General features: G+C 36.4%; 2 protein-coding genes across 2 annotated transcripts; one reads left to right on the forward strand and one right to left on the reverse strand.

Annotated features, from left to right (window-relative positions):
• Window positions 1-2,725: 2,725 nt before the first annotated feature.
• Window positions 2,726-77,532, reverse strand: TBC1D32 (TBC1 domain family member 32). The gene is made up of 34 exons (XM_041423747.1): window positions 77,497-77,532; window positions 75,244-75,398; window positions 71,819-71,980; window positions 70,468-70,645; window positions 69,769-69,840; window positions 68,378-68,503; window positions 67,422-67,500; window positions 67,168-67,268; window positions 67,020-67,081; window positions 66,386-66,530; window positions 65,566-65,625; window positions 63,033-63,132; window positions 62,633-62,770; window positions 61,129-61,221; window positions 60,735-60,877; window positions 59,885-60,009; window positions 58,734-58,935; window positions 55,436-55,518; window positions 53,674-53,812; window positions 53,068-53,155; window positions 51,512-51,630; window positions 50,797-50,913; window positions 47,268-47,356; window positions 36,962-37,084; window positions 35,554-35,662; window positions 34,644-34,737; window positions 26,733-26,858; window positions 19,792-19,875; window positions 11,324-11,393; window positions 10,405-10,520; window positions 9,276-9,430; window positions 7,719-7,859; window positions 5,714-5,902; window positions 2,726-3,433 (listed from the first exon to the last, which is right to left on the reverse strand). Exons 2-34 carry the CDS (start codon window positions 75,396-75,398, stop codon window positions 3,314-3,316), a joined length of 3,903 nt encoding a protein of 1,300 aa, XP_041279681.1. The 5' UTR covers window positions 77,497-77,532; the 3' UTR covers window positions 2,726-3,313.
• Window positions 77,533-118,471: 40,939 nt separating this feature from the next.
• GJA1 (gap junction protein alpha 1) lies at window positions 118,472-128,153 on the forward strand. The gene is made up of 2 exons (XM_041423709.1): window positions 118,472-119,059; window positions 125,060-128,153. Exon 2 carries the CDS (start codon window positions 125,076-125,078, stop codon window positions 126,219-126,221), a length of 1,146 nt encoding a protein of 381 aa, XP_041279643.1. The 5' UTR covers window positions 118,472-119,059; window positions 125,060-125,075; the 3' UTR covers window positions 126,222-128,153.
• Window positions 128,154-144,179: the final 16,026 nt, after the last annotated feature.

Below are 144,179 nucleotides of genomic sequence, written 5' to 3' on the forward strand. Positions count from 1 at the left end.
AAGAAGTGTCACAAATACAGTCCATAGATTTGCAGAAACAGTACAAACACTGCAGCTCTCCAAATGACTTCCTCATGGGAAATAAATGATAGTTACGTCTCTGGGCACAAATACACTGTTATGTTTCAAACAAGTTTTTAAGTTTTATCTGATCAAACTAGGTAAAATTTTATCTTCCGTTCCAGTCCAATGTGATATATAGGTAGATATTATAATTTGAAAGGCAAAATGTATGCTGAAATTACAACTTATTCTTGAATCTATGGACAATTGCTATGGATTAGCTAAAAAGTACTTTAAGACAACACACAATGATTTAGAAAAGCTGAGACTTTTTATCTGTTGTCCAGTGATTGAGCTGGACATACTAGAACAGTCAAACCCAGAGTTTTGAGTGCAAGTATTTACCACTGATCTATTTTTTTTTCCTACCACATCTAAAATATTTTGTTTTAAAGTTTCTAGTTGCTTTCACTGTCAGTATTTCTCTCGTTTCATGAACATTATATATAGTAATGGAGAAACTTTCTACCTGCAGAACTGTCATTTAAAAAAAAATTGCAAAAGGCAACTGGGCAGACATGAAGAGGTGAAAAATATTTGTGGATGTTACTGTTTTTTATCACAAAGGCTAACTCATGCTGCAGGGACTAAAGAAGGTAGCTTGGACATGACTTATCTTTTAGAAACAACACAGATGTTTCTATCCAGCATGGCATCCCAGCTGATGGTCAGGGGGATACGACAGACAGGCAGAGGCAGTAGAAATCAGTTTCCTCCAGTAGGAGCCTGGGTCAGGACTGCTGACAGCATATTTGGGAGGGTCATGTCTTCCTACAGCCGACTTCTCAATTTTTCTGAGTTGGGGATTTATTTAGTGTTTTGTTTTGGGGGTTTTGCACCATTATGTTTATTTTAAATCAAGTTTAGTTACACATTTTAGGTACAAGGAAGGAAATACTTCTTATCCTTTAGCACTTGGGCTGTCACTGGGGATTGGGAACAAGGAGACAGCTGAAAATAACAGAGAGAAAAAGCCTGACAGAGGTAAATACAATCATGATGGAAAGCAAGGAAGAAGCAGCTGGAGGAGGAAACCAGAAAAATACAAATAGATTTTGAGATAGAAACTGTCTACATCTCAGTAGAATAGCTCTCTGAAAGAAAATAGGGATCTGAATGGAGAAATTTATATATAAACCAGCAAAGCTGGATAAGGGAGTCTTCAGACTGGAGGGAATATAGCATGTGAGCATGTCTTCAGGTATCTCTTGCTAAAATGGGCATTTGTTTTCAGATTGTCATTGATTTAAAGAAGATGCCATTGGTTTCCCCACCACTTCAAGCTTTATTTCAGTCTACTTGTAGTAGATGTCAATGTCTTTTTTTCTGTCATAGGGCACAACAGAATTTTCAATTATTACCAGGTATTGAGATTTAGCATTTACATAAGATTTTCATGCACTAACTGTTTTATGGATGTTCTCTAATTAATCATCTCAGCATGTACAGACTGTGTGAAAATGGAGCTGTTTTGCAGATGGGAAAATTGCAGTCGATTGAATTGCTGGAAATACAAAAATTACTTTTATCAGTAGCACTTCTTGGTAGTCAGGCTGTTTGCTTTCTACTGTTTGTATCTGAACTTTCTCGTTATTATGTACTGGATCTCTTTGGATTAATTTGATGCAATAGTGATGAAAGTTGTTAATATTAAGGGTCAGCTCTACAGTACCTCTCTCTTCTTTGTTGGGGGACAAGGAGTACAAAATGACAGCTATTTATATGGCAAGTCTCTGGGTTACTCATATGCCTTATCACAAAGGCCCATTTTCCTGAAAAATTTCTGCTTCTGCTAAAGGAATTGATGACTTACATCATAATGGATATTTAATCACCCATGGTCTGTCTAGAAATATGTCTATATTAGTGTTCGAGTGTTATTCACTACTTGGATATTTGTTATTTGTTGTTCCTTGGTTTGAGATATATGCCTAAATAAGGTTATTTAAGAAAAGAGAAACTGCTATTAAGGTTAAAAGAATAGATATCATGCGAGTCATAACATTCACTGGCCTCAGTGTCAGGCAAACACTTGGTTCTATCAGTTCTTGTCGTAATTCCTTCCTCATACTTGCCAGCCTCTTATACTAATGTAGATGAGCTAACAGAGTTCAAAAAAGTGCAAAAATATTTAAAACATATTTTTGCTAGACAGGAAAAAAAGCTAAACTTGTGAACTTACTTATGCAATGCACAGTCAAGAAAATAGAAATTAGTGGCAAAACCTTTGTCAATGTTCACTCTTAGGTTGCATATAACTTCAGAAATTTCACTGCAGGTTCTAATGTGTTTTATAATTTGAATTTGAGTATGGGCTAAATTAGTGTATATATAACCATTTTATCTAGAAAAGTTGCTTTTCAGGAACTTTGCAGTAACGTTTAGTTTTTCTCCCAGGAATGTGGTAACAATATTGGATAAATCTAAATTCAACATTTGTGGTTTCCATTGGACTTGCAAACCACTATATCATTATAGTCACTATATCACTACATATTCACTATAACACTATATCACTATATCATAATCAAAATATTCTGAGATTCCAGACATTTGCTAAAGAAAATGTTATCGCATGTATTGACGAAACATAATATTTTATATATTTTTATAATATTCTTAGGCAAATAATGATTTTAAAGATTTTAATTTCATTCACAACAAAGGTTAATAATGCTTTATTATATAAAACTATTTATTTGTTTTTGTTAAAGACAGGAATATCAAGTCATTTTTCATTGCATGTATTCAAACATCCCATTTTTTCAACATTATCCACAAAGTTGGAACAGAGAATTTGGTTTCCATTTGTTGACTTCTCATGCACATGAATACACAATAGCAGTTGTTTCTAAATATTAAAGAAAAAATCCATTTGTCAGACCTGAGCAAAATATGAGGGCTTTAGGACAGTGCTACAAGCACATGACAAGGAGACAATGAGTCAAGAACAGGTTCAAGGATTCATAAGGAAGAAATTTCAGCATCCTACAGGTGGCTTCTGAAGCTGCCTTCTGCTAACTGAAAATGAGGCTGTGCACATAACCTGTCTGGGAAAATCTGGTTATCAAAAGTAGGTTATGTCTTACTGAAAAACTATATTCTAAAAACACTTCTTATTTATTTTACAGTATGTACATTTCAACAGCCTGGCTGATTTTAGGTGAGACTGAGGTATCAATATCAATCAATCAGCATCCTTTTAAAGGATGTAAACAAAACTGTAAAATAAAGTGCTTGTTTGCTTCATCTATGTGTTCTGTGCTCTTATGGACTTCATGTCTTTCAGCAGCATTGGTCTGTAGATCTCCTCCAAGCCTTCCATGTAGTGTAAATAATCACTCAGTCGAAATCCATGCAGTGCTTCCTCCTGCACAGATACACATAGAAAGCATTTATTAGCTAGGACAAAAAATGTACAGCTCCAATTGAATGAATTCCACGCTTCTAAAGATAGCTCATTTTTTTCTGATTGTCAGAGCCTGGCTGTTTAAATTAGATTTTATTAGGTTTTATTTAGAAATAAAGATTTGGCAATATCTACTTCCAGACAGTGGGTTTTTTTTTTTTTTCTAATTACACACTTGGTATCAGAGAATTTCATTTCACTAGGATGTTGTTTGCCTCATTTCTGGAGAATATTTCATTGAAGATTTTTAAGGAAAAGAAAGCAAGCTTTAAGAAGGGAAATCCAGGCACTAAAATATTCTTTTGAAAGAAGATTTCTACACCAGCATATGGCATAAGTTTATAAGTGTGGCTTTTATATCCAGCTAGGTTCTACAGAAAAACAGGAAATGTTTTGGGTTTTTTTTTAATCAATGATAAAAATAAGATCTTCATGAAGTGCTCAAATAAAACCAGAATAAACTGTTCTGCACCACTAAAAGTGAATAATTCTTACTAATTCTGAAACACAAAGTAAAAAAGTGCCCTCAGAAAACAAAGAGAAAATGTTCCTTCTCATGGCTACTATATTGGAGGGATAAGGAGGATGCCACACAGAACACAGGATCCTGAAGAATGGTTAAGTGTAAAAAGGGTTAATTTGCTGTTGTGTACTGATCATCTACTAAACAGTATTACCACTGTTGGCAGCATGTGCTGCAAAAAATTCTCTGCAGCCAGTCTCTGTGGACATAAATTGTACCTCTGGTGTATTAACTATGAATCTCTGCTAAGTAGAATTCTCCTGAGAACATCTACTCAGGCTTGGAAAACTGCACTTTGGCATCTGAACAGGAATTCAAAATAGTCTTTATATTTTTTCTCCTCTACACAGAAGCAAAGCAAAAGTAAGATTTTTACCTTCCAAGTTGCTCCTCATGCACTGTGAGAAAGCTGACTATGGTGGAATATAAAATTATACATGTACACACACACACATATCTGGAACTAAATAGCATGTAGTGACAGGACAAGGGGCAATAGCTTCAAACTCAAAGAGTTTAGATTAGGTATGAGGAACAGCTTTACTGTGAGGATGGTGAGGCACTGAAAAGAAGTTGTGGAACACTCTGGAAGTGCTCAAGGCCAGGTTCAATGGCAGAGTGGAAGATGGATTGGAACTAGATGATGCTAAAGGGTCCTTTCAACCCAAACTACTCTACAGTTTAATTTCTTTTTTAGTTTCAATTAATAAAGACTTATCAACAGCAGGAGTACAAGTATGCTCCTTTTTGTTTCTGTAGTGGTCACTCAATAAATTGTAGAGTACTGCATTAATTTACATTCTTTCCTCATTAATTTAACAATACCACGCCAAACCTTTAGTCTGTTTATACTGCATGTGGCAATGTATGAATTAATTCTTCTATATTTTATATATTCTATCCAACAATGCCACCAAGATACAGCTTTTAAGACACTTTGTACAAAACCAGAGAAAACAAAACAATACATTCATTAGACTGTGTACCGAACATATTCAAGGAAGCTGATTGGGCTGAGATAGTTTTCCATATTTAAGCATATGTGAGTTGGATGCAAACCAGTCAGAAAACTATTATTCTTGGGACAGACTAAGTTGCAGATATCTAGTTCTCATAATAATTTTGACAGGAGAAAAAAAAACTACCAAAAAACCCAAAAATGTCCCTGTGAAGAAGGGTAAGATACTGTATCAAATTATGACTGCAGCCACAGCTCTGCACTACACTGCAAAAACCCCCAAACCCAAACATAATTTATAATTGGGAAATAATATGAAATTGTGAGGCTGGTCATATAGTTATTAGCATTTCTTCAAACCACCAGCCTGATCAGCTTCATGGCACATCTCCACAAGCTTCAGCAAGGAACAAAACCCACCCTTCTGGAGAGCACCTCATTCAATGAGATTGAGCCCACATACAGAGAACTGAAGCAAATGCTCCCCTACCTTAATGTGCCTATATTCTTTGCTCATGAAAGAAATTGCTCAGTAAAAAATGAAGGAAAGCTATTTTCTGGAAAATACTACACACAATTTCCTCCAGGGAACAAATAAAATTAAAGTATTATTTCACTTGTTTAAAATGACTTAGTGAAATTCAGTAAGAGTTTCAGATTAAATATATAATAATATATATATTAATATATATTGAATGTATTTCCTCAGTATTCAGAGCTTTGCTCCTCCTCAGCAGTTGAAAAATTAAGAAACCCTTACTTTCAGAAAAACTTGAAGATCTCGGGCTTCTGTGTGCTTCATGATGTCTTGCTGTAGGTGTCTGAACAGAGAAATACATATATATATTTGATAATCAGGACCAAGGAAAATACATATGGCAATGTAGTGACAGATCTCACTCCAGTCCATGTAATTCCAGAAACACTGAGTTATCCATTGCAGACAGATCTAGATGAGAATGAAATTATATACAATTAAATCATTCTATACATTCAGTCATAATTAATCAGCTTTATCTCTTTTCTATACTACAGAACCTTTTCCCTATAACATTACCCCAGCTACAAAAATAAAAGGGATAAAGTACAAAAGAAGCCAAGATTCACCATTTTTAATGTACAGCCTCTGAAGAGACTCCTAGTGAGTTAGACTAAACATTTCAGCCTGTATCCATGCATCTCACTTGTATGAGTATATTCCAGCATCTCCTCAGCTTGAGACTCAAAGTCCAATGAAAGCAAAAGTGATTTTTTTCAAGATTTTGTTTTAAATGTGGCCTGAAGAGTAATGACAGTGATGAAGACATGTTCAGTGTGGGTTTTCCTTTCAATTAAAGTAGTTCTCTGCATTATAAATGAATGTTAGGCCCTTCCCTAAAACACATTTTCATTTAATGAAGTCAGTATGAACACAGTGACCCCTTTGCCCTGATCTAAATTACAACGTATTAAGAGGTATAATGCACAGTTCATTTGGTTCTAGACCACAAATCTTCTGCTAATCATTCCGTAAAGTGTTTAAAAATATTCAGCAGAATTACCATGATTCTAATTAGATGAGAACCATAGTCTGGCATTAAATATGTTTTGAGGTATTTATTGAGGCACACAATCACTTAAATATATCAGAACTGTTTCCACAGTTCAGAGTTTGTTTTTAATGCTGCACTAGAACTGCAAAATCACAGAGAAGATACAGTGGCACCTACGAGTGGCATTTCAGTAACTCATTAAATAAATGAAAAAAATCATTATTAGCAGTTTAGAACAGTATCTAGTCTGTTACTGAGTGCACACAATTAAAAAACTAAAATAGTGTAACTTGTACAAGAATAGCTGAAGGAGTGACTGTCCCTATGTATTTTCTTCATCCTAAAACAGGAACCTTATTACAAGCACCTTATTCCTATGCTGAGATAAATTCCTTTGTCTGCTACTCTCCTCTCCTCCAAAACCAAACCCCAAGCTGATTTCTTTAAGCAATGTCTGTACCACACTGGCATCTGCCCCCATTAAAGTCTTTTCAGCTGCAAATCTTGGAGCCAAAAGAATTTTAAAGGCATAAAATGAAAAATATTTTTCCTGCCTTGGCGGAGCAATACACTTTCTCACTCTGGCAAGGTGTCCTTTGCACAGACAATCTAACTCACTGCACGGAGCTCTTTACCCTTCATCATGACTGCAATCTTTACAAACAATGCTTCATCCATAGCTTTCCATACTACCAAACAATTTTTGTAACAATTTTTGTAAGTAGGCAAAATGAAAGCTGACGTTATAGATAATTATTCTTCTGTTGTAACACCTCTTTATTATGAAAAAATAGTATGTTACCTGATCGTAACAGTAGCTCATATAAAATAAATTTTTCTCTAATATCACAGGAACTGCTTCCTAGTATATAACTACTGCAAATTACCCATTTGTCTCCTATGGAAAATTCAGATAATTATTCCAGGAAATAAGGTATTTTGTTTAAATGCTAAATCTGAGGATTTAGTATATATTATTTTTATCAATTTTTCTGCATGAACATGTAATAAAAGGTCATCAGCTCCCATACACTGGTATTATTCTATGAGTCAGTCACTTTCTATTTCCATATGCTCAGATAAGTCACAATGTGTTCTTATCTCTTCCCCTCAGTTTTATAACCACCACACAAGTGCCATTTAGAAAAAATGGTCAGTAGGTCCTCACTGTTCCTGATTTTGTAGATTTAAGTCAATAGGTTGATGATCATTTAATACACTTTGATCAGTTACCTGGGATGGAGTGAAACCAGACATGTGGAAGGCTGAACAAACAAGGGGTAACTCAGCTTTCAGCAACATTTCAATGTGGTGAGCACTGCAAAAATAGACTGGATGGATGCCATATTCCACTGTTGTAACAGGCAGGTGCATCTGGTTAACAACAACAACAACATCATCATCATCAACAACGAAATTGAGGAACAGGATTACAGACTACAGAAATTGTTTGTTTTTTAATGCCTTGCTGAGAACAATATATAAAAATATACCCTTTTATATGTAAGAGAAGTAATTCTGATTATTTTAGAGACAGGAAACAGGATAAAGATAATAGGTTGTACTTCCATCAAGAAAAAGATGTAGGTAACTATGGTGTTAATAAATATATTCTGATTGTTACTGTACATTAGTAGCGTAGTTCCTTATTGTATACAGGTTTTAATAGTCAAAACAGGGATGGAGAAACTCTTGTTATATTTTAAACAGGAAAACAGAAGAAAAAAAAAAAGAGATTGATTTCTGCTGAATATTTCTCCCCCATTTAGTGGTGAAGTAGAACTTCATGGTATTTGAAGTTGGTTTTTGTGTGCACATATCTTTGCAGTATGTGTGGAGGGTGTGAGTGAAATTCTATTATGTGCAGCAAAAGGAGCAGAGGTTTTATCACTATGGAAGGTTCTGGATATCAATGCCCAGTTCCAGTTAATGAATCCTTGGCACCATGGTTTTTCAGCACTTGCAAAGTGGAGCAAATTTTAGCACAAATTTCATTATGCTGGAACAACCTCAGGCCAGACTCAGTGCTGAATGAACTGATACCATCATTCCTTCTAGTGACAAGACAGATCACTTGGTATTTTTACAGAAGCCTCCATATGGAAGAAGCACAGAATCTAATCTGTGCTTCTTGTACCTCAGATTTCTATGGTAGAGACTACAGTTTAGAGTTTATGTTCAAAACACAACATGACAATGTACAGAAGATTTTATTTTAAATAGCTGGGAACTCCCATAATGAAAGAGAGAAATGGTGCATCCTGTATTACCTCAATCCAGATACTGATAATTTAAAACCATCAATCATACAGTATCTGTGCAGTAACAATTTTTAAAATTTACCAAATATACTCAAATGTATTAAGTAAATTTCAAAACTGTCACTAAAAGAAACCAAAAAGTCAGATCAATGCACTTGCTCTCTTACTGGAATCTGATGAAAAAAAAAAGGTCATTCAGCAGTATCACAGCCTTCACACAGAATTTAATGCCACTAACAAAGTTTGCTTCAATGCCAGCTTTAAAATTCATTAACCATGTCTTCAGTCCACATGCTACTTCTCTCCTTTTAAACAAAAATTTGAGTAAATATCAGATCTATATTTTTCCATTAATTTTTCATAGTCATATATTTATCTAGGGGGGGGCTTAAGGATAATATAATGCATTAGAAAAGTAAGAAAACAAAAAAAAATTGCCAAGAAAAAATGAAACTAAGGACATGAATAAATTCTCATTTGTAAACTTTCAAAGTAGCCTTTCCAAATGAACCAGATTATAAATTCTTACGGATAAATGCAGTCTTGGTAGCCAGAGAAATGCTGAAACAAAAAGACGTGAAAATTGCTGAAGAAATGTCAGTGTCTTCTCCCTGTCTCCTGACATTATGAGGAAGATGGAAGATGCAAACCAGTCATAACCAGCATAGTGCTCCTGCAAGCAGCCTGAACAGGAAGGTTAAGGAACTTGGGCAGAGATCTCCTCCTCACTCTCCTGCAGCAACCACAGCTCTCCTCCTTCTGAGGTGTGCACACGCAGAGCCAGGAGCTGGGTTGTTAGACATGGCCAAGGGCAACAGAGCTGCACAGAAGGCAGCATCAAGGCACAGTTATCTCTCAAACTGAATTAGGAGAAAAAATTTAAGCTGTTTTCCTCATATACTAAATTTTTTTAGGCCATATGTAGTCAAGCTAAATCAGTAAAAGTAAAGAAAAAGCAAGTAAATGCAAAACAATCTGCACCAAAATGAGTGTGCTTATAAAGTGCGAGAAAGCAGAATAGTGGAGGAATAAAACAGGACTTAAAATTATTGGGGAAAAAAAAAAGTAAAAGAAAAGCCTTAAAAATGAGATTCGGCGCATTCTGACTAATACACCTGAAGTATAATTTAATAGTGGTATGCAAATCTAACAGAGAATCATATAGCAAAGCTGGTTGAAAAGTTATTATCTGTTTAATTTTTTTTTTTTTTACAGGAAGTTCCACAGTAGATCCAAAAGAACCAAAAGTCTAACCACTCCTGTTGATCTGACTACATCTACTTATCACGCTTTTCACTACATGGGCAGTATCATTAACAGTGTTGGTATTGTGGGAGCTCCACAAGTACTCACTAATGTTCAAAGGTGCATTGTTGCAGGCTCCATCACATTCAAAGATGAGATCCCACTCCAAAACAGTTGATGACAAAAGTGAATGAGAAACATTCTAACAAAGTATGGGAACAAAAGGGTGAACATTTTCTTAAGTGCATTGGGAATGCATTTAACTTAATAAACTTTCAAAGTAAAAGAGCTATTTAATTTTTTTTTCTTTCTATAAATATAACACACCCACACCTCTTAAAAGTACAAACCAGGAGTTCAAATTCCACTGAAATTTTTAGACAACATAACTTACACTATCTGCAAAAGGATACAAAGTGAAGATACCACAGTTCTTTGCTGTTGTTTCAGAAACTCCTCACAATTCATTAACACGAAACACAGCCCATTTTCAGCATCTTCTTTTAGCAAATTTAAGTATTTTCCATATCTGTTTCAAAAAGTTTAAAAAAAAAACTTTTTAAATATTTTTTGAGCTCCTAGAAAGGAAGAATTCATATTTAAAAAACCTGTAAAAGTTAAGCTGTCATAAAGTTGTCCATCACTAAAACTATGCTGTAGATTTGCACATAGAGCATTAAATAAAACCTTCTGTGCTCCACCTAGAAAGGATTCTGAGCAAACATCTGCTGTTCATTGTTGCAAATCCTCACACAAATTCCCTTTAGTTCAGTTTTAGAGACGGTGGTGGGGAGGAGCAAGTACTCCAACATGCATGACTCAGTTTCTTCACGTACAATATTTAGAATTCGATATAATTATTGTAAGTGTAATTATTATAATGAGAATTCAAACATTAATGCTAAAGATAGCAATCTGTGGAAGTACAGATATCTAAGCTTTTCCTTCATCACAGCTCTGCAAATTACCAGCCAAATAAAATGTTTAAATGGCATATAACTAAGCTTAGATAAACAGAACCATTTAGAGAAGTAATGCAATGGATAAAAAGACACATAATTCAGGATAATGCAATTTTATGGTAAATCTTACTAGTACGTTACAATTAGTCTTTACAAAAATAGAGGATAATAACATACATAAACTGTAAAGATGATTTAATTATGTACTAATACCTTTTTCAATTCCAGTTAGAATTCATTTTCTTAAAGTTTATCTTAGATTTAAATGCTATAAAGCAATGAGTTGATGGATTAAGTATTATTAAAGCCATTCCATGAAAATCAAACAAATCCTAGAAATATTCTAGGGAAATATTTTAATACCATGTACCTGACTGTCATTTCAACACCAAGCTGCTGCACAGGTGAAAGGTTTTCTTTCTTCACATCTGCATCCATGGCTAAAACAAAATAAATCTATTATAAAAAATATGATTTGAGCTGAATGCTAATGTAAAGCTCTTTCTGTGTATGAACACCAATTCTGGAGAACAGTCTCCTATTCAAAGTTATTTTGGTAGTGTTTGGAAAGGGTTCATAAAAAAATCTCCATTCTTCACAAGACTTTTTTAAATGAAAATCACTCTCATTATTAGGAAATCTTCATGGTTGGTATGATTATCACTACCTTTACAGCAAGCAAAATCTTTTTCAGCCCCATAACTTAGCAGAACTTTATTCTTTCTCGCCTAAAAATTGGATAAGGCAGCCTATTCTGATCCACTTTCTTCCATTCCAGAGGCCTTAAAATTTCCTAGCTGTAATTCCAACTTTATTAACAAAAATTTTATTCTGATATGAATCACAGAAAACTTTAAAACTGATATATTTAATAAATCAATTAAATCCTATATTTACATGCATTTTTTTCATACAGTAATATATACCTCGTTTTCTGCAGTTGTTTAAATTAAAAATCCAAGATAGAAAAAAATAATAAATAAGGATTTAAAGCACGCACTGCGGTAGCATTTCCTCAAAATTTTAAATTCTAAATTAAATTTTAAATTGGCATTTTCCCTATCATGTACATGTTATCATCTAAGATAACTATACCACAGATAAAAACTGCAGTGTAATAATATTATGAGCTACAAAGCTGAGGCAATAAACCTTGAATATGCTTTGAAAGTGCTGCTTAAAAGCAGAAATAAATGAAACAAACAAAAACCTTAACTGACAACACCTGCTAAAAATGTAAATAATAGATATGGCAGCAGAAGTTAAAGTATTTTCATGCAAATGATAAATGTAAAAATCCAATTAAGCAAATCACACAGTAACTTCTCATGTATTTTTTCTATATCCTCAGACAGACAAAGAAATCAAAGTGAAGGATTCCCTGGCTATTCCTGTGTAGGTAAACAGTCTATGTTCCTGGCACACAAACTGGGTCTAAGATACTAAAGATAAAATAGTTACAAGTTCAGGGAGGAAAAGATTCAAAGGGAAAACAAACAAACAAACAAACCAACCAAAAAAACCCACCAAAAAACCAAAAAATAAGATTCCATCCGCTCATATCAGATTAGGTAGGACAAAATTTTTACGAAGAAAATAATACAGCAAAATACACTCAACAATGATGCAATAAAATTCAGCAGAGGAAGCATGGCAAGAATAAAACCCCACTCCGTTTTATAACTTTCACAGAGAACAATAATTTAAGTGTTAGGGTTGTGAGAAGTTAACCTTGTACCTTTGACAATATATTTATACATAACAAATATCAACTGCTCTTTGAATAAAATTATCTTATTCAATAATCTGATGGGACTGAAACAGTAAACGCACATCAGAGAGGTTTTCTGCAATCCAAAGAACAGTAGTTCAAATATCTTTTGCATAGCATACCAGCAGTGCAATCTTTGGAAGAATACACATGTATTCATAGGGCATTTCAGTTAAAACCCCACAGAAATAACTGAAACATTCATAACTTTTTACAGCTCCTGTTCCAAGTTACCTGTTTACTCAAGCTGTAATTGCCATACTAAGTCAATATATTTTCAAGTTTGTGTGTGCAATTGGGGAGGCAAGAGGCATACATACATCCTAGGAAATAGGGGGAATTTAAATGAGTTAGCTGTGGCTCCTGACTAACGCAGTCCTACCACCACCATGTTTAATGGCAGCAAAGGACAAGGACCACAAAGACCTATAAACTCCAATGCAGCTCTGCTTCCATTTTGAGGTGGATGCTCTTGTGGGTGGAAATTAAGGTATCCCAATCCTGCAAGGGTGTAACAAAGAAAGGCTGCATCACAGCCCACTGTGTGAGCCAGTGTCCTCTCTGTTACAGTTCACAGCAAGTACTGAATGCTCATTGTCCATTAACATTAAGAGAACACAACTGACTTCAAAAATTTTCATTGACTTTTCTTCTTTGTTGTAACAATTTCTTAGTGGCAGGAAAGGGCTTTTTTTTTTTCCACCACACTTCCTTCTGATATTTTTCTCTGTATTGTGAAGGAAGATAAAATTAACTTGAAGTCGGGACTGAATAATAATTCTCTAGCATACAGTACCTTATCAAGGCAAAACCTCTTGCTTTCAGACACCACTGTATTTGACATAGTCACAGCTCTGTATCCTACTAATCCAAAAATTGTGCTTCTTTGTCCTGGGTCAAAAGTTTTTATTTTCCCTTTTGTTTATTATTTAACAAACTGAGAAGACTAGGCCTAAGAACACTGTAAAGTCATTTAGAATACACAAAGGACTACTTTCCACTGATTAAAAACTAGACCTAGAAACCTTAAATGCTCCATTAAACTAAGAAAAATGCTATGAAAAACAAGTGGAATATTTAAATACTGTATATTGCAATCCATGGACAAAAAGCTTGTTGTGACTACTATTGTGATGATGCCCATATATCTGATTTAATACACTGAATTAATTTTATACAAAAAATTTTGGACAAATATTTTTCAATACACCTGATATAACTGTCTTGAAGCACAAAAGGTTTCATAACAAAAAGGCATGGAGCAGAATCAGTTCACTAAATAAGAATGCCATTCATCATCAAAGGCCAGACCACCTCTGAACTCTGAATTAATAATATGATACAGCACTCTGGCCATTATTAAGTTGAATGAACAACATATTTTGGCAGATTCCTTTTTATTTATCTTAAATCAAAAAAAATCTATGTTGAACAGATATTTCACACTTTTTTATTTAAAAATTAAAAACAGTAAAACAGAAGCCAAAATTAAACTGGACTTGAAGGATATTGAAATTCTCTAGGAACTGATTTACAATTTAAGAAAATTCTTAGAAAGCACCTTAATGGGCAGCACCTTTCAAAATGTTTTGCAGCATTCAGGAGCACAAAAAGAGACACCCATGAGGCATGTTTTTTTTAATTATTAAACTCAGTGTATAGCTATAAGCACTCCAGCATAACTGCCATGCATAGTCCTGTGGCATTCTTTCTGATCAGCCTACACTCCAATTAAGTTTACAATTTATACGAAAGATTGCTTTCTTATTCATTTTTCCTCTTACCATTACTAAGCTTTTATGTGTTTAAGTCAGAAAATGGGCTACATTGCATTCATACTGAAATGACAGGATGCCAATCTGAAACAGCTTTATAGCATGTGTCATATAACTTGTATGGTATTTGGATAATATTTAATTTATTTCCCTGTCTAAAGTGCTGTTACGCCAAAGACACCACTGGCTTCCCTTTTGTCCTAAGTAAAAAATATTACTAAAGCTGTCACTCACATTATTGGTTTAGCTCTTTCACGTCCTGGTGCCCAGGCCAAATGGTTTTATGTCTATATAAATAATCTTTGGAATATACTAATGGATGCTAAATTTTAACTTCAGTAACAATAAGAAAGATTAGGTTTCTTGCTATGGATAAAAAAGACTTTTGATTCAAAGAAAAAAAATTAGTAAAGGTTCTGCAAACAGCTGAAAATACCATGATAGCCAGAGCCACCCGCTTAATTCCCACAAATGCTTTAAAATACTTAGAAGTATATAGGTATATTTGCTATCAGATGTCTAGTCCATGGCTTTGTCCATATAAACTGAAATTATGGAACTCATAATTTTTTCCTATGAGTTATTATTTTTGTTAACAAACCAGCAGGTTTTCACTTACTCTTCAACAGGTACCTAAACACTGACCCTGTCCATTGGCAGATACCCAGACAGTCAATATTAATCTTTATGCTATGCCAGGAACTATCCTTTCTCATTCTGACGTTCTTATGTAAGTTTTTTATTTTAAACATTATTTGGACTTGTGGCAGAGCAAAATTTACGAGTTTTTCTATATGATCTGCTCTGCCATTTTGCTACTGTTTCTCCATGATGTCACCTCCTTCAACCAGGCTACTCATCTAGAACACTTGTGACAGTCTGACCTCACACTCATTGTTAGAAACGTCTATAAAATAATCTTTTTTCAAAGAAAAGTATTACTTTTGTTGGATTTGAACTGGGAATAGAGACAATGTAAACAAGATCCAAGAGTGACTGCTGGAGAATGTTGATGGCTTCTCAGAGGTAACCTCGTGCACAATTCTACTTTGACTATTGAAAGTATCTGTTATGTCATCAGTACTCTTGTCATGACAATACAAGACCAAAATATTAATATCTAAAACTTCAACTTATGTAAAGATCATCTCAAACACTCAAGCTGTTTCTGGCAACAGCTTTATTAAGAATGAAACACATTTTCTGTCCAGATACCTAAATTGGCAACGGGTAAAATGCTTTCTGATAACATCATCAAAATGGTGGACAGTTTGAAGTGAATTTATCAAATAATACAGAAAGAATGGAAAAATTCCCTTCCTTCTCCTTCCCTTTCAGCACAATTTCAGGTTGTAATGCTGTGTTTCTTATTTGCTGCTCCTTCTGAACAGCTCTATATCGACACATTCCCCCTGGTGTTTTTAAATTTCTCAGTTTGTTACCTGACCCACATGACCCTTCAAAGATTAAGAGCTCATTAAATGGCAGAAAGCTCCTGGAGATTTTGTTCAGTCAGAGAACTTAGGCTCATCTAGGAGAAGGAACACACCATGACATTTGAGTTTTATGGCCAAGACCTGAAATCCCAGAGGTTCTGTCCCTTTGGCAGTAAATGGCAGAGCTGTTTCAGAGACAAAGTCCAGTGGAAACAGAGGATTCGACTGCAAGGTCATCTGCAAAAGCAGAGCTCCCCAAAAAAAACCTAATGACCACAAAACATTGCAGCAGTCCCAAGTGTCTGCAACACATCATGGTCTGCAACACATCATGGAGACCAATTAAGAAGCATAGACACCAATACATTAGATGACTTCACATTTCTCTGACAAATGGGTTGTTTAAACCTTGAGAAAACTATGACATTTTCACAAAGCATTTCTGTTACACTGAACTGGAATTTGCTAACAGAAAGAGTAAGAGGCTATTTTATGAACTTCGTATACCTAATATATAATGCATGGTATTTATTACTACAGCAAATTTCAGTTTCTTGCCATTTTATTACCTATTACAGCTAGATACCAATGATTTGGTTTTCAATGTTTTAGGGTTTATAATGGAGAAAGAAAAATTAAAAGTAAACTAGAAATTATTAACTCTAGGAAAGGGGACAGACAGAGATCATTAACGTATGCACAGATTCAGTCATCTGAATAAACATCACAGCAGTATTGTTGCTGCTAGAAGAAAGTAAACTTCATTTAAGATTTGTGTTACTGTTTATAATTGAATATTGCAACTGCATAGTTTTTTATCAGATATTTTTCCTTCTCTCTTATCTTGCAAATGGTTACAACCCAATCTAATTTAATTTTTCCATATTTGCAAATTTTATAAGAGACTAAAATCCTGAGGGGCTCCATGGCATATGGATGACTGTGTTATTCTAATTACAGCTTGCTACAGGTTTACAAGGCTGTCATTTTTTTAGGATAATCAAATTCTAATTTCAGGAAACATGATAAATGCTGAATATCTATGTGCTGTACTGAATCAATTTTCAAGAAAAATGTGACTTTTCTTCATTGAAATGAAACAACTACTAGAAATTGGCTTTCAGTTCCTCAGACCCAAATTTATTTAAAAGAATGGTGGATACATACCACTGCCAAGTTCATGTTGGCTTACTTAAATGTGGAGCTAGAAAGATGCTACCTTCTAACAAATCACTAGCTTTACCTCATACAGAAAAATGTCCCTACTGTAACTAGTTTTAGGATTTAGGTTAGATGGCTCTTACAGGAATATATGAAAAAACATACTGTGAAATAACATGGCATTCAATAATTCCCCTCAAAGAAATTGCAACAATTCATAAAGACTACCAGAAAACCTTGGGAAAGGTACAGAAATCTGGACAATCATTGTTCAATCAGTGAGAAGTCTAATTTTAAACAAATAAGGTCTGATAAAGATCTGAATGTGTTTTGTTGTCCTGTTGGTACAAACACAGGAAGCATAATGCATCGTGGGTTCTCAATATGCATTACCCTCCCTTCATAGAAAGGCCATACTGTTTATTTGATGATGTAAAAAAGAACCCAAAATTAACATAATCTTAGCTATATGACCAATCCTTAAAATCATGCCCTTTTACTGTTTCAGAGTAGAATTAGAATATGATCACAGATTCAGTTTTAGAGCCAGACTTTTGTTTCATGTCAATTAGCATGAATTTATTGGCCTAAACTAACTTACCTGGTTAACGCTTATTGCTACACCTTTCTGGAAAGGTGCTATGAAGTTTTAGTAACTATTTTCCTACAAAAGTTAAAAGAAAACTTTGATGATATATGGTGTTTGCCTGAGCAACACTCTTTCCTGGGCTGGAAAACTCTTCACAATAGAAGTCTGTGATAATGCTGCTGCTGATAGGGAAAGAACTCAATTGGACACCACCAGTCCTCTGACTACCTCTTACCACAAGATTACTGTCTATCCTTGAGAAGACTTCTTATTCTCCCATTTCCAAGCTTTTCTTCATTAAAGAACATGGAATACCAAAGGCATTTGCACATGAAAACTGTTTATTAGAGAACCTGTTAAATACTGGAGCCTTTATCTGATAACCGAACAGGCAAACTTATCCAGAATTAACGTCCAATAGTGCCTGTATAAGATCCAAAAACCCCTTCATACAGAAAATAAAAAATATTAGACAGAGTTGGTTTATCATTAAAAGAAAATCTTTAAGGCTCAAGAAAACCAAGAACTTATGTTTTCACTATGTTATCTCTGTTTCTGTATCTATTCTTTTGGATTTTTAATTCTATACAATATATGCAATTTTCACAGGATTTTCAAACTTGGTTTTCTTCGAAGTTGACATTAGATTTTAGATAAATAATGCAGTGTTGATGCCACCTCTGTCTAATCAGTGGTTCATGGTGAAATCAATTAAATAGAAAATATAGGTTCAACCTTCCTGAATATACTTTAAATCCCAACTTTGACCAGAAGATTGAGAGGAGTGGATTAAAAGTAAGGTACTTGATGACTAAGGAAATGGAGTAAGACCTACTGCTTCTCTTTAGAAATCTTTCACATTAGATGGAAGCACTTAGCTATCATAATTAAGGAAGAGCAGGATTGCTGTCTTTGCTGGGCAAGGCATCCATTCAGAGGATTCAAGTCAGATGTTTCTTTTTCCTCTAGGTAGTTTCTGCATTTTTAGCTTTTAAAGGAACAACGAAAATTATCATTTGAATTAGGAAGTCTCAGAAATATGTAATTAGCAAGCCTTGTGAGTCCATGGAATTATTTTACTGCTCATTATGCCTCATGAGAAGTTGAAAAGTAATACAGGACAATAAAAAACACTTTCAGTATCTTTTAAGAAAATATAAACTTGTGATAGAAATAACTGTCCCATCAACAACTCTCTTCCTAAAGCAAAGAGACAGATTCTGAAATGAAATTAAGGGTATCCTGTTAGCAAGCTTTTGGAAGGTAAAGGCCACCAAATATAAAGAAAGACAGCTTCTAAAATTTCTAAAGGGGTTTTATGCTTTGAAACTTCAAAGGCAGGCCCCATGTCTCCAAGGACACTATCTTTGCATCCTATGGATAGAAGAGTAAAATATTAGTATAAATAACAGACTCTCCCCAAAAGCAGACTTGATTCTCCACAATTAGTAACAGAATAAGTACTGTAAATGGCTGAACTACAACCTGTGAGAAGAGTCATGGACAAACAGTGAAGAATGAAAGTACATCTTCCAGCAGATATTAACATTGGTTCTAAATCTTCTAATTTTACCAGTGCTTCAAAGTATTAAAACACATTTACACTCAGAATAAATCAACTTTATCATTCATCCTTTATTCTTGTCTGTAATCACAACATCTGTACAAAACTAACACTCAGGTTACTCTGGCAACAATAACAGCTCTTTAATACATATCCCTTAATACAATATAAAGTGTATACCTTTGTGGGGCTTTCAAAAGGTGAGCCAGATTGCTTACACCATCTTAAATATTTATGCCACCAGCTTTGCAAATCATCTATAATAGGTGTCAACAAATACTCTGAATCTCACCTGTTCTGTATCATCTTTCCATTATTTCACACAGAAATGTGAAAGCCCATCACTAATAATTATCTGTTCTGTTCACTCGAGCACATCATTTTCTTCTCCAAAGTGAGGTTATTTCCCACCAGTGAAGTAATGAACTTCTGAGCTGTTAAAGAACATTTTAAACAATCCCCAAAATGATACAGATACATTTAGAAGAAAGGCAATTTAAATATGAAGAAGCTGCATGGCAATAAATTATTAGTAGACTGACCTTTATAGCTTCCCGTGCTGAAATAACAATCTGTTTTGCTTTCAGAAAGATGTGACACGAACTTTTCAATTAATTCTGCCAAAACTGCAAGAAGTAAAAACCCATTAAAAAATGAGAGGCAACAAACAAAATATGGAACTATGTCACCTAACTAAATGACAATATGTGGGAAAGTAAAGCTATTTAATTTCTTGCATATTTATTCATATTTTTATAGGGGAAAAACTCAAAACATGCATTGCGCTTTTACATTCCTAACAACATTCCTAACTTAAATTAAAATTTAATAGCTTTACTGAGAATATATTCAGTGTAAACAGAAAGAGAATCTCAAATTATCTTCATATCCTCCAAGGATTACTTCAGAATTTGTTACATTATTTCAATATGAAATGAAAATTAACTATAATTAAACTATAATGTCTTACCACATTTGTCTGTGTATGGAGACAGGAAAGGAAAACAATAAAATGAACAAACCACAAAACCAACCAACGAACCAAATATCCCAAATAAACCCAACAGCCCACATTGAACCAAAAGCTGACACCATCCCAAAATTACGCTAACAAAAGCACATTAAGTTTAAGGGCTGTTTCCAAAAAACCTCAATATAAAACTAACTATGCTATCACAAGATAAAAATTATTTACTTAAATTTATGCAACAGGAGTATTTAATTTTGGAAATTCTCCATTTAATGATGACCATAATGTTCTTCTTCAGTTCTTGCTATGGAACTTTGAGTCCGCAGACACTGCACAGCTAAGTCCTATGGTGACATCTGTTCACTGTGGAGGAAATCTTATCTCCCACCTTGATAGGATGTTAGCCAGGAAGTTAGCAAGACCTCTCGGTGACAAATCATTATCCAAACTGTCCCTGATTCCTCAGTTCCCCAAGTCTGAGGCTATGGCAACTGAACACTACACCATACAAGTTTAAACAAAGCTTATGAGGAAGCCTTTACATAAACTGCACGGAGCAGGCCCGCATGAGGTAAGGCATAATAGGAATTTAGGATAGCAACAATGAACTTCTTTTATAAGTAAATGCTATCCTAAAACACCTGCTGTTGGCTCCATAAATAGGATATAAAGCATACAGATATGCATCCTGGTACTTCTCACAAGAATGCAAAGCAAGGGAGCGTATTTAGAGAGTAACGACTGCTGCCATCTGTGGGATTTCCTGTTTTAAGATCACGCTACCATTTCCCTGGCAGCACTTCAGTTAATAGCAATGAAGCTTCAGCTCCTGTTCCCCCATTCTTCCACATAACTCCAGGCACCCACTGCCCAGGTGGGTTTGCTGATTTTAAACTGAATAGTTCAAAGAATCACAGAATGGCAGGGGTTGGAAGGGACCATAAAGAACACCCAGTACGACTGGTACCAGTACCACTACACTGTTTAAGCAGACAGTGGTAGGAGCAGCACAAGAGGCAGAACAATGACACATGCTGGAGGTGGCAGTGGAGAAAGCTAGAAACCTCCTGAGCCATGATGACAGGAAAACTGACACAAGCAGTTAAAGAGCAGTGCCTGCTCTTTTGGGAATGAGGAGGAGGAGAAAGACAGAATTTCCACCCACACTCTGATGCTTGTTATGCCAGAAAAACAATGAAGAAAAAGATACAATAAAGATAATTAATTCTTCTTCCAATTATTTTAAGCTAACATACTGACATTAAATCACAATCTTTTTTGTCTTGATTAATTGCCTAAAACATTTAGAGAAATTACACTAAGTCCAAATAAAGTTTTTAAAAGGTTGTGTTTTGGTAATGCTAAAGAAGTTTCACTACAACAGCTAAACATGAATTTTTCAGTTCCAACTCCAACAGTAACAAAATTAATTTTGCATTGCAAGGGACTACAAAATTAAAACTAAAAAACTACATGTGTAATTTATATTCTTAGGCATTCTTACAGTGAAATGAAACTGCTAATTAAATATAACATAGCTACTTTTAATCATGGTTAATAAAACACATGGGGCAAGAAAAAGCAATTTACTTTACAGAAGAGTAACAATTTTTTTTTTTTTTGAAGAATATACAAACTCACTAATCCTCACTAATATGCTTAGTGGAATTTGGCCCACAAACAATATAACAAATATTTGTGCAAAATGAGCAAACGTGCCTATTCCTGAAACTGCAGACAGCAAAAAAACAGAAATTAGACTTTAAGTTTGTAACTAGCTATATATTTACTGTATGACTATTAGTACAGTGATTACTGAAATATGCCCTACTATAATAATAAATGGGAACTATGTTAAGACTAAAATATCCCATAATTCTGAAAATTTAAAACCAAGCTGGGACATTGTACATTTCTTCTCTTTTTGTCATAAGGCAGACAGATGCTTGACCTAGCAGGTGAATACTTCAATTCAGTGCTTGAGTTAATAGAAGTGAGAGTTCACCTGCTAAGCAACATTTTGAAACTCAAGCACTAAATTGATTTCTACCATTTGAAAGTATTTATCTAAGTGCTTGGCAGGATTTTTGAAAATATTTTCATCAAGTTTGAGAGACAAAGACACACAAGAATGTGTCTCAAAACACATGTGGTTAATACATAAGTAAATGGTTTTCACAGGACACTGCCTTTTCCAAAGTAATGTCCATGTGAAATGACAAGTAGCTATTTTCATTTTTTTGTTTTAATACTACATAATTTAGCTGCCATCTTGACACCACTGTAGAAACTGGTTCAGTGATTCTTCATTTAACTGAAAAACTAGACAAAAGACATTTAGGCAGGTTCATTGTACAGTACAGTCAGTATTGCTGTAAAAGTCCAAATTTTCAGGTCAAGTTTATGTGGCCTACCAACACAGTGAAAATGTTGATTTTCTTAAATTACAGTAGCTTGGCTGTGTTAGTATTGAAGTTTTTATAAGTCTAGAAATAATCTCATGGAAATGTAATTCTTACATACAAAATAAACAGAATTTTAATTTAGGTGTGTATAATCATATACAAAATAAACAGAAATGTTTTTAAATTTCTTAAATTACTGCAGTATGCTTATAAAGCACCTACTTTCCTCCAGGGTTTTCTTTTTCCTTGAAGAAGTAGCGTACAAAAGGAAGGTAACTGAAACAGCTCCAAAACTGCATAAGAACACTGCTTTAAAAAAAGCATGTGATTAAAACTGTTTTAATAGTTAACAACCACAAGCACTAGCCTAATTACTACTCTGAAATTTTTAAGCCAAAAAGGTCAAAAAATGCAAAAAACATCAGACTTTTTAAAATCCCCTAATATAACTGCTGTTACTGGATCATGTTCTATGATCCAGGTTTTTCAGAGGAGTTTAAAAGAAAATACAAAGGATTTTTTTAACAGCAGTTCTGCTCTCAGGCACAAGGTCTGACTCTTGGGGATGGTCCTGTGCAGGGCCAGGGGCTGGACTCAATGATCCTTGACGGCCTCTTCCCACTGTGCTGAGTGCAAGGGATTCTGTGATTCTGTGACTTCTGTTAGAGACTAGAAATTAAAGAGTGAAAATCTTGGACAGATTACTTTTTTTGCAAGAGTAGCGTCAGAAATTTTGAACTCCATCAACCATACTTCAGTTTAATAAGTATGTGAAAAACAGAGTTAGCAATTCCATTATTGATGGCAACAACGAGGAGGACTTTCAATTAGTGTACATTAAAATGACAAATGAACAACGTACATTTTCTCTGAAAAGAAGAAAACAAGATAATAAAAATTCTGGCAGTGCTTTCATTAGAGATGAACATTGCATATGGTATATCAATATACAAGTATTTTCTTTATTAATGGAAAAAACAGCCCTTCAAATCCAAATCAAATCTTTACACACCTGCACATACATTCACATGCCACTGCTTCCAGTGGCTCCAAGATGATTTGGGGGTCAGAAGAAAGAATTTCTGATCTGCAATTGTTCTTTCTACATAACATAACGATCCACTGTTTCACTCAAATTCTAACACAAGCTTCCCTGGAAAATCGAGGACATAAAAATAAAACCGCAAACATCTATTTTGTATTATTCTAAAAACTTCTTTTGAAAATCCAATATCAGCATTTTGTTATCCTGAACTAAAAACACTATTACAGCATACAGTAGTCATGGGTTCTTTATCCTATGGGGAAAGTCCTGCAGTTAGTTTTAACTTTTTGTTGCAATTGTTAAAGGGTGCAGCACACATACATCACAAACAGTGACACTGCCTCAAAGGCACATTGTATTTTTTGTCAACATGTTTTGATAGAGCTCTCTCAGATGATGGAGAACTCACAAAATATTAAAGGATTCCAGAACACTGTGTTGACTGTAACCACTCTGCTTCCATCAAACATTTCACTTACAAAAGCTGGAGAAAATTCCTGTTTTACAGTAAGTTCTCACACGCAAGTTCAAGAGCTGCTATATTTTCTTTTCTTGGTTGGTTGGTTTTTATCAAGAAAAAACTATTTGGAGGTAAATTAATAGGCCCTTAAAAATACTGGAAATTTAAATCCAGATCCTCAGGGAGATAGGTGATGGAAAATCTGAAAGAATCTATTGAGCAAGTAATTTTAGCTGAATTTACTATCCCTGTCCACATCACACATGAATATAAAGCTTGAGAAGAATAGGATTTGGGGACAGAGTATCTCATTATGAAGGCAAGAATGTTAGCATATAATTGATATGATCTCGCAACACCCTTAATTTATTTTGCTTTGGGTTTAAAGTCTCCTGACTAAAGGGGAGAGGAATAACGATGTTGAATCTGCCCAGAAATCAGATGCTGATACAATTTTAACTGGGAACAGATGAAAAAACAAGATGCTGGAATGGAAAGCAACAGAAATGCATTCTGCCATACCTGCAGGACAAAAGGGAGGAGATAATTGAAAAATGCATGGCTAAAATAGTCAAGATGAGATTCTGGTTCAACAGAAAAAAAAAAAAAAGCCACCTCTCAGTCATGTGAACTATTTGAACATGCACTGTGCTAAGCTTAGAGTAATATAGAGTAATAACTTTCTACATAAATCTAAGCTATTGTTCAGAGGAGTTGATTGGCCTGCTTCTTTTTCTGCCAAAGCTTAGATGCCAATACACAGAAAGCTCTTTTCTAGATGTACTAAAGACACTTGAGGGAGGCCACAAGTACTGCAATGAGTAGTCCAAAAGAAGCCAAGACATAACCTGACCAAAGGTTCTCCCCATGGTTCTCTTGCTGATAAGTGACCCAAAGAAAACAAGGAGCTATACACCCTAACATCCACAAATCTGTGACACCTTCAGGGAAGGGATGACTAGAAGAATGTCTTTGTCATAGCTTATTGTGCTTAGAACAACAGACTCTAGGAGCTAGTTGTCTACAATGTTTTGTTTTAGGAGACCAAAAAAAATCCCAGACTTTCAGTCCTGATGCACTAAAAGACATGCAGGCCTGAGGAAGGTTTGTATCTCCTTTTAGCAGTTCAATAAAGCTTTTCAAAAACCATATTTTGATGTTTGAGCACAGAAATTACTTAAAAGCCACAGTCAGAGGTGATGCTTTAGCAGAGAAAACACCAGTCTAAAGGACATCCCAAAAGCAATGCATTACCAGAGCATTTAGCACAAAAGTATCGACCAAGTCAATGGGAGAGTAATCAACATGGGAAGGGTGAATTAGAGATGTTGATACTGTAGTTTGCTCAGTAATTTTTTGATGGAGTTCAAGCAGGTTCTATAGATTCAGCATCTGGTAATCTGGACACCAGATCACAGAATATTTTTAACAAATCGATACACATTACACTATACAGTCCTTGAATCTAATGTTATCTTTGCTCATTATATTCTGGTTTAATTCCTGTTAATGTCAGTCCCCCTTAGAAGGGGCCCAGTACAGAAAGCATAAGTGTACATTTGTGTTCTGTAAACCATGGAGATTGCTCCATCTTGTAACTATAAAGAAAGCTTTGATTTCTGGGCATCTGGACTGAAGTCTTTCATTCCTCCGAAATTTGGAAGAGCTTTGCATGCTGCAAAAGATACACAGCAGCACAGCTGTCTCTTATAAAATGGATTCAGTGAATATGATGTTGTCTCAAACCACAGAGCTGCAGATATTTTGCTGCTTCTGAAATATCTCCAAGCAGATATTTCATCTGAACATCTGAACATCTGAAGAGCTTTGCAACAGCCAGTTGTATTAACTGCTTATCTAAATAACATAAAGGGAAACCTTGGGCACCTGTAAACAAGTTAGACTACATACTGACTATAATCAGAATTCCTATGGGAATGCAAGCCAGCAATATCTGAGAACACCTCACTTCTTTATGGCTACACAAGCTTATATGGTATCATAAGGGAATTATTATATCTTACTTCTGATGATTTATGTCATATGTGATGATCTGTATTTTTGCTTTGGCTGCTTTGGCTTTTTCACTGTGCTATAGCAATGCTCCTGTATGATCACACTTTTCATTAGAAATGCATATGAAAATTAAGAAAAACCTGAATGAATGAATTCTTTGATGTTTAGTATGGCTTATTTCTGACATTTTTTGCAGAAATTGCCCATTAATATAATTTCCCAGCCCATGTTAACTCATTCACTAATCTCTGAGAATTGTCTGTTTTCTTTCAGGCTTTCTTTTCCATTTTCTCATTATCTCAATAATGGACCCTTTACAGATCTGGAACAAAGACTTGTATTTGAGCCCTCTTTCTCTGTCAAATTTCACTGACAACATAGAGGGATAACAGTTGTAAACAGAAAAATAGGACATAAAATACATAAACCTTGCTTTCTTGGAAAAATACCATTGAAATAGTTTTCGTAACACAAAATTATGCACTACTTGTATAGATAATGTACTCCTCAATGAAAAAAATAAGAAGAGTTGCTTGTTAGTGGTCTTTTGTCTGCTTTCTTTGTTACAATCCTTAAGTCATACTCACTTGGTCCACTGATGCTATCTGGTCTGGTTTTCATTACTTTGCTGAATTGTTTTCTACAAATTTCTGCCCACCCAGTTGGCTTGTCTGGACTTTTTAAGAGTTTTAAGAGCTTGTCAAGATCTTTATCTAGAAGAAATGAAAAATTAATGTTATTCTCTAATGATCATATACTCACAGAATAGTTTGAGTTGAAAGGGGCCTCAAGGATCACATAGCCCCAACTCCATTGCCACATGTATTTTTGGCAGACCTCATGAGAAAAGACTACATAAATATGCCTTTTCCTAACACAATTAAACTGGAGAAGCAGTCCTAAAGCTGATGTCATTCTGCTTTATACACAACATTCTATTTACTGATGGGATTTTGTGCTTATTTTGGCTGGGGTAGAATTAATTTTCTTCACAGTGGCTGGTATGGGGCTATGCTTTGGATTTGTGCTGCACACAGAGCTGATAATATAGAGATGTTCTAGAGATCTGTGTAAGCAGAGCAGAGCTTACACAGATCGGGCCTTTTCTGCTTTCATGCTGCTACCCTGGCAAGGAGGCTGGGGGTGCCTGGGAAACTGGGAGGAGACACAGCTGGGACAGGGGACCCAAACTGACCAAAGGGATATTTTACACCATACGATATGCTCAGTATATAAAGTGGGGGGAAGAGAGAGGAAGGGGAGGAACATTCTGAGTGATGTTGAGATGATGACAGTTGACATGGTGGTGTTCAAAGGCTGGACTCAATGATATCTCAGGTCTTTTCAAACCTATTTGATTCTGTGATTGCATTTGTCTCCCTAAGTAACCATTACAGGTGATGGGGTCCTGCTCTCCTGCAGATGGCTGAACACCTGCCTGCCACCCAGATGTAGTTAATTAATTCATTGTTTTGCTTTGTCTGTGTGCATGACTTTTGCTTTTCTATTATACAATCATAGAATAAGCCGAGTTGGAAGGGACCCATCAAGATCATCGAGTTCAACTCCTGGCCCTATGCAGAGCATCCCAAAAGTCACACCATGTGCCTCAGAGTGTTGTCCAAACACTTCTTGAACTCATAAAGGCTTATTGCTGTGACCATTCCCCTGGGAAGCCTGCACCAGTACCCAACCACCCTCTGGATGAACAGCATTTTCCTGATGTCTAATCTAAACCTCCCCTGGCTGAGCATCATAACATTTCCTCAAATCCTGTCATTGATCACAAGCATGAAAAGATCAGTGTCTGCACCTCCACTTCCACTTGTAAGGATGCTGAAGACCACAGTGAGGTCTCCCCTCAGTCTCCTCTTCTCCAGGCTGAACAGAACAAGTGACCTCCACCATTCTGCATAAGGCTCCCCCTTCAGACCTTCACCATCCTCGCTGCCCTCTTCTGGACACTCTCTAGTAGCTTAATGTCTTTTTTATGTTGTGGTGCCCAAAACTGCCCCCAGCACTTGAGGTGAGGCCACCGCAGTGCAGTGCAGAGCAGAGGGGAACAATCCCCTCCTTGCCCATCTGACAATGCTGTGCCTGATGCCCCCAGGACACAGCTCGCCCTCTTGGCTGCCAGGGCACTTGGCAACTACCACGTAACTTGGCCCCTAGAGTACTTGATGCTGCTATGAAATACTTTCTGGCCATCTGGAGGGGAAAAATAAAGATGGTACCTGACACAAAGCAAATGCACAGGCATTCACTCCATATGTGTACAATTCCTCTGCTGTTGGACCATTAATATTATTCATTTTTCATGTTTGTGAGCGCTTTGCTTAGTAAATAAAGTTTTTTCCATTTTTCTCGAAGAAGATTTTTTCTCCCAAGCTGGTGGGGGGAGGGGCCACTTGAATCTGCTTTCTAGAGGGACCACTTCAGAAATTTCCTCCCTAAATTTGCCCTAAACCAGGATAATCATCAAATTGTTTGAGCCAGTCTATGGATATGTAGAATATTTGCTGTTTCTTTTGCTTCTTTATAGCATTTCTATTTCAAAACACTCTTCAAATGATCTTATTCTTTTTAGAGTATTAGAATATTTTCAACAGAATTATGATTTTGCATGTAATTTATTTTAAGCTCATCTAAAGACCTTAATGATTTCTAATTATTAGATTGTATCCCTGTCATTGGAATTTATTATACAATACATAACATTTCAAAACAATCTTATTATAGTAACATAATTATTATAATTAATAATGACTCCAAATTAATTAACCTGAAATTTCTTTGTTATCCTCACACAAATAAGTCCTCAGTATCTTCCCAAATAACATGCAGTGATGCTTAGAACAGCTTACTTATGAAAATTTCATGTGAAGAAGGATTTAACTCTTACAGTATTATCAGTATGATTTCTAGTTCTTTCTCTGCCCTTTTTTGTTATTTCTGAAACAGTTGAGTATTGAATAAAATCCTAGAACTGCGAAGAAACACTCCTCGATACAAGTTAAACAGTTATTTTACTTCCTCAAGGATTGTAGTAATTCAGTTTGGCAGACAAGGATCAGAGACTGCAAGCTGAGACTTAATCAGTCAATGTACCAGAGACCCATGCAACCAAGATACTGTGGTGCAGTCATGTATTTAATATATCCAGTACAAACTGAAACTGGTATCATACTGTGGAAACTTACTGTGGCTTATTTTTTTCCAGGTAAACCATTTGCTTCCCTCAACTTGTCATTAAATGTGAACTATCCCTTCTGCCAGCAGGTAATCACAGTGCAAAAAAAAAAAAAAAACAAAAAAAAACAACCAGAACCTTGGAACCGTGGGGCGGATTGGAATGGCAATTGCTTCCAAAAACTCATTATATCAAAAAAATGCCAGTCACTATCACAATTTAGTAGGCAACTACAACATGCCAAACAGTATTACCCTGTAGCTGAAACTTAAGCAACAACACAGTTCTGGGCTTACATATTAAGTGTTATTGAGGGCAGGCTGTTACACTACCACTATGGGTGTTCTAAACATACCAACACTGAGAAACAGAAGTCCTGCTTTTATTTCTTCTCTTTTTTGGTTTGTCACTAAATGAGTTCGCAAGTTATCTCAAATTAATGACTTGATTATAATTTTTTTCCTGGAAAACTACTAGACTTGCTGAATGATGTGAAGGATAGAAGGTGTGGAAACAGGGGAAGGAGAGAAAAAAATAGAAAGAAGAGAAAATATGAGGAAGAAAATGACTAAGACTTTCCTCTACTGATGCTGGCAAGCTTTTAAATATGGTCATGATTGAAAATAAGCTAATGCAAATTTAATTAATCTGCTGCTCTTTTGCTTTCTTCATATGTGGTTATATTTTGCCTTCCCATCCCTTACTTGTACTTACTTTGTGCTAGCAATGGTTGCTCTATGAAATCCCATGAAAAAGAAAACCAAAACACCCACATTTACTAGTTTATGAAGCTATGAAATTGCACTATAAATAAGCTACACTTTCACACATGTATGAAATCTGAACCACTATATTATAATAGCAAGTTTCAATTGATCTCCCTTTTCTAAAGGATGCTGCTTTATAATTCTTCAAATAATTCTTCAGCTAGCTTGTTTAGATCTTCTAAAGCAAGTAAGACCCAGAAAAATTCATCAATGTTTTATAAAACATAAGAAATGCAACAAGCTGCTTCTCATCTGACTGTGCTTTGTGGCAGAAGTGTTTTTCTGTGATTAATAACTAAGATCTGTAAATCTATGCAGAACTTATTCAAAATCTAAATTGAGAGGTTAATAACCTGACTACAACTTATTTGACCAGTACATAGAATCAAATCCATACAGAGATATATAATTTAGGAAACTTCATGTGCATTTCTCATAGACCTTACTACTCTTTCATCTTTTTTTAATTGAGTAGACTTAAAATCAAAAGGCAACAGACTTATTCACAAATACCACAACAAATATAAAAAGGAGTACAATGGACTTAAAATCAAAAGGCAACAGACATATACACGAATACCATGACAAATATAAAAAGGAGTACAAGTGTAAGAAGTGTAGGTGATAAAGGCATTTATGTGACATTATAAGGGATAACAGCAAAGATAATATGGCTGATTCTTTGACAGAGAAAATTTTTAAAAAGGACACTTCTAATACCAGGTATTACAAAAAAAAAAAAGACCAGATTTAAATAACAAAACAAAACAAAACAAACAAGCAAACAAACAAACATTAAACCCTCAATGAATCCAAACCTGAAACATGGCAGCAAGTTCCCATTCACGTTACAAGTTTAAAGCAAAGAACTCAGAGAACAGTGGCTGAGAAAAATTATTAAAATACTTTTGATAAGAAATAACCACAGATTTTTGGTACCAATTCTGGAATGCGTGGTTTCAGAAGAAAATAAGATTAATGAATGGTGGAGTACCCAAGTTTAGGGAAATGTTAAGCAGTGAATGCATCATTGCAGGACATTTACAGAAAATATTCTTCAGCCACGGTCATTACCAACTGTCATAACTGCAGAGCTAGGACTAGAAAAGTAAAACATATTCTGTGCAAATAGAAGAGTGAATATTACAGTTCAATAGCCTTCTAAAGAGTTTAACTTTTAATAATCGACACTATAGTTAATATTACAAATAAAAAAAAAAAATTTTCACAGTTTTATCCTGGATGTAAAAGGACTATATCAATCTTTGAAAATTACTTAATAGTTCTTCCTCAAATTACCTTAATGAAATAATAATTGAACAAATAAACAAGAAAAGCAAAGGGTATCTTGCTGGAGTGTAAACAGGTAGAAATGGCAATTAATTTTCACATATAAATAATAAATAATTTGAAGTTTCACTATGAATTATCTTTGACAAAAGCGAGTCATTAATATATGGCTATCCAATAGCCTTCAAACTCTAACTACTGGCTGAAATTATTAGGGCATATTAATATACAATCAAGCAAGTTTATTTGTCCATACATCCTTTCCTGCAGACCCATATACCACACAAAAAAATACCTAACATCTGCAAAACCAGAACAGATATTTGTAAACATTGACTCAGTACAAGTTTTCCCTCAAATACAAACATTTTTTGGGCGAGTCTGCTCGCTGAAAATGTCCTCATGAAATGGAAGAGATACTCCACTAAGTCAATGCAGTTACTAAATTACAATAGAGTCCTTTTTTATGCAGTGAGTCAAAATATCCACTTGCCAGTGTTTGTGATCATTATAACAGCACAGAATAAAACCAAGAGTTTTAAAAGAAGAGTTCTGTTACATACAGCCTTCAGGCCTTGGTGCTGGGAAACATGTTCCATACACTGTCAGAGTTACCACTGCTCTGCTTTTTATTACAGCTGAACCATGAGGTGTTAGTGTTGCATGTTTAACACCATCCTTCAAAAGAATTTATAGAATAAAAACCCTACCCACTTCTTGGGTTTTCATGCTGGAAAATTCAGTGTGAAAAAATCCTTTTAATTAACCACCCCTCGTAAGCTACTTTCAGTTTTATCCATGGTTTCCATTATACCAGATACAGGATAAATGAAGTCCAGAGATCTGGAAATGAAACTTCCTTTTCCCTGACCTCAGTTTGGCCACACTAGTTCCAAAATGTTCAGTTACAGCATCTGTCATTCAACCCCATCTGAAAGGAGGGTTATAAACAGAACTATTAGCAGTATCATATTCAAGGCAAAATTTATTTTTTTTAAATGCTCACAATCCATCTCCATCTATGATATAAATATATCAAAAAATCAACTCAGGTTATGTTTTTACATCTGCCATCACAATTATGTGATGTATATAGGATACATTTTCAAAGTACAAAGGAAAGATAAACTCCTCTTAAGCAACAAGAGGACACAAATAAGAGGTCAGGACAGACAGAATAAAACCTACAGTTACAGCTTTTTCAGCCAAAGAAACTATACATTCTTTAATAGTACTAAGAATCTACTAGTCTTAATTACTCACGTCATAGATACATGCAAAATAAGAGGATCAGAATGATACCTCACAGGTTACATAATGAAACACTGCAGCATGAAATCTGAACACAGACAGGTTCAGGGAAGCAGAGACATTGTGCTGGCCTTCAAACCTTGTCAACAGATACAATGAAGCAGTCATGCATTCCCACTCACACAATGGCTGCAGAACTTTTGCCAGTCAAAAGTCTGTGTGAACCCTGTCTATCTCCTTGCACTAAAGCAGAATAAAAATTTAACAAGTATTTTTCTAAACTCCAAGCAATCTGAGTAACACACAACATGAATTCTGAATATTCACAACAAAGAAGTTGTAAGATCTCATACAAATGTAACTCATGGATCCATCTTGTAATCGTATTTTTAACCTGTCTTGTGAAAGGAAACCTCTATCACTGCCATATCATAGCGCTTAAAAATATAGTTCAGATATTCTCCATTTTCTGTTCATGCTCTTTGATTTCTTTTCTTGCAAGCACTACAATAGCAATTTATGAGCTTCATTATTTTAATTTTTGATCTATTTTTTCTAATGCTTTCTTTCAAAATAACTTACATATTGTGAAAGCTTCATTCTGGCAAATAAATGTTCACAATTGAGTGGTTTGTTTGTTTGGTTTTTTTTAACCTAGTACTGAAATAGAACACTTTCAATGGTTTATTTCCCTTTTATTTTTAAACAACAAATACAAAATATTTTGACTCCACTACAAACTTTCTGTTCATTTTGCAGTTATATAATCTTTTACTTTAGTTACCTTTAACATCAAAAATGCCATTCCAAATTAAAACATTTCTTTGATTTCAATTTTTCATCAAACTCATTTGCAAACCTTTGAAACTTCATTTCAGCAAATTTATTTTTAGCCAAAGTTTTACCCAAGTTTTCTTAGTTGGCTGTCATCCACAAACGTGACAACTGTAATATCTATTTCATTAGCCCACTAGGTAATGATGAGCAACAGAATTATTCTTAACAAGAGAACCAAGGGATCCTTTGAACATGTTCTGAGAATAATAATACAATATGCTTTTCCACCCCAAGAGTGACACTACTGCCTCCTTGAAGACACCCACTTTACCATTATCTGATTGTTGTCTCATGAAACTTGCCTTGGGAAGCCTGGAACAGTATTACAAAAGCTAAGATACAGAAAACTCACTTCTTTTATAACTATATGGCCTTTCCTCTGGTCAGAGCAGGAAATCACCTTTTAAATTTTTTCCCCCAGATACATACAAACAGACTATTTTATAGTCCACAGTTAATGTAAAATTTCTATCACTTCTGTTAATCTGTCTCTGCTAAGGAAATTCACAGTTTCTAATAAGTTCATCTCAGGGACATCGTAAACATGAACAAATACAATGAATTATTTATTTACCAAACAATTCACCTGATTCTTTTGCATTGTCTATGCAAACTAAAACCTTAAAACAGTTTCTCTGTGAGAATTAAACTGCTGTGCCTAGGTAGTTCTTCAAAGGATTCTTCAGTCTGCTCACATTCCAAATTAATGTTCAATGTGGAAACCAACTATCCTAAACGCTGTCTATTTCACACACCACCAAGCTCAGTAAACACAGGGATGTGAATCAAGAAAATAGTGTACAAAGAACTCTGCAGTTTAAGCAAACTGTCTTGCTTCAGTTACTAGAGAGATGATATAAATGTACCTTATGAGTCACCCACCAGAGACGAGCCAGGAGGTTAATCTTGAAGTGTGCATAAGAATTAGATTACCAAACAGCTTTTCAGATTGACAGCTCCACAAAGCCAAACAAGCAAAACCAAACCAACTTATTTAGCTACAATTGCAGCCAGCACTGAAATAAACTTAAGTACTAAATGAGATTATGATCAGTGGGATGTGAGGGTGGGGAGCAGGTTGCAGAGAGGAAGGAGAAAGAAATTTTTTTAATTGACTGAGATCCTTGCATGAAATCTACACTGCTTGCATGCTTTCCACATACCTTGTCTGAATTCAGCTTTCCTAGGAATTTCTGCAAGATAGCACTTTGGCACAGGGAATGATGAAAACATTGGCCACGGATATAGACCACTGCCCTAGAAACAAGACCAGAAATAAATTAATTTAGTAGAAACATTAATAGCTTTTTCTCAATTAACATACAAAGGTACAGCTTCCAGTATTACAGCCTATGCACCAAAATTGTTTGATACTACAATTTCCAATGAGATGTGCTATAACTAAAAAATAGAAAATCCAAAAAGCATTTGAGAATATAATTTTTATGGTGTATATACCACTGACAGTTTTGATTTTACAGTTCCTTTTTTCAACCACAAAGGAAATTGCAAGTTTTATAAAAAATATAAAAAACCCCAACAACCTACTAAACGGTATTTCCAACTTTATACATTGATTTAGGTGTCTTTGTTGTGTTGACAGTAATCTGCATTTCATCTTTATGAGACTAACAGCCAGCGAGAAATAGAACATTTAAAGAAGTTGCTTAACAAACATTCCTTTGTTAGAACATTGATGAAAGCTCCAGGTATTAGATACTGCACATGGAAACCCAAGAATGGAAAAAATATCAAATAATACAAAGATAAATGGAAAACTAGTAAAGAAGACACAGAAATATAAAAGCAAAAAACCAAACAAATGGTATTCGTTTAAAAGTAACATTAAAATGGAGCAAAATAAACAAATCGTTGAACGTAGGTTCATGACAATCCCCCGACAGCAGGAGCAATGTATTTGCTCAGTGTATCACTTCTTTGAAACATTAACGCTTCATAAAGCTAAAGGTGCTCTGGTGTTAAATAATTTTTCACATGCTGAATTATCAGCAAAATGTTCAGTTAATGAAAGCAGAAGTTACAGAAAGAAACTGGTAAACTTCAAATTCTAACCTTATCTAATTCTCTCAAAGGCAAAATCCTTTCCTGTGGTCCTCCAATCAGATTTATCCTTACAAGAACATGGTTTCTCTCCACTGACAGACCATCAATTATAAAAACTCTGTGGAAAAAAAAACCAAACAAAACACAACAAACCTCAAAAAATTAGAAGCTTTGATTTACTGACTATTTAATTCAGAAAACTGAAAGAAGCAAGAATATTTTGAGAAACATACCAGAGTTAAAACATAGCCTGGAATACATATAGGCATAAATAAACAGAAACTTCAAGCACTTTGAGATGTCTCCAAGCATTATTATAACTTTGTGCTTCCCTACCTACTACTGATTAGAAAAATTTGAGCAATTACTGGATCCAAAAGAGTAGAAAATCTCACAGATTTTCTTATGTCACATAAAAATAATACAATTAGGGCAGTGACAGTTAATGGACCATAAAAATTTGCTCCTTATTTGGCCTACCAGTATATTTCTGCTGTCACAAATAAGCAGAGTTATTCATTACTTGAAACAGAGACAACTTGCTGTCTGAAGTCACTGTGCAGCCCAAGGTACAAAATTTTTGAAAGCAGTAACATCCAGTTTTTATTCACCAAGTTTCTTAATAAAAGTTTTGCCTTAGGAGGGAAATAGCAGCTTTCATCTTCAAATAGTAAATAACTATCATCTTCACCCACACTGTTTGACTAACATTCTGTAATGGTCCCATATAACAAACAGTAAGAGGAAAATACTTAAAACTCAGCATGCCATGAGAAAGGAAGAAATGGCAGTAACTAAATGACTGTCCGCTTCTGTCCCAAAAGTACATTTTTCCATTTGATAGGATGTGCTATGCAATTTTATTTAGAAGACAGCAGTGGAAAGTCATGGAAGCTGGAGAGTTGACTAAGCTACAAATAAACTGTTGGAGAGTTGACAAAGCTACAAACCAAACAATAACAACAACAACAAAAATACTCTCCCATAAAAACCCCAAAGTACTGATGATGCCTGTAATTCATGAACATTAAAACAATGCCCAGATTTTATATTAAATATATAACACTAAAAATATGTAAAATTAAAAGGCATACTTACATTCACAAGTTTTAGACACCTTTTATTTTAGAAACATCTTAAGAGCTGTTTGGATGACTAAAAAGTAGAAAAAACAACTGCTTTTTTATTTCTTATACTTTTGGGGTGAACATAGGAGAAAGAGAAGGCTATTGTATTGTGCCTATTGTATCTTTTCATAATTTTAAACTGCTGACAAACCTGCATGTAAGGAAACTTGTGGACATTAGAAACCAGAGTGACAGCATTTGTACATTTAAAGCTACTAAGGCATTCATGTATTTGTTCTCAGAAGAAGAGTTTGATAGTTAAAATAACATTTACATCAATCACTTCTTACCCTGGTCCTTCTGAAGTTTCAGTGACATTTTCCTCCTGAGCAGTTAGTAAAACTTGTGACACTTTATACTGAGTCTCCAAGAGTAAAAGGGTATTGAGCTCACAGCACAGCACATTTAACAGCCTGCAGAAGGACACATTGAAATGGTAGCACATCAGTCAGGACTCTGGTAATGCACAAAAAGACAAGGGTGCACATGTTTATGAGATTTTGCAATGGAAAGGGAGAGGAGGAAAAAACAACAAAAAACCCATTAGAAAAAACTCAGACACAACTAGGTCAGGAACACTCTTTTATATCCTTTTTAACCATTCAAGTGGCACAACCTTAAGCAAACAGGGAATGGTTCCCAACAGGTTTTTTTTGTTTGCACTGAACAACCAGAGAAAATACCCACTGGTCAGCTCAGTCTGCTTTTGAGTTTACATCACAGTGTAACAAAAATGATACAGGCTTAGTAAGACATTCCATGTGAAATATAAGGAAATTATACAATAACAGGCTGGTAAAGCAACTCAGAATTAGGTTGTCTGAAGGAGGAGGAAGGAAGGGAGGTAAAAAATTATCTTTCATTTAGAAAAGAGGCTTTTAAGCCCTTCTGTATAATCACATTTAACACAGTTCAAAAGCAATAAAAGATTTAACATGTAACATAACCAACAAATCTTCTGGGTTGGGTTTTTTCAGAGAAACACAAATGGTAAATGAAATGAATAATAACAAGTGCACAAGACAGTACATTATATACAGTTTTCTTTCGTAACTTTGGGGCAAATTAACAGGGTAAGTACTCCAATATATTTTCATATAAATCTGAAATAAAGCAATCCAAATAATATTACTTTTTCTTTTAACTAATCTATTCACTCTAAAACCACAACAGAATAATTTCATTGAGGGCTTCCAGTTCAAGGAAAACAATGTAACTAAACATTCTTGTTACTGGTTTTATTTCCTATTTTAACACAGTCATAAAATGCAACATAAATTAAGGCTGATCAGCATTATATTTTGCATTCACATAAGATTTTATATGAACTAGAAAATATACTGTTTTAAATTCATGGTCTGTTAGTCAAAGCTTATTTTCTTCCATGTAATTCCTAATATGTTTCTACTGACAATAGCAAAAACGCATAAGCCATTCTCTCAATAATTTAACACCTGCAAATTCATACAGTTGTGGCCAAGGATTAAACAGCCAAGATGAGGATACATCTCAGTTTTTTTCCTGTTGTTTTTTAAACAACTTGATCTGTTCAGTATCAGTACTCTTCAGCTTTATTTCTTTTACATTAACTATTTGGTGACATCAGTTTGTTCTCAGTACTTTTCTAAATCATACAAGAAGAAATGACAGTTCAACTATAATTTTTATTATTATTTAGAAAAAAAAAATGAAAAAAAAAAAACAAATAGAAAGAGCACTGAAATCATTATGAAGATGGGTAATTTTTTTCTGTGAAATACAATAAATGGCAAAGACCAGCAGTTAAAAACCACTTGGAAGAAGACTAGTAGCTGAGAATGCTTTATAACATCATCTCCTCTGGTAGGCAAGACAGAGCGAAAAAAAAACCCCAAGACCAACCAACCATGAGCAAATAAAATTAGGTAGATAGAATAGTGGTAGAAAAAATGACGAAATATATAAGATCTAGTGTAAGCAGCTGCTGCTTGGGCATTCAAATGAAATTTACACCTATATAGAAAAATACATTTAAAAATGCTACTGTTGAAGTACAGGTTATTTGGTTAATAGTAATATTAATTACCTTCCAAAGTCATAAATGTATAAAGTTTCCAATTAAAAAAAAAAAACAAACAACACCTATGTTTTATAGTTAAGTATATCTGTAACCATGCTTGAATACAGCTATGGAGTTTTTCTTCCTTTGGTTTGTTTTTGGAACATGAGAATTGGATCAGACTCCCCATCTCAATATCTCATCTATAAGAAGTACATGCTTGGGAGAATGTATAAAACCTTTACAGATATAACACAATTTGATTAAAGCATATATTTTTGAGATATGTTTTTAAATTTTCTTTAGAAAGCAGAAGATAGAACTCTCAACCTAAATACTGCTGAAAATTGGAAGATACACTTTGATGAAGTTCTTGTACCTGGGAAGAACCCAATGCAACAGTACAGGCTGGGGACAATCAGTCATAAAGCAGCTTTGCAGACAAGGACCTGGGGGTCCTGATGGTCAATAGTTTGAACATGAGCCAGAAACATGCTCTTGAGGGCAACACCATCCTGGGCTGTGTAATAAAGAGTGCTGCCAAAAGTCACTTGAGGGAGGTGACCCTGCCCCTCTACTGGCTCTGGTAAAGTCATACCTGGAGTGCTGGGTCTAGTTTTGAGCTCCCCAGTAACAGCATGACATGAATGCACTGCAGCAGGTCCAACAAAAGGCCAAGGGGACGATAAAGGCTTGGGCCATCTGACACAGGGAAAAGCTGAGAGAGCTATGATTGCTCAGCCTGAAGAAGAGGATCCTCAGGGGAGATCCTGTCATTGTGTATAAATATCAAATAGGAAGGTTTGAAAATTTAGTCAGACTCTTCTCAGTGATACCCAATGAAAGGACTAGATGCAAAGGGCATGAATTGAAAGACAGGAAATTCCATTTTAATGTAATGTGATGGTGGTAAAATAGTGGAACAAATTGCCCAAAGATGCTGCAGGATTACCAGCCTTGACAATATTCTAAACCAGACTGGACACATCCCTTAGTAAAGCTCTGTAGTTGAACCCACTTTGAGCAGAGCAGTTATACAACACAATCTTCCATCTCCCTTTCAATTCTGATTATGTAATTCTCTGATCGTTAGTAGCAAGATATACCATACATCCAGGAACCAACTGCAATGCATATAAAAGTTTATCTGAAGGCAGTCCTTTATAGAAGAGTAGTTTCAAAAAAATTCAGAAATATCAAAATACATATCATAGTTGTAAAAATATGCTAGGAATAAGTAATTTTGTTCTGAATTCTGCATTTCCTGCCTTATCCATTTTTCTTGAAAGGTGCTCCCTGGATTCTAGCCCTTCAACTACAATTTCACAACTAATACTTCACTGCAGAAGTCCCTAATCTAAAAGAAAGCATTCTTACCAGTCTTTTGTTCCACAGGCTATCTCCTTGGTTTTGGTATGTGGAATCATAATGACTTCTTTAATTATGACACAACAAAAAGTCCTTCGTGGGGTATAGATCAGCTAGTAAATCTTGCTAATTTTTATGCCATCTCTCTAATTTTTTTTGCCTGAAAATAATATAATAAACTGCCCATGATTTACTCTGAGTTGCTAAAAACCCATATTATGAGGATAAGTTATTAACAACTAAATATTTTTTCTAGGAGTTCCTTTTAAGAACACAAAACAGTATGCTCTTTGTTCTTTTTCCCAATGTCAAACCAGATTTCTCTCTAACAGGACCTTTATTATGGTAAACCCAATTCTATTTTTCTGTAGTTACTACTATACCACCATACACTATTCTTCTTTACTTTCATATGTTCTTTCCAAAGCCACACTGATGTTCTGTCCTTACTTCAGGCGTATCTGCTAATACTCAGCTGGTGGTGAAAGATGCAAGATACTGTTCACAGCTGTAACAGTCTGTGGTGGGTTGACACCAGTCAGCAACTAAGCATCCACCCTGCTTCTCACTCCCTTGCCACTTGTGCCTGGCCAGTCTCTGACCAATGAGACCTGCAAGACCAACCTCCAAGGCCCTTAGTTTTTACTACTGAGAGGGATGCTATATAGTATAAAACATTCCTCTGGTCAGTTTAGATCAGCTGTCCCAGCTGTTTTCATTCCCAACCTCTTGCACATTCCTAGGTATGGGCAATGTTGATAAAAAAGAAAGCCCTGTCGCTGAGCTGTTGCTTGCACAGTGTCAGTGGAAACATGCTGTGTTATCAATACTCCTTTAGTCCCAAATTCAAAACACAGCATCCATGTGGGGTGCTAGTAAAAAACTTCACCCAAGTCTGTATGTACTCCAGAAAAACAAGATAAAATTTTATGCTATAAGCAGCACAAAATTTCCACCACATAGAAAAAAGAAAGCAGCTCATCCAAAGTAAACTATACTACAACCTCAGTAATAGATGTGTGCATGCAGCATAAAATGACCAACTAAACACAAAATGCTTACATCTCTGTTATAGACAGTGACATGATGCTGAAATAGAGGACTAAACCAGTCCTTAGTAAAAGGTTTTCTTTTGGCTTGTAGTTACTGCCTTCTACTGATATAGACACGGCTGAATCAGGCCAGTGCAAAATACACAGCATGATATTTGTACTGAGCTCAGCTGTGGGGCAAGGTAAGGTGCTATTTCTTTTTTTTTAATCTCTCAGGAATAAATATTAAAAATTGAAGAGCAATATAACAAGGACTGGAACCTCTGTGCAGAAGCAGGACCTCCTTTTCACTAAATGACTATGTACAACAAAAGTGAAATCCAAAGCCAAATTTGCATTAAACAATTCCAGTGTCATCATCATGGGGGACAGCCTCAAAACATTTAACATCAGAACTTACATTAACAACTTTATTTATTCTTTATTATGCATTAAGTAAGAGCTTAAGCTTCAATGAGTACATGGATCCAAACAGTGAATGGTAATTATTATCAAGTGCCTGACCAGTAGACAGAGGAAACGGCTAAAAAAAAAATAAACCCTAAAGAAGTCAAAAGCCACTTAGTGTTGGAACACAAAGGGCATTTGGAAGCTTCAGCCAAGCAAAGATTTGTACACTGCCTTTGCAAACTGAACAAAAGGCATTAGCAATGACCAGACAGAGGATGCCTCTGCACTTGGTCTAGCTAAAGGACTGAGGCTTCTAATTGTTCCACTGAGGGCAATGCATGGTTTTGAAAAAAATTATGAATTTCTGGATAGAGGAGTTACAACTTTGGTGCCTGGGGTGCTGGTAGCTACTACCTAAGGGCAGTCATGTTTCTCTCAGTAAGAAAACTCAGGGACTAATGTATTCCTTACAATGTTTTCAATGTGAAAAGATTTTCAAAAGACCACCTACACCATTTCAGCTACCCAATGTACCTACAAATTGCATGTAAGGTAAACAAAAATGCTTTGCATGAGCATCACTTGCCACGCTAGAGGACTCAGAAGTGAAAAGTTTTACTTTCCCTCAGTTAAGTAAAGAAAAAAAAAGTCAACAAACAAGTGACATCTGATCACAGAATCTACTGTTCCTATTTTATTAACAATTATTTGTTTTAAATGAATAAACCCAATGAACTTCTACTAAAGTATAAGTTAGAAAAAAATTGAATTAACTGTGTAACTACATGATGACAGATAATGTGGAAGCACTGTCACATAATCCTGTTGCAAATCCCCATCACTAGCAGTCCCTACTAATCCAGACCCTGTCCCCTTTTACCTTTGGATTCTTCTACTCATAATGGTTTTTAATAAAGAGAAAGGAAAAGAGAGTAAATATAAACAGCATTGTGTTGCAGTCATTGAAATCACAGATTCTCTTAATTAACAATACAGTTAATGCAAGTACAATTAAGAAATGACCTATTTCATATGCTGAGGCTACCTCATTATTAAAATGCAATTATATAAAAGGGGTGTTTACAATGCAGTTGACAAAAGTAATGGAGAAGAATGCAGGGGTGTTTATTATTTGTATTTTCTAAACTCACAAAGTTATCTTTTGCCTATCACATTTTTTTTTCATTTAATTCATTCACCTGGATTTCACTGGAATGCTCTAGATTAAATTTTGACAGAAATGTGATGCTTTAAGGCAAATTTCAAGATGCTGATTGATTTTGATGTCAGTAAAATATAAGCCCTTTAAATTTTCTTTCCAAAATCTTTCTCTGCTAGGTTTTTAGGGCAACAGAAATAGTTACAATGCATTTTTATCATTCTCTGCAAGAAAACATAAACAAGTAAGCATGAAAATATAAACAAAAAACATATTCATCATAATATTTTATATGACAAAGAAAATGTGACCTAACAATGGCAAAATCTTTATTACACAAACCTGAAAATAACAATTCAATATTATTTTTCTATTTGCAGCAGACAGTAGATTTACAATCCTGAGGCTAACACAGATGAGCATTTGACTTAGACTAATATTTACAATTTTCTATAATTCCACAGAAACAGAAATGCATTTATTCACACAGAGCACTGTCATAAATACTGGGTTTTCAGCCTTGCCTCAGAGAAGCCTAAAACAAATCTATTTTCCATTTCAGTTCAAATTACACTTCGACAAAATGGGTTCTCTTCAGAGATCTCTAATGATAGGCAAACACATTGTGTCTTTAAAATTAAACAGTCACAATTTGCATATCTGAAGGAAAAGGGTTTACATTCAGAATTTTCCAGGTATTTCCCTGCAGAAGGCCAAACTCTTTAACAGAGTGCTCTCCTTGTCATTTGATGCTCACTACCAGGAGGCACCTCAGTGAACAAGTGTGGAGCTAACAAAGGTCCTTCTGATTAAGAATGTACATACAAAAGATCTTTTGACTTCACAAAATTTAGGAGTTTTATTGATTTATGCTCAAAATAAGCCACTGGGAAAAAAATAAGATAGCCAACGAAAAAAAAAGGTCTTGTTTTCCTCTCTGAAGTATTCAAATGCCCCTTACTGCCATTTTATCATATATCCACAAAAAGAGATTCCAAGAACAGTATGTTACAAAAGTACACTATTAAGTAAAGGGAATTTTTGCAAATCTGCCTGTAAACCAGGTCTTATCCCCTCTCACTGCCCACAGTCTAGGCATATTCCAGTAATGTTGTTTCTCCTTCTGTTTTTCACTCAAGCCCACACTAATTGAGTATCTTCTAATTTATTTTGGGGTATTGATACTGTTTAGAGACAGGATTAGCAAAGCTAGAAATTTTTACTCTGCCACACTTTAATCCAGCTAACGAAACAGTGCCAGTAACATTCACAGAAAACCTATTTTCTGAATAAAGAGAACAGCAATATGTAAATGGCTGAATAATGCTTCAGGTAAAGACTTTAAAAATATATATATTATGCATATATTTTCTCGGCAGGCTGTTAAAACTCAAAACCCATGAATGCATTTACTGTACTGAAATACTAGACAAATTGTGTTGATAATATATAATATCATTAACCTGAAAGATTCCTTTATTAATATAAGTTAGAGACAGTTAGAGAGCTCTTCAAAGAGTTTGGTCTTAACAGGGAGCTGGTGAAGACTTTTAGTGCCACATTTTAAGAAAACTGTTATTTCTCATATGCAATATCTTTTAAAATCAGATTGATGGGTATAGTTTTATCAGAGAAATAAAGCTGATCATTAAACTAAGAAAATACTCTCTGTTTAGTATGTAAAAAAATATTGCTTTAATTATTGCTCTGAATGTCATTTCTGTAGGATTTGTGCTCTGATGGCAAGTTCAGAAGCTTATAAAACAGAAAGATCACTGAGAATTTCTGCATTAGCTCCCATGCATCCAGATTTTCAGCCTGTACAAAAGAGTGCCTAAGACAGCCTTCAGTATTCTTTTATCAACTGATATTGGCCAACTGGGAGACTTCTCAATTCTAAATAAGTGTAAATCTCCTTTGAAGCTGAAAGCTGAACTAACAATGTGAAAGTCTTTCTATACAAAAATTAGGAACTGTCTATATAATTAGACATTTCTATTCCTATCTCCAACTTCTTGCCTAAGGTTTCCCTTTAATAAATAAATAAAAATGATAGGAACACCTTTTTTTTTCTCCAATTAGTTTAAAAGGACTTTCAAGTGAACAAATCTCATGGCAAAAACACACAATAGATTCAATTAATGTAATACCAGATCACTGTCTGAAACTACTGAAGAACCATCCTAGGCCAAGATACTTCCAAGAACTTAAAAACAAACAAACATAAAAAAAACAAACAAAAAATCAAACCAAAAACCACAAACAAACAAACAAAATCCCTAACAAAACCAAACAATAACAACAACAAGAAAACCAAAAGAACCATAGATTGGAAATTAACCACAGCTTGCGGTGGAACTGCGTATTTCACCCTTGATCACACAAACCCTAATCTACATGAATGCACCATAGAGTATTCTTTAAAGACTAAGAGATATTGGCTATGCCCACCATATTTTGCTTCCCTATGTTTTCCCTTTGCTTTCTACTGCATGCATATCACTTTACAGTGGTTAAGCTTGAAAAGTGAAGTTGACAGCAGAGCCTCTACTGGACTGTCCTTCAAAATTATAATTCAGAATCCTACTTATTCAAAATGAAGAAAACTACTCACCAGAAAATGCCATAATGACACTACAAACATAAATATATACACCTGTGCATTTTGCATTAAACAGACTGTGGAAATACCTATGTATTTTATGCTTTATATGCAATCACACATCTAATAACCAAAATGACTTGCAGAAGTTGTTTAACAATCAAGTAAATGTGTAACTGTTTTGAAAAAGAAAAGCAGCACCTCACAGTAAAACCTGTAAGTTCAACAGATCTGAAGTTCAACACTCAACTATGGGTTGAATTGAGCCACATATATAGTGTATGGCTGTGTAGATCTGTGAACAATTAAAAGAAGGTGGGTTTGGCTGTACTGTTGGTATTAAGTCTAGCAGAAATGTTTCCAGACAATTGCTTCACAAAATCATACTGTTTTTCAATGCTGCAATTATCACCTAAATATTTAATTTCTACATAACAGTAAAGAGAAATTAGATCTTTTGCTATAATTTCCACATTTTCAGATCTGTTCAGCATCTAATATTATTTTGTATAACTACCACTGAACTTAGAACTCTTGATGGAATTTGGTCAAGGCAAATCAACTACGCAAGGCAAGGTTCATTTTACGTAACATGTAATGCTGCAGTCAGTAGCATTCACAGGAAAGATCACGGAACTTTGAAATGAACTGTACACTTCTCATGTTCAGGTATTATAGGCCACGGTTACTTGTAAGTCTTAATACTCTAAATAAGTCTTAATACTGTAAATCCTGAGTTAGAAGGGACCCATTAGGATCTAGTCCAACTCCTTGCCCTGCACCCCAAGGACACCCCAAGAATCACAGCACATGCCTGAGAGTGCTGTCCAATTGCTTTTTTGAACTCTGTCAGGCTTGGTGCTTTTGTCACTTCCCTGGGGAGCCTGTTCCAGTGCCCAACCACCCTTTATTTTAAACTGTAAAACATCTCATTTTCTCTTGATCCTAATTAAATCAATGAAAGTTCTGTCAAGTTTTCTATGGAGTCAGTATAATCCTAAACGAAGGACAATTTTTTTTTTTCAAATTTCATCTTAAGACTTCTCATTCCTATATAAACTAGTGATTTCCTCCAAAGCAGCATTTATAACTTCTGATTTATATGTCAAAATGATATATACCTCCCAACTCCAATCTCTGCCATTGTTCATCTCCACTATGCTCATCCTTATCAAGAGATTGTACTGTATCTTATGGTCATTCATATACAGTATGAAATAATTTTACTGTGATATTAAAGTATAAATATGGCTGCAAAAAGCTAATGTTTCAGAACTCAATCAGTTGAGCTATATCTTGCTCAAGCAAGGTAATCAAAGTTTTCCATGTTATGAAGTACAATCCAATAGATTTTTATTTCTAATTTCTAAAATAAATGTCTAAAATAAGTTCCCAACAAAAATGTGAATTCAAGGATATATATAGACATCCTTGGAAACACAGAATAAAAATGCAGAAACTAATTTCTATGTTAAAATTATAAAGCACTGAATATTACAATACCTGAGCATAACAGTGTGAGCATCTTTTTAAGTGTACCTTTAGGTTCTAGAAATATTTGGAATCAAATGATACACTCCTTAAGTTTTTGTGAAATAGGTGATAATTAAGCAAATAGTTAAAAACAATTTTAAGTACAGGGAAACTACATATATGACATAAACATAGTAAAAATAATTTTAGTATTTTGGTGTACAGCGGATGTACAACTTGTTTTTCACAGTCAAGTAGGCAAAGTAACATGCAATTTCTATCACTGCTTCTCATATTACAATATATCAATTTACAGATAATAAGATTAGATACGTCACTGTTCTCATTTTGTAGGCCATTTTTCATTTAATCTTCTTATGGTAAAAAAAGGGGGGAATTTCACCTTCATACATAATAAAACCCAAACAATGTTATCTTGTCAGAAGCAACACATCCAAGCATATTACATCCTATTTAGTTAATGTGAGCAGAGAATAAAAAACATGCATCTTACCTCAGACCAAATACATGGGATTGTTCATAATTGAATAAGGAATGAATTTTAGCCTCTGAGTTCAAAATTATAAGCCTGTCAATGATATCCTGTCAAAGGAAGAGAAATGTAAAAAACCATGCATGTTTTTATAATTTAAGCACATCATAGTTTCATAGGGATATTTACTATTGAATGATAGCTATTATTAAAACACACACTAAAATTATTTCAGCAACAGGAGGTGTTTTCCACACAAAAGTCAATGGCAAAATTGAAGGCAAAAATGGCAAAACCATATAGAAGGTTAGGAAAAAAATCTATTAAAAAATATAAACATACAAAAAGATCTTTGCATATCAACTATCCTAGTTCTTCTTTAGCATTAAACCACCAAAAAAAAAAAGTTAAAAATGTTTTGTATGTTTGAAGTGTGTACATGTCTACTTTAATAAAGGGAACAGCAACTCCTTCAGTACAATAACCCTTTCTCACACCGGTTAGTACTACATGCTTCAAGACACAGCCATTTAGTCTTGGTTTAACAAGGCTTGGCTCAGATGTTGAGGCTTACACCTTTCATCTTGGAGCATCTCATGTAGCAGACAATGACTTGTAACTGCTTCCCACTTCTTCCACAAAGCCAACCCAATTATCTTCCCCTCTGGCTCACTTGCATATGCAAACTGCTTCTGAAAAAATTATTTCATTAAAAAAACTAAGGAATGAACAAAAACATTCAGTGAAGTTATCATGTCAGAGAGAGATTGTTGTGCTATGGTTACAAGAAACAGATCACAAAATCCTTAAGAGTTTTGTTTAAACTCGATTAAAGTTTTATTTTCTCCACATTTTAGAAGTACAGTTTCAGAGACAGATGAGGGAGTTATTATTCACCTAATTAGACCAATGAGTCATTTCAATAAGATATGAAGGGAAAGTTAAGACCCATACTTTAATGAAATTAACAAAAGCTCCAGTTTTCAATGGAGAAAAGTAAAAAGCATGAGTAAAAATCACAATAGTAAAAAAAAAAGTCTAGAACTTTTCAAAGTAAACTGTCTTCACAGAATGTACTCTTATATAAAATACAGTGAAAGCATACTTTTCTTATTAGATTGTTGGGGCAGTGGGGGAGACAGTTTTTTCCACATAATTTATTTACAATAAAATTCTCAATTAAAAAAACTCAACTTGGACCTCAAGGCTGTTGATAAAATTGATAATGCAAGCAATTGATTTGTTTGGGAATTAAGATTTTTTCAGATATCTGTGCATACAAAGAGTTAAATGCTAAGGGATATTTCTCTGGCATTATCTTCCTTTTCTCATTTATAAATCAAAGCTTGGAGCGGCAAAAGAGTACAAAGAGCAGGCACAGTGAGAGGACTATTGAGAACAGAGATGAAGCTCTGATTTGGGATTTTAGGAAGCAAGATAATGAATCAGATCTAACACAGGATTACATCCAAAAAATGTGTGGATAGATTTGCAGTGCTCAGCTACAGAACATAGCTTAAATATTACAGGTCAGATGTCATCTACTTTGAATACCTAAGACAAGCCATCTAAGATTCTATAGAATCACTGAAGAAAATCACCTTTTTAATGTCTTTCAAAGCTACAGGTCTAGAGGGTACCTTCCAAACTAGATTCCCCTGCATATATACGCTGCAGAAGCCCTCAAAGACTGGAGACAAGCAGAAAACCCTCATTTATGTATTGCATCCTCTAAAATAATTTTACATGCCAAACACGGTAAAGAGAAATCTTGCATGTATTAAGAAAAAGTTTCCTAAGGGCAAAAATGAAAACCTGATTAGTCTACAGTAAAAAGCTGTAAAAGTTGTTATCAACTATCACAATTACCAGTTGTTATCAATTGATAATCTGTTCAGTCAATGATACTAGTCACATTTATCTGAGCTAGTCAGATAAAAATATAAAGGAGGTAAAAATGTTTAAATCCTGGGTATTCAAGAAATAAAGGATATACAAAATTGATTAAGTTCTATGCATTAGCAAATATAGTTTAGCTTAAACAAGTCACATTCTCTGGCAATGTGACACAATTCAGAAAAAATAAGACACACAATCAAATCTTCTAGTGGCACAGAAGTTGCTTTTACTTTGCTTCTTGTAGTTATAGCCAGTCAAAATCTTTTACCTATTGTTTTCTGGAATCACTGCCCAAAAACATGGTCATAACAAACCTGTATCTCTTCTTAACTTCAGAAGTTTTCTGAGTACTTGGACTCAGTCATTATATGTTAAATAAACATTAGAGGATCTGACCATTTCCTTTCTGTTAACTACATAATCTTGGATGCCTATCTTACATAGCTAGGCGTGTCTTGGATGGCGAGGCTTACGAAACCCATTGCTGTACAGTAGTTAATTGAAACAAGCCTCATCCAAAATATCTCTATCTCCTCAGGGAACTTTGAACAATTCTGTCAGTATTGGCATTGCTAAAAACCAAAAAAAATTCATAAAAATACTCAAGTGCCTCTAAAGCTAAAATAACACTGGCTTTCAAAAGTTGCAAAAATCATTCTTGAGATCTACCACAATTTGAATGCTCTCAAATACTTATGATCTTCAGCATACATCTTCCTGACTCAGAGTTCATTAAAAAACTTGATAATTCAACAAAGCTATCCATCGGTGAACTCACTAGCATTGAGTAGATTGGAAAAATGTAATTTATCATGCAATTTCCTCCTGAAATCATCAAAACAGTATTGCAAAAAAGCACTCAAAAATCCCTTCCAAACATAATATACCCTATTACAATAAACTCTGTCTACACAACTTAAAATATCACCAATCCAGAGACTGTGCTAGACAAACACTTCAACATAACAGCAATTTAAAGTGCTAACTCATTATGAAAAAATCTGATTTTAACTGCCACACAAGGTCACAAATTGTCTGTGCTTTGTAGATGAGAAAAAAAGCCATAATTGACTGCAGTAGAATGATTGAATACAAAATAATACCAAATACAGAAATAGTGAAGCTATTTCTCTGAAGTATGTCTTAATCAGTAGCTTTCCAATTACTGATTTTTTCCTTTGTGTGAATTATGTGTCCTATTAAAAAATAGCCTGAGGTATGAGGCCTTTGTGTTTTCATTTTGTTTTTATTTCTTTTATTCTTTTTAAATCCATAGATAGTGTGACAGAGAAATGCTGAATAAAGTGCAAGTATATGTATTTTCCAACATTTTCCCATATGTACCTGTATGCACATACAGACATGATTATTTACTTACCTTTTCTTTGTGAAAAAACAGAATTCTAACACAAGTCAGGAAAGACAATCCTTAAATTAGGCATCAAAATTTATATTACCTTTAAGATTTCAAAATGAAAATTTAGGTTAATATGAAGTGATATGTGCATATACTGCCCTCATGCTGTATATAATACAAAATGCAGAAAAATTCAAAATCTTTCAATAAGAAAAAAACTTACTGTTTTATAACAATAACATTTACTCAGGTAAAAATGTCTTCACTGAATTATATTTCCTCCAAAATACTTACAATGATATCTGTGGGTACTTCACGGAACGAGTACATGGGTTTATTTGGTATATCTCGTTTACTCAGGAGCTCAAAAACTGCTGGGTAAGTGAGCAAGTTTACCAGAAACAAAAACGACTAGAGGGAAAAAAAAAAAAAGGAAGGACAACAGGGAATATTAATCAATTAAGTGCAACCAAGTAAGTGTTAGGAATTATTTGTCATTTCCATTAACTTTGTTCTTATCCTTTACAGGCTGAACTTAACATAAAGAGACCTGTCCAAAATAAGACTGCAAACCTTGGTAGGCATCTATGTAATCTAAAAAGGCAGTAGTGTCTGAAATATCTATTACCTATCAAATTGTACATACAATTTTGAAAATCACATTATTCCATTACCACTTAATTCTAAAATCTTGAGACAAAGAATAATCTAAAATGTCACTCTTCCTGATTTTATTGAAGTAATCTGGACATAAACTGACAGCCAGCACTTAAGACTTAGTTTTGTCATGATTTTTATCTATTATTTCATAGTTAATCCTTAGCATTGTGAACTGCCATGCAACATAAGAATCCTGTATCAGTCATCATTTAACTAGTGTATTATACCAATTTTGACACGTCCCAAGAAGCTGATACAATAAAAATTTACAGAAAGGTATGTATCATCCTATCTGAACCACAGCACTGTTTCTTTCCATACAAAAACAGAAGATTAAATAATTTCTCACCTTCTGACAACTTTGGTCAATAGGGTCAACTGGAGTAGATTTGGGTTGGGTTATTCTAAAATCATCTTTTCCACATTCCAAAAGAGTCCATAATTCAGTTACAAGTGCCTTTATAAAGCCTAAAAAGAATGTTTGTTCTAAGCATGAGTTTCATATTAGAAATGTTTTACACGACAATTCTAACCAAGATTTGCAAAATGTCTCTATACTGAAGACTGAAATTTCCTAACAGATTGCCTTAGGGTTACTCTCCCTGGTATTCTCGATCCTGTAGTCAAAACTACCTTTCTAGAGCAGTCTGCTTATGTTCAGTCTATAATCTGCAGCAATGGTTTCCAAAGACTATTATACCAGGGCAGGATTACAGACATATATCTTCTATGTAAATGAGCTTCTGACCTTCTTTAAAAAGTTAACTGCAATGGATCAAGGCTTAGCTAGTATTGTCTCTGTGGTTCTAAAAATACAGATTCGCTATAACTCATAAATAAATTATAATAGACCATAGTGAAAAGGACTAGAAAAACCCCAACTTTAAGAGAAGCACTACTAGCTGAATTTAAATTGTTAAAATTTAAAATGTTAAATATTTAAATAGAAGAGGAAAGAGCCCTCATACTCTGAAATTATCAAATGTAAGGGTTTAAAATGCTGATTATTTTTGGTATATCATTTGTCTCTGATGCCAAAGGGCATAAAAGGGCCATAAGAAGCAATTTGACTGAAAACCATACAAAAGGACAGATGGGTAACTCCTCAGTGGATCTGCTCCCCACTTTATGAAAAATCCCAGAGGCATAAATAGTAACTAACTAACTAAGAAATGAATCAGTTTCCTTGACTGGCAGAATTTGCCTGCCTTTCTGACAGTCTTTCATTCAACACCAGCCCCTTCTAGACACTCAGACGATTTGCAACTTTTGTACCTCATGGACTTCCTTAGCAGCTTCAGACATTGCATTCATTTTATCAATGAGATTCTAGTTTTAGTATAATGGCTACCTGGACTGTTGATGATATGGTAACAGTTGGGTTATCTGAGATTGACTCTGAAGGGACTTTGTCTGAATTGTGGTATGACGCTTCTTCTCACTAATGTGTAACTGCACCTTTGACATTCAGGCCCTTGCAGTTCCTCACCCTTTGAGCAGTCAGTAACCATGGAAATGTACATAAAAATTACAGACATCAACAGTTATTAATTATGATCTGCAGATCAATAAGAAGCACCTGCAAACTTATTTTTAAACAGTACAGCTGTCTTCACACACATACAGGAAATTTCTGGAAATCCAAACTAGTGAAGTAAAGATTTTGCATAATATCAGAAGAAAAACTAAAAAAAAAAAACCTAAAATGCTGCATCAAGATTAATGAATGACTTGAAAGCTGGAGAGAATTAATTTCCATCAAGAAATAATTATCAAATATTTAGGAGTTGTTGTTAATGCTGTGTAATTATTTTACACAGTTGACCTTTTTTTAACATCTTTCTTTTTTCAAAATGATGGACTACAACATGCAATTATTCATAATAACATCATCCTTCAGTTTACCTGAATTCTGCAGAGCCACTGCAGCCATTGGTGTAGTTGCCATTTGCGTAACAATGATTCTGTTACCAAAATCTTCATATTCATTTGTCTGTTGATAAGAAGTATAAAAGTGCAGTGTTAGTTATTCAGAAGATATGAAACTCTCAAATCAAATGATCTCTTAAATATTGATCTTTCTTACACTTGTTTACAGAATTTAATCCACTTTATGTTTAGACTTGAACAGTTCATAGATATTATCCTCCACAGACTTACCAGGGTCAGATTCCTAACCAAACATCTTTATCAAGTATCTTATAAAAATTTAAACACAAAATACTGTGGTTGAGACATGCAATATGAGCAAATAAAACCATTAGTATTATAATGTTTTTGTACACATTCAGTAGGATGCTTTTCGCATTACTTTTTTGCACATTATCTGACTAAAAATGCTCTTATCTGATTTTTTGTTTATATTTCCAGCTTTGTCTAGCATATTTAGATTTCAACATGACCTACCAACATTATGTAAGAAAATTTGCACTCAGAAGAAAAGAAAATAAATTTTTTCTAGCATTTCAAACTTTACAGTAAAAAATAAACTACAAATACTGCAATGCTTACCTGGATTTTTTTTGATAAACTGTTAAACATAAAGTTCACACAGTCATTCATGGCATCTGTACTATGAAGCAGAAATAGTCCTTTGGGTGTGGTAGAAAAATTTAGCAAGGCATCTAACAAAGTCTCTTCCCATAACAAGCTGCAAGAGTAACAAAATAGTAATTAAAAACTATATGTAAAATGGCATGGGAAGAAAGAAAAACTACGATTCCAAACTTTGCAAAACAAAAGTACGTTACTCACTGTACTCTACGCTTAATTTATAAGCTTATGTTAGATTAAAAAAGGCATTTGTGGAAAAAGATAATAAGATAATATATCAGACTGCATTTTGTGTGAACATTCAAACCCAGCACGGCAAAACTAAGGTTATGTAGGAGCACAGAAGAGAGAGATGATGTAAAGGAGAACCCAAAAGACCTGTGATATCCCTAAACATATGTATGACTTACAGTCTGACTCTATACAGTTTTAAGATATTAACATGGCAGTTACATGTTGGCAAAACAGGCACAGAATTTCTCAACAATGTAAAAACACTATGAGGGACTCACATTTGAGGAGCTAAAGGTTCCTGCAAGAAACTGGTATGGAATTATGAAGAAAGGTGCTATATTTACACAATAGCTTCACATAATAAGAGCAGTAAATGGAAAATCAACATTGTCCTGAATTTTCAGACTCCCAAATACTTGTGTATTTCTCATCTTAAAGAATATAAACTTCTATAAAGGGAATTAAGTTTCAGTACAAAAGGAAGGACACCTTTCACTCGGTATTAGCCAAAATGCTGCCAATCTTGCTACATAATATTTTGAAGGTGTAAATATGATTCAGCAGAACAGTATTTTAAAGTACCACCACATCAAAGACATAAGAGAGACAGCTATTTTGTTTTGTGCTTTCTAATTCCCATTTTCCTTGAACCAAATTTAGTCACAGAGAATAAACTATAATCAATTTTACATAGATCAGACACCACTCTCTAAGCTAAGGAAGTTCTCCAAGGTCAGGAAGAATTTTGTAGCTCTACTGAGACCTAGGCCAGGATAGTTTCTCTACCTATCACTATCCTTTTGGCAAAAAAGACTGTCCTGAGTTTGGCTGGGATAGAGTATGTTTTCTTCTAAGTAGCTGGTGAAGTGCTGGTTTTTAGATTTAGGATAAGAATAATGTTGGTAACACACTGATATTTTAGTTGTTGCCAAGTAGTGCTTATCAAAGTCAAGAACTTTCCAGTTTCCCATACTCTGCAAGTGAGCAGGTACACAAGAAACCATGAGAGAGCACAGCCAGGATAGCTGAGCCAAACTGGCCAAGGGAATATTCCATAGCACGGGAAGTCATGCTTAGTAAATAAACTGCAGGAAGCTGACCAGAAAGTTGGCCAAAAATCACTGTTAAGAGATGAGCTGGGCATCAATCAGAGGATGATGAGAAATTGAGTTGTGTGTCACTTGTTTCTCTTGTGTGTTACTTCTCTCTCTCTCTCCTTTTCATTACTATAAATGTTATTATTAGCATTGATAGCATTACTATTATTAGTATTACTATATTTTACTTTGTTTAAATTATCAGACTGTTTGTATCTCAATCCATAGTTCTTTTTCCTATTCTTCACCCCATGCTATTGGGGTGCAAATGGCTGTGCAGTATTTAGTTGCCAGCTGGAATCAAACTACAACAAAGACATGGGGTTAGAAGATGTCTCAGTTGTGTGTGTTCACACTTATACATGTGCATAAATTAAGCACCAAGTTACCTGGTTTTTGATTCTTGACTTATCGATGAAGTGGAGTCTGCATCAGTTACAGGAGTAGGCACTCTTTCTGAAAGCAAACTTGTCTGTGAAATAAAAACAAATAAATATCTCCTTAATATTTATTTATAGTATTTTTAAACTCCAGATCTTGTTAATTCCCTTGTTATATAAAAAGAAAAAAACCACAGTGATCCAGTTATATTCCAGTCTTTGGTACAGATACACTATTCCACTACGTTGTTTCTATTCCAGAAAAGCTTATTTTTTACTTCCTCCTTGGGTATAAACAGTTTTAAAGTTAGTAATTTTTTAAAATTAGAATTCTTAAATAAAACTCTTTACTTTCCAACTGGAGACTCCCAAATCAGAAACTGGTATTTAAAAGAAAAAAAAGGAAAAATCGTAACACAACTCTTTACTCCGTTTCTGTCACAAGTAATGGAAATAACAGCTTCTGGATTCACTATACCAAACTTACTGATTAATTCTGACATTCTTTATTTTATTTGTTTATAAATTATAAATTGATCTATATTGGTAGGAATGATATTAGAGTTACAGACAAATATATACACATATTTTTATATTTGATCATTTAAATTATATTTTAAGACAACTGGCATGAAAGAATGCATATTTAAAATTATTTCATTTGTTTTATGTTTATGGGATAAAAAACAAATTACCCCATTGAAATATAAGTAAGCAGTTATTAATTTACTGTCTTATAAGTGTGATGTAAAAAATCAACAACAGATTATTCTATTAAACTAGTCAATTGTACTGGATATGTTGCTCCCCTTTTATTGTCATCTCTATAAATTCTGTCTTAGAATTTCATTAGAATCTGCCAAGAAAAAAATAATTTTTCTCCATTAATCTTAAAACTTAGGAGACATGTAAAAGGATACAAGTTACCAGCCCAGCCATTAAAAAATTGACACCACTGCTTGGAAAAAATCTACCACAGTCTACTGTTTTTACTACACTATAAATGGCAAGATATTTTATAAACTTCATGGGTTTTAAAATCGAAAAATGACAGAAAATAATTTTAAAAGTAGCAAGATGATGGAGTTGACTTTCCTGTAATAGCATGTTAAGTCTTGAAGAGTCTTGAAGAATAGGTTGATTCTACTTCAGTTTATATCTGACTACCAAAGTGAAGTGAAGAAATAACATTTTGTAGGGTAAATTTTGTTTTCTCAACACATTCAGTCTACTTATCTTGTACATGTCAAGACAATTTGTCTAAATTATGTTCTATAGCTTAATAAAGCACTTTAATGTGGAAAGAAGTCTTTTGTACACAGTGTAAATGCTGTGGTTTTTAGAGGAAATAACTAGAAATGCCCATCAAAAGCTTTTAACAATCTGCCTGTGGTAAACATTAAATAGAGTAAGAGGCTAGTTGGAGTAAGCCTGACAAGTTACACAATAGGAAAGCATCAAAAAAAAGATTGCTGAGTTATGTAAATTACAGCATGGATCAAGTGAACTAAGCTCCTTAATTAAATAAAAATCCTCAAGTTTTCAATGCAAGGAGCAACACAGGTTTCAAAACCAACATTCTTTGATGAGAAACAGTATTTACTGTGATATAATTATGATTTTTAGTAATAATATATTTTATTTTCAAGACAATGTATGGCTTCATGGCAATATTAATATATTAAAAACTGAGAAATACCCTCAAACTGGTGATTTAAGTACCTTCTATCCATGTTCTCCCTTCTGGTATTTTCTGCCTTAGTTTATATTGTGACTGTATTTTTAAAATGTCTCATCATAATAAAAGGATACAGTACAAGAAGGAAGAAAAGCTCTTCCATTCTTTTTCCCTTGCATTTATTTTCCCTCCCACTTCCTCGCCTCCAGAAAAAAACAAATTCAGTCTTTTAGTCCACTCTTTGTTCCAGCTTGATCTCATCCCTCTCTAAGATATTAAAAGGTAGTCCCATTTTTCAGGCTAAAGTGAGTAACACAGCTAGACTTTGGTTTTCCACTGTGAGTCCTAACACCTACAGTTTAAATATGCTTTCAGTTAAGCTGGAAGCCAAAGCTGAAGATTTGTTTGCTACCTTTACGTAAATTGTGGCAATGTTATTTTAATGATTCAAATGTTGGAATTTGTTTCCCTGTGAACTTTTTGAAACCTGCATTTACATGATCTGCCATCATTTCTCCATCTTAAGTAATTTTTTACAATACACAAGGATTTTCACACTGTGACTTTCAGAACAATGAAAACAGAACTGGTGATGATGAGGAAGTAGAGCATGATCATTTATGAAGTAAGGCTGAGAGAGATGGGCTTGTTCAGTCTTGAGAAGGGACAACTGAGAGGGGGCATCACCAATGACTGTCAGTATCTGAAAAGAAGGTGTCAAGAGGAGGGACTCAAGCTCTTCTCAGTCGTGCCAAGCAACAGGACAAGAGGAAATGGGCAGAAACTGATGCACAAAAAGTTCCACCTGAACATAAGAAAGAACTTCTTTATTGTGCAGATGAACAAGCACTAGACCAGATTCCCCAGAGAGGTTGTGGAGTCTCCCCCACTGGAGATACTCAAGAACCCTCTGCCATGTGCTATAGGATTACCCTGATTGAGCAGGGAGGTTGGAACAGTAGACCCACTGTGGTCCCTTGCCATCTTACCCATTCTGTGATAACAGAAAGCAAAATACACAGAACTGTTGGATCCAAGCTCTTTCTTTCATGTAGAAAAACACTGGACTAGCAATCAAACTGAAGTTAAAGTACAGAATCTAAACTTCATAACAAATCCATGCAGGCAGGTAAGACAAAAACTCCTGCCTGGCACTTCTCACTATGATTTCTTGAGAATATTTCAGTGCCACCTCACTATTTAACAAATGGCTGCAATCTACTATTTTTTTCTCTGTACCTCCCACCTGACACAAACCAGTTTAACTAAAAATTAATAAGAGCACATCTCAGGAGTATTTTCTTTCCAAATATCCCAAACCAAGAGTGAAGGCAACATCTGTCGTAGTCAGTGGTTACAATGACATCGAGTGACTTCTATCATTAATGAATGACAATGGCAGGTCTACCAATGCATCAAGAGTTCCTGTTTTAATCTTAGGCATAGAAGTCTCAAATTAAATTTCTTTTTGGTTTACATTCAGAAGGAAAATTTGCACGTAGAACTTCATTTTTACAACATTTTCAAGTACTACTTAACTGCTTAAAAATAATTAACCTATAAGAACAACTATTACACAAGCTGAACATCTCATTGGAAGATTTTTCCCAATCCAAAAGCAAAATTTACCTTTCTCCAGGCCTCTGCAATAGATTCATGCAAGCCATAAGGAATTAGCATCTGTAGGCCTTCACAAGTTCTGTACATTTGACGGCACACAAAAATGAAAGCTCCTTTAACAACTGGCATAAACTCACGTCCAGATAAAAGAGAAATGTCATCATGAAGAAGTTTCTTTGTGAACTGAACAAGTACATGAGCAGCTGTAGGACTAGAAATAAAATAATACATTTAAAATTTTGTTTTGTGGTAAGCCTTGAAACAAATCCTCTGACTGAACTTACTTAAAATTTTTAGGGAAAAAGAAGCTATGGAAAAAGACTAAGACCCCCAATGGAGGGACAAACTATGTTATAACCTGTAACATCAGTCAGAAGAAAAGAAACTTACAGCAAGTGATGTCACCTTGGTAAATATCTCTATGCAATGTAAAAATACATCCATTGCCTTCCACACGAGCCACAGGACCATGAACTACACAGACTCTAAATTTTATAGAAGTCCAGTGGGAAGACAATTTGGAGATTTCTCCACTTAGGAGACGTACATTCCAAACATTTTCATGACCTGCAGCTTAGATGTTTTCGAAGGATCATCTCAATTTTACTGCTGTTACAAGCTTTAGCATCAGCTAACTACATTCCACCCACAGGTACACACTGATCCTAAGTTAGGTACAGTATTACACATGGCAGTGTCTTATAAAAGATCTGTCTCTACTGACAGATGTACTGAAATGTAAATGCTACATTAAATCTATTCTTTCAAGAAATTTGGTTAGTTTAAATACTTATTCTAAAATCAAACAAAGAAAATTGAAGAAGAGAGGCCTTCGGTCTGAAAAGTAACATTACAAATATAATGGAACTATATTCAGAGAAAGGAAAGCTCTCACATTAATTAGAAAAATAAGAAAAACATTAAATCTCCCTTATTATCAGTATTTCTTTACATTGTCATTTCACCTGGTTCTAAACATAAAGATCTCCCTCATACATTCTATAAAATGCTTACTAGTTTAATTTATAATCAGATATTTTACTCAAACAAAACCAAAATTTATCACATTACAGATAAATGAAAGATGAGCAAATGAGTCTCATAAGAACAATGTAATTCATTGAAGTGCTCACTAATGCCATCCATTAATGCACTCTTACCTGTCTTTGGCATTTTTTTCATTTTCTCCATAAAGAAGAAGAGAAAGACCACCTTCTGAAGCAGCAATCCTTGCCAAAATATCAGCTACATCAAGTAAAGTGGTTTCAAGGCAGTTTATATACACCTATTTGGAAGAGGAAAAAAAAAGGAAGCATTAAATTCAATGGTTTTGTGAAAGCTATTTTTTCAAGTCTGTCTTAGGCATGCAGAACCTGAAGGTCACTTTTCTGTTGATTTCTTAATGTCTTAAACACAGTAAGTTAACAGCTTATGTTCCAATGTCATTACACAGAAATCTTCATCACAAAGAGCATTAATTCCCAATATTTTCCATAATCCTTATAAAAATGTTTACAGGGGGGAAAAAAAAAAAAACCAAAAAAAAAAAGAAGAAAAAGCCCCTTTTTTATCAAGCCAGAAAACAGTAGCTTTCCATAAAGAATTTATTTTATTTCCACTAGTTGTTGAAAACACCTAACTTACAAGTTTCCAACTGAATTAAAAAATAAACGTAGGTTGCCTTTCAAGTAGAAGGTAGAGAAAATAGTCATCCATGAAATATCCAAATGAAAACAGAAAAAAGCCAAAACCAATGAAAAAAATTAAAGTGTGTTTCTTCCCAAATAAACAGTCTCACTACAGCCCAATTTTTGATACTATTCACAAGACTTCCATGTCACACCAATCATAGTAATGGACTAAACTATTCCATGCACACTAGGATAGTTAATGCATAAAATACCACAGAAGCTACCGTATTATGTGAGTAAATAAACCTTCTACATAGAAAATATGGATAAAGTAGAATATTCTATACATGTGAAAATCATTTGGGAGATGATTACAAACCTCTGTGCCATTCAGCAAACTTTGAACAGGATGAAGCAGGGCATCTATCACTGTGTCCGTATACAAACATTCAGCAGCACATCCTGTTTGATCACAAAAAACCTGCAGAATCTCCATAACAAGACTTTCTGGAGAATAATTTTCTGGTGAACACAAGAAATATTTATTTATACTTTCACTTAAATATCTCTATATGATTTTTGTAGTTGCTTCTGAATTATTATTAATTTTGTTAAGTCCTGATTCAACATAGAGGGAGGAAGAAATGGTAAGGGTGGAAGGGAAGAGAAAAACTGCACTAATAACAGACACAAATTACAAATCGCAAAAGAAGTTATGATATGCCTCATTATAAGTAAATATATTAGCATATAAGGAAAAAAAATGCATTTACCTGTATGTGCTGCCAAAGCTGTCTTTGGGTAACTTGGAGAACAATAAATAAGTTGAGCAAATAATACCAACACATCAGTTATGGATACAGTAGCTATTAAAAAAAAAAAAAAAAAAGAAAGTAAGAAAGTACTTTGTAAATTAAAGATTACGTTTAATTTTCCAAATAAAAAAATGGATTTTGTAAACATATGTGAAGAATGCTTTGCTGTATAGAGGAAATCAATTATGTACAAGTTACAAGCAAAGGACATACATGTCCTTGGGACTCTACTAAGGTATTTCATGATCAACTTATAAGGCTTGATCTTGCTCTCAATTTAGCCAGTTGAAATTTTACAATGTCTTTCACTGTAACAAACGGCAGCCAACATTTGAAAATACTGGCTGTAGAAAAAAAACATTACCTTACCATTAGATTAAGGGAAACAACTGGAAAAGAGAGGAGTCACACAACTCTTACTCAGGTCTAAACCAAAAAAAAAATAAATGCACCTAAATGCAAGATGGGAAAAATTGTTCCAAGTTTAATGTAATTATGTTAATAAATCAGCCAATCTGTAAGGAAAGAGTTGCCATCAGTGAAGCTGAGAAGGACACTATTAAGAAGAAATGGCAAGATTGTTACACTTTATGGGAAAGAAATAAGCAATCACCATCCCAGGATCTCTGCTAGATGGGTGTTACACTGGTAACGCATAAATGACAAAAGCACTTTATTAGTAATTGTCTCTTACTCACAACTGTTCTACACTGGATCTATCAAGTCCTGATCCTCTAACCAGAGGGACAAAAGACAAGTCACAGAATATACAGTAAGGTTTGGAATTCTACATTGAATTAATAGAGACACTAAAGCAGTGGAATGCTACAATTGCCCTCACACACTTCTGTTTGCCAACCCTGCACCATATAGATTTCTCCGTCTGTTAAAGAGCTTTTCCATCTCATATCTTGTGTCCCTATTAACACTTCTGTTCCACAGGTATGAAACTTTTCTTCTACTTTTATTTTATCTTAATTAACAGATTAAACTCAGAGCAACAAATTACAAATTGTTTTCAATTTGTAATTAGCTTGAAATAATGATTTTTCTTTCACATCCAAAAAACAGTTTTGGTCCCTGAATGTGTCTCTCTTCCAACCAATTACATCAAACATTTTTACAGAAGCTATTACTCACACCTAGTAGATGTGATAGAGTAGAAAAAGTGAATCCCTTACACACTGATCCAACTGTCCTTCAACACAAAAATAATGTATTAAAAGTGAAACACATAAGCAATCCATTCAACCACATCCATCAAAGAATATAAAACTGTGTGTAGATGCTCATATATAGATATATACACACACACCACCACTATGAAAGTTTCCAGGCTCAGAATTGGTGAACAAAGTATTGTTCTTCAGTATCCACAATACTGCAGTGAAAATATATAAATATATATTGAGAATGGATAGTTTTTCTGAACAGGTTCCATTTTCCTCAACTCTCACCCTACCTTTTTTATTTTTCAGCTGTACTGGAAAGAGATTCTGGCCTTCCTTATAGATCAACAATCTTCCTAAGAGGCACAGTGAATGAACAAAATAAATGTACTGCAATTCAGGTCCAGTGTAAGAAAAATTCTGCATATCACCTATAACAATAAAGCAAAAAAATTAAAACTTTACTCTTGTAGTTTACAGCACCTAGTTACTTCCTGCAACACAAGCAGATAATTTTGGATATAAAGACAGTTAAAGTTATCAACCACTGCTATTAGTTTTCTCTTAAAAGACAGTCATATGACATTTGGGGAATAGAATAGATAGAATGTCTTCCTCGTGAGGTAGCATGCTCAAAACCCTAAAGAATGTGGATGTATGTGCATATAATCTGAGACATGCAAAGATACTCACTACAGTGCTGCTGGGAAAAGTCACTGACTTTGGAATTTTTATTAACGGCTGCCTTGCAAAATTCAAAATAATCAAGACATTGCTGGACTGCTGCATTAATCTGTGGAATAAAACACAAAGCAATAAAGTACCTGATATTTCACAATAAATTAATTCTCTCTTGTATCCAAGTACTGTCCTTTAACACAAGAACTTAAATATCCACATCACTTAAATTACTTAATTTTTCAGTGGTTTGTATGTACTAACCAAAGGAGGCAAAATTTTATAGGGCTATTAAAATATATCACATCTGTGGATGCCCTGTTGTCATTACTGTGGAAGATTTTAAATTTCCATGCGTGAAAAACTTTGTCTTGAACACACTTACTAAACTGTAGGTTTGGTTGCTGGGTGCTGTCAGTGCTATTACTGCTCTTGGTGGTGTATCATTGTCATAGCACTATAATCTAATCAAGGTATATAAAAGTTTAAAAGTCATAAGCATTGTTGTAGCAAGGAAACACAAAGCATACTGTCCTGGTTTCAAGTGGGATGGAGTTAATTTCTTCGATTTTCTTATGATCTGAGAAGAATAATTTGATTTATTATAGCTTGGAGCTGCCAAGATTTATTCACAAGTCTATAAAAAAAGTGTATAAAAAAAACCCAACCTTAATCAGATGTTTACCCTTGCTTATAAATTACATTAGACTACCCTGCTTATGGACTTTCTATTATGAACTCTTTGTTGCATGGATCATGATTTATTCTATGTCCTGTTCTATGGACACAGATAAAAGAGATAAAGATCTATTATAGTTGTCTGTGTCCTTTTCTCCATCTTAAGGTTTTATTGGTCCCATATATCTTACATTTGATTTCATTCATTATTGGTTCCTCTAGGTCTGGATTGAAGGTACTTGAGATGGTAGCTTCATGTTCAGACTCAAGTGTTTATTATTTATCAGTAAAACAGTCTCACAACTGTGAGTTCGGCAGCTTTTCAATAGAAGGTACAAAATGGCTAACAATCTCTTGTTACAAGATCTTTCAAGACTAAACTATCCAATTAAGAAAGGACACATAGATTATTTTTCTTTTTAACCCAATAACTGTTTCCTGGAAGCTCGCAATGCAGACTTTTCTGCTCAATTACAAAATCCCACCCAAATCCATGAAGAAGAAGGAAGAAGAAGCATGAAGAAGAAACTCAGGATGACACCCTGTGCCCTCCATCTTGTTTCCATCTACAACATACTAAAAATCCTAAAACCTAAATTTCTCATCAAGTGATAAACCTACACCACTGTCTTATAATCTATTTCACACTTTTGTGGATTGTAGTCTATCTTGAAGTTTAGGAAACTTTCTCCATGAATGAGAGTCAAAGTCAGTGCTGCCCTGGGGGTCAGGATACCCCAGAGCAGACAGAAAAATATTCTCAGTGCCCTGGGTTTCCACAATTTATATGACAAGATTTTATAAAACATAGCAAAGTCCTTTTTATATGAATGGATCTCATATCTACAGTGGTCTTACAAAAAACAATGAAAATTTTACCCCAGTAAAGAGATCTGCCCATACAAAATATATGATAGGAATAACAGCTATATTACTAGACATATTTTCCCAGTTTAATATATCTTGCTGACTTTGAACCCTGTATGCTTCAGAGAATACAATGGCAGTTTTTTTAGCCTCTTTTCAACAAAAATCCAAATTTAGCACAGTGTATTTACAGTATTTATCATGCACCATTTGCCATTTTTATGCTTTTTTGGAAATAATTCTAAATATGAATGAAACATAACAAATAAATTATAATACTAAGTCAACACCTGCAATAAAATATCCATTTCCCCTTATACAGAGCTGGCCATATATGCCTCTTTGCATTTATCAATTATCCATTGAAGCAAAGAAAAATTGACAAAAAATATTCAAAAATCCAAAAGGTTTATCGAGCTGAAGAACATGGAACAGCTACAAAAAAAAAAAAAAAAAAAAAAAAAACCCCAACAAAAAAAAAAAAAAAAAAAAACCCAAAAACAAAAAACCAAAAAAAACCCAAAAAAACCCAGACAAAAAAAAAAAAAAAAAACCAAAAACAAAAAACCAAAAAAAACCCAAAAAAACAAAGAAAACCCAAAAAGCCCAAAACAACAACAACACAAAAATTGTCCAAACCACTATGTGCAAAAAAGACTAAGCTGCCAGTAAACTTGCCTTGTAATTCACAGAATCATAGAATGGCCTGAACTGAAAGAGATCTTAAAGATCTAGTTCCAAACAATGTAATGGGGGCAGGGACACCTTACACCCCCATCCAACTTGGCCTTGAACATTTCCAAGGGAGGGGCATCCACAGCTTCTCTGGGGAATCTTTTCCAATGTCTCACCACCCTCACAGAAAAAAAAGTTCCTCCTAATATCTAATCTAAATCTACCCTCTTTCAGGGTCAAGCCATTACCCTGTGGTCTATCAATACATTTTATTTACAGACTATTATTGCATACATAATCAATAAAGTATATTAATAGAAGTACTTACCAAGGATTTATATTTCCTTTCCAGAAGCCTAAATACCACTCTTCTGCTGTAATGTGCATGCTTGAATGACAAAGAAGATGTAACATCAACTACAAAGAAATGTTCTGGTTGTTCACTAAAAAGTATAAATTATCTCTGATTTTGTTCTAGTAGAGATCCCATATATAGTACATATTCAATGTATTGAACTCCAGCTAAAGTAAGCCATTATTACACTCAGCTGAGACTTTTGTTTGCAGTACATTTATGACAAAAAAAACCCTTACATCATTAGAAAAAAAAGTGTAGTAGAACACGTAAATAAAAGAATTAGGAAAAAAGTGTAGTAAAACTTGTAGTTAAAAGGGAAAACCAATAACTACACTGAAATGCTAAACCATGCATTTTCAAAGTGCCAAGAAAATTGTAAGTTTATATATGATAGGCTGGAGAAAGTTCTAATGCCCATTAAAATTAGCAAGTTGTGTGTAGTGTGTAATATATATGTGTTCTTTCACGCTCATCACTTCTTCCAAAAAAATACTTGCATCTTTTAACAGCTGACAGTCAATTCTTCCAAAGAGAGAAAATTCTTCCAAAGCACAGAAAATACTCCTACATTTCATGAAAACAAGTAACTGAACAGAAATTGAGGTGGAGAGTAATACTGAAAAGCAGTGGACATAAAAGTCTAAAAAAAATCTGCACTTCCTTAATTACAGTTCTCAGTATAGGCTGTTATAAGACACAATAGATCTGTGATGTCAGAACCATAACTTTTCAAAATAAATGTCTTACATGAACAAGTTATGTGTTGGTGGGTTGCAGGTTATTTGCTTACCGTCCACTTCTTAAACCACATTGCTTTGATATCTAGCAAGGCCAAGAAGTGCATTGGACTCAGGAAGTCTGGAGAGGCAGGATGATTAGGCTTGTGTTTTAATGACAAAAGTGACAAGGTACTCTCCACTACTTCTTCCATGTACCTTATGACAGAAGTAGGAAAAAATGGACAGGAAATTAAAAAAAAAATCACTGAAGTCCTTCCACCAGTAAAAGTCAAGAACAATCTTCCAATAAAACCTTGTTCAGATAAATAATCAATACCAACAGCATTATCTTTAACTTGCTCTTGTATGGGCACTAATTCTTTGTAATACCACAAATAAAACTAATATGCATCTATATTCTCCTAAGTTATTACAACTCCTAAGTGTATTACACTTGCTACACTTGCATCCAAATTATTTTTTGTTCAAAAGTACTTAGAACTCCAAAAGCTAAGTAAGCTAAATATGACTCCTATGCAACTTCCCCATTTTACTCTTCCCACCCTCTACTTTTATTTCCCCTGTTGTCACTGACCAGCCACTGTGCATCCTATAATCAAGCCTTTGCTAAAATTACATGCATCTTATTTTATGTCAATAACTATTAAATTAAGAAACAGTTACAGGGATTTGAAGGTGACATACTTTTCTGGATGTCGAATCCAGGAAGATGGTGCTTCTTTTTGGTACTCATTTAAAAGGCGAACCTGAGAACATAATTATTAAAATTTAAAAACAATTATTGCAAAATGTTTCAGTAATGTTAGAAAAGGCACAAAAAGTTCATTTATACCTTTTTAAGTAAACGATTTACATCTGAGTTAGATACATCTAGACCAGCTGAAATATGAAGAGAATATTCTTCAGAAAGAAAGTACAACTCCAAGTGTCGTGCTAAAAAAAAAGAGAAACCAAACAACAAAAAATCACTTCAGCTCCATGACAACAGTGACAAAACAGACTGTCTTATACAGTCTTCACTATAAAATTTAACTTTTCAAAAAGTACATGACCCACGAAGCTTGAAATGTAATTAAATGCACATACCTAAACTTATATAGACTTCTTTTGTCATATTAAATGGAGAAGAAGAAAAGGTTTTTGCATAGAACCTAAGAATTTTCTCCTAAGGTGAAAAAAGCAAGCAATGTATTAGTCATTAACTGTGTATTATAACTGCAAACTAATCAATAATTCATTTAGTCTTAATATTACATATTATTCATCTAGACATCTGTGCAGATGTTAAGCATATTTTCTAAAAATATAGTTTCTGATCACAGAAATCTCCAGTTCAAAGGAAATTTTATTCAAATACTTGAACTACAGCACCAACGTAAAGCCTCACTGAGTTACAAACCAGACCAAGGAACATTACTTTTCCATTAAAAATCAGTAACTTGTAATTATCACTGTTTTAAAAGAAATTGCAGAACTCAGATGAAAGAGAACTATATGAGAGCAGCTGGGTCAACTTTCCTATTTATTTGGTAATCACTTTAAAATTTGAAGAAGCAAAGAAGTTTAATTGATATAATAAATAACCTAAAAGCTATTTAAGCAGCTGTCATTTCTTTTCCTCATCACTGCTTGTGTCATATTGCTATGTATCATTTTCTCATCATCATGGGGCATAAACCTGACTTGAACAGGAAATATTAACATGACCTATTTTACAGAGCAGTTTTATCCATTCTTTTTACATGGGTTCCTGCTAAAAGAAATTTAAATGTGTTCACTGCCATTAAAAGAAATGCAGATGACTACTCTGGAGTCTCAAAATCCTCTTGAAAGCCTGTTGCAGTCCTTTAAACCAAAATGTAATGGAATCCTGTATTTCTGTTACTTAAAAAAATAGTTTATGTGATTCACACATAAATAGTAAAATGTCTTGATCCCTGCTTGACTACTTATAATATGTAAGAGGTGTAACTTCTTACACTTCTTTGGTAGTCCTTTCTTTGGATACAAATCTGATAATTAGATACAAAACATTCCCTTACACTGAATGTTGCATCGGGATCTGCCAGAGAGATTGTCAGATGCTTACTCAGACTTGGCCAACTCTCAGAGCTCAGGATATCAGAGGCAGGGGCCAAGCACAGCGTCTGCAAAGCTTCTTGGCGAACCTGGAACAGGCAAAAAGATAAACAACAAAAACCTATTCACAGTAGCCTCTGAAATATGAAATTTACAAGTCAGAGGGAGGGAGGACAGGAAGGAACAGAACTTGGCTGTAGAACAGATAAGGAATAACAAATACTTATCTTCTGCTCTACTTTTTATGGCTATTTAGACAAAACACTACATCACTGAGTAGAGAAAATGTGTGCATTCAAAGAAGCAATAAAACCATTTTAACTGGGTTTTCAATACTGGATGCAAGGTTTATGTTTTATTTTCTGCCTGTAATCAAATATTTTGAAACTGGGGAATATAGCTCTCTAAAGCTCTCAGCTAGGAGAAGCAGACAGTCATTAGACATTGTGTTATACTGCTGAATTTTCATCAGCATTCTAAGTAATTTCAAGTAACTTTTTTTTCAATTCATAGACAATTGTTACCTCTAGCAATTTATTTCATCTTACTGAAAGAAATTGTAAGACATTTTAATAACATTTAATAGCATCAGGCTTTTTAGCTGGTTTCCTAATAAAAAAAATTGTTTGCACCGTCTTCCTACCTACCATGCCTGTTTCAACTGCCAGACAAGCCCCAACAAGTCTTATCAAGGCAGCACATTCAAACAGGTATTTTTCCAAGCTTCAAAAGTACCAGCAGCTGGTTGTTGGTTAGAGACACAAATTAGTACTGCCACTGACAAGACGGCAAACCTAACTTAGCACATTCAACTGCAGCACATTCAAACAGGTATTTTTCCAAGCTTCAAAAGTACCAGCAGCTGGTTGTTGGTTAGAGACACAAATTAGTACTGCCACTGACAAGACGGCAAACCTAACTTAGATTTATATTTTCCATTTGGCAGCAGGTTGTTGGCAAATCAGCAGGCATCTTTCCCTCCAGACAGGGGCAACTCAAAAGGCAACACAGAAGTTACCAAGAAGGGCAAGGGACATGTATACAGGACAAATAATGTTCAGTAATTTTATTCATTATGGAACAACTTTCTTTTGAACTAAAAATGACAATCTATAGCACACAGATCTCTAAAAATATATAGATACTTGCTGCAACACTAGTTTTTGAACCAGATGGTTACAAACAATGAAATATTGCACTGCAGAGTAGCTTTTGCACTGAAGGTAAGACAAATGAACTGACAAAGACAAGTTTCCACTCAGGTATATAGGAACTCGTATGTACATACAGGCTACTCTACAATATGCAAAAACATTCATTTGTATCAACATTTCAGTTCTGTTTTTAAACTTACTTCCTTGGGCTGACTAGTGTCAAGCTTTTCTGTGAGCAGCTGCAATTGTTCTTGACTCATGAATGCATAACTCTGTAATACACATTATAAAAGGATCATTAGTGTATTTTATTAAACTGAACAGCAGAAGATTAAAATCATCAGTCTTTCTGATTCCTAATTTACTTTAAATAATTAGGACTTCAACATTTACACTAATTTTACTGTAAAGTCAACATTCCAAATGTTTTCTGCTGTTTGCCCAAAGTTAAACTTATGATAATGAAATCACTATGACATATTTTGTTTGCTTTACTTCAAAGATTTCTGTATCTACAAAAAGTCCCTTATAATAATTTATTCAGCAAGAAATGTAGCCTAGTACACTAGTCTGGAAATGAACTGCACGTTATTTGGCTTCTGAAGTTGTTTGGCTTCTAAAATCACAAAAGTTAGATGATGTAATTATTTTATCTTTATCTTTCTATACCATACTTAGATAGATACTTTGGAGCATATGGGCATCATATTGATCTCATACAGCATATGATGCCTAAAGTAGCTAGTATAAGCTTAGTACTTAAAACTGAAAGAAAAGCAAATAGTTTGGGTTAAAGATATAACAAAGATGGGAAAAATTAATCTTTCTTTAGGGCCATTCCACTGACAGAAACTTAACAATTGTGCAGTTTCATAACATAGAGAGAACACCCATTGTACCTGGTTGAAGGAGGAGTCACTGTCAGAACAGTTGTCTGTGTAATAGACACTCCGACGTTCTTTCTTTGATTTACCAGCCAGCTCCTTATCATGCATCCGATCTTCCTCAAACTTGTTAATCAAAGATTCTACCACAACCATCATGACATTCTTCAAGGCATGGATCATTTCTCTGTATCTTCAAAGTAAAGATGATTTTAATATATAAGAATATAAAAATCACTATGTAAAAAACAACAAAAAAAAAGAAATCACTACATCATGAATAACTGGATATGACATAATGCTAATTGGACTTGAATTCACTGAATTTACAGAAATTAATGAATACCAAATCCAAATCCAAACTGAGCAAGGAAACATATGTACCCTAGATGTTTCAGTTAATGATGTTTTAAAATCACAACAAAACTCCTTTTGTTCCATTCCAGAACCATTCAGTGAAATACCACTATCATAATTCTATTTTGGGATGTTCTTAAGAAAGAACAACATGAGTCCACCAAAAAGGAGGATCTGTCCCTGAGAGAACAGGCCAGTTCTCATCCTTGTTACTGTTTGTTTCTTGTAGTTCAACATCCAGTTTTTCTTTTGCTATAAACCTTGAGCAGATCCAGTAGAAGTGAACATATCATCTTGATTCAAGATCTTGAGTACAGGTCATGCACACAAAATAATTTTCTTTCAACGAAACCCATGCTTTTCTAATTTCCACAAATTGAAAAATAATATCCACAGGGAAGCAATTAAAAATAAAAAAATGCTTCAGAAAAGCATCCTATCATAAAATGTTGATGTTTTATTTCAAATTATTTTTTACTTTAATGCTACAATTATTTATTTTACAGTCATCAAAGATACAGATTATCATATTGTGCTTTAATATCTTCCTACATGTCAAATCAAAAATATAAGATACATATTTAGTTTATTGGAGTTTCTTCTACCAATTTTAATACACACAAAACTCTAAGGTCCTGATCCTTGAAACAAAATTATACAAACAATATAATCTAAAAAATTGTCATGCTAGCATCTATTTTCCTATTTTCTTATTCTGCAACACATAAAAATGACCACTGATGCTAAAATCCTAAATACCTCAAAAATTTCACATATTTGGTGCCTATGTTTTTATTCAATTGTTCTCAACCTTAATTCCAGGGTGAGACAAAGCACAACAAATTGCAATGTAGGGTGGGAATATCTGAATTTCTTAGCACTGATTTTGGTTACAGATTCAGAACTGTTATTGGTTCATATCTTATTTTTCCAAAACACAATATAGCAAAGCAAAAAGAACACTAAGACAAAGAAGAAATAGAGATGTGAATTGCAGGTATATACTCACTCTTTCGATTCACGCGCCTTCTTAGTAAGATGTTGGACAAGTGTGTCATAGCCAGATATTTCACCCTGGCTTTGAGCAGAGGTACATTTTTCTGTTTCTTCTTCAATCACAGGTCCCACAGTCTTTTTTATGTATTGTCTAAGGTATTTCACAAACTCATAGCTGCAAGAAACATGCAAAATTAAAATGTTATATCTCTTTGAATTCACCATGAAACACTTTCAACATTATTCCAACAACCACTATCTTCTCTCCCAGCACATCTGTTACCCTCCGGTAAGAGTTTATGACTTGCATGTAAATAAACTTCAGGGGTGTAAAATAACATATTACAGTTAGATTTTCTTCAATATGGTCAGTATCAACATATTGTAGGAAGGAACAATACAAAGAAGAAGAAACAAAGCCAATAGCTAGTTTATCAAAATGCACATTTTCACTTCATGCTTCTTCTAAAAATAAAGATCCACTCAGACAAAAGGTAAAGATTTTGTAGACAAAAAACAAAGAGTATCACGAAATTTCAAATTCCAAAAGAAACATTCCTTATAGCACTCTGAACATGTCCTAAACTGTCTAGTAATATTATTTATGCATCATACGTACAAAATTAGAAAATACACAGAAGACAGTTTATAAATTAGAGCGTATGAGAACATCTATGGCCTTTGAAATTCTATGTGTCATGACAATACACAGATCTCAATCACACTGACAAAACAGCCATCTGTGATTACACAAACATATCAAGTTCAAGGATTCACCACTTTGCAGTCTTATGATCAGATAGCCCCAGACCAGACACTTCCTAAGAGAACAGAATAATCAGAGAGAGATCTCAAACTAAAGACTCTTCCTGGGTCTTCCAACTTCATACTAGCTATAGAAATTGCTAGAATAGTGCTCAGAATAAATCAACTTCCCTTTTTGGCTAGATTTGTGATTTATATAAAGGGCAAGGCAAACAGAAACATACAAAAAAAGTAATCATATAGTAACAATACATGCACACTTTTATTTTCATTGATTCAAAAGTAGTGCAACTACTTCACATTAACTTGGATTTTTAAAAAACCCCAAAACAAACAACAAAGCACAGAAAATTGTATCATGATAGATACTTCCTCACTAGATTGCCTACTTCAGGTTCCATCAGGTATGTCCCTGTCTTTTCCCCTACCTTTCCATTCTCATTCTCAGTGAAAGCAACAGAAATACGTCTCAAGAACTATGCAAAATATGTTTATTTTTGTTTTCATTTGTGAAATTGCACACAACTCTCCACTGCATGAAAGTTTTCGTGAAACTGTCTCCCCTTTGTTCTATAAGGGCAACACTTCCAGGGTATATGTTTTTGCAGTGACTCCTTCGCTCTGAAATATACAGTAACCACATCACTATTCACACCACTACTTTTATGAGGTTCTAGTCTTCATCTTCTGCCTTATTCTTCCACCTTAGACATGTTTTGTAACAATTACGCGTTTCAGTGATGACAATACTACTTCTTCACAAGCAGAATCAATTCAACTGATCTGGTAGGACTTACAAAGGAATAACACTTGGGTGTTAAAAATACCTCTAATATAACAGAAAACGTGCTGCTTATGTAGTTTAAAATCCTTTTGTCTACTACTGCACAGAAGTTTTTTGCTTGATTCAATTTTCCTTTTTATTAGCTTTCTGAGGATCCTGCATTTCTGTCTTTTCTACATCAAAGTGGGAACAAAGGATAAAGTAAGGCCTCAAAATCTTGTAAAATTACTGTGTCAAAATAAGCATGAGGCAGAAACAGTACTGCTCAAAATGCTGAGCTGAACCAGAGCACTGCACAATTCAAAAGCACACACTACTAATAACAGAGCTTGCACTCTGGATGGATAGGTTACGGATAAAGTTTCTTAATGGCCTCTCTTATAAATGGCCATATGACCTCTCTGACTTTCCACGAAAACCAGCCTGTACTGTCATGGGTCACAAACAAGACAAGAATACCTCCTGAAATATTGCAGCACCAGATAGTAATCCTCATGTTCTGAATTTAAAGATCACTTTATTTTCCATTAAATGTATATTGAAAGTGTTCTCATGAAAAGAAGTATTTTTAGGATCGCAAATTTTCTAACATACAAAAAAGAGTAATGGATGTCAAGGTTTCACGGCTGTAAAAAGAAAAGCTATATAGGCATTGCTTCAACCACTTCCAGACCTTACTCCCTCACCCTGGGTATTCTATTAGGTTCTCAAAAAAAGTGACAGAAATAGGGTTTTTTTTGTTTGAGCTTTATTGTACATATCTTCTCTAAATATTTTTTTTTCCTTTCATAATTACATTCTTTCAACTTTGACATGTTTATGACCAAAATATTTTACTGCCATGCTTGTCACCCAGCAACCTACTTAGTCAAAATTCACAAGAGTACACACAACAGTGTAATTCAATACATTAGTAACAAAAACTAAAACTGAACTAAAATACCTTTTAAAGAATCTTCAGAACACATGCAAGTGTCAAGATTTTAAAATTACAGTGAAATTTTAGATAAACCCTAATTCTACTTCACTTATTTACTTTAACCTAACTCCTACCACTGAAAAAGGAACGCTAATACCTAGGTAAATTTAAGACAATGTAAATAGGGCCACTTCTGAAAAAATTGATAGGGAACCAGCTTTCTCAGAAGTCAAGTCACAGAGCTGTTTCTTCTTAAAACGTCTTCAGGTCATTTCAGCCTCTATATTGTCTTGGCTTGTCATAAACTGTGCACTAAAAATTTCCCATGTAGTAAAAATAATCAAGTTATAACATCATGGAAAGGAAAGAGGAGCATGGGATCTAGAAATTTACATTGCATGTGAGGTCACACTGTCAAATCTGATTTACCAGAAGTGTGATGGGGATACATTTGTTTTATTTACAACATAAATTAAAAGAATTATTAGAATAGATACATAGATAAGACAGACATGTTCAGTAATACAGGCTAGAGAGAACAATCAAACATGGAAGCCAATGGCCCTCTGAAAAAGTACTCTACTTTGAAAAACACGACTATGCTGTCTAGCAGGCATCAAATATACTGAGAGTCTCCAGTGACTACTTCTTCTAGCTCCTTTTCATGTGTGCACATGCATCAGAGCTTTGTAAATTGCTCTCTCACAAACAGGTCATGAATTACTATTACAGCAAAAACATATTAGCAAGAGTGGATGGGGAAAAAAAGCAAACCAAGAAAATGGCAACGTTAATTTTATTCTTTAAATTAGCATCATCTGAGAGTTGATTAGTGACAGGAATATCTACATATGTATAAATACACACACATTTACAAAGTAATGTAAAGTGTAGACATTCCCCAGGAATAGTACAGTTTAAGACATACCAACTTCTTAAAAAGACTAAAAATAACAAAAAATATTTTTACTTGTGAAAATTCTCATCTGTTTCCTCCAGATGCAAGAGAATTTCTTCTGCACATTCTACTGATGGAGCTCCAGTGATTTTGTCCTTCACACTCTGCAGCAACTGTCTAAGCATAGACTGTAACAGAGCTTCATCTTCACTGGTAACGTGAGACATCTGCAGAAAACAAACAGAAGAATAAGAAACTCTCATAGTTTTGCTGGTCTTCAAGATGCTAAGAAAAGCAAAAATCCCTTAAATTGCCACTTTTTTACTGTTACCAAGAGGATTTTCATCAAAAGACCTAATCACAGACAGAAAATATTTGACAGAGTTTATCTTAAGACCAACTGAAAACACAACAATCAAATCAGTTTCACTAAAACTCCTGATATTGTAGCATAATGTTCTTAAAGGAGATAGGAATATTCAAGCTTTTCTTAATGTACTATTTGTACTTGCCCATGATAGAGGCACAAGACTACATGGTAAGTTAAAAAAAATTAAAAGAAGGGAAGGTTTCACAGATGTCATGACTTTATTTTGATAAGAAAACTTTATAAATAGTCTCTGACTTGCTTCTCATCCATTATTACTACCCAGTTCTGACTTTGGAATCCCTCTACTCAGAGCTATTGCTGTGCCCATGACTGAAAGTGCTGTCAGTTTTTGCAAGGGCCAGGTGGAATTATCAGAACAGTTTAACTGCCCTGTGCTAATCAACAGCAGTGACCTGAGAGAGTCCTGTCAAATTAAATGGAAACTACTGGGAAAAACGAAGCAGTGAGAAACTGGAAACATCTGCCAAGTTCAGAAGACAGACAATCAGTTAAATTTTCAAGAACTGGGAAAAAAATACATGAGCTCATTTTTAATCTTGATTAATCAATGGCTTAAAAATCTTTATATGCCATGGAAGACTTTCAAACCTCAGTGGCAGTTTTAGCTTATATATGTATAGCCTATTTAAGGAGAAATTACTTAGAGATATTTAACTTTTCTGAATTAAAAATTAAAGAGTCTCTAAGCACCTATGAATAAACAATACACACACACTTGGAAGAGACAACACAGCAAATTGCTGCTTAAGTATCAAATAGTATCAACCAGAGGAAAAAGAAAAAAAAAAAAAGCCATATAGCACCAGCTGGAAGAGTTATCTTTAATGAAGATAATAGTTCATCAAGGTAATACTCTTCTGTAGCATGTAACACAGTTGCTGAACATTTTACTTAGATCTATCATTAATCAATATTAACTCAATCATCTTACCAGAAATTTCATTAAACTAAACTCAGAGCAAACAAACAAAACACCCAAAATTCCTTGCAATAATCTTAAATCGCGGATTTGCAGCCCTCATTTTCTTATAGAATCTCAAGACACTTAATGCACTTTTAGGTCTATATAAACATCAGACAATATCCTAATCCCCTGGGGGGAAAAATAAAATCACCAAGTATTTTTGTATAACTAGGCATTTTTAGAAGTGCAAGGTATCCAGATACTAGCTGGCAATCAGTGCAAAGCCCTGCTCAGGTTATTCATACAGAGAAATCATGAGAATATTGCAGCTTCACCTCTAGTTTGCCTTGAAAAGTCTTACCTGACTTACGTAATCACTAACAAAAATACATATCTTACATTTCATTTGTAAAGGTTGGCGGTTTGTTGTGCTTGGGTTTTTGGTGGTTGTTGCTTTGGGGGTTATTTCCCAGCAGGTATATCCCCCACTCAGTTTCCAGGCAACATTTAAATGGTCATTTTCTCCCTAAATCACAACTTTACCCAAAGCCCAGTTTGAGCAGTCTCTTCGAGGTCCCGGCACTATCCCACATGAAAATCCTGCCCCACAACTCGGGCAACGATTGAGAAGCGGCCTGTTGTTGCCAGCATTTATGCTCACACCAACCTCCGCCTGGGCAGGGAGGCAATTTCAGCAACAAGCCGAGGAGAGCAGCTCCCAGACCGCGAGCGGCGCCAGAATCCCTGCCCCTCCTGGCGCTTCACCGCCCGTCCTTCGGCCGCGTACCAGGGCGGGGCGGCAGCCGGGATTCCCGGGACAACCCACAAAGCAGGAGAGCAGCCGGTCTGTCCCCAGGGTCGGGAGAGGCTACGCCTGCCCAAGTGCTTCCCTCAGCTAGCGCTGACAGCGCAGGCGAGCTGCGCTAGGGCAGCCGCTCAGCTCCGCCACGCTCCCCCACGGTATCCCGGGATCCCGCATTCCCAGTCCCCGCCCGCAGCCCGCGCCGCTGCCCGGCCCGCCGGGATTCACCTTGGGCGGCCGCGGCCCTTGGCAACAGCGGCGCCGCCGCCGAGTCTCGCCGGGCCCTGGAAACATCGCGAGAGGGCGCGTAGGCCGCCCGTGCCCCGCCCGCGCCCCGCCCGCGCTGGATGGCGGTGTTGCGGTGGCGGCCGCTGTGAGGGCTCCGCGGGGCGCCGCAGCGCCGGGAGCCGCTCCGCCGCCAGCCGGGATGTGTTTGCCGATACGGGCAACCCCAGCGCAACTCAGGAACATTCAGCGCTTCCTGGCTTCAGGCTCCTCTCTGTTCAGCCCGGAGTGGTGGCCCTCACGTTTCCCACTGAAATCGAAGGAATGCAGTCGTGCCGTTATTCCCAATTTACATCAGCAATGGAGCAGCTTGTCTCAGTAAATAAAATAATGAAAGGCAAGGAATTTTTCAGTCCTCTTTGGCTCTCCGTTCCCTAATGTGATGAAGGAAATATTACAAAAATATCAAATAGTATTTTTTTCTCTCCAGCAAATAAATGTATAAAAATGTATAAAAACATCAAAAGCAGTTTGATATGAAATAATTTATATTAGGTCAGCTATAATAAACCAGAATTTGGTTACGGTAAACACTCGTAATGATGTGTTTCAGTGCTTGCATGCAAAGTGTTACATAGTGTATTATTATCCTTTCCTCCAACATTTTTCTAATGATTCTGATCTTGGGTGGTGCTAATTTTCCATGTGTTGTGTCCTTTAAATCTTAATCCTCCTTGTAATGCTAACCTTCTATGAGGATTTATTCCTTTAACTGTAGCCCCTTCAGTTAACAGAGCTCTACTTAGTTGTGGGGATCCACTTCCACAGTAGAATTAAGCTAATAAAGTCCTGTATTTCTATTGGAAAGGGACAATTTAGGAGCAGCACAAACCTCTCTTACTGCTGGTTCTCAGAAACCGGATTTTGATCGGTTGCAACAAAGTTTCTGTGATAGCTTTATAAGTGAGCTCTTCAGTGCTTGGGTGTGGCTGGTGTGCTCAGGTACCTACAAAATAAAATTGGAAAAATTGTCTGCTTACTACTGCTTGCAAAGGAGCTCCAGTAAACTGACCAGAGTCCTGGTAGCTTGGCCTTGCACTCTCCCCATCTTCTAAGTGCATTGTTTGGAATGGGCTACATGTTACAGCAGCTTATCCCACATCCATGCCAGGTTCTTCCTTCATAGGCAACAGAATAGTTTGCTTCTTTTCTGTCCTCATACCCACTGAGAGGTGCAGTGGTGCAACACTTCTAATTCCTTTATCACTTCACAAGCACTGATTCATTTGACAGCATCTCAGTTTCATAGCTGATAAGGAATAGAAAAAAAATCAATGTACAGAGTGCTCAGCATTCATAGTCCTTACTGAAAGAGCCTCCACTTTAACAAGCCTTCCCTATCTTATAAAAAACCTTATAAGAAAAGTAATGGCATCACAGAAAAATGTCCTCATGATGCCTGCTATGTTCTTGAAATCCTTCCATTCCTTTCTGCCTTCTCCCGCCCTCTGTATTGCATCCAGCTTCTTTAGCCATATTTTGCACCCGTTGGAATCTGGAGCCCTTTCTTGTGATCAAAGCTGGCAGACCTCAGATGTTGTTGGCTATGATTATTAGGATGCATCCAGGCAAAAGATGATACCTCTCCGAGGGTGGTACTCCAGAGTGAACAGCGCCATTCTGAAGTACAGCATGTTTACATGGATGGATATGTCTGTCACTTGAGAGAGGTTGCAATCACTGTGAAATTGTTCATGCAGATTTCACACTGGTGAATTTCCACTCTCTTTCACTCTAGGAATTCCTTCTCCTGGGTAAAAATATTCCAGATGTTCTCCCTCTGTTGTACAAACAGGAAAGCCTGGCTAGTAACCCCAGTTCAGGAAGGCATGGTCTTCATAAGATCTCAGCATTGTTAGAAAGTCACAGTGCTGACTTCCATAATTTTAGAAACTTAAAGGAAACAACACACAAATTCTTAGAGTGTGTAGCATATAATATAAGCAGAGTTTCAAACTATGGAACATTATAGGAATGTAGTTTAAGTATTATAGAGGAGTTTAATTTTATTTATATGGTTTTCTCCCCATACCTTGAACATGTCCCAAAATTTGAATTATCAGTTTATGCCAAATTTCTGTAAATTTAAAATGTTTTTGCAGTGTCTTCAATGTGGCAGACCATATAAAAAAAGGAAACTGTGAAAACCAGAAGAATCTTCTTTACAGCTCTTGGTAGTAGTGGAAACAGCTTGTGTTGGTGCCCATGTCATTACAACAGGGACATAATTTCTCTCCCCTCTTTCTGCTCTTTCTGACTTTTCTCTTTTCCTTCACTGGAACTTCCCACAAGACTGCTCTTTTTCTGGATGGCACAGAAAGGTTTGGAGAAATTTTGATTTTATGTAATTGACGCACAGCTGTTAGTTTCTCCAAGACACTAGCTACAACTTTACCAAATGTATATGTAGGACCTACTAAAGAAATTGGGGTTTGGTATCTGATCAAAAAATTTAGCATAGCCAGTATCTATTGAAATTCCAGTTTATCAGCCTTTCCTTGTCTGATAGAGTTTTCAAAGAACTATATACCAGATAACTAAAAGGGAAGGCAAACTCCACTTGACTAAGACAAACCCAACCAAACCAAAACAAAAGCAATTTTTTATACTCCCATTTCAGAGCTAAATCAAGATCAGAAGGAGTCAAGGTGTACTCACTTTAGAGTTTCCCAAACGTGGACTAAGATATGAAAAGGAAGAAATAAGTTAGGAAAGGAGAAGTAAGTGTGAATTCTGGTTCTGGAGGTAGCACAAGAAGTCTTCATCACCTTTCTGCACAATGACATCCCTTAAGCAGTTCTTGAGACTCCAAATAAAAGATGAGGACAGTTCATCAACCCTTGTATGAATGCTGTGGCATTTGTTGCCCTCTCACATCACGTTTATGGCAGTTTCCCGAATTTGGAGGAACAATGAACATGTTTTAAGACATTATTAGATCATAATCTAATCATAAATATCAAAAAGGAAACTGCTTAAAATATTACAGCTGATGGGAAAATCTTTTTAAATAATCTCCAAAGGAAATTTTCTGTTTTGGAGACCATCTGTCCTTTCCTCCCTGTGCACTCTGGGGAAATAGTAACCCCTGGATAGATGTTTCCGCTAAAACAAACACTAAGGAACTGATGGGTAAATGGTCACGAGGGTTGCAGGCTGGAGCACTTATGTGATCAGCTGCACTTCGAAATCTTGTGTTAAAACACATGCAAACAGAATTTATATCTTCCATAACAGGGAGAATGTAAAGTGTCCTGACAGGTCAAAAGGTACATCAGATGACTTTGTACGTACCTGTTGAGAGCTGAGCTGGTATGAGATGCATGTAAACTATTACAGGAATCAAAAAATTAAATTGGGTCAGTTTGCTTATTTGGCCATTAAACTTCAGTTATGATGACATTTCAAAAAGACTGAAGATCTTATTTTGCTGTTCCTGATCTCTTTTTTTCTGAAAAGTGAGAGACTGGCAGGAAATCAATAGGACTCTCACATAACATTGTAAAGCATCAACTCTGAACCAGCCTGTCCAATACCAATCAGGAATGTTATTGATTAAAAATGTAACTTAGTGAATATATAGGTACTGATTTTTCCATCTGTATTTTATGATGCAGTTTTCCATAGATGCTCTGTTTGCAGTTGTAAAAGTAACTACTGGAACTGAGGTGATAAAATTTATATTGCAATGCTAAGTATCTACCTCAAAGAATCAAAGACAAAATAAGCTTCAATGACAATGTAAATATCCAAATGCCAATAAAATAATTTTCTGATCCACAACTTTTTTTTTTTGTGAAACTTCAAGGAGCCAAGAACATATATTACTAGCTCTGACTGGCCTTAGGCAGATCTCTTAGTGTCAGACTTAGGCCTTTATTGGAAATTTAGGATAATAAAATTATTTTTATATGCCATTATGAAAATTAATCTCAAAACATAATAACCAAATGGCATCATAGGTCTTGACTTTATTTCCCATTTCTTTTCTAATTAATGTTTTGGTCCTTTTTTATCATGTGTTTCCTGAAGGTGGCAGCAATATTCAGGACTTGCATGAATGTCTGACTTTTGAACCTATTGACCTGTAATAGAGCATTTATTTCAATGTAAATACATTTGTATTTATGGATATTAATAATAGGTTTAAATCAAAATTTGATGATGTAGATACTGTTGTTGTAGACATAGGATGTACAATATCACTAGAAAATATGCAGAAACTATGTTGACCTGGAGTGTTAGAATTGCTTATTATTTTGTATAATAAAAAATCGTAAACTAAAAGAGGATTCCTAAAAATTTAATATTTTTAGTTAACAAAAATAGGGGAGTTGCAGATCCCACGGCAATTTAAATGGAGGATCATGGAAGCTTTACCATTGCTTGCAGTTAAAAGTATCCATTTCATTATCTTCATTGAAGCCTGTATGCTTTTTCTGAAGTGAACTGTAAGCTCATTTGTGGACACTACATTAGCAGTTGAAAACACTAAAAATGTTATGTGTGATCACTGAAGGAAGGTTATAGCCTGTCTGTAGGGTTTCTTTCAGTTCCATTCCTCCATTTGATCTTAATGATTTAAAATTACTGCTGGAGTCAGGCAGGCCAACTATCTCACAGGATTGCAATGTTTCAATTAAAAAAGAAACTTTAACATTTCTCCTTTTGCTTCAGATGTGGTACACTGCGTTGTTGTGAAATGCTTCTGCTACTGAGGCAAGGCAGTTGCATCAACATTAGAAATATTTAATCATTTAGAGAACTTTTGTCTTCTTTCATTTTGCTAGTAGTTGCCTGGTCAGGGAGTTGCAGATCCCACGGCAATTTAAATGGAGGATCATGGAAGCCCACAAAGATATCTCTGCAGCAGGGCTTTCCTCCCCTTTGTCTTTCACTAACAGAACAGCATTATGTGAGGTGATTCTTTTGCCTGCAAGTCTTCTGTCAGCTCCAGGGCTGCTCTCACAGTGCATCCAGGACAAAGGCCCAAGTACTGGTACTGCTGTCCCAGAAATGCCACTTTGATGCAGGGCTCCTCAGTACAAGAGAGTCATGGAGCTTTTGTAGCAGGTCCAGCAGAGGACTATGAAGATGATGAGGGGACTGGAGCATCTCTTTTAAGAGGAAAGGCTGAGGGAGCTGGGCCTGTTCAGCCTCAAGAAGAGATAGATGAGAAGGCACCTCATCAATGTCTGTCTCTATCTGAAAGGGAAGGGTCAAGACAATAGAGCCAGGCTCTGCTCAGTGATGCCAAGCAACAGAACAAGAGGCAGTGGACAGAAACTTCCACCCGAATATGAGGAAGAACTTTACTGTGCAGGTGGCCATGCACTGGAACAGGCTGCCCAGAGAGAGAGGTTGTGGAGTCTCCCCGACTGGAGATGTTCAAGAACCATCTGGACGCAATCCTCTCCCATGTAGTCTAGGATGACTAGACTGACTTGAGCAGGGTGGTTAGACCAGATGACTTCCAGTGGTCCCTTCTATCCTTATTCTGTGATCCTGTCAGTTGCGTAGCTGCCAATGACCATGCTTCTAATGAAAATGCAAAACAGGGCTTCCTTCTGAGTTTTCACTGGTCCAAATTAACTCCCTAATCCTTCCATGCCTTCAGATCTGAATGTTTCATCCCAAGAGAAAAGTAAGGAAGAATTATTTTTTTCCTTAAAGTAATCTCCACTCCTAAATATGCATGGAAGACAAATTGCTACAATTTTAAATTATGCTGACAGAATTTATCACACTGTGCTTCTTAAAGAGTTTGCTCAGCAAACATGGTGGCCTTTTTAGTAGTTGTATATGAATATTTCTATGCCTTAGAATTGTCCGTCTTTCTTCTTGTCCTTACCAACAACTGTTTATGCTACCGCTGAAAACATTACTTTGATACCCTGAAGTTGAATATTGTCATAATTGCTCAATTTATGTTCATCCTTAATAAAGTATTGCTAAAGTAATTTCCTTAAGATTTCCTCTCAAGATCAGCATTATTTCCTGTGCTTGTCACATTGACATTTCAGAATGCATTCGTCAGCTCCTGTGAGCTGCTGATGTGGTATTCTTTTGCCGACACTGATTGGTATTCCTCTTTGTATTTCTGCTCCCTCTTAGATTTCCCCAAAATGTGTCATTGGTATCACTTCCTTTATTACACCATTATTAATACAAAGCCTAACACTAACTACAAAGCCTAATTACTAACAAAAGTGATTTTGTTTCTTGTGGTTTAAGTGTTGAGTGACCCCACCTTCTCCTTCCTGTTTCCCATTTGTCTTCTAGAAATTTTACCGCCCAGATAAACTGCTGCTCTTCTTACCCAATGGCTTATCCTGCTATAGTTCTGAATCCCAGTGTCAAACACAATACAGTTTCCTTCCTGGATCATCAACCAAGTGCTGTCTGTAATATTAATATTTGCAGGGAGTCAAATACTGGAGACATTTGCTGTGTAAGCTGTTGTTTTATATTCTCTTGTTAATATAAGTTATAGTCTTCTTGTAAGAGTCTCTTCTAGGAGTACAGATTAATCTGACCAGATGTGACGCACAGATAACTTTGTTCTGTTCATTTTTGGAATGTTGTAAAATGCTTGAAAAGTAAGCAAATCATGCTCTTTGCTGCTCATTTGAAGCTGTGCTCTTCATAAGACAGTCTCAGGAAGACAGAATTTGGCCCATCTTTGCCGTGCTTTATTCCTTTGTGTACTTTCAGCAACATCAACTGTGTGCTTTGTTTTTCAAATGTTTTGTGTCCTAGCAAACTGTGACCTCCTCCTCAAAGTTATGTTTTAAAGAAATAGTCAAAACATTGCTTGGTAACAACACTGTTTATTTAAATTCCTGAAAACACTTGTTTTTACTTTTTTCTTTTATTTCACTTAGATAATGTCGGTGATCCTAAAAGAATTTTACATCTGAGAAAATTTTTTTGAGATTCTGTGGACAAATACAGTGTCTGAAATAAAGAAAAATGGATGAAGAAAAACACCAGTCCTGAATACCTTAATACACAAAAGATGGTCTTTTAAGAAAAATTTGTTTTAAGATTCTTATGTAACAGAATCTGTTGTGCAATGGAATCTTATTAGCAACACACATTCCTGAAGATAATTATTCTAATTTCTTTTTTAAAAAAGTGTTATAGTTTTACATTATTGAAGTCAATATGCCACCATCATCTCAATGTAATTCCAGTGAATTTTAGTGTTAAGGATGAATTTGGTTCAGTAAATCTGCAAATACATTTCTCTGACGTGAAAAATAATCTCCAAGTAACAAGAAGAATATTTAATATTTTCACTGGCATTTTTTAGTGCCCTCATGGTGTGAGTGAAATTCCAATAGAGACATGGTTTTGTCAATCAAATACTAATACTTCTGTATCTTCATACATCTGCTCACTGGCTGTTACAAATTTTGTAATGCATATTTCATCATACAGCCTGTAGTGCTGGGTTGTTGTGACCCAGGGGCACAACTTGGCACTTGGCCTTGTTGAACCTCAGACAACTGTCCTTGGTTCATCAATCCCGTCTGTCCAGATCCCTCTTCTGCTCTTCAGAAAATTCATCTTTTTAATTCTTTTTTTTCAGGGAACCACCTTTTCAATCCAGACAATTGTACTTCTGCACCTGTCTGGGGCAATTCCCAGAACAAACACACACTGAGTCCCTGTTCTCCTGGGTTAGAAGTTTATTTGAATTCACAAGATGAGACTCAGGTCTCTTGATTCAGGAGGTGTCTTTTTCCTGGACTTGTGAATGGTCTTGTTTACTATACCAGACCTGCAGTGTGCAAGTCAGTGCTACTGAGGGGAAAAGTGCTGTGATTCTGGAGTAAAAGTAACTCTTGATGGAGGTTGGAAGTTCATAGCTGGCTTTACAGTCAAAGCAAGTGGGAGAATATTCTGTTTTGATAAGGCTGAGTGTAATCTTCATCCCTTTGTCATCTGTCAGATGGGTTTTGTGAACTTGTTGTGATTTAATTGGAGACTTATTATTCTGCTTGGAATCCTTGGAGCACTCCTGTTATATGAAAAATATGGCAGGAATGTGATAATTACTATTTTAAAGTCTGATTCTCTTTTGGTGCACTCTTTTTTGCTTAGCTGAGGTTTCTGAGCTTTCATTGGAGAATAATGCGGTAGCTGGAGGGAAGAATTCATGTGGATATAGACTCTAGGCTGTTGTAGGTTGATGGACTTGATTTATGCTGATGGATATATCAATATACACCAGTAGAAGATTCAACCCCAGTTTTGAGGAGGAAGGAAGATTCACTCTCAGGTGAGTAGTTCTTGGCAATGCTCTCAGAACGCTTTAAAAATGCCTGCTTAGTTTTTAGAATAATTTTGCTAGCTACTCTGATGCTTTATAGTGTTTATTGCACTAAATAATTGTAATGCCATTGTGTTTCATACTCTTTGTTTTACTGCTTATGCACCATATGGTATTGCTGTGTATTATATTGCATATAACTCAATACAATAAACATAGTATTACAAAACAGAGTTGGTGGATTTTTATTATAGGTAGGTTACCTACTGTGATGAAAATAATATAAAATTGTTGAGAAAATATTATTCCCTTTCTTCCTAGTTTTTATTCAAGATATAACCCGTGGTAAATTAAATGCAATTCCACAAAGTTTTATAGAAGCATAGATGTTGGTATAAAACAGTAAATAAGCTCTGCTAGGATTTTATGGTTTTTACACTTGTCTTTTAAAATTAGTTTATACTTGTAATGCTTTGCCTCAAAGGTTACTTGAAAATCACTCCTGAATATTATTATACATTCTCAATTGTTTCTAAAGGCAGTGAATGCCAAGAATCTCACTTTGCAGGCCAGAACCTTTTATTCTTTCTGTTATTTATCCCATGCAGATTTTTTTTGCATGTTAACCACAACACCCCAATTCCTATCCATTAAATATTTAATACTTAGCTAAGAGAGTAAATTTAGACACTAAATAAATTTTCTGTTGTTCTATGATATGATCCTAAGCTTAGTGAGATCAGCTGACCTCTGCAAAAATAGACTATGTGACTCTCATTTTGTTGATTTAATTCCAGAATGGGACCTAAGAGCTAAAAGGAACCATTGAATTTGCATTTTTTAGGCAAACCTTCCTCTCTCAGCTTTCCATATTGTGAGCTCCACAGAGAAGGGAAAGGAAGGGAAGGAAAGCATTCCTTTCCCAAAGGAATTACAAATTCCTTGAGATCTTACACAGTGATGAAGCTTTACTGTAGCATTATAGTTAAGTACTGATGTGGGAGCGTATGTACTTTGCTTTTTATTAAGTCCAGTCACTGTTTAATATAAAATGGATGATCAGTCCTGACAATAGACAGTCGCACAAATCACTCCTACCCAAGTGTCTCTCCAGCGTCAATTTTCCACTTGTTGGATTTCCCTCCCTTTTTGGCACATTGCTACCTCCTTCACAAATCTTCAGCAGAAGAGGAAAGCCCTGCTCAGCCTAGCCTGCTTCTCAGCCACTAAAAAATTCTCATAGAAGCAGGTTTGTTTTGAGTTCCCTTTTTCTAGAGATGATTTAGATACTGCCAGTGGGCAATGTGAGACTGTAGTGAAAAGAGGTGTGTAGGCATTTGGGGTCTTCGGAGCCAAGGAGGAAGCTGCACCCTGCACCCTAATTTTCAATATCAGACCTTCTGAATCTGGTCCTAAATGTCTTCCATTTTTCACATGTGCTTCTTTTTCTAGGTCAATGACAGGTTATATATCAATTCTGTTACCTAGGAGAACATAAAAAGGATAGGATGTAGAAGATATTGGTATCTTTATATAAGCATAATGGGTTTTTAAGACTTTTTATCAGACAGATGTTACAGCAAATTAAAACCTGCATGGGGTACAGAAGGAAACAAACAACAATCCGGATCAAACATATAAGAAACTGTGCTGTATGTTTAGAAGTTTTGTCTGCAAAAGAGGCAACATGTAGAAAAATTCCTGTCAGCCTTTCAATTCATCTCTCTGTCAAAGATGATTTGTGTTTTATTTAATGTTAGTTGAACCTGTCGTCTCCCAACACTACATATTGTTTGCATCAGAGCACCAAAGCCTTGGTTCATAGTACACCATGCAGATTCATTTGTCTTGAATAATTTTTCTAGTGTGAATAACATAGACTTTTTCTTATACTGTTACAATTTTACAGGAATGCGAAAGCAATGGAGCTACTTCACCTGCATCATCCTCCCCTTAGGTCTTATGCTAGTGTAGCACATCTACCAGAAAGAAATTACATCTATCTGCTCTACCATTAGTGTCCTAGTCATTCTTGGTACTATAAAGGAGTGTGGTACTGGCCCCATGGAAAGAGTACCCAAGTGAGGCTCAGGCTCCTTGCAGTCATCACTATTCATCCTACTGCATCTGTGCCCCCCTGGAATTTTAAACACAGGCACTGCAGAGGCTCATTAGGAACAAGTGAAGCTGTTCAAGTGCTGATTACTCTGGCAGAGCCTGAGCAAATTAGTTAATAATTAGGTGTGAAATTAATGTACACCTTCTGTTTTCCTTAGTAGATTTCCCAGGTTGTTAATTTGCTTCTGCACCACCAAGGGACAAAGTACATTTAAAGAACATATGTAGGAATGAGCTAAAAGTGTCCCCAGGTAAACCTTGTTACATTTGTTGCCTAAATTTTAGTGTTGTATAGAGCTTTGTCTGAACTCTTCAAAATGTCTTACTCCTTAAATCTTAACTATGTGTAGTACCTCTTTGAGCAAGATTTAGTTGGCTGATGAGAAAAATAAAGTATTACTTTGTCTTTATGTTACATTATGTTAGGTAGGTACATAGTATATTACTTCATTATCCTGTATGTTTGCATTTCAAGTGTTGAGGGTGTTTGTATAGAATGCACTAGCTAAAAATTGTGTGACGTGATCTTAGACCTGCAGTTTAGTGCCTAATGTAGCAATGTGTTGTGGGAGGGGTTTTAGATATTTCTGTATGTTAAGCAGGATGTTTTACTCAGAGTGTTTTGTGATTCTTTACTGTGAGAAATACATAAATTAAGTTAAATAGACCTGAAAGCCTCTGTAGGAGCTTGCAGACTGCATTATAGACTGCACCAAAATCTGGAATGGATATTATCAACCTTCCACTGTCACCAGCAATGTAGAGTGTGGGAAGATCTCTTGGAAGTCTGAGGTGGTGCAAGATAAAGTTTGAATCTCTGCTCCTTTTTAATGATGAGCTTAGAGACTTTTTGCTCTAGCAGACCATTTTTGGGCCCTTCACTATATATTTAAAGCTATGCCAAGTCATTGTCTCACTGCTTATCCTGTTAACTCAGACTGTGACTTTTGTTTTCTGTAGCCTCTCTGACTTTTTTGACCACTCCAGTTTACTGGACAGGGATGAAAATATCTGTAGCAAAAGGGCAAACATGTAAGTGTGGAAGCTCCTAGGAGAGTAGGTAGAAGGAAGTGCCTTGAGAAGCACACATTGCTGTAGCAGGCAGGGTGCATAAGAAAATGAAAGGTTCTTTCCCTTTTTCTATAACAGACCTGGTGAGGGGGTCAGCAAGTCTTTAAGAGATTGCTTTGTTACCTGTTTTGAATTTTGTGCTATTCAGGTGTCTCTCTTCTGCTGGAGGTAAGAATACCATTTTGGTCAACTAGAAACATTGCAAGATGACATAACTTTTGACAAACTCTAGCAGTCTGAAGTAGCTCATATATAATGTAGGTCATTTCCCAAACTGTTCTTAAGGCATATGTTAAGCAAACAATCAGAACAAAATTGAGCTAACCCATCAGGTTCAGATTAACCTTCTTGCAAGAATGTTAGCCTAGGGAATTTTTGTGATCTCTAAGGGTTTATTGTAATGGTACACCAAAAGGTAACACTTTCATTTCTTTGGATGCTATTTACCATCAAAAAAATCTAGGAATGATCTGAAGGGTAAATAGTTAAGCTACTTGTAAATTGTGGTAGGAATATATGCCAACATTTCAGTTTACAAAGGATAGTATTTGCATATAAATCTAAAGAACAGTTTACATAAAAAAATTTAAAAGGCTGATTCATCAAAAATCAGTTACAAAAATACATTAGGATTAAATAGAATCTAAATGTTATGGCTGGACTTAAGTGGCTTGATTATACTTTTAAATATCTGGCATTGAGTTTCCATAGTCCTAATAAACTGAAGCTCTTTTTCTTCCAAAAATTGTTTCTACTGTTTATCCCGTTTGAATAAATATTAGTGATTGGAGACTGGCTGGCAGGGGAAGAGAGGCAAAACCCTTTCACTCAAGTCACTGCTGGTGAAAACTCTGAGAAGTACCTGCCATCTGGACTATGACCTGTGCCTGAGTGAGGAACTGTGTCTTAATCAATTGTCTAAGCTGGTCTGCTACCATCTCCCAGGATGAAAATTTTACAGCTCTCTCAGTGCAGTATCAGGTTAAAATATTTTTAATGTAGGCTTACTGTAATTATGGATTTCATCAGTTTTCTGATGTGGGTGGGTTTTTTCCCCCATCTCATCTCATAATCCCTTTCTAAGGCCACCCATTCTGCTTCATGCGTGCTCATGAGTGGTAGAGGACCATTTTTACCAGGCCTGTAGATAATGGTCTTTTTGGATTGTGTGTCTTTCACTTTAACCACAAAGAGTTTTTCTGAGCTGAAACCTTCTCTTCAGTGTTAACTTATGAAAGCAAGACACTGTATTTTATTGGTCTGTGATTTGCATTCTCTCTTTTTCTCACAACTAGCATACTTGCTTCCTCTTGCCACCAATGCAAAAGCTTTCCTCTTTGTCTTCCTTGCTTTTTTGCTTTCAGTTTTGTTGGAATTTGCAATAGGAATAACAAAGTGGGAGAGGTACTTGGAGGATATTGAACCCTTTCAGCTTTAATCAGAGCTCTGTGAAGGGACTTCCAACTGTGTTATTCATTTCCCTCTGCTGTGCCAGGTTCATCTTCCTCCCTCTTCCTTGGCCCACCTTCCTTTAATCATGTCTCTTCCCTTCCCTATCAATTTCTCCAAGAGGTACATAGCCCAGAATTGCTATTCTCCTTTATACCTCCACCATTCTCCTGTCTGCCCTCCTCCCTTACTGTTCTTTTCTTTTTTTTTTTTCCCTTTCCTTTCCCCTTGTTAGGCATAGAAAGGCTAGGACCTTGTCCTCTGGGCTTTCTTGAACTTTGAGTGCTACCCATAAGTTCATTTCACTTCATTCACAGAATGTCAGAGTCTATTTAAGTCCATGGAAAGACTCCAATAATTTCAGGGAGGTATTGGTACTGGCCGTGAGACCATGGCTGTGTTGGTCAGAATTGCTTTCCATAGCAACCTTATCCAGGGTAATGCCATGGCTCACCCTCATTCTCCAAAACACTTGTTCACTGTTTCGGTATGTGATAACTACAGCAGCAGTGAGAAGCCTTTCTTGACTTGTTTCTTGAGCTATTGCTCAATTGCAAATATTACTTTTTCAGTGATCACAATATTATGAATTTTTGCTCCATTCTACAAAAAAACCTTTTTTTTTTTTTTAAGTAAGAAAGTGGCCAACTGATTCATACAATACATCTGCACTTTTATAATGATGCTTCACATACCAAATATTCCTGTGGTACACAATTTCCTTAATTCTTCATAATGAAAACCAGAAGATACTTGTTCTTACTTTTTACTGATCATTACCCAATTTTTCCCCAGTTTTACTTTATCCATAGCATATTGAGGTTAACATTTTTAAAGAAATATCTGTGACTGGTTACATTACCATTCAGTCAGCCCCTTGCTAAGTTTTAGGTATTCAATGCTTTTAATTGTTCCTTATAATTAGTCCCAACATTCTGACCATTTCTGTTACTCTTCACTGAACTTCTTCATTTAGTAATGCTTTTCTATTTCTTAAAAGTAGCTTAAAAATTCTCAACCTGTTAGCCAAATTGTCCTATTCAAATTTCAATATTTGACTGGTAAATTTGTATAACAAGGTGGGCGTGATGTATTAATATTTTTAATGAGCTATTGAAGAAATTACTTGACATATCTTGGAACTCCTAATTTTCTTCTTGGCACATATATCCTAACTATGCATACCCATGTAGTCATGAGTTCTTGGCTTAAGTTACACAAGATCTTTTCTCTGTGATTTTTTTTTTTTTTTGACAGTTACTTCTGACCTCAGGATGCAATTTTTCCAGCCTTTAGGAATAAATCAGAATATCCTCTGGAGTCCTTTTTTTTTTTTTTTTTTTTTTTCTTTTTTTTTTTGTAACTAGAATTTCCTGTATTTTTAAATCCTTGGGGTTTATGTGCCGGATTTGTGCTTTAAAGTTACGCCAAATGAAGATAGTACTAAATCTATGCAAGCTGATCCAAAATTACATTTTTTTTCGTCAATATTTATAATCCTTTTCTCATTTTACTGTGATTTCTCAACTGTAGAATTTTTTTCCAATTTCTTATCCCTGCCAACTTAGATATTCAAAGTAACTTAGTTTATTTAAAAACATCAGCATGATCCTTCATCATGGAAAAAAGAGGTCACTGCAACACTGATAATTTTGCTATATTAGCCAAAAAATCACAGTGTGAGGCAGTTATGCCATTTGTTCAATGCTGACTATGAATTGGAACCACAGCAGAAGACAATTTTTCATGTCAGAACCAAATCCTCAAATAATTTATCAAATCTGATTTAGAATCCAGTAGAATTGTAAGGAGGATGAGACAAAGGAGATAAAACATTTTGGAGAGATCTCTGATGTTATCTTGTTCAGGCAAGCAAATGGTAAATTGTCCCATCTGCTTCTAAATTTCAAACTTGGATGGAATTCCTGAATTTAAAAAAAAACAAAAAAACACAACTAAAAATCCCAACAAAACACTCCCCCCAACACCAAAACAAAAAGCAAGCAACCAAAAAAAAAACCAGCAAAAGTAAATAAACTGATTAATAATGCATGTCCAAATGCTAAAAACAAAGTAGTAGATGGGTCACAAAATAATAGAAGAGCCTAAGCTGGAAAAGATAGAAAATTCATTTGATTCAAACTTTCATGGGAAAGTGAGCCCTAATGACATCTAGCACCTTGTCTAGTGGTATCTTAAAAACCTACAATGATGGAGACTATCACATAAGTGGGAGATTGAGAACAACCAGCACTTGGAACACTGTGACAAAATTATTTCTTATATCAAGATGAAACCTGTCCTTATGGAGCTTGAGCCCATTGTCCCTTGTCCTCTCCCTGTGTGTCCTTGTGAAGTGACCTTCTCTCTGCTTTTTAACTGCCCTTTAAGTACTAGAAAATTTTGGTGAGTTCACATGAGTCTTCTCAAGAGAGAAAAGGCCTAATTACTTCAGTTTTCCTTGTAAGTCAGGTTCTCCAGCAACAGAATCAACTTTGTAGCCCGCATTTGGATCCTCTCTAGTCTGTGCATATCTTTTTTTGAGTTGTGCAGTTGAAAATTGGACACATCCACACACAGAGCACATCCTCATTTTTGTTGGCTAATACCTCTGCAGATAGCCCTCAGAGATGTAATGAAGCATTACATTTCTTTTACTATCTTGAAACTCTGTTAAATCTTGGCTTTTATACACTTTGCATTAATAGCATTCTTGCAAATTTTTCTACAAGACTTTATATATATATATGAACAATTTGCTGGAGGTTTTTGAGAGGAGGAGTACTTATAGTTGATGAAATATTTCTTCTTTGTCCTGTTAAATTCAGGTAAGCTTCTGCTGAGTTGTAAATGCCTCATACCTCTATTGGCCTTCTTTTGCTCATGGGCCACAAGAAAAGACTATGATAGCAAGCAGAAATATTCACAGACTATGAAACTCTGTGGCTGGGCTGATTCAGAAGCTAAGGCAAAAACCAGATATTCTTTCTAATGGAATAAATACACAATGCCAAAATGCACAGTTAAGGCTGGAATTAGCTCTATCTCCAAATCTGCTGCAGTATGCCCAAATTTTGTATGTTTCCCTGCAGTATGATATGAAGAGCAGGAATAGGGAGAAGAAAAGCTGAGTTCTTGTTAATTGTCTCCCAGACAAACCAGACATGATTGGAATTCCTGTTTCATCATATCTGTGTGGAAAAGGGAAGGAAGGAAATAAGGTTATGGTAAAGCTGTTTTTGGCTTTATACACAACCTAGAAGTGTTTTAGAACTTAGCAACTAGATATATGTTACAGATCCTTCCCTTTCACTGTTGCCAGGAGCCTCAGTCACTCACCAGGGCTGCAGTGCCTAGGTGCTGTCTAAACACAGAAAGAACAGTGCCTGTCAGTTTACAATCACAGAATAAAAATAATAGGAGAAAGCAACAAGAAATATGCTAAAAAAGTATGTATTTTCTGAGTTGGAATTTGGAAATGTCAAGTGAACTTTTCTTGCAAAACCAGCTTTTGGACATCTTAGTGGGCACTCATATCCTAGGATTGTGCACGTACCCCAAACACAGCTTTAATACACAAAGCAATGTATTTTCTAACATTTTTTGTGTTTAACTTGTTAAACCATAACTCAGGTTTCTTTAACAACTGACAGTTAAGAGTGTGAAAATAAATTTATCATTCTAATAATAAATGGAAAAAAAAAAGGCATTTTTTTATACTGAATTAAAATAAATTAATTATGATCATCACTTATCTCCTGGGGGGGGGAAAAAAGCTGTCTTCACCTATGTTCATAGATTTCAGCAGCTTTGATGGGATTTTATAAACTAAGCCTTAAATTCTGTTGTCAAGCCACGGACGAAAGGTCTTATGAAAGAAGAAGAATTTAATGAATGGGGCTTTTGAAGACACCAACTTAAAATAAGTTCAGTGATTAATTAAATGTTGTATCCACTATGAAGATTTCAAATCTGTCTAATAGTAGAGAAGGATATGCAATACAAATTATCTTACATGGTAGTTGGAATAATTTTTACCAGTTAGAGTAGTCTCCAGAATGCTGATCCTAGGGAAGACCATGGAGCAAGCCCTCTTGAAGGACATTTTGGGGCAGGTGAAGAAGAAAGTGACTGGCAACAGATAGCACGGATTTTCCAGGGAGTGATCAATCATACCTTACTAAGCTGACAGCAGTGGGTGCCATTTACCATGACTTTAGCAAGGCTTCCAACAGAGCCTCCTTCATGCTCCATGGAACTAAGTTGAGTCATTACACTGTGAATGGGTGGACAGATAGTTGGTTAAAAAGCAGTTGGATGGTTGGGCTCAAAGGACAGAAAGTACTTAGAGGATTGTGTTTAACTGGAGGCTGGTGGCAGTGGAGAGCCACCAGTGCATCTGCCCTGGGACCTGTTCTGTTTGACATCACAGGAGCACTCCAGTTCAACCCAGCACTGAGTCTTCTGTATCAGGGCTGCAGCAAGGACCTCCCAAGCATTTTTATCATACAGCTTTGCACAACTGTCAGTGTCTGCATTCTGTAAAGGATATGTTTAGAAATATTTTTTTTTTCCTTTTGAAAGACTGTTCTTATCTTGTAAGTAACTCTTTAAATGGCTTACAGTAGGCACCAGGCACAACTGAGCTCTGTTGAGGTTGAACAATATGTTATTTACACCTGGAAATTTAATCTAGTGTAGACTCTAAAGGGTTCTTAACAATGATGATTTGATTTTAAATGTCAGAGAAAAAGAAAACAAAATCAAAGTAGGAGGAATAAAATGCATTTACTAATAAAAAAGATTTGCTAAGTGGCAACCCTACTTACTAGAATTTGAATTTATTTGCCAGAATGAGCGCCGAGTCAGAAAAAGTCATTGTGAAACCAGCTGAACACAAAAAGGCAAATGCAGCACTCACATGTATTCACACATCTAATTGTTTACTGGGAACAGGATTGACACAGAGCGAGGAAATTAATAAACCTTTTCCAAGAAAAAAAAAAAAAAAACTGAGACAAATTTCAGAAACCACATCATAGGAACATTTCCCCATTGTGCCTGTGGTTGTGGTCTGGTGTTCTGCTGAAGTGAGGGAGAAGAGAAAATCATGAAATCAGACAGAAAAATGTGTCTGCAGGCACCAAGCAGCAAGAGTGTTGCACCATAGTGGCAAGAAGCCTCGCTGACTAATTCCTTTGTAAAAGGCTGAAACTGCATTTTAAAAAAGTTTATTGATTCTTTACAGTCAATTGAAGAATTGTGGATGGATGTGCTTTGTAAAAGTGGTACTCTGCTTGTTGAATCTTAGATCTATCTCTTCTGATCAGGCATTTTTCTTTACTGTACTGTCTTTTTCCTCTCTACATGTGTGACAATGGTTTTATTAATTAATAAATTCATTAATTTAAGTCAGGAAAATGAAACTAATTTTACATGAAAATATAGCTTACTGTGTGGTCAATAAGAGTTACTTAAAGTATTTTGAAAATTATTGGACTGAATTAGTCTGTACAAAGTTGGAGGGGCCAAAAAATGACAAAGTCTAAAGTTTCCTAGATCTTCAGGACAAAACACTAAATCTAAAGCAGTTATTTGGCTGATGAATGTTTGAGTCAGATTTGGGGGGGACAGTGGAAAATAATTTTGAGAGAAATTCTAATTCTTTAGAATTACTGAATTACTACTAGACAAGTCAGTGTTAATTTCATTCATATTCCTACTTTTCTTTTTCTTCCCTAGGCTCCAAAATATTTTTCAGTTATTTTCAATGGGAACAGATAGTTGTAAAGAATTCTGCTCTCAGTGCTGCTGAGCAGACCTTCAGATGGCACTTAACAAGTCTAATGGACCTGAGGAGATGGGGCTCCAGTGTTAGCTGAGCTGCTTTTCAGTCCAGTCAGGTCTGAGCACAGACTCCATTCCTTGCTATTTTTTTCAATGGGGAAAAACCGAGAGTCAGCAATGTGAGTTTTAAACTGTGGAACTTTATTATTTATTCAAAGGATAAATTAAGCCATTCTCTATCTAAATCCTGTGTGATCTCTAATGCAAGGTGCCTGCAATAGGAAGCTGGTCCCAGGAAACCAGAACAGAATCCCTGCCCCCCAGCAGGGCTGGGGATTTTCTCCTTTGGTACCGAGCTCTGCCTAACAAAGTGTGCAGTACAGGAAACATCATGTGTCTGTATGCCAGTGCCGGTGGCCACTGATCTAGCTACAAATAGAAGTTATTAGACCCTTTTATTAGATCTGATTAGGCATGTATTGAGTAGGACATTACCAGCAAGAGCAACAGCAGGTCTATCTAGTAATATAATGACATGATGGTGGCAGAAATACTAAGAAGAAATAGGTGTTTCTATTGCTTTAGGCTTTTGCTTCAGCACAGCACCATAGTGCCTCATATTCCTAGTCACACACTCAACAAGTGTACAACCTCAAAAATGAGGAAAGTGTAGAGATCTATTAAGTATCTGGAGCAGACCAAACCATAACTACAGTATCTGTACATTTTTTATAATTAGCAAAGAAAAATAATTTTAATGTATCATTTTTTTAAACATAACATATCCAAATATGCTAGTGTTTTTTAAAGCAAACACACAGCAATCAATTTTTCATGCTTCTCTTTTTTTTTTTTTTTTTTTTTTTTTTTTTTTTTGGTATCATTACAATGTAAGTTGTAATATGGGACAGAAATGTCTCATCAGTAGACAGAGGGGAAGAGGAGGTTGCCTTGACTTTTACTGAATTGCACAGACACAGCACACATAGGAAGGTGTATAGCCAGTGTTTAACTAGTATGCAGCACTGGCCAAACACTGTGACTGGTGACACATTTCTGTGTCAAGACTGTGTCATTTTAATACAAGACTGAATACAAAGAAAACAGAATCTATGTGTTAAGTTGCAGGAAAGAAGTGGCTGCATAAAGGAAAGTCAGAGAGGCTAGATGTGTGCTTGAATTGAGAGGTTATTTCTGCCACATCTGCAAAATCTGGATTTTGCAGTGGTTGCTAGAGGCTTGGAAAAAAACACCATCTGAATTTGGTTATTTAAAGTGATAGTGGCAGCTCCTTTAATGCAACAAAACACACTGGGGTTCTTGTGTTAATTTTGATCACTTTGTAAGTGACTTGACTAACTTCAGTGGGTATGGAAAAGGTTCCACTAGGAGGAGAAAGGTGATGGCCATTCAGAGCTCCCTCCAAGTGCTTATTCAGAGGTCCCTTCAAGTGCTTATTCAGGGTGACACACTATGAGGATGTTAAAAGATGGTGATGAGGGTTTTCAGAAAAGATAGTTGATTTTTGGGGTGTTTAAGTATATTTCCAGAAACTTTGGTGGGGCATGCTTTTTAGGAAGCACTGTGTATTCATGCCCTGCACAGCTTCTTTGTGTCTCCTTTGCACACATTGCTGCCAGCCATGGCTGAAAATCTCAGGCTACCTTCTTGCATCAGTTCTAGGTGATGGAAGAAGCCTTCCAAAATTAATTAAGCATAGCATCACAAGATGCTTTAGCATCACAAGAAAGAATATCCTCTGTGAATAAAGTATTCCAGCTTCTGTTCGTGCACCCTACCTCTCCAGCTAATGGTGAGTGTGCCAGTTTATCTTGTAGTGCTTGTCCATCACAGCAGGAAATTTACATTTGAAATTTCTATTTAAGAAAGCTGAATAAAGAGTTTGCATTCTTCCAGTTCAATTACTTTTGAAAATAAACCCTCAGTATAAGGATGCCAGAAAGCACAGTAAAACCTGCAGCCTCTTGCAGACCCAGAGCAGATACTTTTGGGTGGAGTAGGAGTTAGGATTTTTGCAGAAAGAGAGAGAAAGACCAGCATGAAAAACCAGGAGAAAAAGAGAAAAAGGGTTCGGGAAACTACAGTGAAAGAGGTAAATTGAAGACAGGGTCACAATGAAATTAGAGTTGGCATTAGAAATATATAACAGCATTACTTTCCCAGTAGTGCAAAGCTGTGAGCCTGCTGGTGGAATAAACTCAGTGCTTAATGCCATCTGCTCTTGCTGATGGAAATGGTGTCTTGCTGGATGTAGAGGATGGAACATTCCTGAACATGTTAATGCTATAATCTGTTCATAGATTAGCATAGTCTGTTGCAGAAATGCTTGAATTAGAGCAGGAAATTACTTGCAATAGCAACTTTAAAAGAGTCCTTAATGGTATCTTGCAGATCTACTGCATGCAAGTGACTGACCCACAGTGATCTGAGAACATTGCAAAATCTTATCTGCAAGCATAGATCCTGTTTGTGCCTGCAGGCAATATACTCAATTTACAGCCACAGCTGAAAGCCCTTTGAAATTTGCCTCTTAAGGTCATACCCTCTGTCATAGAGCCTGTCAAGGAATTTTCCCCTACAAGATATTCCAGGAGAGTTTTCTAGTGCATGCTTGTCTAGTTTTGTTTTCTTTTGTTTTCTTTTTGATGTGGCAGAAATGGAAACCTTTGTGAGGGTTCAGATAATCAGATTTACATTTTGTTTAGCCAGTCTCACTGCTACATTGTGAATATAACAATATAGTTTTACACTCCAATTTATTATAACAGCATATGTTCATCTTTCGGATAAAAAATAACAGCAAAGAAGTTCCTGACGGAATACAGAGTCCCTGACATTTTCTTTTCTTTGGCATCTTTCTTTTTAAGTCTGTGCGATTTTTAACTTCTGAGATTCTTTTGATTTGGTTTACTGTTTTCTTCAGATTCCTGCAATATAGCTTGGGGGTGGCATGGATTAATATTTGTTAGTACAAAGCATTGTGATTCTTAGATGAAACATGGAATCTTTTCTGTTTAAGGTTTTGCTGTGTTCCCTAAAAAAAGTGAGATTATATAATTTTCTAATTTTCTTTTTTTCTTTCACCATAACTGGATTCCTTCAGTAAGGAAATCTTTGTCTCCATACACTCACAAACTTTGTCCTGTGATTTTCAGCTTGGTGCTGTTATAAAACTTTCTCCATCGTAGATTTTTTGCCCTATAAATGTTTGCGTACTCTTAGCACCTCTCTTCAAAAGTGCCACACTGTTAGTATTAATTTTTTTCAAATTAATATTTTCTCATGACTTTCTCAACCTTCAAAGTTCTTTAATTTACCTATTTTAACTCTGAAAACTCATTGATTTGCTTTCTTCTTGTTTTATTATTATTAAGTATCCTGCTGGGTAAATCTGAAGTAATTTAGAACTGTAAATCTCAAACCTTATAAGGGAAGAACACTTAATTTGTTTAAAGTATTTACATTAATGAAAATTATTCAGTGGAACTGGATTATAAACCAGTTAGTTTATACAGTACTGAAGTCAGTTATTTTAGATTATTCCAAGAGCCTAAGAATAACAAACAAGGTAAAAATGAATTCTTTAACTGAGAGGATGCTAACTAGAAGAATAAACAAAACAAAATCAGAGGGGATTTAATGGCATAGTAGTAAATGGATAGGAGGCATGCAGGCAATCTAGAATTATTTGATTTATCTCCCTGTTTTTGCTTATCTTACTCCAGCAAGTTAGTCCCTTAGAAGTCATGCTCTGTTTATAATATTCTAAGTGATGAGAGAATCTGGCTAAAATTACATTCAAAATCTCTCTAAGCACCAATCACGTAAACGGGAGCCCAAAGGAAACACAAACTGAATTAGCTAAGGTGAGGTCCATGTTAAAGACAGGGAGTCATAGACATCATGCTAAAGTTCTTTTCTGCCTGGCCTCCTTTGGAATGTAACTGTTTACCCCTTTTGCCTCACAGACTGCAAGTGACAGAAGTGCTCCAGGGTTCAGGGGTTCTTGCAGCAGCTGCCAGCCTTTGCTTCAGCTCTGTCTACATATGGGTCATTAATTTCCACATCATCAGTGCTGAGAATGAAAGTACAAATGTCAGCTGATTAAAATATTCTGTTTAGTGAACTCAAAGGAATCTCATGAAGTTGTTTCTGTTCCTGTCTGGCAGAATAGCAGTGACATGTGGACAAGCGCTGTTGTGATCTGTTGGCTATGTAAAGCACCCTGCTGTGCAGAACTGGGCAGTGCAATACCATCTTACTTTATATTTGTGAGTTTTCACTGGTAATGAGAACTGTAAAGTACCCTACAATTGAAGGGAACATGATTTGGAACAATGTAAAAATAACAATGGGGAAATGATCCATCTGTTAATGAAATCCAGTTTTTATTGTAGATCAATTTGCATGAAAATTCCTGGGTTAAGTGTGGCCTTCTTTTGCTATATTACAATACATTATTATAGGTAATTGTTTTGAAAGCTTTTGTGGGACAATAAGCATCAAATTCAGTTCTCTATAAATGGCTTTTGAGATATTCTTGGGCCCCGTGTGTGGTATCCAGATGCTCCAGAACAGTGTAGCCATCCTGTGTGTCCTATGTCACATCTGCCAGACACACACACACACACACACACACACACACACACCGTCTGAAGTGCCCTAAGGCATCCCAAATGGCAGTAGGTGTCTCTTGAGCCTGCTGAATCAATCCTTCAGTTTAACCTTACTTTCCGGTGAGCTTAAACTGAAGCTGGATTTAAGCCAACTAACATAGGAACAAACTTTAGTTGAACTTAAAGGAAAGTCTTGTCAAAGAACAGGGCATATGCTGTATTTCAGTTCTTTCTCACCATCCCTTAAATAAGTGCACCAAGGTGCACAAAGTGCCCCATATGTGCACCAAATGGCCCTAGTCACTTGTAAATATAGGCAGTCTCACCATGTGCAATTCACACAACTAGATTTTATCCTTAACATCTACTTAATTTCTATTTAGGCTCTTATATCCTGTGTATGAAACCAAACCTGTCACTGAAGTCTACCCTGTTAGTTCAGTCTATTTGCTTTTCACTAATACACTCATCCCCTTTAACTCTGAGGCATTCAATGCATGTGGAATGAGAGCGGTGAACACAGAAATTAAACAAATGAAAATGTAAGACAATAAATTCCTTCTCTTTATTTTATAAATAAAATACAGTGGCTTATGATTTCTGATGGGCAGATCAATTAGCTCTGGCAGTGTCTTATTTTAACATGGTTTTGCACACAGAAAAAGACCACTGCTGTCATATAAGTTTTTTTCCTCCAAGTAACATCTCTGTTAGAATTTGCTATTCTTATCAATTTTGAATTTTCCCAGGTAAACTCAAGTTAGAACCCATAGTTTTGTTTCCCAAGAATGAAGAAAAAAAAAAAATATCTAGTTTTCCACATCAGAAAAATACTTCTTCATAGGTGACAGGAGAAAGAGTCATGGATATTTGGCATAGTAGCATCTGACTGTAGTTATATTTTAAAATAAAAATGCACAAAGTAGAAATGTGATACTTGTTAGGTTCCTACTACAGGAGCATATCTCAAAGCTTCACAGTTCAAGTCACCTTGAAGAATTCTCTAGCCAGCCCCAGGAAGAGCTCAGTTCAGAGCCCATCAAAAGGATGTGAATTTCATAGTGGGAACACAGAACTTAGTTCCAAGCCTTTCAAAGACAAATGGAGACAGAGCTTTAGAAAGTGTCAATGGAAACAATTTTATAGTATTGTAGTGACAAGTTAGAAAACATGGATTTCATTCCATGTTTTACTGAGGTAAATTTGATTGTTACTGTGGACCAGTGAGCCACTCGTGCTTGCTAACTGGGCACCATACTGCTTCCATTGAGATCCATGAGATGGGTCGATGGTGGTCCACAAGAGGTATTCCATAGGAATAAATGTATGCCCTGCAGCTGCTGGGAGAGGTAGGATCATCAGGAAGGGTTAGTGGTGGCTGGGAGGATCAGACAAGCATATGGGTGTCTCCGGTACAAAATTATAGTGCCTTGGTGGCAAGCCCCTTCAGTGCACCTCCCCCTTACTAAAATTCCTGGTGTCCAAATAGAAATTTATACTTTTGGTGATGACAAAAATATAAAGAAACTATTTTTTGTGGATAAATATTATCTTATCCCTGAGATTTCCCCACCTTTTTGCTAATAATGCATTCTCCATCACAATGATTGCCAGCCTTTCTCGGCAAAGCAGTCTCTTGTCTTGAAAGTCATCCCACTGAAAATCTGTAGGAACTCCTGGGCAGAAAGTTCTTATTCATTTCACTAAAATAATTTGAAAGATGAATGGTGCTTGTGGAAGAGGCTACATCTCCACAACAATCATTGCGACAGCAGCATATGCAACAATTTGACTGTGACATTAAAACTATGCACCCTGAGCTCTCAGACAGGTGACATTGTTAGACTGATATTACCCAGCTTCTGACAATTTTCCAGCTTGTGCAGCTGTTGAGAACATGTGGGCTTTAATGTTTCTGTGCTTAGTGAGTCTTCCTCTTGCTTTCTCTTATGTAAACACACACAGACCACAGCTTGCCTCTACTGAGCACATCGAACATTAAAATAACAGATTTGTTTTCTCAGAACAAGAAAGTAATGGATTCAACTCTTAATTATTGAATTGCGGCATTGTCTTTTAACAAATCTGAAACTATTGCAAGTTCTGTAATCTGCTACTTTGATACCAGTAAAGATTTTATTTGTGAATGCATTCAGCCACATCTGTAGGACAGTCTGAAAACCCTAAAGTACAGCTTGCTCCTTCCTGATTATAATGAACATTTTACAGGTATGGAAACATCGCATTTTAGTTGGCTACAGTAATTTAGGTAGAAAGGTAAGTGCTGCCAATTTCAGTGCTATTTAAAGAGAATTTTTACAGAGGCAGAAAGTGATATATCCTATTCTTCCAAATAGGTTCAGTCCAATCTGTCTTTTTAATTGCACTGCAACAGATTATTACATTATGCAAATAAATAATAGAACAAAGCTTCAACTAATAAAATCCTGCTGAAGGGGAAAGTGCCTTGTATAAAAATGGTTCCATAAAATTTTGTTCTGCATTCTGACAAATACACAACCATCAATATCCTTGCCTCAGTATGACAGAACTGTTCACATTAATAGCTAGCTATTTGGGTCTCAGTATGAATAATTATTTAAAACATTGGTTAAACTGCCATCATGCTTTTAAATGGCCAGAAGATGAAAAAACTACCTTGCCCTGAAGTGTTGTTTAATAATTCAGCAAATTCAAATATTGAGAATTTTAGTAATTAAACTTCAAAATTAAAAACATTAATAAACCAGCCAATTCCAGACAGAAAGAAAATTCAAGTATTTTGCCAAATTATGCTTTGGATGGAAGAACACTATGTAACAGATATTGAATGCTAATCCTTCAATAGCCAAACTATTTTGAAAACCACCTGACAGGAATTCATATGCCTGGAGGAAGAGTTGAGGGTAAGGCAACCAGATCCTAGAACCACATAGAGAATCACTGCTATGAAAAACCCTGTCTCCACAAGATTGGGAGTTTTCATCTCAGAAAGTGGAAAAAAATTTCTGAACTGTTGGTACCAAGATAAGAGAATAAGATATGAACCTGTTAATCATTTGGCAAATCACACTAGTGCACTCACCTGTGCAAAATCTCAACCTTGGAAGCAATTACAGGTTCACAATCTGGAGCATGGAAAGGGCTACCCTACAGAAAAAATTAGATTGGTGTAACTGGAGGACTTGTGGGCCTTCAGCTTTGGGAGGAGGCACTGAGACTTGCAGACTGGAATATCATTCCCTATTTAGTAATCACAGTGCCCAGATGGTTATCTTATTCGCCTTTCACCTCCAAATAAATGTTTACACCTGCTTACAAGATGACAATTATTTTGATTTTTCTAATTTTAAGTCTGACTATCCATCCCAGATACAGTAGGTGCAATGGGTACCAGCGCAGTTTTACATTGAGAGAAGTTGAATCTGTCTTTTAAAACAGCCTCTTCCTTCACTAGATTGCCAGAGGTGGTATGTGTCAAATGTAACCCTGATTGATAAAAAGAGAATTGTTTCTAAAACCTGGTGAAAAAGGCAAACAAATGAGTTAGAGTAAGATCTAGCAAAACCACTAATGGTGCTGCGTGGCATATGTGCACTCCTTAACTTTGCACAAATTCATAATGGAGTTACACTTCTTATTGAGTCTACCCAAACATCAAATCTCACAGAAATGAGATACTTTTAGAGATTATCTTTCAAATGAAGCCCTTAAAACTGAGACAATTCCCATTTCCTACATTTATTCATTATTTGCTCCACCTTGAGCCATAATTTAAAGTCCAGGTTATTTCAGTACTAAATCTGCTTTTGACTTAATTAATTTTGTTGATCCAGAAAATTTTTTGATACTGAGCAGGGCACACTCCTTAATATGAGAGCAAATAGAAAACAAGTTAAAAAGGCAAACAAACAAAAACCCAAACTGAAAAGGCAAACTGAAAATCTGTGTAATGATCAGAGTAAAACAAATGCCTCAATATGGTTGTTTCAAGAACTAATCAGATTACATTTAAGGAAATATAACCCATATTGAAGCATTAATCACATCACTATCTCTTTTGTACCATTAATAATTTGTACAGACCTACATTTTTCTTGCATAAAAAACCCTCGCACTTCTTAAGGATGCACCATTGTTAAGAGCAGCTCCATGTTGAGGATTCCTTGCAGCTACTGTAAATTCTAAAATGTATTTTCTAAAGAGATAGCAGTTTGCTAGAAATGTCTGTAGCAATAGTGGTTTGTGCATGCATGGCTTTCAATAAGGAATTTTCATCTCTGTGTGCTATGTTTCTTTTTCAGGTAGTTTCATCCTCTGTGATTTGATGTTTAAAAATCACCCATGCCTTTGGTGATATCTCTTTATACTGTTTACTTTATTGAGACTGATTTTTCAAAGCCTTTAAAGAGAACACAAGAAGAGAACATCATTCATTTTCCTATGACTGTGTCAAGTCTCCCCAACACAATGAAGAAGATCCCAGTTGTTGAAATGCAAAATCAGATGATTTGGAGCTGGAAATAGCCTTAATTATGTCCTCTCACCTATGGTTTTGCTGTTTCAAAATTGTTATCTTTTGAGTGTTCATGTCCAAGTTATTTACAAACCACTTAGGCCATAAAAAGACTGAGAACAAAAGTTTCCATTCCCTGGCAGCTGGAAAATAGTTTCCTTCATTCAAGAACATCTTTCTACCATTTATTTTTACTTACTGTATTTTCTCACCTTCCCTGCACAAAACCAAATAATCAGCCAAACAAGAAAATCCCAAACTTTACCACTATCTTTCATTTCTGTTTGTACTACTGGCTTGGGGTTTAGATTTCACTGTTTTGTCTACTCTCTTGTGCTGTATTCTACATTTCTTTCAGGACAGTCATTCAGGATAAGTCTTATTATCAGTAATTATTTTCTGAAAATCAAATATTAGAAACAAATTTATATGGTAGTGTACATATCTTTTTTGTAGGGGTGAACAAGGGGAGTACATGTTCTGGAAGGTCTTTTGTGGGTTTAAGAAGTCAATTAATATAGCAGCCACAAACTGTGATTTACAAATAACTTATGCTGGAAATAAAGAGTTGGAATTATGTGTTACAGGAGCATTCCCAAGACATTCCTAAAATACAGTAATGTAAATATTTAAATGGATAATGTGGAGCAATGGATACTTTGGTAATTATCAAACTGTGCCTGGAAATATGACGTAAATATCTAAATGAATTGTCTAAATTAATTAGATATTCTATGGTTGTAATTTACTATTGCATGACTGCTACAGCAACTTAAGACTAATGGAAGTCTCTAACTTTTTTATGGAATTCTTGACTTTTTGTTAATTTATTTACTGCAACATTAACTTGTATCTACAGTACAAGTGGAAGGCCTCCTATGCTTTGATTATCCTATAAAGAGCAATAAGAAAGTGCTTAAATTCCTGCTGCTTACATCCACCAGTGACTCCACATATTACCTATGGTTGTTTATGTTAGAACTTGTTTGGGTTTTTTTCTTCCAAATGCATTCAGTGCCCTTTCTAGAAGTGACATCAGATGAGAACATGTCCTCAAGTATCATTACCAGCTGACTTTTTTTTCTATTAACTTACTGTAAAGGAATTTAAATGGTTCTAGAGATAATTAGATCTCAAGTGATCTAAGTACTCTTTTTCTGCAGGTAAACATAATCTCCAGAGGAAAACACTAAGGCTTGACATACAGTCTCTAAAATTGAAATTGTTGTTAAAACAATTGCTCTGTCATATTTCCCAGAAGGAATTGACCAAATCAATTACAAGTAATCACTCATTTTCTGCACAACTGACTGACATTTTTAATGAAAAATGTTTGTGTTGTAGGTTTATTGACAAAAGTATGCAATATGTTGTTCCCAGAAGAACCAGAAAATTTAAATAGAGTAATATGAATGACAGAAAAGAACCAAGAAAACAATTAATGACAATTAATTAGTTGTACTAATAGACCTTGAAAACCCTGGGGTACTAGCCAAATCAGTGCACCCTGTAAATGGTAAATGTGTCCTGGGGAGCATCAGGCACAGCATCACCAGCCAGGCAAGGCAGGGGAATGTCTGCTCTGCACTGGGGGGGCCTCACTTCAAGTGCTGGGGGCAGTTTTGGGTGCCACAATGTAAAAAAGAGATGAAACCATTAGACAGCATCCTTGAGGGGTAGCTGTATGAGGAGCTGAGGTCACTTGGTCTGTTCAGCCTGGAGAAGAGGAGACTGAGTGGAGACCTCACTGCAGTTACAATTTCCTCATTAAGGAAAGAGGAAGGGCAGGCACTGATCTCTTCTCTGTGGTGACCAGTGACAGGACCGAAGAGAATGGATTCAAATTGTGTCAGGGAAGGTTTAGGTTGGATGTTAGAAAATGGTTCTTTATCCAGAAGATAGCTGGGCACTTCCCCAGGGAAGTGGTCAAGCACCAAGTGTGACAGAGTTCAACAAGTGTTTGGGCAATGCTCTCAGGCACATGGTATGACTCTTGGGGTGTCCTGTGCAGGGCCAGGAGTTGGACTTGGTGATCTTTGAGGGTCTCTTCCGACTCGGCTGAATAATTCTGTGATTCTGTGACATGCAAAAATCCTGATACAGGAGTTAAAAAAAAGGACTAACTTTTTGAAATGTACTCTCTGTTGAAAGAGGATTGATTTTGCAGATAATATGAGCTGATGGATAGCCAGTCAAGCATTCTGTCAATTTATTTTGGCTTTTATGGGAAAAACAAAACCAAACAAAATATTGTTGATCAGTTTGTCAAAGTCAGAAAACATTATGACAAGTTTACTTTAAAATGTATTTCACTCATTACTTTCAGGTGGGAACCCTTCACTAGTTTCTTATTCTCAGACATTCATTCCTGAGCTAAGAAGAGAATGGTTAAAAAAAAAAAAAAAAAAAAAAAAAAAAAAAAAAAAGCACCAAAACCACAACCCAAGGGGGTCCAGCCTTCCTTTGGCCCCTACCCTGCCCCATTCCCGGCCATCCCTTTGCCAGCCCCATTCCCGGCCATCCCTTTGCCAGCCCCGTTCCCAGCCATCCCTTTGCCGGCCGCAGTGCTCCCCTGTCTCGCACCGCCCCCTGGCGGGACCTGCTGGAAGCGCGGACGTCCCGCCTGTCCCCGGGCCAAACTCCCGCTTCCTTCTTGTTCAAAACCTCAGTCTCACATAAATCAACATGTCTATCTTTATTTCAGATCATAATAAATGAATTTTTAAAAACCTTTTTAATTAAAAAAAATCTTTATTTTTGTCATTACGTTGTGGTTTTATGTATATTTTTTCCCTAAGTATAGAGCTTCTTTTAAATTTAGATGTAGGGCAAATATGAATAGGGTCAATGTAAAAATTCATGTTATGTCCTTCAGTGTCTTCGAGGCTAATTTGCTATATTGGCAGATTATACTTCCTTCTAGCCACCAAAACTTCAAACCCTGGTTAGAATTGGGATGTCAAAAGAGTCCTTCGGGCTTTTGCCCAGCAGCAGTTATTCTTCTTGGCACAATGTGAAAATTGTGTCTAATATCTCTCTGCAACCTTGGTCTGCAGAGCTGCTTAGAAATGTGAGCTTGTAAAACCGGTAATTAACAGGGACAGAAGGAAAGATTACGTCTCAGTGTAATATTTGGAATTAAATCAAAGATTTTTGGTTTAAAGACACACACTGTTTCTGGTGCTGAGTTATGCTTTAGGCCTTTCTCTCCTGCTGTAATAGCTTGGAAGCTCCAAAGCAGCAACTGCCATCTCTGGAGGCACCTCATTTTCTGAGAAGTCATTAATTGCTTCCTGCTGTGGCTGCTGCGGGGCATGCTGGTCTTGAAAGCATGAAACTGCTTGGTGCCTCAGTCTGTGTAAGGAAAGCACCTTTATAAGCTAAAACAGAACTTTGAATGGTTGTGTTTGTGCTGGTCATCAGTGTGCCCATACTGACCAGTCCTGTGCTATAAGGATCCCTTTTTTGAATTTGGTCCACAAAGATCTTCGCTGTGCTTCTTTTCTGAATATCCTTAGTATTTTCAAGGAAAAAAAGAGGCAATGATGTTATAATTTTTTATTCATACTTTTGTTGCTTCTTTTTTTCATCCCTAAGTTGAAAATACTGGCAAGCACTCATAGTTTTATGGGAATAAACTTTCCTCAGGGCAATTTATAGGACAAAAGAAGTAATACACTTTTCCCTATCAGTCCTGCTCTCAGGAGTTCATAGAGGAGCCAAAAGATGTTTCACACATTTTATGTACATATTATTGCCTCAAAGTGTTTACCTAGATTTCATAAATATTCAGGATAATTACGTGCAATAAATACTTCATTCCCAGATGGCTGTCTCACAATAAATCTACACATATCTATACCATCAGAGCAAAATACTTGTTTTAAAACTCATGGTAAGTTGTTACAGCAGAGACTAGTGGTAGAAGTGAGTTATTTTATGGCAGTATATATGGCACCAGGGTTCCCAACACAGGCACTTCTCACATGTAGTCTGCTGGTCAAGCAGATTGCATATCAAGGACTTTTACAATTTCACACTGAGACTTCTACATTTCCATTTCAAAGGCTGGTAGAGACTCTGTTTGTTCTTGATGTAGAATTCCTTCTTGAAATCAAATGGTATTGAGGACGGGGAACAAAGACTGAATAAGTAACAAAGAGCTATTTATGTGCTGTGGAAAAGCAAAAAATTTGTGCAAGTGCATCAGTATCACTTGACTCGACAGGAATTCATAAAATGATCTGTGTTTTATATAGTCATTCATGAAGTAATCCAAAGATATTTTATTTCTGTTTTGGCATTTAACTTGCAGTTTATGGTCTGTTTCCCTGTCCTGTATCCAAGATTGGCCCTTCTTTTCTGGCTTACTTGGCTAATCAGCAGGATCTTCCTTAATCAGTAAAGTTTATCAGCAGTATCTTCTACAGATATCAGCTTAACTGGCTTCATACTCATGACTGCTTTCCAGGTTTAAGAGAAAGAATTTACTCAGAGGAGTATAAACAGTGAGTAAAGAGGTTAATCCAAATAAAGAAGTTCATCCAAAATGTAGTAGTCATCACAATTTCCACAGAATAGTGTGCAGTGGGTGGCCCAAGGGGCTCTCAGGCTCAGTAGATTGTATCCACTTGTGCTGTGATCATCTGAATTTGACAGAAATAAATTTACTTTCTTTAACACTGTTATGAGATCTTATCCCATTTTTAGGACTATTTTTGAAAAAGATGCTAAGAAAAAAAACCCAATTTTTTTCTCAATTATTTCTCATCTTATTGAACTTTTCAATTATTTTTCATATAATCATAGCATGGTTTGGATTGGAAGAGACCATAAAAATCATCTAGTTCCAACCTCATAGAATTATTAAGGTTGGAATACACCTTTATGGAGTTCAGCCATAAATCTAGCACAGGCAAGCCCACTGCTAAACCACAACCCTAGTGCCATACTTTTGCAAAATAGTGCAGCTTTCTCAACAGCAATAAAAGATGCATTGGTTTTCCTTCAGTTGTCCTCAGTTTTAATAGTTTGAGCAGTGGCTTTGAAAGCTAAAGACACTGTTTTGAACTTTACAGTCTCAGCAGGGCTTGCAAGTAAGTTTACCACTTTGGGAGCAAGTGTTCTGATTGCTAAATAAATAGCAAAAATCTCAGCAGCAGCAGAATCACAAGCAGCCTCATCCAGGAAGAACAGGATTGCGTGAGGAGCCTCACATGGCAGCTCATCCTGAGCTGCTTCAGATGGGGCAAAAGGGGGCCTTTCTGGGCAGGGAGGGGGGAGCACCTCTGGTGTTTTGGGGTTCCTGGTAAGAGCAAGGATAGAAGAGGGCTCTGGGCAGCTCAGTGTGGGGTGGTTCTGGGTCTGTTGAGCACCACTGATGTTTCCTGAGCTTTGGAGGAATCTGTGCTTTTCCAGAGCTTGGTAATCACTGAAGAAGGCAGCTGGACCAGAAATTGGGACTTTTGTGCCTCAGCTCTCCATGTCTGTACTAGGACATAAATTCTGTATTCATTCTCATCCTCACTGCTGACAACACTAGGTCGCCATTAATATGCTATTATATAACAGTTGTTTTTTTTTCATAAGAGACAACATCTTACAGGCATTGCCTACCATTTCTTACTTAGATTTTAGACAGAATTTGCCAGACATAACCTTGGTTGTGAGAATACTGATTTAATTTGTACCTTCCATCTTCTAAAAATATTCTGTACGTATGGAAAAGTCTGAGATTATTAGTACCCATTTTGAGTTTTATTGTGATCAAGTGTGCAAGAACAATGTTTTTGAAGAATACACCAGTGTCAGTTTTTAGGGCAGGTAATTGAGAGTTGTTTATTTTGAGGTTTTACTATTCAAATTTGATACGTAAAAGGAAACCCTTAGTTTAATGCTCAGTACATTACAACTAATTTTTCTCACATTATTGAACATGCTTTTAGCATTCTTTTGATACAATGTACTTTGTCTTAAAGTTTATTAGCTGAAAGCTGTTGTTATCTTTTATGTGATGTTTTCCCTCATGCACCTATCTTCATGTCTGCTGAACAGTGCTGGCAATAACTAATGAGCAGTTCCCAGCCTAAACTGTGAAACCAGGATTTTTTTATCTTCTTTACGCATCATTTGTATATGTCATTAAATTACTGATATACTGTGTAACTTGACTACATTTCTTTTTCAGTTCAGTTAATCTAAAAATCTCTGAGAAATTAAATTAATGAATGTACACACATTTAAATTCATAGCAGATTTCTGGACCTGATGTTCTTTACAACCTAAAAAAATGAGTCATGGATTATACTGGAACATCTCCTTCTGGGAAAATCTATTACAGAAACTGCTAATTCCAGTAGATTAATTTTCCAGTTGTTTTCCCAAAGCTGTTCTTATGGGAAACTCTTAATTAGTAGTATATTTTAAATCAATTTGTGTTTTTACCAGCAGTAAACCCTATTAATAATTTTTACTTTGCTTTTATGTAGAATTTCTTGACGTTTAGTTCTTTGAAGACCCTTTCATGTCCTCAGCACCATTAATCCTGCAGGCTTCCAAAAGAAAGAAGCAATTATGCTCCTCAAATGATTCTGTCCAACATAAAAGCAGCTGTACAGCAAATGGCAACAGAGTGGTGTAGGAGAAGTGAGTGGGAAACCTTGAAATGTTCATGTCCTCAAACACCCCTGTGGTGCTATCAAGAAGCCCAGTGAGTGCACCTTTCCCTTTCAGCCAGGAACACCTCACTCCCTCTGCCTCTGATTTTCAGAATTTTTTTTAAATAGTGCACTTCAGGCCCATTCTCTTAGATGACATTAAATTTCTATTTCTGCAGGCAAAAACCCTCTTAAAATGAGATAAACCTCTTTGTCTTTGAAATAAATGACCAGCATAGTCTGCCTGCAGATGAGTGGGCAGGGTCACTCAGAGGCACTCAGTGAAATGTGAATGAAGCCACATGTCAATCTAAACATTATTGTATTTACAGGAAAAGGCTTCCCAAAAGCATTCTTGAATCTTGTAAAGAATAATAAAAAAAACCCAAACAGTTACAATTATAATGTACTGCTACAATTATAATTAACACACTTTATTCTAATGCATGACATAATAGGAGAGCCTGTAAAATATTGGTTCTAGTTTTTTCTATGTAGGAATTGATAAAAAGGGACTTTTTTTCTAAATACCAATGTTTAGACTAGCAATAAAAATGTTCTTTTCGATGTTCTAGATAAAAAATCCATTTAGTTAGATTTCAATGCTCATTTAAATATTGAAGCAGCTCAGTTTAACCAATGATAACCAGTTCACTGTAACCAATGATATTGACTATCTAAATGTAAAATTATTGTTCTCTTACTAAAACACAGTACCTCACACTAATAAATTCACTCAAATGATGAGTGAATCTGGAGTTATTTAAATAAGACCAAAAATCAAAATTAAATAAAACTCGAGGATAGTCTGAGAACAGGATTGAAAAGGCATGGTTTCTTGAGGGGAAGAAAGCTCACCCATTTCCTCTTTGCTCCTCTGAAAGTAGCCAAACTTTCTGTCCCTCAGTTCAAACACATGTGGAAAACTCATCAATCTCTGCAAGATTTCTAAGACTTCCAGAGAAAGACAGTTGCTGTTTGTAAATCCTGGATAAAAAGTATTAGAATTACGTCAAAACAGCTCACTTATTCTAAACATCCAAAGCCCAATGATTATTGCACAGCAATTTTTTTTTTATATAATAAAGAAATTTTTCATCAATAAAGTTACAGAAGTATTTTCAGCTGGGTAGTAATTTTGGGGACTTACCTACTCTGCTTTTCTTTCGTTTGTGAAGATTATTATTTTGTAGTTTAGTTGTAAAACCTTTATTTATATTGCTGGATAATACTTTATGTGCACAAATTTATTGCCTTCTGTGAGAGTACCCATAAGACTAAGTAGGATACAATGCCAATGGATATCCTGAAATCTTATTTTATTTCATTGATAATAAATTCCATAATTTCCAGACCTCCTGAAGAATTTAAAGACAGTTTTGTGAAAGACAATGTTATTTTCACACTGTTACTCTATGGTTTGAAAACATGAAATGGCCATATTTGTTTTAAAAATCTCCCATCCTTTGGGAGTGAAGGACTTTGAATCCTCACCACCATCAACAGAGAGAAGCTCATAAAATACTGTAAAACATCTCACTGCTGGATTTTTTTTTAATGTGAAATGAAAAATAAAATAAACAGAAAGATATTACCTTGCATTCAACATCCAATATAATTCATGTTTATTTTCACTGTGTACAGAAGGTGGAGCCAAATTCATAAGGATCTGTGAACTTACACTTCAATCTTTGCTTGAATACTTTTCTAGTGTCTTTCTGGAGGGGCCACTAGTTCAGAGGACGTATTGATTGGAATAATTTACAATCTTGGGATAAATCCTTTTCAGACCCACTTTTCTGGTGTTTAAGCTGTCTTTAATGTCTTTAGAAGTTTCTTGGCACAGCTGAAGAGCATCTGAACCGTCCTGTATTGTCCTTCTCCCCTTCTTCATCAGTGACACAGGAGTGAATTCATATTTCTAAATGTAGCATGTGAAAGTGAGCAAGCTGCGTATCTCCTTGAAGTTGTGGTGAGACCTTAGTGGTATGAAGTGGCAAGCACAAAGAACAGAAAAGAAACCATCACCCCAAGTTTTGAGCACTTTATTTTCCTTCTCGGTGATCCTCATAAATTTTAAAAAGAAACTCACACTTAGTTGTTTTTCCTGCTAGCTGATATTCCAAAATGCAACTAGAGATCAAATCAGAATAATTTGGGTCTAAAGGATGGACCCTGACTTTAAGAAATTTTCCTTCTCATTCCGGTTGAGCCATGAGCTGTCTGTGACTTAGAAGAGCTGCTCATATTCTCCATGACAAATTTTCCAAGTCCATAAAAGAAGCTACCATAACGTAACTTATTCTGTGATAATATTTATAAAACACTCTGAGATTGTAGACAGATGACTGTACAACTCATGTAGTTCCAGAGAATGGTGACCATTCCCTAGGGTGGGCTCTGATGCAACGGCATCTGTCATAGAGAACTTGCCACTTTCATTTTAGGTTCTTCAGTCTGCTGCTTTTTCCAGCAGGGTCTCTTTTCCAATAGCAATTCTTTTCTTCTGCAGGCAGTAAATGCAGAATCTATCTTATGCTGACTAAGACTCCTTTTTTCCCTGGGGAATATCTAGCTTTGAATTAAATTAATCTGAGAGACCAGTTTCAACAAGGAATGGAAAGTGAACTCACTAACAGGCAGTCTTGCGATTATCCTCCTTTTATTATTACTATCCTTAAAATTATTGTAAGAGAATATTCTTATAGGCTATGTGCTGTGCCACCCAAGTGGGATCAGATACCGCCCTGAAGGATGACAATTGCCTTTAACTGTCTGTTTTGAACAAGCAATGACCCTTTGAAACTTGGGGCAGGGGATGGATATAGCTGTGCTTCTCAGACTCAAGGGTGTGCTGAGTGCATTAGTGGGCTCCAACCCAGTCACCCCAGCTGGAAGAACGTGCAAGCACTGTGGCCAGCTGCTTCAAAGCTGAGTTGTATTTCTACGTGACGTAAATCCCTTAAACAAGCAAAAAAAACCCCACTGGGTAAAAAAAAAAAAAAAAAAAAAAAAAAAAAAAAAAAAAAAAGCATTAGTCTGCACATTTATGTGCTTAGGTAATCATGAAATACCACATTATTGTTCCTTGGATGTTCTGAAAAGCTTTACCTCCATAGGGTGTGAAACAGGGCCACGCATTATTCACAAGTTTGTTCTTCAAAGCCAAATGTGTGAGAAGGGATATCAGTGAAAAGCTGCCAAAGCTTATGCGCCATCCAGGGACGTGAGTGACCGCACAGCTACCTGGAAAGCAAGAAAATCTGCACTGCCTTTGTATATTAATCTCTATTTACTGTATGTTCAGCTCATGTTACTTGGTCTGTGGATTCCTCTCCCAAAATGCACAGGATGAGGACAGTGCTGTGCATGGAAGTACTGGGAAGTGAATTTTGCAAGGAAATTGAAAACAAGTGAAGCCATGTGGTCCTTTTTAAGAGCTCCACAAACTACAGACATGCTTAATTGGAAGTAGACCATGAACCCACTGGTATCCATGGGGGGTTTGGTGATGCTCAAAGGACTGGATAGAGCCTTCCAAATGAACTATTCACTTTGGCTTTTCTAGTGAATCAGATTGCTCAAAAATTATTGAGGGATTATTTGGAAGAAATGAGGAAAAAAGGGTTTTTTAATGAAATGTTTCACTTGTCATAAGGTAATAACTACAAAGAAAACAGTGGAGTGAGTTCTGTATTAACCATGAATATGTGCCAAAAGCTGGAAGTACTAAATAATCCGAATTTCAGTTCCTTTTGGTAAGTCTGCATAGAACAGCAGCAGTAGTGGGCAGTGTGGGCTCTGAGCTATTTCACTGTTTAGCTGAGGTTTCAGCAGAGAGTGGACAGAAGCACTGTGGAAGTCATCCTGAGGTTCAGCCTCAGAGGGGCACTTGGCAGAGTCTGCGCTCCAGCACTGCGCCTGGGTTGAGGTGCAACAGTGCCCTTACAGATTGTGCTGCAGCTGCCAAAACATAGGCAAACAGGTTCTGGAATCCTTGCACTGCCAAGACAGTGCTGTTTGCTCCAAAAGGCAAAACATCAATGGATGGCAAGAGAGTTCCCAGACAGTTCAATGCCTCAAAATATTTCTTTTTTTTTTAATGGGAAAAGAATCTGTCTTCTACAATCTGAGGCTTCAAGCCTAACTTTTCTTACCCCTCTCTTAGTCCATAATTATGAACAGATTTGAAAATATCTGAGATCTGATGCCCTTGTTCGTTCCTGTTGAACACAGTTTCAGCTGAAGAAGGGTTGTGTGTGAGGACACACATCTGAAACAATTGTTCCCCTTGCAAGCAAATGAATGTGAGATTTTCTTGTAACCTTGTGAAATGGTAGGTCATTGCATCACCTGAAGCTGGATATGTTCTGGTAATAGTCTTTAAAATGTGATCATGAAGACATATTTCCAAACTCTAAGAGACATTTTCAAGTAATTCTTATCAGGACAGATAATAATCCTTCCTAATTCTACACAGTATCGCAGTGGAGACTTGTAAACCTTTCCCTTTTGCATGTAGATAATGCCATAGCAAAACCAAGTCCTATGCTTAACATGGCTGCAAAACCATTCTTCCCTTGTTACTAATGTCACATTTTAGATTTCCAAACTGGGCTTTAAGATTGCTGGGCTTCTCACAAATGCTGGGAATTTTAATTTAAGTGGAGAAATTGTTCTTCCTCCTTTCTTCAAAACCACAATATTTGAAAAATTGCAAAGCCTATACTGGAAGATAAAGGGAAAATGCAAGACCAGGCAAGCTGGACCCTGTGATCTTGTGATCTTGCAATCTTGCCAGCTTCAAGAGGGAATGATAGCTTTGTATTCTTGCATGTTATAATTCAAGGGTTTATTCCTGGCACAATTCTGCTTTCCAAAGGGGCAATTTTTTTCAGGACTAACATACACAACATCCAAAATGTCCTCAATGTCTCAACATTAACATACATAGTCACACTGACAGAGTTTTATACTTTGCTCTAGAATAACCACTGTTTTACAGACACTAGCAGGAGCCCTACGTGTACTCTGTTCACTGTCTATACCATAGTCATGAAGACAGTGGAACACTATGGTTTGTATATTACAATTTATGTATTCAAGAAGAAGGGTCCACAGTCTGTGAGGCACAAAGTTACAATTCTCCCTTAATGTGATGAGAAAAGGCAACCTGAAAACTCCCTTCAGAAAACAGAAGTTTCTTACTGCCATAATGGCTTGGACAACTGTAAAAACAGGAGGAGGGAAAAAAATAAGTCAAAACTAACAAACAGCCACTATCAAAGGAAAAAGAGGAAACTGAGCAAACTGGTTGTCTTTGTCTGCAGCTGGAAGAAGGGGAATGGAAGGTGTGCACTGTAGTGTACTAGCCCTTTTTGTCAAACAGGAGGCAGTGTGGGCTGCTATTAACTGCTCCAGTGCAAGAACCAGAATGGGTGTGTTTAGTTCCTTGCTTCAAAGCTCACTGCTGAGTATATTTCTACAAAGATCTTGTCTTACTTCTCTTCTATGGAGAGATCTAGGTGAAAAACAGTAGGGAAGAGCTGTGAAAAATAAGCAGTAATATCTAGGTTGTGTTGCAGAATCTAACTCATTATTTCAAAAATAAACTGTAAAGAGGACATTTGTCTAGGAATAGCTCCATACCCATTGCTGAACTTCTCCCCTTCAAAGAGCAAAAAATGCTTATCCATGATACTGAGCCCAGAAATAGCTCTTGAGAACAACATGAGTTGAAACCCAAGTGAACCTGGTACAACCCAAAGTGTGAAACTTCATGGAGAACTATCTGACCAGGACACTTCTAGAGAAGCTCTTAGGTCCCATGGAGCAGCTAATACTCCATGACATGAGCAAGGACAAGACCAGTTCCTAATGACTGTTGAACTCCATGTGTGAGGAGCTTAAAATAAAGAAAAAAATTAATCTCTGTTCTACAGACAAGACATTTTTCAAGGAGCATTTAACCAGGGTCTAGGCAGGAGCACAGCCAAATTAGTTTTGTTCCAATTGCATAGATCAGTTTTGAAGCATGTTTTTGTTCTGTAGAATGTGTTCAAAAATTATCAAGAACATTTCTCACTATTGAACCCTGATTCTCTGTACTATACTTTATTTTCTGAAGTTTCCTGGAAAGAGTTTCCTGGAATGTGAGATCATTTCTTCATTTCTCCCGTGGGACAGACACACGCACACATGCACACACAAATAATAGCAAAAAAATATGTGATGTGTATCTTCTGTGGAAACAAACACACTGCTCTTGGTGTGTACTTTCATGTGTGCACGTAAAGGAAATTGACCTCGGTAAACAAGGCTGTGTTCACAACAAAAAAGTAGAGAGGGCTTGGGAGGGCTTCTTCTCCTGAATGGTGGCTAGGAGATGCAGCCTCCGCATCCAGAATGTCCACGCTGGTTCCTCATTAATGCCTTTCACTGCATGTCTGTCTTTCCCTGCAGTGAAACTCCTGGCACACCAGAGAGCCAACTTGTTGCATCTGTCTCAGGCGATCCCAGATCTGGTCACCGTGCCACCCAGGTGCCCCATGACCGGGGGCTGTGGGGCGGCTGCTGACTGCCCGTGTATTTGTTTTGTTACATCAGCAAGATGTAGTGCCATGCTCTGTGGCTTTCCGCGGGCTGGTTTTTTGCTGTGCCTTCAATCCTCTCCCTCCTCCTCCCCCAGCTCCGAGCTCTCCGCCCGCAGAGCGCCCCTCCTCCCGGGCTGCCTCCCCTCCCTCTCCCCTCCTCTCGCACAGTCAGAGGCTTGAAAACTTGTTAAAAGCTCTCCCAGTGTTCCAACTTAGAAAAAACTTTTACGAGGTATCAGCACTTTTCTTTCATTAGTGGGGAAGGAAGGATGAAAAATACAAAACAGCAGTAGACTTTTAAAGTTTAAATAGACAGGTCTGAGTGCCTGAACGTGCTCTTCCATTTTAGTTTAACCCTCCAAAGAAGTGCTCTGATCCATTTTCACTGCTGATCAGCAAGGGTAAGTTGAAAATTTCTTTTTTCATCATTTTGTGGATCCTTTTTCCTTTTTTTTCTGAAAATACTTCTTTTCTTTTTTCTTTTTTTTTTTTTCCTCCCCACCCTAAGTATTCTGCGTTATTGCGTTGAGGGTTGAACTTGTTTAAAAACACACATCTCTAAACAGCGTAGATTCTCTCTTAAAGCGCTAAGTCCCAGCTTGGAGGAATTCTTTGCTTTCTTTTGTCACATTTCTGTGCATTTCTAGAAGTGCTACACTTTTACAACTTGTAACCCTGTTCAGCCGAAGGAGGAACTGCGGCGAAGTTGCGAGTGCCGGGCTGAGCAGATTTGTTGCTGCCACAAGCGATCTCTCCCCTCCACTGCTCTCGGACTATCTCAGCTCCTTTAAGAAAAAGCCGAGGTGCGCTCTCCTCTGCTCTACCGAAATTGCATCAGAAGTTAGTAACAGAGAGACCTTGCCTTGGATGCGTCCCATTCCTTCCCCACACGTTTTGCTTTCATATGGAAATCCTGATTGATGCCTGATAGTTTGAGCAGAGTAAGCTTCTTAATTAGATGCCTTGTTAAGTGCTGCAGCTACTGAAGTGGTGACTTTCACGTGGTCTTCCTGATAAGTTTTTTTTCCCTTTTTCTTTTAAAATAGTTGTGATAAAATCCAGACACGGGTTATGGATTTTTAACCTGGTTTGTATATAGTTACTCTGTTTTAGCAACCTCAGTGAGGGATTTTAGAGAAGGAATGTGGGATATCATGATATGCCTTACCACGCTGGCAATGTCTGTGAAAGTCTTGGGTAGATATAAATGAAAAGTGTCTAGGAAGGACTGTACATAATCCACATATGACACATTCCCTGTATAATACCTTAAAGACTTAATTGTCAAAATGCAGAGGGAAAAATACTTGAGCAGCATCTCTTGGAGAACTAAAAACCTTTTCATGTTGGGAGACTTGGAGTGATTCCTCATAGCAGTTGTTGCCTGCTGCTCACCAGTATTTAAAAAGAAGCACGAGCAAGGAGAAAAAAGAGCCTTCAGCTGAAAGACAGACGAAGCAGAGAGTCTATCTTATCAAGTAACACATGAACAAGGATATTGTGTGCTTATATGTGTCCTCATATTTTGCCTTGAGATAACCAACAAGCCTCATGGAGCATCATATTTCCTCTGAGGATTTCATGTTTGTATGTGATACTTATGACAAAAACCCTGGTAATGAGCACAAAAATGGGATATGGACACCTTTTGCCTGACGTCTGTTCCCGCATGTGCGCGCGCGTGTGTGTGTGCGCATAGGGAGCGAGTTAGAGGACGTGCGTGAAGCTTTCATCCTGCCATTTTTAACATCTGGACAGCACACTACGGGGCAGAATTTAAGCCTCTAGTCTTTGGGATGTTTACTGAAGTGTTTCCTTCAGAAACTTCAAAGCCAAACACTGGCGCTGACCCACGATACCTAACAAGCACTCGAATGGCAGAAAGGCAAGGGGCAGGCTGGGATCAGGAGAGGGAAGAGAGGGATGGACACAAGGGATTTGATTTGCAACATAAAGCTGAATGCTTATACACACAGGAGTGCAGACAGATTTAACACTCTAAAGTTATCTCAGCTCTCATATTATGCAAGCCCAAGAGATTAATTTTATTTGTCTCTGCAATGAACCAGGACCAAGGATTCCTGTGGGTACGGGGAAGGTTAGAGGACATTGAGCAATGCATTTGTTTCATTAGATACATTGCTCTCTTGCTCCCCAGTCTCTTTCCATGGTTTCTCTTTCCCATGTAACTCACTGAATTTGCCTCCTGTAGAGGCACCTGGACTGTTGTTTGTGCCGTTTATGTACTTAGACATCCAGATTTCAAGATTCTCATGCAGGAGCATCAGAGGGCCTGAGGCCCCCTCAGGGAATTCAGCGTTCCTTCCCTTAATTCCAAAGTGAGTCAGGAGAGGGATGAATCTGAGCATTAACCCAGAGGATAGATCTGACTTGTACAACTAGGGAATGTCTAAGTGCTTACAGTTGCCTTTGCAAATATGCTTTACAATTAAATTAGGTGTGGAGGGTACAAGATGGGAAAGGCAGAGGCTATGAGGTAGATCTGGTAGTGACTGACCACCAGCAGTACCGGCAGACAAAGGAAAAACCATTTAAAATGTTGTGACACTTTAAATTCTAGTTACTGCAACCATTTTGTGCGTAACCATTGTCCTGTGGATGAAATGAACTGACCTGCAGACCTATATATGAACTACACCTTCCCAAGAGAATTTCTGCAAGGCATTTGCTTATTTTTATAAGATTTTGGAAACTAGCCTTCCTTGTACCAGTAGGTTCAAACCAAATGAGCTGTACTTCTCAGCTTCTTTCTCTGCGATGCATGTTACTTTTGGGAAATGCTCAAGCTGATTTATGTTCAGGGTCCAGAGCCTTCTCTTTTGTTGTCTAGGTGTGTGTGAGCACAAATAAAAAGAGAGAAAAGGTTGAAAACCAAAGCTTTGGCCTGTTTCCCAATTACTTCAGCTGCACAATCCCACTTTAGAACCCACTCTAACCCTTGCTGCTCTTCCATCCACTGGCATGTGACCTTCTAACACTGTAGTCAGACCTAGGACATTACCAAAGCACTGAGTTTGCATTATTCTTCTTGGAAAATATGAACCAGATGACATGATGAATGCCATCCATAAAAAATAGTTCTAGAATTTCTTAATTGTGGCTTACAAATCAAATGTCTTATATATGTGGTCATCCTAAACTCGTGCAGATGAATGCTGTCAGATCTCCTGCTGCTCTATGGATTTTTTTCCCTGCCTTTACCCACGCACAGTAGGACCTGGAAGAAATCCATCTTTTAAAGACTGCTGGATTTTAATGCTAGGCCAGCATTAGTCTGCCTCAGAGAAGGTTATGGTCCTCTAAAGTATTAATCAGGAGGAACTCATGAAATGCACGTATTCATCATCAGCCATATCCTTAAACTCCCAAAGTAATGAACTTGTATGAATTGAATAGGCCAGCCTGTGTCATTCAGTAGACTCCTTTAAGTTATTTGGAAGTGTTAAAACAAGCTAAAGACCAGAAAGCTAAAGAGCTATTTTTAAAGGTTGTCTGCCAACCATTTCAAGCTAATTACAAAGCTAGAATACTTAAGTACCTGTTTGATACAAAACCTCTTTTTGTACCTGGTAGACAGATTTGTAATCGGTTAATAAAACTGGTCTTTCAGTGCCCTGAAAGTAAACAAGTTAGATCCGATGAATGAATTTTCTCTACAACAAAGCCAAGTACTGTGTTTCATAAAGCAATGGAATCCACTTAAGAAAAGGAATAATATATTTGTGCCACCACAAGGTTATCTGATTAACAGTACAATGTTTTGAATTGATGTGGGTTTTTTTATCACTGGCAAAGGCTAGCATGTAACTGATCTCTTTTTAAAAAAGTTGCTTTTCAGAACTATGTATGAGTAATTCAAGCATGGAATGTTTCCTCCTGGAGTTTATATTGCCAGCGGACACAAATGAAACTTAGCAATTTTGCATGCTGAAGCAAATTAAAAAAATAGGGAGTAAATTCTCCAAATACTGCAGGTGTGGGATTAAGTAGGTCAAAACTGAAGTAAATCATATTGCATTAATGAAGCAGAGAGGAGTGTAATTAGAAAACAAACAACACATAACTGCCTAGAAATAACATATCCTCTGTTTTCTTAATCAGGCTTTCAATCTGAAATAACATTTAGACAGTAAAAAAAAGTACGTTGAGTCTGGAAAGTCTGTTAACCCAATAGTTTCTAGTCACTGGAAAGCTGACTAATTAAATCAAGAAGCTGTTTCTTGAAAAAGGCTCCTTCTGTCCCCTTGCACTAGGACATGGAGCAAATAACTTGCCTTTAAAACAAACTTCACGTGTTGTATAGTTACAGGCTGTTCTCTGTTTTAACAATCCCTGCCTGAGGAGGAACGTGGTCACATTTCATTCCAGACTTTCCAGGGACCTCCACACTTCTCTAACTCCTTCTCTGCCACTCCAGCCCAAAAAGACAAACTCACTTTTTCTGGGAAGGATGAAAGCTGAGGATGGCTGAGGGGATGTGTCAGAGACAAACATGCTCTTTTTGCTCCTCCCGGCAGAAGCTTCCAGTTTTAAAAGTTTGAAGCAGGCCTGATCCTTTGATGGGGCTTCATTCATGAGAAGAGCTAATTACATGAGGAAGGGTCAACAGGCTGCAGTGGCTGCTTCAGAGCCAGCTGTTAAGGCAGATGGAGGAAATGGCCCTGGAATATTTTTCAGAGGTTCAAAGATAATTGGCATCTCAGAGCTGTCAGAGCGAGTACTTTAAACACTCGTCTCCCATTACTCTCTCAGACTCCGTGGCAGGAATGGTGTGTTTTTGTTTGGCATCTATTGTTATGTTTGAGTTTGCCAGATTCATGATATTGTGTTCCCAGTGACTCACCGCTTCTTGAAAGCAAGTCTCCTTGGTGCTAAACTTTCCCATTTTATGAATTATCCAAAAAGCGCATATTCTATAAATGACCTTCACTAGGGAATATATCCATGATGCAGTGGGGAGGAAATCATTTGGACATTATCAAAACTGTTAATACCAGGAAGGGATTACTCAGCATCCATGGAACAAATATCTGTGCCCTGCAGCATTCACATTAAAATGGAAACTTAATGATTATTTTTCCTTTTAAGTTCCTGATTTCATATGATTTCATGCTTTTTCATGTTGGGCAATTTAAAATATGTTTTAATAAGATTGCCATCCTCCAGTTGATAAAAATCTATAGCGAAATTTGTTTTTCCTAGGAATCTAGAACATCAAGCAAATTATTTAATTTCTTTTATGTCATCCTGTGTGTTTCCAGATATCCAGAGAAGCTGCCTGTGTCCCAGAAAAGAGCACTTTAAAACTTAAGTCAGGAAAGGCACTTTAAACTTGCAGTGTTCAACACTTGGAATGCAAATTACAAGCCAGGAGTCGCCTTACAAACAGAGCATATTTACCTTTTTTTTTCCTGCTAAATCTTTTCCTTTCAAAACAAAGAAGGAATTTAAATACAAAAAGATGCAAATCAAACCTGAAACTCCAATGAATTAAACAAATCACAGATAAATAGGAAACCAGTTCCTCCAATATTGTAACAAACTCTTAGCTTTGTTTCATGTATTTACAATTTTTTGTTCCTTCACAAACCTATAGGTAAAGAATGTTTTCTTTGATCTTCGTGATGCAAATACTAATGTATAAGCTTAATTTAGACAGCAAATGCTTTTTCTGAAGTTTAGTAGAGTATAAACTTGGCATCATTAGGAACTATACCCTTAAATGTATTATGTACTATGAAGTTACAGGCAGAAGCTCAGTTTAATATTGCAATGTAGGAAAAACAGAGTGTATTTTGCAAAGGTAGAATTTTATGGATGTGACCCTAATATTAACCTAAGGTAACCTATTGTATTTAGGTTATAATGTGGTTTGCTTTTTTAGTATCTGAAAGAGTGAACATAAAAATTACATTGAATGATCAATCCTCACTGAAACTGAGAAATCTTTCATATATTCCTAGCATATTTAGGCAGTGCTACTACTTATTCCACACCCTGCTTCAGCTGTGTGTCACATCTGTGTTTCACCTGAGGCAGGTGTAGGTCATAGAATTGAGGATGCCATCAAGGAAGCTGAGCCAACCACAGTGGTCACTGAGGTTTATCATGGGCTTCCTGAAAACTGGAGTGAAATTGGGAACTTTTTCGACTGTGCTCTGAGACATTATGTGTTACTTTCTCTTTTCAGTTTCCCTGACTTCCCACTTCACCTGCGGGCTTACTAAAACTCCAGTTTCTCTTCTGATTGTGTAAAGTACATTAATTACAACAAAGCTGACACCACTGCTCTGTTAGCACTGATCAGTTATTTAGTGCGTCAAAGGTATTAAAGTTCTGACTTAACTCTTGTTATTTTTTTCATTTGTGTCCTTGTTTAGCCAGCATCCTGTGAAGATGGGTGATTGGAGTGCCTTGGGAAAACTTCTTGACAAAGTTCAAGCCTATTCTACTGCAGGAGGGAAAGTGTGGCTGTCTGTCCTCTTCATTTTCCGAATCTTGCTATTGGGAACAGCAGTTGAATCTGCTTGGGGAGATGAACAATCTGCATTCAGGTGTAACACTCAACAGCCTGGTTGTGAGAACGTCTGCTATGACAAGTCCTTTCCCATCTCCCATGTACGCTTTTGGGTTCTGCAGATCATATTTGTGTCTGTACCGACCCTTTTGTACCTGGCACATGTGTTCTATGTAATGAGGAAAGAAGAGAAGCTGAACAAAAGAGAAGAAGAGCTTAAAGTAGTGGCAAATGATGGTGTGAATGTGGATATGCATCTCAAGCAAATAGAAATTAAGAAATTCAAGTATGGGATCGAAGAGCATGGCAAAGTGAAGATGCGTGGGGGACTGCTCCGTACTTATATCATCAGCATCCTGTTTAAATCTGTCTTCGAGGTGGCTTTCTTGCTGATACAGTGGTACATTTACGGGTTTAGCCTGAATGCCATCTACACCTGTGAGCGAGACCCATGCCCACACAGAGTGGACTGTTTCCTCTCCCGTCCAACTGAGAAAACCATCTTCATCCTCTTCATGCTGGTGGTGTCCTTGGTGTCTCTTGCCTTGAACATCATTGAGCTTTTTTACGTGTTCTTCAAGGGTGTCAAGGATCGTGTGAAAGGGAAAACCGACCCCTACTCCCACAGCGGTGCCATGAGCCCTTCCAAGGACTGTGGCTCTCCCAAATATGCTTATTACAATGGCTGCTCATCCCCCACTGCCCCCTTGTCTCCCATGTCTCCCCCGGGGTACAAGCTTGTCACTGGAGACAGGAACAACTCCTCCTGTCGCAACTACAATAAGCAAGCCAGCGAGCAAAACTGGGCCAACTACAGTGCGGAGCAGAACAGAATGGGGCAGGCTGGCAGCACCATCTCCAACTCCCATGCCCAGCCCTTCGACTTCTCCGATGAGCACCAGAACACGAAAAAACTGGCGTCAGGACATGAGCTGCAGCCCCTCACCATTGTGGACCAGAGGCCTCCCAGCAGAGCCAGCAGCCGAGCCAGCAGCAGGCCTCGACCTGACGACCTGGAGATCTAAGCTTCTTGATGCAGTACTTGCTCAACTACGAAACGACGTGCATTGGAAGATGCCGTCAGTGCTGATCTTGTTCCAGTGGAGGTGGTACTTAACAGTCTCAAGCAGGAGATTTTAACAATCATAAAAGAAAAAAAAAGCAAAACAAACAAGCAAACAAACTTTTAAAATACTTGCTGGTTCTTTGGGGGGTGTGGGGTTGGTGTGGGGTGGTACACTACACATTGATATTTAATGTAGCTGGTTTAAAGAATTTAAATACTAAAAAAAAAAAAAAAAGGAAAAAAGATAGGTAGTACTAAGGTAAAGGGCTGTTTTTCTAGAAAGGCTGTAAATATCTGAGTGTATGTGTATGTGTGTACTATCATGTTTGTTTCTAAAGATTCTTCTGTAATACTAAAACCCAATAATAACTGAACTCACATTTGTCAGGGTGAAGTGCTACCTGAAGATGAAAATATTTTTCCTATTCAACATGCAAAAAAGTCCAGGATTGCCTCTGATCATTTCCCTGTCAAGAACATTCCATTCTTAGAAAGTGCACTTTGAAGGTAAACTTTCCTACATAGTCCTCTGGGTTGTTGGAAGGCTCCTGTGAGGACAATTTACAGTCTTTGAGTCATTCAATTCAAATTTCAGGCATGGCCCACCAAGAAATTCCTTGGTCACCTGCTCTTCCAGCCCTTCATGCAGGTGTATTTTGTGATGTGCGTAAATGGGATGGCTCCACACATGTGGAACCAGCAACGACACAGTCTTGCCCACAGCAATACTTGTGTCCTGCTATTTATGTAGAGTCTCTTTAGTATTATATAAAACACAGTTGGCTGCCACTTGCAGATTTAAGCATCAAGACAAGCAAGCAACTGCCTTTAGTGAATTTTATCACACCTTTATGCGTACCAAGGGTGTACGTATGTGTGTGGATGTGGAGGTAAAGGTATACACAAAACACCCTCAGAAGCATAGGCTGAGAAATAAACGCACACAGGTTACTTGCAGTTGACACTTTCTCATGGGTGTTGTGAAGATCTGGGCCACTATGGTGTTTACATTCTCTGGTTCCTTCAATGTAAGTGAAGCACACGTTGTTATATTTTTTTTTTAATTCTATAAAATATTTTCCATGTATCCTAAATGGATGCTCTTTTAAAAATAAAAATAAAAAAAATCTAAAGGGCCTAATCCTGGATGTCTTGCTCTGGAAAATCTCTCTTTCAATTTGTTGGGAGTTTTGCCTCAACAAATCTGCAGGATCAAGCCCAAGATGTAGCGAACCATGTTCTTGCTGGCATGAATGATTTTCTTTTGTAGAAGTTAGGGGTGGAAAAGACCCATTAGGTCATCTAGCCAATCTCCCTGATAGGTAATAATGATGCTTGAATGATAGAAGATGTAGTACTGTAAGCAAGCTTTAGTCTTTTATGTGAGAAACTTAGAAGAAGTGCTTTGTGCTGGATTAATAATAAAATATGCCTAAATGGCTTTTGCAGTAACTGGTATTTTTTCTTGTTCTAAATATTCACATTTGCTGAACTGCAATGTTCACTGAGTTTGACAGTTAGGTCTTTCTAGATGGCTCTAGCAACTTTAGTGTTTACAGTTAGATTATGTTTGAAATGCAAGTGAAGTTGAAAGGATTTTTAAAGAGTACAATTCTAGCTAATTTATTTGAAATATATGCTAAAGAAATCTACCAGTTTCTTCAAATGCATAGCCTCTTAGCTGAACACAGATTCACCAAGGAAATACATAACTTGGTTTCATTTTGCAGCAACACAGATAAATTGTTTCATTTAATACAATATATTAATTTGTTTGACATTCCATGTTAAACTACTGTTGTCTTCAACTTCATTGCATGTATGCAACCATAGTTTGTCAGATCATGTTGTCTGGAGAACATTAGTCAATAAAGTTTTAATTTAGTATAAATACATTTTCTAATTGTCTTTTACTGTTTCATATGTCCATAGATATCTTTAGTTTCAGTCTGATAATCCAAACTCATTCCTCCCTTGTTCATTTTCCCCAGTCACTGCATTTCAGAAGCATCCTTTATTTTATCCATCTGGATTTGTTTTGAACTGAAGTTCCACAGGGCCACATTCAGACACCCTCACAACAACCGGAAAAACAAGCATTGTCTCTGCCACTCCTGAAACAAAGTAATGTTCAGCATGAACAAATCTTGCTAAGAGTCAGAAAATGTATATTTATTTGCAAACTATTATAAAAATTACAGTCCTAAAAGATTGTCACGTAATTTCTCAAGCAATTTTTATATATGGCTTAGATTTAACATTATGAAATCATTGCATCTTGTTTACCTTTCCCCATGTCATCACATTGCTCAAGTGACAGGCAGTTTCAATTTCTGAAATTAAAACCTCATTTCTTCAAGCTCATTAGGAGAAAGGTACTGATTTTGATAAGGCTAGGATTTTGCATATTGCTTCTCCTGCTTCACCTTTTATGTCCCCATTACTAATAAAGTCATACAGTGCTTGGCTTTTCAGGATTGGACTCTAGATGTAAGGTGGTTCAACTCTTTCTTTTATTTGAAAAATGAAAATATAATGGTCATGTGATTATCGTAAAAGATTTTACTTTCAAATTTGCTTGTTATTTTAAGTCCAAATTCTTCCCCTTCTTATTAGTAAAGATGGGTGAAAAAGCAAGGCAGTGGTAGTGGATTTATAGCTCTGAGAGATACTACAGAAGTACCAGCATGAGGAATTACTCCTTGAAGTTTTCATTAAATAATAACAATGAGTTACATTTAAGCTGGCTTGTCCTAGTTCATCTGCACAAATGGAAGGGCATTCCAAGCATTTTGTAAGGATCATGCCCTTGGAAAGGTGGACACCAAAGCATTCACAGAAGGGCTCACTCTGAGATAAAATGCAGTGTCTCCTAGACAGGCTGAATGTCAGGTATGTCCCATGGGGCATCTTGGACAACTGAAATAATTTAGTGCTTTAATGCCAAGGCTCTCTGAGTGAGATTTTTTTTTTTTTTTTTTTTTTTTTTTGTGGTAGTGCATGTGTGTACATGTGTAGGGTAAAGACATCCCAGAGGCTATTTTTCCCACCTAGATTTATTTCTGGGAATGGCATTTATTATACACTTCAAAGTCATCATAATTTTGTATGCCATTCATCTAGTGCCATTCATCTTTAGGCTGTTTCTCCCAGTGCATCCCTGCAGCAACATTTGCTTTGTCTGCAGGTGACACAAAATAAGCTGTGATACAATGCTAGCACACACTTCTCAGCCTTTGTGGAAGGACATGTTAGATATTGATTTCAAACTGGAAAAGATGCAAAAATACAATCTCTGAAGGTAATTAAAAACATAAAACCCAAATTCACATCCTGTTAATTATTTTTAAATTGTGTTTATGTTTTATGTAGCGGTATTTTGCAAAAAAGTCAAATCATCTTATGTCTTCCACCCTATTCCAGCAATCTGAAATGTTTATAAAGAGTATAGTTAGAAGGAAAAGTTACAGACAGCCTACAATCTATATACATATCATGTAATTTCAAGATGTTTTAAGTACTGTGAGCACACACTGAAGGTTATTTCCTAATTTAGAAATTCTATTTCCATATTTAAAGTGGAAACTACAGTAATAGTTTGAGAACCGGAACAAATTATGTGAGTGTACCTTCCTCAGCCACTGAAATCCATCACTTTTAAGGAATGCACTTGTGTCACTTGTCCAGAACCACATCTCCCACATCTGTCTGCAGCAGTCCTGTACTACTCAGCAGCAGCACACTGGCTCAGCTGTGCACTACCACCATGCTGTCTTTCCCTCAGACTTTCTCTACAGCTTGGTATTGATTAAAACAGAGGGAAAAAATAGTGATGTAAGGAGTAGAGTTTTTCAAGTCAGATGTTGGAGTTCTGAAGTTACCTTGACTGGTTAATCCAGAGTTCTGAGTATGTCAGATCAAAAACTCCTCTGGTTTTGGTGGTGTCTGTTTTTATTCTGCTGAGACAGAATACTACTTTTAATCCTTCTTGTAATTCCTCCATGATTACCACTGCTCTCTTTTCAAGAATTTAAACAAAATAGGGCAGAAAATAGGATTTATCTTCCTCCTGTAGAAATTTTCCTTTCTATTTACTCCTAATCCAAATCTAGCTGGACTGAGTGTTCTACTGAGCTCGATATTTAATCTGCTGTATTATTCAAATAATAAGATTTACCGTAATCTCCTTGAAGATGTCTTGACTTCTCATGCTGCTCGTGAGAAGTCATGATTCTCCAGCCATTCTCCAGCCGTTTGCATTAGATCTGACAAAGAGTTCAGATGATAGAGGTGGAATGGATGGCCCTTAGAGGATTTCTCTGGCAAAAATCCAGTCCTTTGATGATACAGAGCTACTCCTTATATTACTTTTATTTCTACTGTCAACATAGATAATAAGGTAAAAAATATAAGTCATGTCTGAGAAATCACTACCTAGATGTATTATCTGCCTCAGTTGCATGAAACTATTTGAGTGTCCTCCATTTTAACTTATTCTAACATAATTGCTCCAGAAACATGGGGCTGCAAAATCAGCTCTGCAAAGATGATGACTGCCTTTCCCTGTCTTAAATCATGTGCTTTTGACTGTGCCCAAGGATATATTCACACCCAGACTCTGCCAGTCCTGGAAAAGTGTGTCAGGTGTAAATTACATGATGCTAGCACATCACTAGATTGAAACAGGAAGACCTTATTTGTTCCTGTTCCTATTTAAAAAGGTATTTTGATAGACACAGAAAAAAAATAAAAATGCTTGTCTTAAACTTATCTTAAATATTTCTTAACCTAGAGCACTACCAAAGACCCTGTGAAGCAATAAAGATGATGTGGATGTAAACATGTGAGCATTATCAATGGACACCATGAATATAAACAGTTTAAATAGATCCAGCTGGTCAGTAATGTGGTAAAACCAGCCTCCTCTGAAATGGCTACCCTCACTCTTTCCGCCTGGTAGCCAAAATGTTACATCCATCTTCCTAGCTGTCTGTCATTCACAATGCAAAAGCACCTTGGACAAAGGCAGACATGTTTTTACACAGATTGTTTTGCCTTAACTCCTTCTGAGTGCTGGAGGCATGGAATCTGGGACAGCCTGTACTGGGTTAGTGATACACTGTCGGGGAGTCACTGGTGAGAAGTAATGGCTTTTTGGGAATTGTGGCCTCTCCCATCACTCAAAAAGGTCTCTTGCTGCTGTGTTGAGGAAATTTGCGCAACAAAATGAGACATGTGGGCTTAGACCAGTATAAAAGGGAAAATGTTCAGACATTTAAATTGCTCCTTGAAACAAGCCTAGACCACAGTGACATGCTTCCCATTAGAACTGACAGAAAATGCTCACATGAATTCCAGGATTTCAGTCATTTAAATCAATGCTAAAATTCTTTTCAACATCAAACATAAACAGATTGGACCAAGAAAGATATATAATGACATTTAATTTTCATTTATATAACTGCAGGGGGAAAGCTGATGAGTATAAGCTATGAAATCTTGGATGTGACTACTTAAATATGTGTAATCATACTATTTCCTCACGCTGTCTTTTTACGGTAACTTCGTCTAGAGGCAAATTTATGAAAAGTAGTCTAAAGGTTTGCATTTCTTTACAAAGAGACATAAATTCTGTTAATGTAATGGAATGCATTTACATGATGTCCATGTCAAATTTTTGCAGGTTTACATAAGGGAGTGTGGGGTAACATATAACACATTTAACTCTTCTGGGCTAGGCAGCTGGGGGGTGAAATTTTAACTTTGTCTCTTCTCATCCTTGTTAAAAAGTTATTCATATCCCAAGCACTAAGCGGTTTCTCTGGGTGCTTAGCTTGGGTAGGGGTCTTTTCATCCTCCTCCCTCTCCTTCTTTTTCCATCCATAGTGTTAAGTTCCATACTGGAAAACAAGTTGATAACAAAACACTGAAATCAGGGAATAGGTACTGGTTCTTTTTTGCATGTCTGCAACTAGCTCAATAGGAGAGCAACATGGGAAATAGTTTAAGGCATTAGAGAATCCTTTGGATACTTTAGCATCTGAAAACCTGGTCCTTGCTGAAACAGGCCTTTTCCATCTCAGCTTCTGCTGAGTCACAGAGTTTGTTGCCTTTGAAGGCTGAAGTACCTTGGCTCAAAATTGAAGTTGCTCTGGAAAAATTCAGACCTTCCCTAATGACCATATTTGCATGCTATCCTCGGTAGTATTTACATATAATAGGACACCCTCCACAGGAAGGCTTCTTCAAAACACAGTCTCTGCTTACGCTTTGAATTTCCCTATTCAAAGGGGAATATTCAAAATTATCTATGCATCACTACTTCAAAGTGTTTCACTGGGAGTACTCTGCCATATATTTGGGAGACTCATCATAGTTGTTTCAAAGCTGAATATATAGCCAACTGTAAGATTGCCACCTGGGTTTTGTGTGTGGAGGCAAAGTATTACTCAGGCAAGAATCCTACCTGGCCTGACCTAGCATACTTCTGTTGAGGACAAGGAGTTTCTGTTGAGTGATGTGAGATGAAAACCCTTCTCTGAGCTTTACTTAGTTCCTTGTTTTATTTAAGTTCCTGTAGGGTTTTTTTCTTTGGAGCACACAGAGGATCCAACTGTGAGTCCATGAGCCTGTGTAACTTTCTGAGGTCTAGGATAATCTCTGAGGAATTTCTTCTGGTTCCATTTTGGTTGTTCCAGCTCTGTGGACTTTGAATGGACTGTAGTGCTCATTCCCTCAATGCTAGGGTAATTGGTGATGGCAAAGGGTGTGTGAGTGGAGAAAGTGGGTCTGGATTGTTTCCCGAAGGATTTCCTATAGAATCAAGGCAAGCTGGTCAATCATCCTTGTCCTGAAAAGTCAAGCTGCAAAGGTGTCAAAGGATTCCTGCATTCTGACAGAGGCTTCAACTATGTGCTGTACTATCCTCTTAATCTCTGTTGTCTTCTTCAATCCTCCCATGCAGCTGTCTTCTCCCACCACCCACTTATTCTCTGCATCACTTATGCCACAGGTATTTAGTATTTTGTATTAAAAAAGCTTTCCATATGATTATTTTTTTCCTTGTGTCATGTGCTGGGGACCACTTAAATACCTTAGAAGGACCTGCTCCATTAAATATCGATTCATTAACAAGATATTGTATCTCCTATTTCATTTATTTAGAATGAATGCTAGCTACTACAAGTTTTGCCTGACAGCTTAGGAAGTAATTTTGTATCTGACCTCATAGGAGCCCACATTTGCTTTTTCATACTATTTTACAATTAAGGAAGATGGCAGAGGAACTCAGAATTCTAGTTATCTACCTTAACCAGGTGCAGCGAAAGTGTCAGGACATGGAGTTTTTCCAAATCTTCCTCCCACCTTAGTCCTAAAGGGACTCAAATCTAGGCTCCCACTAATGGTTATGTATGCTATATAAACAATAATAATAATCATACCTGGAGTTGCACTGATACAATGCCTTTCATCTTCAAAGCCCTTTGAGAACCCTGTATAATTAGTTTGCTATGGAGTCATCACTGACAATACTGCATGAACCCCAGTACTATGCACTGTGAGAGTCAAAGAGGGAATCTGGACAGTCACAGAGACCATACATAACCTCCATATCACTACTAAAAGAAATTGAAAATGCTGAACAAGTATATTTTAACACTTCACACAGGAGGAGGATCCACAACCAGCAGGAAGCCAGTCTCCCTATGATAAGGAAACAGGAATGTTTTCTTTACTGGTAATCTACTACTTCAGATCTCTAAACACATTCTAAACACATTTTACCTTGAACTGTGTCTCAGTCAAGCTGGCAGAAGATCACAGGTAGATTATCTCATTGCATGGAATCTTCATATTCATGTAGCTAGAATATGTCAATTTTTTTAATTTAAAAAGTTTTGATTTGATGAATCCAGAAGGGATGCAGACACACTAAATATAACATTAAATAGATTTTTACAAATTTCAATGAGACTGTATGGGAACAATTTACCTAGAGTTTGCCATTGGCAATTGACAAATACAATTTTAATATCATAGTATTTTTTCAAGTATTTACAGTGAGCTTACAACAGGTCCTTGCCAATGTCCAGGGGTTTGCTCTTTAAATCAACTTGGCATTTTCTGGAGATTATCATCCCAACATGAATTTGTAAATAACCTTTTCAAAACTACACCATTAAGAGAAGAGAAGGAAAAAAAAAAAGGCAGCAAGAGTCCATTCAAACTGGTGAGAAAAAGAATGCAGAGGAACAGAGCATTTTTGTATAAAGGACGCTTGGAGTACCTCAGAACATTACTAATTTTTATTTGCCTCACACTTGTACACTGCCCAGCATTTATTTTTTCAGCACAAAAGCTACCGTGCTTTATTTGCCCTTTCCAAATAAATTTTTCTTATGGAAGATTCCATAAGAAAAAAGGACACCATTTTACATAATTGTATATATTAATGGTCAAACGAAGAATAATCTTGAGACTAGTTTTCAAAAGTTGTGGTCAGGCAGAGTTACTGGACAGGCAGAAGCAGCTCTGCTTCCCATGCAGTTAATGAATACATGCTCTCACATGTCTTGATTTTTGCTCCATTTAAAGATCACTGTTTCTTTTTTTTTAAATTGGTGTTCTTCCCTGTTATATTTAAATATCATACAAAACCATAAACATAACCATATGTCAGAATGAGGGTTTTACTGATGAATGATGGTTTGGACTCAGACTCTTTGCTTTTATTTTTACTGCATATTCCATTAGTTTTAATTGAAATGTATTCTCTGTGTATGTTACATTCTGCTTATTTTTAGCTAGTCTTGGACTTCTTAAGGAAAAGTCAGCACATGACCTCAAGAGCATGAGAGGTACCTACTAAAGCTGCCTTTTCTCTCTCCCGTGGTGCATCAGTACAACTTCATCCACATTGCCACTATATAACAACTATAACATCACCTATCCTCAAACAAGAAATAATGTTTTGGAAAAGCAGCAAAAAAAGGAAAAGGGCTGGGGAAGAGCAAGCAGTGACATGAATGATTTGGGTAGTCCTTCCAGATTTCAAGCAATCACAGCTGTTTCATTTCTGGAGCAAGAGAAGTTAGCCTTCCACACCAGCTATTTTTACAGTGGTGGAGCTGCAGGTCTCTGAGCAGGAGGAAGGAAAGGGAGTGACAAGGCACAGCTACATGAGAGGTGGTGTAGGAAAAAAGGTGACAGCCGGAAAACGGATGTTTCAAAAGAAAGAGTTGCACTAAAGTAGATGTTCTGTGATCTTCCCATATGCAACAATAGTGGAACTTTGAATTCGAGATTACAGTGTGGAAAGTGTTGGAGGTGAGAAACTCAGAGCTTAAGAGTCCCCAGGAATTAATGGAGTTTCTCTGGGCCTGACTGCACTTTTGAAACGTATGATTAATACATATCTCAGCAGAGAAATGTGGTTTGCTGCACAATAAAGGTATGAGGAGGAAACTCTCTCTCTTTTTTTTTTTTTTTTTTTTTTTTTTTCAGATGCAGACTTCTCATTTTCAAAGCCATATGTACAGTTGTGCTTTCACACTGTCATTCCCTGGTGTAGCTTCGTGTGGCCCTGCTTTTTAATTATTTATCTGACATTGCTCCCTTTTTTTTTACCTCTACTCAGTGGTCAGGTATACTCTGCATGTCTGAGCATGGTACACCTATTCAGAGGCACAGCCGGCCCTGGGACTTGGGGCAATATTTCCACATCCCAGTGACACTGTGGCTGATTCAGCGTGTCCATCAGAGAAGGTGATGTTACTAAGCAGGTCTGAGCGCCGCAGCAGTGCAGGTGCCACGCTTCTGGAGCTGTCACACCCTGCTGCTCTGAGTCACCAGGAGGCACTGGCCCAGGCTGGTGCTGGCTCAAGGACAGGGAATCTCAGGGAAGAGCACCAGACTGCTGTGCACAGCAGAACTGCCTGGCATTTTTGTCCACACTGTTTCTCCTCTTAAGTTTTAATTGCGCTTTTGGATCCCACCGGATCTCTGCCGCATCTTGCCTTATTTTCTATTGCTCTGGGCCATATTCTGGCAAGCTTTTCAAACTGTGAGCTTTTCAGGCATTCCCTATCAAATGCAAATAGAACATTTGCAGAAGCAAGCAAACTGAGTAGTTGATCTGCTGATGGTTAGTTGATTTGGGCAAAGGAGGAGGATTAATTTTGCAGTTTTTTAGAACTCGAGTGTCAGAAATGATTGTTTTGGCACCTGTGTGTTCCTGGGCTCTTTAATAAATTTACAAGTGAATGAACTGGAAGTACTGTGTAGCTTTATGCAGGCAACATTCATCATGAATGTACATATTTCTCAAATATTTTTTTATTTCCTTTATTCACGTCTAACAAAACTTAAAACTGATACATATTTTGTAAAGTCTTTATTAAATTTCTAAAATTTGTTGTAGTGGCCTGATGTCACATATGACATTTAAGATATGAATTGGGACTTATCTGAGCCAATAACAGTGACCACAATTCACTGGAAGAAGACTCAGGAAATCTCCAGTCTGTGACTGAGTGACCTTTACTCTTAGATTTCCTTTCTTAAAAATGTCAATTGTACTCCCTTCCTTTGTCTGCCCTATATAGATAAATTGTTAGGTTTGGGGAAAAGGAGATTACTAGTGTTATACAGAACATCAGAGGCTCATCTGAGACATAGGAAGGGCTCACTGTTGGAGAGCAGATACAGTCATTACCCTGGTCTGTCCAACAGGTCCTCAGGGCAGGAAGATGCGATCCACCAATCAGTCAGTTCCTGCAGAGATTTCACATTCTTATCAGCATTATAAAGCCAGTTCTAACCAGTAATAATTTAAACCAAATCTCACTGTAACCCAATGATTAGGAGCAGATGCATGAGCTGTTCTGTTCTCTGTGCAGTGCAGGTGAAGTAGGTAACTGAGCACCTTGCCTGCCATCCTTAGTGACAACACCATCATTTGTCCATCCAAAGCATAGAGACAGAAATTCAACTACCAAAAAGCCCTGTTATGCTTGAGTATAGTTGGTCAGAAAGTTTTGTGTTTTCCATAAGCATTTAGTTTTTCAGGAGCAAAAATGAAAGTGGAATTCAGTGGAATGCTGCCATGAAAGTTGTGGTGAGAAAAGATCACAATCATTAAGAAAAGCATCACTAGGCCTTTGAAATAGTTGCTGTCTGGAATAAGCTCTCCTGTTTGGCTTCCAGGCTTCTTTAAAGGCCTCATGATATCCTATGGCCAGGTCTCATCTGTTCTCATGGTGCATCTTGGAAAATCCAAAATAAGTTGCACCAGATGGAATATTCTTCTCTATTTGTAAAAATTCACAAATACTCACAACACAAACTGATCATGGAACCCAATATGTAAAATGTCTTGCTATTTTCTTTTTATTAAATGCTCTGATTAACTTACATGTCTTAAGAATGATAACAGTTTCATGTTTAAGGCTGGTGACTGAAAGTAGAAAACAGCACAAGGTGAAACAACTTGAGAGAAACTGTCTTTGCCACCTGGATTCATGGCATCTTTTGCTTGCTGAGGTTTTACTGTGGCACAGACAAACAAAACAGCATCAAAAGCTACAAACAAAACAAAAAAATAGAATCCTTTTTAGTATTGCTTCATTTTTAAACAGCTGCTTCACAGGTGGAGAAATATTGTGCACAGTGGTTTTCATGCTGGGTGCCAGGCTCACCACAGGTAGCTCGATGAGAATCTTGTATCTCCGTGGAGAATCTGATTGGAGGGAGAGCAGGTGGCTGAAGTGCAATGAGAAGGAAACAGGTCTAACTCCTGCTGGGAACTCCTGCTGCAGGGTGGGGAGAGTTGGTGGTGATGCTTACGTGCCTGAAATCTCGCCAGCGCTGGCCATCTGGTTGCTCTTGCACTTGATGAATCGGCTCTCAGAGTCCCTCCTGCACATACCTTTTCTCAGTGCTTTGAGTTAGTGCTACCTCAGTCTATTTTTAACAGCTACATTTTCCATGATTAGATTTTAATGCTATTTATTTATTTAAACTGAACCAAACAATTCCACATAAGCTGAACATTCCAGCGGGCATCACTCTTGGCCACGCAGAGGATTCTAAATCTAGTTTAAATTACATTCCTTGAATGGTAGAAAAAGCTGGGTCATGTGCCGAAGCTTGGTGATGAATAACCAAGTCATTCTTTCACACATTACAAAAACTTTATTAAGGGAAGATAAACAGGTTAAAGGTCCTTCAATGGCTGTGCTGTCTATACATAGCAATTTCCCCTCACTTTTCCTCTCTTTGGCTCCTTGTTGAATGTGTATTTCTTACTCTCACCATCTGCCATAAGCAAGGCAAGTCCTCTGCATTTTCATGAAGTTAAAGGGAATAAAGAACTTGGGATAATTAGACTCAGTGTCTGTCAGTTTCTGGCAGATATCTGGCAGTATGAAATTTTTAGGTCCCTCCATCCTGCACGGATAGCAAAAACAGGTATGAAAATTTGGCATCTCTCAAAAACACCTTTTCAGAGACAAAGAGATCATCTCCACAGATCTGTGGCATAGTTGTTTCTGAGTCTTTGTGATAGGCTTGCAAGGCTTCCTGGTAGGAAGGGAGAGTGTGCTTCCCAGTTGCATCCATGTTAGTAAAATAAATCACTTGCGTTAAAATTAGCAGTGGGTGAACTGTTTCAGTTAAAACAGGAATTGTCCTGGATTGGTGCCAATCCTCAAAATAAATTTAAGCCCATTTTATTTCTAAGTTTTAAAAGTAATAAAAAGTAGCAAGCATGTGATGTATATATAGACATATGCACAGAGAATAGCTCAGGGATTAGAAAAAGATGTATTTTGCATCTGGAGCCCTAGTTTTGCATATGCATGCAAGAAACTTTGTTCATGTGAATTATCCCCTGGTACTATACACTATTTCTTGTCTGATCAGGCAGCAATATACACAAAAGGCTTTAGTGCATAAGGGTGCTATAACCTGCAGAACAACACCATTTGTGCATCTAGCGAAGAAAGACGACACTTGTTAATAGGACAAAGCTGGCACAAATTAAACCACATCCAGCACATCGACTCCACTTTCTGGAAGAAGAGTCATCCCCAAATATTGTGTTAGGAAGTACAGCCGGCCCTGCCTACAGCAGGATGTGGCTTCCAAATATCATGAGTTGCATATAATTTATTGCGTAAATTAAAGCGGGGCGACGAAGGGTGGGAGGTATGAGGCTTCACTGGGCTGTGGCCTCAGAGAGGAAGACCAGTTTGGTTTACATGGGGAGCATGGGGGTTATTTTGAGGAGCTGGAGGAAGGGAGTCTTGTCCATGTACATTATTTCATAAACTTCATTTCTTGGAAGTTTTTTTTAGCAGCCCAGACACAGATCATTCCCATGTGAGGTTTAACAACACCAAGCTGTGAGCATAAGGCTTGTTTGGATTATTTTGTTTTCATCTTCAGCCTTCATCTTCAATGGCTGCAGGGGGTGTTTACTCCTGCAGTCTTGTGCAGGTGCAATAGTCACATGTGAAGTGAGGGTGTGAGGATGCCTATCTTTAGTTAGACTGACTGCTTAAACTTTAATAAAAATTGTTTCTCTACTTTGGCAGCTCTGACCTGGCCTGTGCAGTGACACATAGTCACTACCTAGCACCCCCAGACATCTCACTCCTGTATCATTTATCTTCGTAAGAACAGGTCAACAGGGACACTCTGCAGAGTGTACCATAACCTCTCTGGAAAATACACATTTTTTACAGGCTGACACACACTTTCACAACAATTTTTTCTTTTATGCCAAACTTTTGGCCCTCCACAGCTCTTTTTTAGATATGTCTTCTAGAGTGGAAACAGAATTTTATAGCAACCTTCTTTCCAATTCACCATGAACATCCTTCACCCGTTCCTGTTCTTCTAATAGAATTGTATCTAGGTGTGGATAAACAATGGAGCTTGCTAGAAGAGGCCCCCAAAGATAAAGTTCTAACTGCTGGATTTGTGTGATAATGTCTTGAAAATGCCAACACGCATGAAAAGTTGATGTCGTGGCTGTAAGAAATGCTGGATAAATTACTTGAGGTTCAAGCAAGTATTGGCAAATCAATTTTGTACCAGCTATACAGGAGTGAGGACACTCAGAAATGGGCTCCCAACAGTAAATGAACAGGAACCTTCCTGAACAGTTCTCACCCCACTTTAGTGTGTACAATACATGTTGAACATAAGACTTTTTTTTGTCCAAATAGCCATGAAACACAATAAACTGCAAGAGACCAATTTGTAAAAAAAAAATTAAATCCTGCCTGAGGACCTCCCTAGAACTGTAGCTGAGTTGCAACATTTCAAATGCATATTAATTGCGATATATGGTCTAGTATTTAAGCAAAGGCATGCATTTGTTTGGCTAGAGTGTTCAGATGATCCTTAAGATTGAAGCCTTCATGGGTCTGATGAAATTTGTGATCAGCTGATGGAAATGTTTACCTTACGATAAACTTGAAAGACTGTCCTGAACAGAAGTGACACACAGGAGTTTGTTGTTGGACGTCCCTGTGAAATCAGCTGCAGTATCTGTATGTGTTTTTTTACCCCCAAGTCCCTTGCAAAAGACTGATAAGCTTCTGAGGCATGGCCCTGAAGAAAGGCTGGTACAACATTCATCTTACTTGATGCAGACATGCAGAGGAAGGCATCTTCCAGGAGCCTGCCAACCACAGGCTGTCATGCTGCATCTCTGATGGGCTCTGTGGAAGAGAGGTCATCATATTTCAGCCCCTGAACAACATCACTGATCCCATATCTCCGTGTTTCATTAACTGTAGGACTCTTCCGCAGTGGCAGTGGGATGGTGTGAACTGCATTTGTTTGGTCTTGCACAATGAAGATCAGACAAGACCAGTGAGGAAGACTGCCTGCACCAGACCAAACAACAAATGAGTCCAAACTGAGCAGTCCGTCATGGAAGCCCTTATGCTACCCATGAATGAAGACAGACTGGGGAGTACCAAGGGGATGGCTCTTACAGGCTGAGCCTGTGGGCTGCACCAGTCAGACTGGTAACGCTGTGGTGAGAACATTCATGTACACTATACGATGAACAGGCTGCCTACTCTATTTGATGTTATGGACACATGGGAGAATCAGTGGAAGCAAAACCTATCAGGATGTCTTTTTTTCACCTCTGCGAACCCAAGAACTATAACTATTTCTCTTATGTTCATTAGGTGACTCATTGTGTTACGCATTTAATATATTTCATATGGACAATGTTACATCTCTTTTCAATAAGTAATTTAAAAGAGCTGTTCAAGTCATACAAGACACAAAGAGTCTGTCTGTAAGTCAGTATCTTAGATCCTCATCAACTTTGTCACATTTTCATGTTTTCAAATTCCTCATTTAAAAATATGAGTCAACATAAATAGCTTTGAATCTTTGTTACCTTATTAACCAATGATGGGTGACTCTGCTCATAAAATATTTACATAGACAACAGTCTTGTGCCGGTGATGTATTTCACATTACTTAGTAATTTAAAACATGTCAAACCTTTCCAAATAGTAGAAACAATCCAAACATGAAACTGATGTTGACCTTAAAAGGCTGCTACTTTTTGTTTTAAGTCAAGCAACAATCATTACCACAGATTATTCACTGTACATCCTTCATACAACTCTTTATCAGCAATGCACACAAATAGAACTCTAAATGGTAAGAGACAAAGTAGATGGAAAGGGATGATGTTGCATCAGATGTTGACCTGTGAGGGAGTTTGTGGAAAACCATATGGAAATATATAATTTAACATTTAATATTACATATAAATGAGGTAAAACAATTACATACATGTTTATTTTAAAAAGCTACTGAGTGTGTATTTGCCTGAATCTGCATCTGATCATTCTTTGCATCATAAGAGTGTGCATGAGTATGCAAATGCATCTATTTATGATGACTATGTATACATATGCATGAAGGTTTTTATATAATTTATGTGTGTATTGGACATAGTTTTTTAATTTCTTTTTTTTTTTTCTGTTTTCAAATCCCGCATCTGTTATTAGAGGACCAGGTGATAGTATAGAGAGCACTTACTGTGTGTTCTGGAGTACAGCATGTGTTTACTATAAACCAGGTGACCTGGACTCCATAAAAATACTGTCCTCTTTTTTTTTTTTTGTGAACAGTAGAAATGAATTTTGGCTCCCCCAAGTCACAGGACACAGCCATGGTTATGAGCTGGAAAAAGTGAAAGAATAGATAAATTTAACATTCTTATTTATCATATGGATATTTATATAATACATGATATTTTCAGTGTGTTCACTGGAAAAAGATGGTAGTCCCCATGTTGTATAATAAATTACATGTGTCTCCTTTGGCAGACACTTAGTCCATTCAGCCAACTAACTATTTACAATGCTTTACTTTTGAAAAAAAAAAAAAAAAAAAGAAAGAACAAAAACAAAAATTCACAACAGTCTACTGTTTCTTCCTGTCTCTCAGAACACTTTTCCAGGGTCAGCCATGTGGCTTGGAGAGCTGTTCACTAAAGGTAATACCTTAATCACACTGTTCCCTGCAGACTGGAGCAGATCAAAGAAACAATAAATCCTCTGTCACACACAGAACAAAAAACCTGATCACACCATGCTTCTCAAGTGACTGGCAGGTGTTGAAGATTTTTGGGGCAACATTTGTGACTAATCGCTCTGTTTCCGAATCTCAAGTTTGTTACATACTTTAATATTAAAAAAAAAATCCTTTACAAGATTTTCTTTTTCACTTGTATCTCTGTATTTCACCTGTAGTGGCATGGAAACTTAATACAGTATTTTCTAGAGGACATGTAATACCATGTTAAGAATGAATATCAATATTTAAAGCAACAGGGGTGGTGAAAATTTTTACTTTGGATTTTGCCATTTTTTCCCCCTCTCTTTTCAATATTGTACCATTATTAGTCAGACTTTGATTGTTTTTCATCTTGACCAAACAGCCCATTAATTATATAAAGTGTAGAAAAATATTCATATTTGCTTCAAAGTTCTTTTAAAATAAGCAGATACATTGTTATTGGCCCCAATATGTAAAGTTACACTGTCTGTTCTGTGATAAATCAAGTCCACTCACACTGAACCTGATAGAAGGGCAGGGTGTTCGATGGCTATAGTGAGGGGGATGAAGGAGATAGTAAGGCATCTGCAGTGATTTTTTGAAAATACCATTACTTGACCCAAGGGCAGAGAGCAACAGAGACCCCTCAGGTGGATGAGTGTCAGTCTCTAGGACGAGACAGGCTAATCCCTCCCTGTAATTGACTTTTTATCTTAGTATTACTATCAATGGTATAATTTTATTTTTAATTTTATTTTCATGTCTGTCAAAGACAACATTTTTTCACAATGCTGGTAAGTGTTCTGAACTTAGGTTGGCATTTGGATGATGAGACTAGTAAAGTGTTTAAAAGTCTTTGTTGGCTCAAGTCTTTGGAAGATAACATATGTGGCTGTTTTGATTTTTTTTTATAGTTGTATGTTAAGTTATAAAATTTATGATCTAGAAAATCTCCCACTGAAATAAAACCTTCTGCAGAGACACGTAATCATGGTGTTTAGCAGGGACAGCAGTTATAGAACAGCACAATTGTTTTAGGTGTAGAATAAGATAGAGCTGTGTGTTCAGATGAACTTTTTTTAAAGGCTGGCAAACACTTCTGAAATACCTATTTGTCCAACAGTCCTGTTCTTCTAAAGGAAAGTCCAGTTTTCCTTACTTTTGCTTATCATTCCGAGCCTATGCCATGTGGTTGCTCTTGTCTTGGCTTGGATTTGCAAGATAAGAGGCAGCTTCAAACAGAATGCAAGGGTGGCAGAGCACTGGAAAAGGCTAACCAGAAAGATTGTGGAGTCTCCTTCTCTGGAGATATTCA

Source organism: Onychostruthus taczanowskii, unplaced genomic scaffold, assembly GCF_017590055.1.
Source record: "Onychostruthus taczanowskii isolate IOZ18803 unplaced genomic scaffold, ASM1759005v1 scaffold8, whole genome shotgun sequence".
In the NCBI taxonomy this organism is placed as follows: Eukaryota; Metazoa; Chordata; class Aves; order Passeriformes; family Passeridae; genus Onychostruthus; species Onychostruthus taczanowskii.

What these genes read in the sequence shown, in the direction of transcription:
- TBC1D32 (XM_041423747.1), bottom strand. Translation starts at nt 75,398, where the DNA reads ATGTCTCACGTTACCAGTGAAGATGAAGCTCTGTTACAGTCTATGCTT. An exon ending in AAGGCGCGTGAATCGAAAGA is followed by an intron (nt 70,646 to 71,818) that starts GTGAGTATATAC and finishes TTTACTTTGAAG; the next exon opens with ATACAGAGAAATGATCCATG. An exon ending in ACAGCTGAAAAATAAAAAAG is followed by an intron (nt 61,222 to 62,632) that starts GTAGGGTGAGAG and finishes TTTTTTTAATAG; the next exon opens with CTACTGTATCCATAACTGAT.
- GJA1 (XM_041423709.1), top strand. Translation starts at nt 125,076, where the DNA reads ATGGGTGATTGGAGTGCCTTGGGAAAACTTCTTGACAAAGTTCAAGCC.